A 119,718-nucleotide genomic window follows, 5' to 3' on the forward strand; every position below is an offset into this window, starting at 1 on the left:
ATGATAATAATTATTGAATAGATATACTGCGTATTCTATATACTCAGAAGATGAGATAATTGCTACAAAGGTTATTTTTTTTATAGTTTACTTATCATCAATACTACTTTTTGTTATTACTATTAAAAATAATCTGACAACCCACGAAGAGTTGAATAAATACATAGACATACTGTTGTGATACCACATTCACATAAAATTAAAACAGATGAAATCAGAAAATTGATAGTTATAAAAAATTACATAAAATCCAAATATACTTCTTAAAAAAGATTTTTTTTTATATGACAGAATATGCACACATGCACAGTGCACCCTAAAACAATCTGATATATTAAGGCCTGATATTTTTTATTTCACCCCCATTTTACTATTATCTTTGTGTTTAGTTTTCCCCCTCTTACCATTTAGAAGAACCCTGCCATCAACACCAGACTTGTTGACAAAGAAATGCTCCTCTTTTTCAAGGATAACAGCTACCCTCCTGTTTTTTTTTTTTCGGCCATCTTTGCTTTGGCGTCCATCTTCACTCTCCCATTCAAGTCCACCAAGGAAGGCACTCCAGCAGCAAGCAGATCCAAAGGGGTTCCCATCTCCATCTAAACAAAATTCCACATGACAAGACTTTAAGTAAGGTAAAGTGACCAGTCTTGCTTTGTTCGTGTAGTCAAATATCTTCTGAATGGCAAGTCAGCAGGATGGTATTCACGTTTCAGTTCTATGGTGTCCATGATATTTGGACTAGAAATGGCTTCTTTCATAACTGACATATCATATATCTCTGCCGGTATTCTAACTGCAATGCCGAACAATACCTTCAACTTCCAGAAGACCACAGACTCTGTTTAGAATGAACAGGCAAAATCTTGTGATGGGCATGATCGGGATTCTGCAGCACGTTCCCCACAAGTCCCATCATGCATTTCTGGCTGAAGAGCAAGTCGAAGAGACCATCACAGTTTGCCCCCCAGACACAGCATGGCGTTTAATATGGGGAGCAATATCTGTGGGTGGCGATATTTATTTCCAGCCTCGTCGAGGGAAGGAGTAGTAGTAGTTCAGAGACTTTGTTCAGGAAACCAGAATGGCTGTAGTCCATGGCTGCAGAGGTATGCAAGAGTGTGGTGATCACAGTGAAGTCCGCAACTTTACCTGCTCCCTTGACGTCTCCTAGGAAACTGGAAATGACATCATCCATGAGAGCCTGGTTATAGTATCCCTTTTGTGTTAGGCGGAAAAACCAGGGCTGCTCTTTGGGGCAGCTGAAATTGGCTGGTACATGTCTTGACCATGTCCCCAGCGTAGGCGAGGAGAGCAATCCGTGAAAGGTAATCCACTTGGGCCACGTTTATTGTTTCTATTACACCTATTAAACATTTAAAAAACAGCTCTTCATCCATGGAAGTTGGCTTTGGTCTATCTTCACAGTGTAGCTCCCATTTTCTTTGTAGAAATTCCAACATGGGTACGACCATTTCAACAGCATTTCTTTTCAACAAGTTCTTAATCAGAATAATATCCTGTACATTTTGTAAATTAATTTCACTCATTTCATTTTTTTCATCCAGAAATATCCTCTTTTCAATAACACCAACAACATCCTTCAGCTTGCTCTTTACTTCCTTACTTAAAGGCGACTTCATGGACACACTCAACTGGTTGTGGTAGACAAGAACTTGGCACAGCAGCAATGTGTCAACAATATGTAGGCGTGAGTAGGCGGGATCTAATGTAACAGACTGAAGAAAATCTTCAATCTCGCTCTTCATGAACATGTGGTCATATTTCTTGGACAAGAAAAGCCACAGCTGTGCCTGATGAATCCTTGTGTACAGAGGCCACGAATGCCAAAACAATGCGCAATGATTTTCAAGCTCCATGAGGAAAGGTTTAGAGGCAGTCTTAGTATTCAATGCCATATACAGAAGATTGTTACAGGCGACGCCACCAAGGTCAGACAAAAGATTGTTGTCCGAAAGTGCCTGGAAGGCACTAGACATTCGTTTGTTATCTTCTTGAACACTTTTCCCTCCCCATATCTTTGTCCAGAGTGCCTCTATATATCGATACACTGTCAACCAGCTGAGAGATACTCTTTGATTTCTCCTTTCATAATTCTGAATTATTTCCCTCTCTCGTGGCCCATATAAATACTTCTGCTGTTTGTGGGAGGGCAGTTCGGGCTTAAATTCCGGTGTACTTTTGCCATTTGTCTTTCTCCTCTGCTGACCAACCAAGTGGCACTGGTTTGTCTCAGCTTGAATGCAGCTGCTGCCCCCTATCCATGCTATGTGTTCTTTGGTTTGAAAGCCTGATAGCACTTTAGGCAGACGTACATGTTGGGTGAAAATCCCCCTGCATTCAATGACCAGTATGTGGCGGCAGATGAAGGCAAAATACATAGCTTCCTGAAATTACCAGAACAATACATTGCGGTACGCTATACTCCTTCAACCCCCCCCCCCCCCCCAAAAGTCATATCTTAAATCTGTATCCTACAAAGCTACTATACATATAATCTCTCCTTAATGTATTATCTTAAAAAACAATAAAACCCCTCAAATAAAAGTCTGATATCACTATTATTTTTTTAATGTACAGGAAGGAATGGGAGTCTTTGAAAGGGGTCACAGGAAAGACCTGAGGGTACACTGAGTAAGAATTGCTTGTATCAAGTGCAGTTCAAATTGTGCATTGCGTTAATGATTGTCCTTTTGTAATTTCGTGCACCATTCAGGTTACGTCTTACCTGTTTCTACCAGACAAGGTACAGAACTCTCATATCAGATCTTCATGTTCACTAATAATTTCCATCATCTGCAGTACAGCCGAGACAACACGTCCAAAAGTTCTCAATTCTGCTGGTTAAGTGGTGCTCGTCTCCAGCCCTGTAAAAGAAAACTTGGAGTGAACAGAAAGTTTGTGAATCATGGCATCAGTGGAAGGGTGGGTTGGGGGGGGGGGGGGGGGGGGGGGGGGCTCTGGGAACTTCATGTGTGGTATGGTGGGGGTCCATAACAGACAGAAATTTATTGCACAACAACTAAGGGCCTTTACATAAGATAAATCATAAATGCTAATAGAAGCAGGATCAATTATAATTTCAACATTTTCATTTCTTATTTATTTCCAGGCCCATAATAGCTAGCAATTTCATAAGGGGGGTTCTTTTTCTAAAAAAAAGTGGACCTTTTACCATGAAACCTTCATGTACCTAGATAACATTTTACCCAGAGGGGCCTTTTCCCAGCAAAAAAGGGGGGGGGGTCTTTCGACCCCCCCCCCACACACACACACACCGACTGCTGCGCAATTTACTAGAACGTGTAAGGCCAAATACTGACGTGCAGCCTACAAAAATTTACCATGTTATGTCCGACGCAGCGACTTTCTTACTTGCAGTGGTTATCTGACCTCGACTTTCCTTCTAGACACATTCACCCATCATGAAAGATGCAGTGCACTAAGTACTATCACATGCTTATAAAAGAACACGTTTTTCGGAAGGGGGGAAGTACACTCTAATTTCCAACACGCGGAGTGAAAACTTGCTATTTATCCTGATTCTTTTCTCATTGTAAGGGTTTTGTTAAAAATTTATCAAATTTAATTTTCAATGCTGTTCATTCATAAACTTATAATAAAGATAAAAGATTATTTATTGCTGGTTTATTAGTAAGTTTAGTGTCATTCCTCCTAACGCCGGAGGTAGTCCTGATTGTAGACAAACTCAAACCGGAAAAGGCAGCCAAACTAAAACCAAAACAAAGCGAACTGTTGAACCAAATTGAAAGCTACTGCTGCCAAAACTAAATACTGAGATGGTCTTTATAGATTGGCCATTTTAACTTACCTATACCTGCACCATCGCATAATTTAGAAGAGTGAAACTTGTGAAAGATGCCCTGTGAATCGGGTGAGTCTCTCTCTCTCTCTCTCTCTCTCTCTCTTTCAGACATTTTTGTAGACTCTACTGCAGTATATCGGATCACACAGGATATTTGAGGGTTACTAAACTCTTAAATTTTAATATCTTTTCTAAATTATGTGTTTTTTTTAGCAATGTTTGTGCTATTCGGATGAATTAGTTTGGCAACCCAGTTACTTATTAATGATTTTTTTTTAACTATTACTCTAATTTATTCTGTTCCATTCAAAAACTATGATAGTTGAGGCCTTCCAGTGTTGAAAATTTGCTGTAAACTTTTTGGCCAAAGAGCTTGAGGGTTTAATAAAAGAAAATAGAATATAGTTAACTGTTCAATTAATTTATTTTAATAAGACATTGATCCAAGTCAACACATAAATTTGATAAAAATGAGAAAATTAGTAGTTATTGGGGGTTGGGGGGGGGGGGGGGGACTGCATAAGTACCAATTCCCCCCTGATGAAATAAGATATAAAAATCAAAACCCTTATTTATTGTAAGTGTAGAACAACTTTTTATGTACAGACACAGATGTGTCTGTACATATAGCCATCATCTGCGTCTGTCGTCGCCGTCGCTGTCGTCGCTGTCGTCGCCGTCGCCGTCGCCGTGCACTTTTACCGATAACACGATAAGTGGAAAACCATTTTACCTTTTGACTTGAAACTTGCAGAACTGATGAATATTCATAATACGCAGGTCAAGTTCGAAAATCAGCATGATCGGGTCACTTTTAGGGAATTTATGCTGTTTTTTCACTTTTTTCAGCATATATGCAGCACCGATAACACGATAAGTGAAAAACCATTTTACCTTTTGACTTGAAACTTACAGAACTGATGAATATTCATAATACACAAGTCGAGTTCGAAAATCAGCATGATTGGGCCATTTTTAGGGGAGTTATGCGGTTTTTTCATTTTTTTCAGCATAAATGCAACACCGATAACACGATAAGTGAAAAACCGTTTTACCTTTTGGCTTGAAACTTACAGAACTGATGAATATTCTTAATACGCAGGTCAAGTTCGAAAATCAGCATGATCGGGCCATATTTGTGGAAGTTATGCTGCTTTTTCACTATTTCAGCATATGTGCAACACCGATAACACATTTCAAGGAAAATTAATTGGCCAATCGTCTTGAAATTCACAGGGGTGATCAAATATTCTAAAATACAGATGAGGTTCGAAAATAAGCTTGATCGGTTCAGTTTTGGTGAAATTGTGCCTTTTTTTGTATATGAGTCTTTTTTCCTCGGATTTAATTCTTAGGCATGTTAACAATCTCATTTGTGAACTAATTAGTAATGTAAAGGTGTTCTTTTGACATTTTCTGCATCTTAACAATATTGTTAGTTGATTATATAAAAATGATGGTAAACCTGTTATTGTGCATTGTGTAATAAAGTGCCAAAAATGGAAATAAACTCATATCTTTACAGTTTGTCAGATTCAATCATTCACCATGTTCAGAATCTCAGAATGGAACAAATTGGACATTTAAAATTGTTCTATTGATATTTTTCCTATGTCAACAACTTTCTTAGTTGATCATTTAAAAACGACAGTAAATTGATTATTTTGATATATGTAAAAAAAAGTGTTGAAAGTGGAAAGAAATTCATTTCAGTACAGTTATCTCTTGTGTACATTTTGGCATTTTGAAGTTGTGACTCTGAACTTCCATGGCCCTGAAGACCTTTCCATATCAAATTTTCTGAATATCCATGATATTTTAATTTTATTATTAAAAATTGATGGTCATTATGCTGTTATGCATTATGTAATATTGCATCAAAATTTAAGACAACCCCATTTTAGACAATGCCTCCATAGTGACCATTAAAGGAAAACCAAGTCACTTACTCTTCTCAAACTTATAGAAATGTAGTATAGCACTAAATTATAGCTTCAGTTGGAAAAGCTGTTATATCGGTTAACTTTCTTGGAAATTATATAGTTTTTTGTTACAATTAAAATTTTCACATATTAACATTTTCAAGGTGTGACTTAGTCTTTGAACTTCCATTGGCTTGAATACCATTGCTAGTCACATCTTTTGAATAGCAATGATACATTTACTTTATTATTAAAAATTGATGGCCATTGTGCTGTTAAGCATTATGTTAAATTGCATAAAAGATGAAAAAAACCCTTTTTTGGAAATCGCTGCTAGGATGACCATTAAGGAAAAACCATTTTACTTATGATATTCTAACTTACTGAAAAGTTTCATAGGACTGAAGTGTAGCTTGTGTTGGAAATCAGTGTGATTGTTTTCTGTATTGTAAGCAATGCAGCTGTATGGAGTGCTATATGGGGCTACTGTTTATGGATGGTGGTAATTGTCCCTTGGGATAATCACTAGCTAAATTCAGAGCTATAAAATTACTTGCCTAATTGATTTTCAAGTGCCCATTAAATAAGATTACATAAAACACACGTTGAGATTTCCCATTCAAGTCCTATAGGTTAAGCTCTCTTAACTGTGTCACATAATTAGGAATTGGTGATAATTATGCAGGTAAATCTTGTTTAATATTGCAAATAAGTTTACAAAAGAAAAAAAAAATTGTAATGCCAACATTAATGCTACAGATGAATAACAGTGCCTTATTATCCTCAAACACATTGGGGTTATTCATATCATGTTAATACAGCAAGATTAAAAGTTTGAATAGCAGCTTTATTGGAATTTTTTTTTTTTTTTGTGTTTTCTTTTTAATTTTTTTCTAAACACTGGCATTTTCAACTCCCATCCACCTGAAGCTCTTCAGATTTTCTGTATTTCCACATAAGCAGTTGCATAGGTTTTTATGTCTTTAAACATTATGTAATATTATTTTATGCACTGTCAACATTTTTCAAATATTGGGATTTTCATTATGTGAATTTGAACTCTCATAGTCCAGAAACTGTTATCTTATTGCAGGGGTGGATTGAGGCCGCCTTCTGGGTCTTTCAGATGACGTTCAGATTTTAAAGTTTACATTGACTGGTATCAATTTTTTTCTGTTGGAAGACCATCAAAAGTGTAGGATGGATCAACAAAGATACTTTGGAATACTGTCAGAAAATATCTCTGGATCTGCTCCTGTTATTGACCATGTTATCTGTTGTGCATGATTAAAAATCAGTGTTAACTGACTGTGTTATTATAAGCATTATTTATTATTGCATCAAAATTGACAAAATGACCTATTTTGCATCTTTATTTTCTGTTTTTTTGTCTGTACATTTGACAGCTTTGCTGCCTTGTTTAAAAAATCCCTTCCCAGTGACAAAAACAATATAGGGGAGTATTGGTTTGAAGAGGGTAAAGAGATTACCCCTAATACAGTCAATAACAATGTACAATAACTTAAAAGAATTCTAAATGTGAAAATAGTTTCATGGGAGCTCAGTTTTGATAGTCAGACAGTTTTCATTTATGACAGATCCACAAATATTTGATTTACCTGTTAAGAACTATCAGACTTAATTTTGTGTCTGTAGCATACATGCACATAATGTAAATTTCATGCATATAAGGGACCAAGTAGGAAGATGGCAATGCATTCACATTGTCAAAATAAACTTTATTGATTCAGACTCAGAAGAAAACCCTCCTCGACTCCCACCATCAAAATGGACATTGAGAAGGAACCTGGTGGGCTTTTGGCTGTTTGGCCTGTGCAATAACTATCCCTACGTGATTATGTTGAGTGCTGCGATGACCATTCTTCACGACAATGGGCTGCCATCTGGGGATGTTCAGGTACAGAATGATTTAATTAATAATAATTGAATAAAAAATGGATTGAGTATTAAATGTGATTTTAAAAAATTGATTGAATAATTTTTTTGTATTGTTTCTGGGGAGTGTTGGCCTATGTAGCTGCCTTTCTCCTATGAAAAGGCATTGTGTTTATTCATTTTTCCAGTTTAATTTAAATAATAAGATTTGAATTAAATTAAATTTATGAAAATAGGACATTTGTCTGCTTCTTAAGTGTAAAATATTCATAGTTGTCAAAGAAATCAGTATTCATTCTGGTGACAATTTAACTGCATAGTGAAGTAAAGAACTCTCTCTCTCTCTCTCTCTCTCTCTCTCTCTCTCTCTCTCTCTCTCTCCGTATATTTATTCATATTTTATACATATATCCCTATTTAAATTCTGTTTCAGACTAACACAAGTTCCAATAGTTCAAGACACCTGCACTGTAATCCAATAGGAACAGGGGTGAGTAAAGTCAATATGACACTATGGTCCAGCTGATATTGGTCATTATTATATAATTATCATAGAATACTGTCTAAGACCCCATTTCCAGAGATTAGATCGATCTACTTTAGATCGACCTAACTCCCTGGGGATTCAAGCTAAATAGCTGTCAGCTGGGCGGACACAAAAGTTAATTACCCCCTTACAGCTTGTAGCTGGATTATCTGACAGTAATCTAGTGAGACTCCCCGCGGGGATAGATCGATTTAAAAGCTCTGGGAATACAGCCTAATATCTGGGAATATGAGGTCTGACAAAAACAATACTGACCCAAGACACAGTCCGTAGTTTTTGATAAATCAGAGTGAAGAAAACGCCATTAGTCTATCAATCAAGTGACTGGCCAATCAGAGTTAAGGAAACATAGCATCAATCACTGCACCTCGTTTTCTGTCGCTTTTCTTAGGTCTGTAATCTATTGACAACAGCTTAATTCAATAATTGTATAACAGGCCTGTAGCCAGGTGGGGGCTTGGGGGGGGGGGGGTTTGAATGAACCCTCTTCTTTTTGGTAAAAGGTCCCCTCTGGATAAAATTTTATCTAGGTACACAAAGGGTTCATGGTTAAAGGTTTGCTTTTTCAGAAAAAGAACCCCCACTTTTGAAATTGCTGGCTGTGGGCCTTATCATATTCTCAATCTCAGTATTGGTCACTGATTTTAAAGTTTTTGTCCTTTTTAGGCAGTGCTGCTGGCTGACATTCTTCCAGTGATTATCATCAAAGCCACCGCTCCTTTCTTCATACATAGAGTACAGTACAAGTAAGTGGAGCACGCTTTTAAGATGAGATTGTTTCCATTGTCATTATTTCATCTTCTTTCTTCAAATTGTGTGAGGGTTGTTCTGCAAAATATCTGTGTTGTGACAGAGAGTCCCCCATGATACAGAGTCCGTTTCTCAGTAATTTGTACAGGTAAGCCTGGCCCTAGTTTGTGACCCATTCACGTCAGGCTAACCCTAACCTGTATAATTAAATGGAGGGCGGACTCTCTGTTACATGGACCCTCAGTTTCATCCCAGTTCTACAAAATGGTGATTGTTCGAGTCATGTCAGTAATGCACACATTTTTTATGCACTATTGTTTTACATCACTTTTTAATTACAGATGATTTTTTTCCCATATAAGAGGATAATGATATAAAACAACAAATAAAACGTGGTAAGTCAGAATTATGGAAATATATGTGTGTATACTTACAACTTGTGTTTTCTATATTACTTTCAGTGTCAGAGTGGCATTGGTAATCTTGTTTGGTGCTGCCAGTTTTCTCACAGTTGCATTTTCTCTTGAAGTATGGCTATCTCTTCTGGGTAGGTGCTTGCTGCAGGCCTTACTTGGTTTTGTCATTTAATTAATTTTGTGACTGTGTGTTCAAATATACATCCTGGACTTTAATGCCAGACTTAAAACAACAACATTTGAACACAAGTCTGTGCTACTTTATTTCTTTTTACATATATATAGGCACAAGAGCTGTAAGCTGAGTGGTAGCCACTGTACATAAAAAAAAACATTTTGGTGTATTCTTATTTTAGATTTTGGTCTACACTGATAAAACAGTAGAAGTCTCTTATAAAAAGAAACAAATGGAATATTTCAGTAACAATATTTAATTTTAATTTGGACTACTTAGGATTTATCCTGAATTTAACAAAACCAAATCTTTTGATTTTAACACCCACTGACGGTCTAAAATTCTGTTGTAAATCCATCCTCAGCCGGTGTCATAGGCTACACAATCCTCATTCTATTACCCTAACTCCATTTGTCTACCGCAGGGGTGGTGTTTGCCAGTGTCAGCGGTGGCTTGGGAGAACTGACTTTCCTGCAGCTGACGACTTTCTATGATGTGTAAGTGAACCCTCTTCAGTCATTTTGCCTGCAGTGCAGCCAAGCAAGTCTTTATGTTGTAGATATCCTTTTCTTCTTGGCACATTTTTTAAAATGGACTTATTTTGAAATATCTCAAGTTTAGTTTTATTGAAAATGTTTTTTTTTTTTTTTTTTTTTTGGGGGGGGGATATTTTTAGCAAATATTATAATGTATGTGCAGAAACGATGGCCTTTAAAAGTAATTGAAACACACATGTAGTGCTTAATTAATTCATTTATTATTATTATTATTATTATTATACAGGCACACAGTGTCAGCGTTTGCCTCAGGGACTGGAGGGGCAGGCTTATTCGGAGCCCTCTCTTACGCGGGACTGAGAACTGCCAAGGTGTCGCCCAGGAATTCTATACTCATTATGCTCGTTATACCTGTTGCCATGGCAATAGCTTTTTATATCATTTTGGTCAAGCCCCCTCAGCTTGGAGGACATTGTTTTGGTGGTAGAGAGTATAGTCTTCTAGCCCCGGGTCAGGAGAGCAGTAGTTATCAGGAATCTGGGAAGACTGGTGGGTACACTGGGTTCTCACAACTTCTAAAAAATCTGTCATATTTTATTCTCCTCTGCAACCAAAACAAGGAAGAGGTTGTGTGTTTGCCTTTGTTGAATTGTTAATTTTTAGCTTAACTTTAAAATATTCAGGATAGGCCCAATATGGGTCAATTGAGAGTCATTTCTGGTGGTGATCCATTAATTATAGCAAAAGTCTGGCATCTTTGACTGATTTTCTAGCTTAGTAATGCTGCAGAATTTGTGGACAAAGAAAATATGTCTTTGGGACATTTTCAAACTCAGTTAATTTTTATTTATTTTTATATAATGTGCACTGAGTGGTTGCTCACATGACTATTTCAGGCAGACAGAAAATTGACATAACTCTTAATTTTGTTGTCTCTTCAGGTGCTGCTATTTCAAGGTACACATTCAAGGAAAAGCTTTTTCTTATAAAGGTAAATCTTGCAGAAACTTAATTACATTTGTGTGAACATTTGGTTAAAGGGCAGGCTGTATGTCAGATGGTAATGAGGAAAGCTACAGTACAGTATTTAAATCACTTCATATTGAACTTATCTGAGGACAAGTAATATTTTTTGATCACGTCAAAAAAGAATATTAATATTTATAACTAGAATATGTTAAATGACTTCAGATAACATTTGATTATTCTGTAGATTTTCCCCACATCCAATTAATGGGGGTGGTTATTTATTTTATGTGTAATATGAAGTGATATTATTTTTCCCAGCCCCTGCTCAAGTATATGGTGCCGCTGACATTGGTCTATTTTGCTGAATATTTGATCAACCAGGGATTGGTGAGTCTGCGGAATTAAAACAAATAAGGTCTTGGGCTTGATGACTAAGCTAAATGTGCTGTAGAATATAAATTTTTGTTGAGATGAAATTTAATATTCATAGAGAATAAGTTCATCTGGGTATATAACACATTGTTGTGTAAAAGGTTCCTTTTTTCCATCAGAAATAATTGGCAAGGATGTTAAAATACCTTTGTGCATAAAAGATTTCAAATGAAAAGTTTTAGAAAATGAAAAAAAAAGAAAAAGAAAAAAAAAGGGGCTTGTCAGCTGCCTGGTGATAATTGGTCATGAAGTTTAGAATCCTGGCCTGTGTGTTCTATGTTTAAGATGGACTAGGTGACATTTGAAAGTCATCATCTTAGAAACGTAAATATTGTCATAGGTACAAAATTAACTGCGTAATGAATTTTGCTACATGTATTTGGTCTGACATGATGATGATAATAATAGTGTACATTCTGTTTTTCAGTATGAATTAGTGAACTTTGAAGACATCTGGCTTACTAATGATGAGCAGTATGAGTGGTAAGTGACACATTTTCAAAATTCTCCTCACTGTACAGCTGACATTTTTAGAGAACGATTATTTGTTACCTTTGGGTTGAAAATAAGAACCAAGGATCTGGTTTCAAAATTGAGATGGAGCCTTCTGGTTGAATAAAAGCACAGAAAGCTCCCTTCTCCCCCATGCACCCTAGTTTGATTTTTTTTTTTTTTTTATTATTCACCAAAAGGTATCAGTTAATCTTTTCCACACAAATCAGTTTTATGGATGAATTCTTAAAGATACATACAAAGTCAATTTTTTTGTCATAAAAACCAACCAAATGCCAGCATATAGTTTCAGGTAGTATAACTAACAGAATTTCCAAAAGGCACTGTTTAATTTTACCCGAAAGTGATGTTTGAACAGATTTTTCTGCTAGCATTCTATGTTGTATGTCAATGGGGCAGAAAAGTAGGTCACAAAAGTAGGTTAAATTGACAACCAAAAATTTAAAGAAAGGAGCACTCTAAAGCTCTTTTATGGTTGATCAGGTGATTTATTCAGTTTGTCCCTTGGCATGTCGAATTTATTAGAGTCGTAGAAGAAACTAGTAGAAGTGGTTTACATGTGTTACTGGGAATCCGCGCTCCACCGATGCTCGGTTCGTATGTACCTTTAATGTTTGATCATGAAAAAAAACATCAAAAGAAGCATCAGTTTTGATATGAACTGATTGCAGCAGGACCAGTACATTAGACTTCATTTTGACCTCTTCCTCAGGTACCAGATGGACTACCAGCTGGGGGTGTTTATTTCCCGGTCTTCAGGCAGTTTTCTTCCCATTAACAGACTCTGGGTACTCCCCATACTACAGGTAACTGGGAAACTTTTGTCTTATTTCATATAAAAATTGCAAACTTTTTTGTCATATTTTATATAAGAATTGCAAACTTTTTGTCATATTTCATAAAAGAATTTCAGCTATACATGATATATGTGACCAAAACCACAGTTTTATCTTCTGCGTACAGAGACATACATGGTAATTTTATCTTGACGTTCTTCAGTTTGACTGATCTTGTTTCCCACCTTTTATTTTAATTACCTGTTTATTTCAGTTTGTAAACCTGGGAGTATTTACCTCAGATGCAATACTTCGTTACATGCCCAGCATCTGGATCATACTGGTGCTAATTTTCTGGGAGGGACTGTTAGGTGGCGCTGCCTATGTTAATACATTCCGTAAAATCAGAGAAGAGGTGAGCTTTCAGTATCAGACCTTTGCAGAGATGCAAAAGACAATTTCCTCCTTATGAATGACTTTTTAATTTTTTTGGAAGAGAATGTGTTGATAAATAAAAGTTTATTTTTATATTATGGCTTTTATAAATTTAATTTTGGAATTAAATTGTTTATTTTGCCATGTGTTACAGACCAAAAGATGGTGATGCAATTTTTGTATTTCACAAGGCTCTGTACAGAAAATTCAGTTTGCTTTAAAAATTAGATGCTGTTTTTATGCGATCTCTGTCAGTTACTCCCAGCATAATTGCTGTACATTTCTGTGACAATTATGAATATTGTGTAATAAAATATATATTGTATAATATTATAATATATTGTAACCTATTGCCTATATTTCAGATACCTGCAGACCATCGGGAGTTCAGTCTGGGCGTGGCGTCCCTGGGGGATGCTCTGGGGATAGCTGTGGCTGGGATGGTCTCTATTCCACTCCATGTCATACTGTGTGATAATGTGTAGGTGAAGGCTTCTGCAGGTGCTGCTTTTGGATTCCACTTCAGCCGTGGTTGGGTTGGTGTAATAATGTGTAGTTGAAGGCTTCTGCAGGTGCTTCTCCTGGATCCCACTTCAACATTTCGTGGAAAATATCTTGCATTTGATTTTACTGCCTTTCATCATACAGCTGCTTTATGAAGGAAAAATATATTCCATTTTTGAAATTATATTTCAAAAATGGAATGATATTTCAAAAATGGAATATATATTTATTATTATTATTATTTTTTTTTTTTTGAAATTATATTTACTCATCTTTAACCAGATGAATGTTATATTACTTAAAATAACACCTGGAACATTATCTCTCGGTGCATAAATTAATACTTACAGCACTCAAGCACAAAGGTCTGAGATTATCCTCATCTTATGAGAGGTGCATTGATAACTGTATAATACATATACATATGCAATTTTATATCAAATTATGTTCAGATTTCACTGTTGAACCTCAAAATGTATAAGAATCTCTTTGTCTCCTCACCAGTTTGAATTTGTGAGAGCAATTTAAGACAATTTTGTCATTTTTCATTAAATCTCACACATACTTGGTGCTAGGAAAGTAGGGACCATTAATGAAATCGGGTTTTGTACAATAACATGTATCATCATGGTTTATTTTAATTGTAATGGTTACATCACTTTTGGACATATCTGGTGAAGACTACGTATTTTACAGCTAAAATGTCAGTGGTTGTGGTTTCATTTTAATCATGATGCACTCGCTCAACATTTATAAAATGAATAAAACCTTTTATTTCAAAATGAAATGTGTTTCTCACTGATAATTTACAAATGTACATGTTATTGAGTTTTAGCAGCACTGCTAAGTTATCTTAGCAACATCTTTTTATACATAAAGTAAAGTAGACAATTTTTAAACAATTTTTAAACAATTTTTAGACAATTTTTCGTCTTTAAAACAACATGTAAAGAATACAAGCTTTGCATATCTCACATAAAAAAAAAAAGCTTTTTGCATTTTCAACACGCATCTTCCCACATAACCCATTTGCTTCTTTCCCTTCTCATTTCAGTTGTTTTAATATGCACAATTTCTGTCCATTTCATGCTTTTTTCAGTCAACTTTTTCGAATTTATTCTCATATGAAACCTGTTCTTCTTCATCCTCCTCGCCTTCCTCTTCTTCTTCCTCTTCTTCTTCCCTATTGAGGAATACCACCAAGTTACTGGGGCATGAGTTAAAATAGAGTAATAATAAGAAAGAAAGTCCTATGAATATGACAAACACCAGTGGATAACCCAGTACGTCCACCATGTATCCAGCCAGAGAGATGAAGATTAGTTTTCCAAGAACCTCCAATGTTGCTAGGAAAGTGAAATGGGTTGCCTGGCTTTTTTCTGGTGCATGCTGGGAACACTGCATCATCAAGGTGAAGGTCACTGTGGTTACCATGCCGCTGATAAGCATGAGGACACAGAAAGCCCACACTGCTGCATCTGCAGATATGAAAAGAGAAAATCTTGTAGAATTGCCAAGTTATGCTGAAAACCTTCTGTGCTTTAATAATTTCTATTATCTGCCTTATAAATCCAAACAAAAACAGTACTGGCAAACATTTATTGTATAATTCAACCAAAAAGACAAGTATTTATATTTAAGTATGTATTTTTAATGATGAAATGACAAGTAGGAGAACTGAATATCACTTTAGTGGGATATATAAACATCTCATAATTTGTTTGCATATACAAAACTATAAATCTTGTTGCCTGAATAAGAAACTTCATTGTCAGCAATTCCCTGATATCCATACTCACAGTAGGAAAGAGTGGTGCTGAAGATACCGGTATCCCATGATGCCACCACCCACAGCAGAGCGCCAAGTGGCAGCAGACGACACACACTCAGCTGCTTCAGGACAAACACTGCTGGAAGCCTGCAGAAAAAATAAAACATCTTAAGCCAAGACATTTCTCAAAAACTAGCAAGCAGATAATAAAGATCAGGCTGAGAAAAAGAAAAGCGCCTCTAATTCAACTTTACAGTAGAAAAACACTTTATAGTAGAAAGACGCATTTTTTATAAAATCAGCCAAATATTTTCTCCATTGGCTCTTAAATTTATGAGATATATTCATGATTAATTTTAAACTGAACTGGCAAAACAGAAATAAAAACTTTCTGTCTTTACTCCTAGCACACCTACCTTATCTGATTTGATTTTACAGCGGTGGTTTAAGATAAGAATTCTTAAGACTGGACATTTTTCAACATCCAAATTTAACATATAACAAGGATGTTACTCACCCATACTTGGACAGTACCCAGCCGCCCAACATGGATCCACATATGGAGACGCTCTGGCCCACGATACCCGTCCACAGCCCTATGTCTGGTGCTGCCACCTTGTGGTCCACCAGGAACAGCGGAAGCATATTGCAAGCACCCTGTTCTCCTGGTAAATATATAAGTATATATATACTGATAACTAGAGGATCAGAGAGGCGATACCGCCTCCGAATATTCTACCACCAGCTGGAGCAAGCGCATTCGTATAGACCCCCACATATACAAAATAAGGAACACAGCCACCAGTCTTGTGCTTGCAAAGCTGTAAAAATGCAATCAACAAGAATTTTCAAAATATGCAAAAAATATATATATAACTAAAATGGTACAATCAAAGTTAAGTTCATTGTAAGGTAGGTCAAAGGTCAATTCCAAGGTCACAGTAAATTGCCAATATATGACTTCCTATTCAACTTCAATAGTAACTATGGACCTATCTCTGCCAGGTTTGGAGTTAAAAGAAAAAGAAATTAGCAGAGTTCAGTTCATGATAATAAGTAGGTCAAAGGTCAATTTCAAGGTCACACTTAGATTGCCAGTATATGACTTCCTATTCACGTTCAATAGTAACTATGGACCTATGGACCTATCTCTGCCAGTTTTGGAGATAAAGGAGAAGCAAAATATGCAAAGTTCAGTTCATGGTGAAAAGTAGGTCAAAGGTCAATTTTAAGGTCACTTTTAGATTGCCAGTATATGACTTCCTATTCAAGTTCAATAGTAACTACGGACCTATCTCTGCCAGTTTTGGAGATAAAAGGAAAGCAAAATTTGCAAAGTTCAATTCATGGTGAAAAGTAGGTCAAAGGTCAATTTTAAGGTCACATTTAGATTGCCAGTATATGACTTCCTATTCAACTTCAATAGTAACTATGGACCTATCTCTGCCAGTTTTGGAGATAAAAGGGAAGCAAAATTTGCAAAGTTCAGTTCATGGTGAAAAGTAGGTCAAAGGTCAATTTTAAGGTCACATTTAGATTGCCAGTATATGACTTCCTATTCAACTTCAATAGTAACTATGGACCTATCTCTGCCAGTTTTGGAGATAAAAGGGAAGCAAAATTTGCAAAATTCAGTTCATGGTGTAAAGTAGGTCAAAGGTCAATTTTAAGGTCACATTTAGATTGCCAGTATATGACTTCCTATTCAAGTTCAAGAGTAACTATGGACCTATCTCTGCCAGTTTTGGAGATAAAAGGGAAGCAAAATTTGCAAAGTTCAGTTCATGGTGAAAAGTAGGTCAAAGGTCAATTTTAAGGTCACATTTAGATTGCCAGTATATGACTTCCTATTCAACTTCAATAGTAACTATGGACCTATCTCTGCCAGTTTTGGAGATATAAGGGACTAAATGTTATAATTTTGGAGTTACCATAATGTGCCATAAATTTCCTACAGAAAAAATTAATTAAAATAAAGAAAAGGTCATTTTGGTCAATATTCTTGAAATGGGAGGTGCTCTAAAGTTCCAGATGTTCAAATTTGATGAAATAATGTCATTTTTGACCACAAGTTGTCTGCTTTGCCAAGCCTTATGTTTTATTTTTCCGGAGTTCAAAATTTATTATCCATTACCGTACTGCACATTTTGCTTTCACCACCAATATGTACTTTTTGATACAGCGTAACTCGAAAACGGTATGGAATACAAAAAAACAGAGACCACCTCCAGTGTTGGGCTTTACATGCTCTACAAAATGCAAAAAAGAATGGGTGTCTAGCATTAACGGTTCCCAAATTAGAGACAGTTTTAAGTTTCGATATCTTATGGCCGCTACTCCCGTGAAAATGCACCGATTGACCCCAAATTCACAGAGATGAAAGATGACCCGAAGGGTAACACTTTCCATTAATATTATTAGTTAAGTTTGTGTGGTATCTGAATAAGGCCGCAAATAATTTTTTTTTCGGCAAAAATTTTGTTTTTTTGAAAATTTTGGCCTGTTTGACCTTGAAATAAAGGTCAAAGGTCAAATCCAAGGGCATATATGAAATCTACACATATGACTTTTGGAAAGCTGTCTGTAGAAATTTTTCCCATAATTCCTCCCGTAGGGGAGATAATTAGCATTTAATTTTGCCATTTTTGGACAAGGGTGCATTGCAATGAGTGCCACACCTAGACCCCAATACCGACAAAGCCCAAATTTTACGTGGAACGAGTTGAGATTATAGGTGACCTAAATCCAAGAGATGGGTATGGAGGCCCTTACCGTCTAGGAGGAGAAGCGGTAACGGTGACTTGGCGGCGGAGCCGCAGGAGCCGGCGGAGCCGCAGGAGCCGGCGGAACATACGGGTCGGGACTAAAACCATGTGTACCGCCAGCGCCTACGCTGGTGGTACAATAAGAACCATTTTATTTCCTATTACATTTGTGTAACCATCTGAGCACAGAACAAAAAGATATTTAATATATTAAACTTTATGTTTATGGTAAAATATTTTCAAATGCCTAATTAGATAATTCACTTTTACTATGTGGAAGACAGAAAATGATTTATTTATCTTGCCAAATCAACAGTGAATTAGTTATGAATTAGTATACGACAAGAAAATTATGCTTATGCTTTCTGTAGGAACTTCTACTGCATTTTTAACTGTAAAGATGTGACTACAAGATAAAAGATTTCACACAGCAGAAGAGGTGGAATCTTCTTACCCCCTCTCTATTCTTTCTAGAAAAAAATACAATTTGAAAAAGTCCTCATAGTCCTTGTGGCCAGTGAACTGATTAGTATGAGGCTCATACTGCCATATATATATATATATATATATATATATATATATATATATATATATATATATATATCAACTGACCAATCAATGCCCACATAACAATTTACCAATCAATGCTCACCTAACTTGTACATCAGCACGTAGCCAATCACCCACTTTGTTCCTGGAGTGTTGAGTATATTGCACACAAACTGCAGCCCACCATTTGACAATCTTTCTCCCTGGTCAGCTTTTGGTTGTTCCAAGTCATGTGAGTGACCATGGTGATGTGAGTGACCATGATGAGAGTGACCATGTTCATCAATATTATGAGATTTAAGGTGGTCAGGAAAGTGGCCATCGTCTTCATCTTCACAATCACTTAACATCCCCTGTTCCACCATGTCCAGGTGTCTTAACATTGGGGACAGGTACATGAAGAGCACCGCCTCCACGTACAGAGCACTTAACGTCAGAAAAGTCCCTAACCAGCCGATAATTCCCATAGTCCATGTTAAAACTCCTCCCCCAAAGAGTGACCCAACTTTATACCCTACCACTTGAGCAATGTTTCCCTGACTTAACTCATCAGGGTGGAGAATCTTAATAGCGAGTCCGTCCACCGCAATGTCTTGCACTGACGTAAAAATATTCAATATTAAAAGTACGCTACATAGCAGCAGAATGTGTTCAGGAGTAATGAATGCACCTATTGCACAAGACAGCACCAATCCAAGCATGCTCCCAATGAGCCATTTTCTTTTTGTGCTGTATCTGTCCACAAATGGTGCCCACAGCACTTTGCAAAACCAGGGGGCGAATAAAAACTTGTATAATCCAACACTGGTTAGAGAGACTCCTTTACTCCGTAAGTATACTGGAAGAAATCCTGTCTGTATTCCATAAGGCAATCCTTGTACAAAGTACAGGAAGAAAAGCACCACTAAGTTCTTTGATATTGACTTCAACATGATGGCAGTGACCCTGAGCTTTTGCCTGGAAATATAACATCATAATGCTTACTTATATTTTTCAAAAATTAACAAAAGATAAAGCATTACAGTAGATTTACAAGGTGGACCTAGTAGTTTTAACATTCACTTGTATGTGCAGTAAAAATTTTGGCATTTGGCATCACCTAGGTAATGGTTTCTACTTGGCTGTGGTGTTCACTATATTAAGTGTATCATATTGCTATGAATATCAGCATGCATCTTCATGCCTTCATATGTATATGGCAGAAATATTGATTTATACCCTTCACATGCAAGCAATATAGATTATACTTGAATATCTCTAAAACTAGTTTAAAAACAAAATTTGACATAACATGCCATATTGCCTGTATTTCAGAAACTTAATTATAAGTGTTATTAAGTGAATTCAGGGAAATACAAAACTGATCAACATTGGTCTTCGTGAAAATATCTTTTTACACCAGATAATGAAGCTTAAGTAAAAAATGCTCCTACTAATTATTTTCAAATATATCTCAGCCCCAGGTGTCTTTTATACCTAAAAAAGCAGTCGTTTCAAAATAATCAGTAATACTAGTACAGAACTATTGATACCAATCACCTGCAGCATGTATCCCATCTTTACAATGTCATGGCTTCTAATTTCCCATATAACTATGAGAACTCTTCTGTAATCTCAATATCTACTGGAGTTACTGCTTAATTATTGATACTATGTGAGAATCCAATGGTAATCATGTTTGCCAGCTGTAAGGTTCTTAACCTTTAGAGCTTTTGGTCACATGGGGCAGCACTTGTGGATACTCTATCAAGATAAGCCCATCCCCAATTTTTGACAGTTCAATCATGCAAAGATAAATACCAACAGACACTGGACTAACTTACTAATTTACACATTTTAGTCTGCAAGCAAGCTTATCGGATATTCACCCTTTTAACACCATGTATCAAAAAATTAATTCAATTCAATTCATTAGGTGACTTTAAACTATAATTATGATATGTATTAGAAAGCTTTGGGCCTTTTATTTTTTAACTTTTTTAATGAAAAAAAAAAAACAGTACATGTTGCCTTCAAACTAAACTCATCATACTGCACTTAACTGTATCCAAACAGATCACTACAGTGTTGATTTTTAACATTCACAGCAAATGCTACAAGATACTACAAGAAGTAAGAGACATATATATATATATATATAGTATATTCATCATGCCTGCTTCAGCCCGCAATAATTATTCTTGAGGTGCTTAGGTACCAAAAACAAAAGTGAAAGTGGACTTACTTCGATCATATAATCACAGCCTCTTCTTGAATACCAAGCTGGTGACCGAATTTCCCGTTTTTCCTCCAAACTTGAACACTGGAGTTGGAATGGCGTCAACCAAAGTGAATGCTGGAAAAGAATAATGGTCAAAGTAAGCTAAAATTCTGATATTCAAGTTAATTTTCTGACTTAAGCTGTGTAGTGAAACAAACCCTTGGTACCTCTATCAAACAACTTCTTCAGTCAAAGTCGACTAAGATTCTGATCTAAATCTTAAGACCAATATTCTGGCTAGCATTCTTATGTGAAATTGGTGCCTTTATCAGAACTTTCTCTCATGGAACAAGTACCTGTATTGAACAGCTTTAGTAACTCTTCCTTGGTCCAGTTACATGAGGTGATAATGAAGAGTCCAGTGTCCTTCAACAGGTGGCTGACATTCACTGTGTATTTTTCCCTCTTTCCGTGGGCGTTGTCTGGGCTCAGGCTGATGGCGTCAAATGTACCTTTGTCTACCACTATGTCGTACGTGCTTCTTAAACTGGCACTACTGGTGTCTGGTAGGTCATCAAGAGCGTCAGCAACCTGTTAATTATAAATCAAATACAAATACAGTTTCAGTCCTAAGGACTTATAAAGTCACCAGTTTTGCCATTAGTTATATAATAGCTCCTGTCAGATCCAGAAGCTGTAAAAGAGAAAAGCTGGCTGTACTTCTGAAAAAGTCTGTGAAGAGTACCCGAGGTCTCTCTTCAACTGCCCCCAGTTAATAATTGTAAAAGTACTTGTCCAATTAAACTAAAAACTTCCTTCTTTTGCTTCTTCTGTGAATATGTGAAACAAATACAGAGGAATGGAATTAAGTTCACACACCTCATATTCAATGGTGATGTCCTCTGCCTCAGTGACAGACCTGGCCAGCTGAATGGCCGCCTCACAGTAGTCCACCCCCACCAGATTAACAAAACCACGCTTTCTCTGGAAAAAAACAAATTCTTAAACGATTAACACTATCTTCAGGATCTTTTAAGATATTAGTGCTCATTAATAATAACTCTAAGCATTAGCACATACTGTATGGAATTTTACTAGGAACTTAGAGGTGATACTCCATGGGTAATTACAATATCTTATTAAGCAGCAGATTTACTGCTGTCTACCTTGATAAAAAGTGGTTTTCTTCTTTTTTTATCTGAAAACCCACCAGTTCAATCAGCAGTGTGCCATTGCCACACCCCAGATCTAAGACGGAGTTTTCTTTCTGCGTCAGATCACTTTCTTCTATCCAGTCCGCTACTCTCTCAATACTGTCATAACCAAACCTGAACAAAAAAGCTGCAAAGTTAACTACTGTAGGACTTTTCCAAGTTAAGAAAAAACACTTCACTTCTTGTTTTTATACTAATATAGACAATTTTAATACAGGTTTACAGATCACAGCATCATTCATTTTCAAACTCAAAAATCTGTACTCTATTTCTGAATATTGAAAAATAAAAAAGAACTTTTTTACTAAAAATTAAATAAAGAGAGTCTTGCATGCACTCAAAATTAACATGTGAAAATAAAAAATAGATAGAAGAAAAACATCCAAACAAAATATTATTGACTTTCCATTTACTATAAAGTATGTTACAACACAAAAATGCAATTTTGTTCCATTTTTAACTTTTATAAAATATCTCACTTTTCCTACCAAACCTCTCCTTCATCCCCGGTTTCTTGAAAACTTTTCAATTCTCTCTCGTAGGCTTCATCCCAACTGGAAATAGAAGAAATCACAAATATGTTGGTCTTAGGTATGACATTACCTGAAGGAAAAGGGTGATTACCAATCATTTATCCAAAAACAAACAAACTATAGTTATTTCACAAAATAGAATATGACGTGTTAAGTCTTTTTCTCATTTCAGACCAGAGGAAACATGCACAATAAAGTTTAAGAAAGGGAAGAATTAACGCGATAACAACAAATGTAACGTTAATGTAACTTATTTTCCATAAATTATTTACTCGCATTATTTATGGAATTGCAGTGAATTATATGGTTCTTTGGCCCTTGCCCTTATGTTACTCAGCAACGATGGTATTTTTACTTGATTTATCACATGACGATAACGAATTTTGATTGGCAAATCTATCATTCTTCTTTTACAAGTACATGCACTATGTAGAACAAATCTTCTTTCGATCGATTTGTTAATGTTATACATGTTGTTAATGTTATACTTGTTGCACGTGATGTTTTGTTTACTTCAATTATAAACCCGATTACAAAGGAAACAAAAAACTGGGTCTGGCATTTTTGTGCATTATTTCTTAACCAACTGTGGCCAGGTATACATGCAGTTATTTCTATTGAACTTACTACTGTTTAGTGCCCAATTTCGATGACTCAAATCCACCGTCAAGTGTGTCACAGGGCGCTGCCATATTTCAATTCACAATGAGGCGCATGACGTCACTCTGGTCACGAGAACGACCGCCATATTGGAGGTGGAAAAATTGCAGTAGCATCGGAAGAACATTTTTGTAAAAATATCGCAATTTTGGTGAGTTGACAGGTTTTCAGGTGGTGATGAGATGATCAGACATTAACTGTTTGTTTATGAATATCTTTTTTATAATGATTGTGGCAACATTGGGGTATTTACGAACTTGCTGCGTTTTTGTTTTGTTTGGCGATTCATTTTATTCGTTCTCTGATTCGATGTCTTTCACTTCATTGAAATGTCACCAAACAAACATTTGAATGATGGTTGGAAGTTTTAAGTTATAGTAAAACATATTGTTAATTTGACTTAAAGAAAACAATAATACTGTCAAGAATAAGAATAAAGTATTCGTGACATAGTCGTAAATATTTTTTATGCTCGTGTAAAGTGTATTTCCTGGTTTTTTCATTTGTTTTGGTTTTGTTGATTTGATAATTGTACTTGTTATATAGTATGAAGTGCTCCAGTTTTGAGATATTTGTCGTCCTTTTGTAACTGAAATGTGATCTGTATCTGGACTTATATAGGTCATTGATAAATAAGAGTGCAGAGGGGAGGTGTTGGCCACACATGGTATTACATGGAAAGTGTCACTGCCTGACATATGGATCTTTTCACCTTGTTGAAAATGATCAACATATGCAATGGAATGAATTGATTTACAGTAGTCAATAAGTCCCACTCCCCAGGCCAGGCAATCTTGACACAAACTGTTTACCTTTGCCCTCTGTTTTCTATCAGATTTTGGTCAGATAAATGGTTTGTAACGTAGACCATGGGCATCAACTTGTGTGTAATTATGCAAGATGTTATGTGAAAAAAAAACAACATATTTTTAGTCACTGAAAAACTGCCCCTAGTGTTAATGGTCTCTTGTAAAATCTGCCTACCAGTAGATTTAAAATGTAATGTATTTCCTTTGAAATGTTATAAATCCTAAGGTAGAAACTTTAATGGAAAAAATACTTTTGCATAGGAACAGGTGCATTTTTATGTGGCAAACAAAAGAATTTCATTCCAGTCTTGGTAGTTCCCCCTTGACAGCAACTTCAGAATATATCACACTTGGCTTCCTTTAGGCTTGATGATTTGTACTCATATTCCTCTGACCTGTTTTAATACCCAAGGATAGTTGGCCAATGGCTATTTCTAATGTATGCTTTGAGAGAGAGAGAGAGAGAGAGAGAGAGAGAGAGAGAGAGAGAGAGAGAGAGAGAGAGAGAGAGAGAGGGGGGGGGGGGAGGTGAATTGAGGGATAAAACAGATGGCAGATTGAAATACCTGAGAAGTGTATTATCCATCAAACAATTGTATAAGTGATCTACAAGATTTCAGACTTCAGTCATCTTTAATTACTATACCAAGTTTTAATCTTTTTCACAAATCTACCTACATTAAGATTTCTCCCTGGAGTTCCAAGTATACGGGTTCCTATCCGCATTGTGTCTTTTATGAGAGTTCTCTTGTTTGTGATATTTGAGCAGATTTTAATCTCTTTTGTTGTGGAAAAAAACATAAATGTCAGATTGAGGGTGAGATAAGGTTTACATTTTATGAGAACTTCTTGTAGGTCACCGCCTTGCTTACTAGTATGCACTGGACTTTATAGCCCTCATCCAGTACCTCTTTTAAAAAAGTAATTTCAACCAATCACCCGAATAAATATTGTGTGACCTATGAAATTGTGAAAAAAAACAAGGGTTTTCTGGTAGAAATACACCTCTCACTTGCCATGTGCAGAAGTTGTTTATGATTGAACTTGCTGGAATACTAGAACTGTTTCCTTATCTGTCTGCGTCTTGGACTACAGCATATTGAAGTGAATGTCTGATATCAGGTTACTTATATTAATCATGTCTGCATTTTAATAATAAGTATTATGACAGGTGCTGCCACACTACACCAGAAGTTTGAGACAACCTTTTTTTGCTGTGCTTGGAGAGTGACAGATACGTTTTACGCTACATCCTGAATGTTGTATAACACATCTTTTTTATTGTTGCAGTAATTTTCACCATGTCATCTAGAAAGAAGGTGTTATTGAAAGTCATCATCTTGGGGGACAGTGGGTGAGTACATGGCACTTCTGTTTATTAAAGGGACAGCAACTGTTGGTTTTGGTAAAAAAGGAATTTCCTGGGGTAAACTATGATAATATTATACTCACCAATGGTTAATGAATCCATTTCGACATTCAGTCCTTTTTTTTCCAAAAAAAGGTTTGTTTTTTTTTTTTGTAATAATCTCTGAAGAGATAATTACGGAGGTATAGCCATCTATGGAGGTCAACGTGGTCTGCTGGCAAGCACAGATTCCAGAATAATTGTGACAACTGCTGTTTTGGTGGTAAAATAAATTATACTTCTATGAGTTGTTTACAATGTATTTATTGTGAAATATAAATCTCAAACGAACACTTGTTATCCCTTAAACTGTAAATAGACCCACAGTAGCCTGAGGGTTTGCTGTAGCTGACGTGAGTGTAATCCACAGAGAAATTATTGATATGCTGAAACCAATTCATCACAAAGTGACTGGGGGACTTGTTTGTCCTTATCTATTCACTTGTCACATATTAGATGGAAAGATAGCTGCCTTTCTCATGTGGCTTACATTTGCTATCAATTTACAGTCTTATTGATTGCCTCTTGATAACTTTGATAAGGATATTTTATAAAGGGAATTTTTATGAACTTGAACACAGGTATGAATATATATAAAAAGAGAATTTTAAAAAGGTATGTCAGAACATAGAGATATGCATGTCAAGTTAATTTTATTCTTCTTTGTGAATTAATTCATAAGGTTATTGGCAAGTGATATGAAATATGAAAGGTCTTTTATCCAAATACATTTTTTGCCAATTTTTCCCTTACAGTGTCGGGAAGACGTCCCTGATGAACCAATATGTGAACAAAAAATTCAGCAATCAGTACAAGGCCACAATTGGAGCAGATTTTCTCACAAAAGAAGTCATGGTAGATGACAGATTGGTCACAATGCAGGTGAGGACCCAGGGGTTGAGGGAGGGGGGGGCAGGTGAGGACCCCAGGGGGAATACAAGATGGAACCTTGCTTGCTCATAATTTTTTCCAGCAGAGTTTTATATTTGTCATTTGATTTTAGACTTGGGACATGGAAACAGGAAATTACGTAAGATAGTGTCAGTCTTGTCATGGAACGCTGCAGAAACATGTTGTTCAATTATGTTATTATTGGTCCTGACACCTTAATCTATATTTTGATGTACAAAACTCTACTTGGTCTACTATAAACATTCACTATACTGCACGGTTACTGTGTAGCACTATACAACATTGTCACCTGTAACTGACCCTTGTAGTAAAGACATCTTGTAAGTGAGTAAACAAAATCATTGAATGTTCAATTTATTATTATTGTTATTATTATCATTATATTGCCAGATTTGGGATACAGCGGGCCAGGAACGTTTCCAGAGCCTGGGCGTGGCCTTCTACCGTGGTGCCGACTGCTGTGTACTGGTCTTTGACGTCACCATGCCCAACACATTCAAGACGCTGGACAGTTGGAGGGACGAGTTCCTCATCCAGGCCAGCCCCAGGGACCCCGAACACTTTCCTTTTGTGGTGATTGGGAACAAAATTGACTTAGAAAATAGAGCGGTGAGTTTGTTGCTTGTTGTGTTGGAAATTTAGGCGGTTGGAACAAAATTGGCATGATAAGGAAAAAATGCAAATATTCCTGTTAGTTTTTTTTTACTTTTTATGTTGAAGATAAGTAAGTTGTTTGGAATAAAATTGGCAAAAAAATAAATAAAAAATAAAGACTGTGGATCTGTCAGGCCCTTGGAGATGAAAGTTTTACAGATTATGTGGAAATCTGAATATTTGCGTGCTGTATTTATATCCCCAGATGGCCCATATAGAGCTGTACATCGCTGGCACTTATATTTTCGTATTCTTCAAAAATGTGTCCACCTTCAGCTGTGTACCTTAATTGTGTAAACATATAATATGGCTTTGACAACTAAATTGAAAGGGGTTCATTCCATGTTTTACGCAGTAAATAGGTTGCATGTCCTCATTTTAGACACATTATATATATATAGCAGTTGGTAGATTTCAAATGGGTGCTATTCATTCTCTCTCACATTTTTGCAGTGTTTTGGACGGTGAACAGCAAAAATGAAGCCTGAATAATCTTGACAGTTTGTAATCTGTAAAGGAAAACTGCAGTGGGCTTTTTTTTTTTTTTTTTTTTTTCTGCGCAGAAACATACATAAAATCTAATAATCTCCAGGCAGCTTGTGTGTTCAGTTGATCAATAAAGATGGATGACTTGATATTATTGATGTGGACAGTAATGAATTGGAGTGTGTAGCAATAAAGGGCCCCAGTGCTTTATCACATCTGAGGAATAGAATTTTTTTCTTTTAGTGAATAGATGTTAGAGAGGATGCACTTCCAACATTTATTTCTCAATTTAACAACCTGAGGGGTGGTATTGAAGAAGAATTGTATGGGTTTGTGCAGATCATGAAATTAATGATACATTTGGAGATGATTGGTGTGCAATTACTGTCAAACAGAAGGTATTATAGTGCAGACGAATTGTGAACCATTTCTCATTTTAAGTTGAGTATATGGTTGTAGTCTTGTTTGTTCTAATAGTGTTTGTGTCTGCCACCAGGTGTCCACCAAGAGAGCCCAGGGTTGGTGCCACAGCAAAGGTGATATCCCGTACTTCGAGACCAGCGCGAAGGAGGCCATCAACGTGGAGCAGGCTTTCCAAACGGTGGCCAAGAACGCACTAGCGCAGGAGACAGAGGTGGAGTTGTATAATGAATTCCCCGATCAAATTAAGCTCACAAATGCGGACGCTAATAAGAAACAAGACGGATGTGCATGTTAATGGAAGCTAAGGACCTATGAGCTTGGAATTCTGGGAATGCATCATTGTTATACTCTTTTTGTAAGAGCAACTCATCTAGAAAACGTAATATATTTCCTAGGAGGAATTTACAGTAAAAAAAAAAAACTTGCTCCTGATGCCATAATGAAACAACTGGCTCAATTTGTTAGTCACTCCAGTTGTGTAACAAAATGAATTATCACCATTTCATCATATCAAAGTATAAAAAGGGATATTTTGGTGCATGAGATGGATTGGACTATCTTGCAAACTCTGAACAAAGCTCCTATCTTGTATTGAAATGGTACTATATTGAGAAAGAAAAAAAGATATTTATAAATGTCATCAAAACTCATGAGATCACTGAATCTTTATTATCAATGTAAATCTGAAAAATAAAAATAAACATGATTACTATTTACTTAAGTATAGGTTAGGACCAAACAAAAGATCGGGAGTTCATTTTCTCTGAAAATTCTCCGTAATCATGTAATCTGATCTTCATGATATAACAGGACGACAGTAGGGCAGATCATGCATTCTCATTTTATTCAGCATAAAGGGGGTTGGGAGAGATTCATGTATTAAATTGGGATACAGACCTATGAAATAATGGGGGAATTCGGGGAGAGTAAGAAATAGAAATGGACAAAAAAACTGTTGATCTTGGGTGATATTTGGATAGCTTGATGGGAGAGGGATGTTAAGGTTCACCAATTTTTCCATTGGGGTCAAAGTTTGGGAGGCTTAACCAATGGAAAGTAAGCAGTCAGTGAGTGATGGTGTGCGTAAAGTACAGTATCACCCGATGTACAACTTTTCTTTGTTCTCTCACGAGGAAAATAATTATTAGGATCTGACTTTTCACGACCAATTTTGACCATTGTATAAGGAATGTGAAAATGACACTCAAAAGACAGTGAGGAGAATGGTGATATTTTTGTATGATATTTGAAAGAAAAAAATTAATAATCTATTAATGTACAGGAACCTGATGGTATTTGATTAATGGGTATTAGTGCTGCCAGAGACTTGGTGGCACTAGCAGGTTGGGAGCCTATAGTGCAAGGAGACATATATATATACTATCTATATATATATACGTATATACATGCAATCAATGTGACACCTTGTATAATGTGATGCAGAGGTGCACCTTGTACCCAGGTATTGAATGGGTCACACATAGCTCTGTATATATGCTGTACTTGGCATAGGCTACCTCACATGATAAGATGCAAGAGCAACAGGAAGGTTATCATCAATGTAGGTCAGATCAATAATATGTGTAATGCCATACCTATCCAATAGTGTAGTTAAGGGGAGAGAATGCCATAGCAGTTAAAATACTATAGGTAGAATTAATGCCAATTATTATTGATTGTACAGATGGAGGACTATTGTGTAAATACAGCTGTAAGCATGCAGTGAAAATTGTCTAAAAACTGGAAACATGGTCATCTTTTTGATGAATTTTATTACTACAAATTATGCTGTATTCAGGATGAAGAAACTGACGTTAGGATTCTGAGACTTCTCTTTTACATGGGTGCATGTTAAAAATGAAGTAAAACCTACAGAAACTTGGTCATGATGGGGTAAAGGTAATTTTCTTTATACAAAAAAAAAAGCTTTGGTGCTTCTCGATATTTTACCAAACAAATCTTTTACATCATTCAGTTCTGACTCTTAAATTTGACGCAAACAACTTGCATTTTCTTACTGTCAAAGAATCTTGTACAAAGTGTGAAATGAATCGCATGCATGATTGTATGATTTCCTAAACTGATGTACCATGTGGAAAATAAAATGTTAAGATGAACCTGATGATTTGTTGTCCTAACCCTCTCTGAAAACCTCGCCACCCTAACATGATAAAACTGATGATGCTGTATAACTTTTAAGCAAAAGTTTTTTGTCTTGATGTTGATTCGGTATGCCTAACCTAGCTGGTGGCACATATTCAGGAGGCGGTGATGCCTCTCCAATCCGCTAGTTTCACAAATTCTCGTTAACTACGGGGCCGTAGCGATAGTCCGAAGGTTCAATGGTCCAAATGTTCACTATAGAACCTTGGGACCAATGAACCCTTGATTAAAAAATCGATGAAAATGTTACCACTTTTTGGACCAATGAACCTTCGGACTATCAAGACGCCCCCTTAAGTACACCTTTACCTCATGGTGGTGTGAAGTGAATTTTTTTCTCGTTGTAATAGTAGTAGTGGTACTTACAGTAGAAGTATTGATGGGGGCTGTAAAAAAAATTAGCCCCTTTGTGTAACATTTCAAATGTAATGTAGACCAGGTATTTCTGACTGTCAGTTGAAGTTTTCAACGTACTTCCTCTTTCAGTGATAACAAAGGGATCTTTTACGCAACACAGATAAGTGGGTTTACATTGTATATACATTGTAAGAGATGGATGATATCATCTTTAAAATATGAAATTGGAAGCGAAGTAAAAATATTTGGTGAATTTCACGTGGGTAAACATGTACCTCATTTTCTGGCTAGTAGAACAATATTGTAAAAGAAGTCACCAAAAAGGGTAAAATCACATTAAAAATTCAGTCCATTTCTTCCAGACCCCGGGATCCTGTTTACAAAAGATAAAGATAAATGTATAAATAAACAGAATTTGTTCATCCATAACAAAAAGAGCTGAAGAAAAGTGCAAATGTGGACCAAGCTCTTAAAACAAAAAATTAAGTATTAATTAGCCCAAACTGTATCTATTCTGCATATACAACGTTGAGTGCAAGCAATGAAGAGATCTAAATGAAAGTCACGTCTCCTTTCGTTTTCTCACATAAACCCGTCTTGTCTCGTGGCGCCATCTAGCGATACGGAAGAATAAAAATAAATGCTCCATCATGTCGACGGAAATGCTACTCCTCTATGGACTTTTCTGTCTCATAGTGGCAATCCTGCTGACTGTGTTAGGATTCTTAGTTTATTCCGGACTGTTTGCAGACATAGTAGTTGGTGCAGGACCCCCTCCAGTCGGGAAGCTGTACGTGGCCTATAAATTTGGGAAAGGATCGTACAAAGACGCAGGGTACCTGTTCACCGAAGCAGTCAGCATCGTAGCTGATCTGCGTTGTATAGGGGTTTATTATGACGACCCAGATGAGGTAAGCACGGTTGAGTACGAACTTCAGCTGGTTTTGAACTCTTTGAAGGGGAAGGCAGGGAATTTAGAACTAACACTGTCACCTGTCTCCATATTCTGAAAGTGAAAATGACGGTGCATTATATTTTAATCGCGCGTACATGTACATAAAGATCTGCGGTTCCATTTTATTGTAGTATACATGCAAGTTCAGGCCCGTAGCATGTAACATGTAGGGGAGTTACAATGTTACCGAAGTGTGCAATGTCACGAAATTAAATACATGAAACCAAATAAATTTGCGCTCAGAATCTACACCCAAATAAGTGGCAATTACAAACTTGATAAAATTCTGTTACAATAAAATCTTTCAACAACTGCCAGCTATACAGGTATATCAGACCTGTAGCCCAGGAAGGGGGGGGGGGGGGGAGGGTCCAATGAAATGACCTTCATACCAGGAAGAGTTGCACTTTGGGTGAATTTTGATCTACTGTATGTACACGTAGGTTCCATGGTAATAGGTCCACATTTTCACCCCCCCCCCTTTTTATTTATTTATTTATTTATTTATTTATTCTTTTTGGAATTACTGGTCTGAGTTTACTATCATCTTTTCTTTATGTAAAATTGTGTACTTTTAAAACGTTCTTTATTACATATCTCAGGTAGGATTGGGAGAGCAGAGGTACGTGGTGGGCAGTATCCTGGCAGAAGGGGACAAGGAGCCAGATCCTGCACAGAAAGAAGAATATCAGAGACGTGGCTATAAGTTCCACACTTTCCCTGCTGTCACAAATGTGGTCAAGACAAAATTTCCTTATAATACAGCCATATCTATACTTGTAGCTATAAAAAGGGTGTATCCCGTCTTGGGCCAGTATGTAAAGGTAACTAAAAGAGAGGTGCATTTACAATGTCTTCTGATGGCTTAATTTAGTGTTATATTGTCTCAGAGTCAAAAGACTTGGGTAAAGTTTGTGAACCTATAAGGAGTTAATATAACCCAAATTGATTTATTCAAAACGCAAATCTTTTAATATAAGATCATTTTGACTCGAGTAATCTTGAAGTTGCACCTGCTTTTACTCAATCCATGTAGTGATCAAGAATATTTCAGTGAATAAAAACAAAATATGTTTAAGGCCTTTGGAGAATTAATAATATACAAAATGAAACCACTAGTTGGTGTTTATTTGATAATGAGGATATTTTAATTGCAGTCAAGTATAGCTTGGGGCATACAATACAGTGGCAGCCCCATATCCTGATATTATTTTTTAGATTAAAATTGTGATTTTTCCAGGAAAAAAGGCTGTGTGCCCATCCATTTGTGGAGATATATGACGGCTTCACTATTCACTTCATGGCCCCTCTTGCCAAACAGGATGAATTTTATGTCCCCGAGGCCCACGGCCACACCCATCAAGAGGGCCCTACCCATCTCAAAGACTCACCAAAACACAAGAAAACCGCCGACCAAAGAGAAGACGAAAGCCAGCCAGTTAAAGTGCGCAGAAGTAAGAGGAGTGGATCACCATCAAGATCACTTGATAAAACTCCAGAGCTGTCCACCAATGAGGAAGATTCAGGGATCACTTCGGCCAACATCAGCGGCACCAGCGCAGGTGGAGATTCCGCGGAGGCCGAGCAGAGCTGTAACCTCGACTCCACCGAGGGAACGAGTTTTGTCTCAGATGTCACGACATGTACGGAGGACGATTCTGTTGTGTCGGGAACAGTGACTGGGGACTCCTCGGCCGAGAGCACGTCTTCATTTGAAGAAGTCAGCAAAGATGATATTTAAATTTAAAATGGCTGGTGGTTACAATGTTAAGTTAACTGGTCATAATATTTATGTTATATAAATATGTGTATGTACTTGTGTGGGTGTCTGGTTAAAACAGTGAAATATTAATGCCGTATTCTGGTGTACATGTGTTATGTTTTGTGTAGCTTTATCCTAGATTGTGTTGTAGTCATGAAAACAGGAATTATAAAAGAGGTCACTCTTAAATTGTCATAATTTGAACCAAGTGTGTGTAAACTCCATACCAACATATCCTCTACCAGGGCCACAGATTGATTTTTCACAAGGTATTCACAGATATGTCTCCAGCTAATTCATGGCACATATCTCCACTGTGAGTTGAAGAAACGTGCACATTATTAATCTGTGGCCCTGGTAGACATTACCAATAAGTTGCCAGGGAAGATCTGATCATCAGGTGGAATTACAAGGTATATTATACCTGAGAAAACCAACCTTAAACCTTAAACTTGGACTGCTAAGTTATTGTCACAGTACTTAATTGCTTAATCAGTGATTTAGTAGTTAGAGGCAGATTGAAGTTGCTTTGTTTTTGATTTGAGGGTGGGGTTACTTAATCCTAAAAATCAGGTTATCAAGACTACATACTACTTAGATTTGGTTTAAACAAGCTAAGATCTGCTATTTGACAGCTACTTACTAGTTAGAAAGTCGGCTATCTGTATTCATGTGATCAGGGGTTTCCCCAGCATTTTAAGTACAGGGAGTCCAAAATGTGAATCTGTAATTTGGTCATTGAATTTCTGGTCCAACCCAAGCTGAAGCAGGCCCAATCAACAAACCCCAAAAATTTCCTAAACTGTCCAGTTGTCCTTGAAAGTATAGGTCATCTTTTGAGGCCAGTGGTCATCCAAATGACGACTGGACAGTGCTCTGGGGAAATCCTTGCCTGTGGTATAAGTTTATTCTCAGGTGAGGCAGACTGTCTCCTCAGCCTGCTGACATTGCCCTGTAAAACAGTTCGATAACTACTGCTGCATTCCTTTCATTTATTTAACATGTCACTGTTTAACATGTCAGCATTGATATCTTGTGTATGAACTAAAATCGAATGAATTTACATTTAAAATGTTACAGGACCTTAATTGTCTTTTTTTTTCTCATCATGACAGTGATTGTTCTAGTGGGTGCTACTGAAAAGGTTCACAATAAATGTTATATCAGTGTGGAGCATTCTGTTTTTTGTTTTTTGTTTTTTTTTTCTTTTGAAACATTTTATGGCGGCATCTACGTCCGTTTGCTTCAGGCCATACACAATGAGTTTGCATGTCGTAAAGAAGAGGTTATGATTAACGGCCTATTAAGTGTCTGGGCAGTTTAATATCATTTATATAATTTCAAACATACGGAAAAAATGTCTAGACAACTTTTGCCCTCACAGAAGTCGCTATGAACTATAATGTAAAAAAAGAAAAAGAAATTAAAATGAAGCAATTCTTATTTCGTTGTTCTCGACAGTCTATTTTAGGAGATGTTTAATTAAAAGTAGCTAGCAAAAATATTCATATCTCAAAAGTGATGTTCATTTCTTGGTTAATGCATGAAATTCTATCCCTGTCTAACTTTCGGGGTAAAAACTCTACGCATTCAACGTAATCTATTGTTACACTTTCAAGTCCATTGCTTTCACTGAGGGTAATTTTATTATGAAAACAATAAGCTAAACCATGGATCAACGCAAGTAAGACAACGTAATGTCAGAAGACCCGAGATTCTGGTGTTGTAAGAAATTGCTTAAGCCGCTGTCAGTTCTAAGCGACATTTGCGACTGCAATTTTTCTTAATTTTTAACTTTAAAAAGTACCTGTAACAATAATAATCCTATTAGTAATTATCGTAGTTTATAAAAAGCATGCCTTATCTAGAACAGTGTTTTTTATACACGGTATTAAATTGCAAACACTGCTTAGCATCGCAAATGCCAGACAAATATTTCCTCATTGCACTTTACCTGTCTGTCTGGTCTTCTATCTACACAGGTTGCGTACTTTTAAAATCAGCTCCTAGCAACAATGTCGTTACAATGACTCGTCACAGTCGCCTTACTGTTACGTTGCCTAACACCGATTGCAAAGTAAGATTTGGGTTGTGACGTGATGGTTTCGCTGATCTGTCACAATATCAGTCCGGTTACGTCATAATAGTTGTTACTTTAGTCATGCATAACGTCATGCGTTGTGAAAATCACGTAATTGTGACATCATAGAATGTTTCGTTGCTACAGAGACTACAGCATTGCTTTCGGGTATACACTAATTTTTCTTGGCTCTTTTACTAGAAAAGTTGAGCGGAGAACTGTAATGTGTAACAGAAAACTGGAAAATAAAACAATTTTTTTAAAACAAATCGTGATGGACTATGGTGGAAATAGATAATGGATAAAAGGTTAGTGAATTAAGATCTGTTTTAGGTGTTTCAGTTTATGAGGTAGGAGAATAGAAATGGTACCGGTCGTGGGGGCGACCAGGACACACACGTAAAGCCTAGGTCCCAACCGAACGTACAGGCTACTACGTGTGGTCTACGGCCAAAAAAATTGGGAAAACGTGGGAGTTCGTGCGTGAGGAGCACGTCCATCGTGCGACTTTTGGGAGGACGGACGCAAACAGCACGTAGAATCTTTTCGACATAATCAACAGCCGCTACGTGCGATCTAGCTACGTCCTAGCCGGACGCAAGGAATCTAAAAAACGTGCGTCCAAAACGTAGTTGGGACCTAGGCTTTAGAGACATCTAGGAGTGTAACACTCACTGCTCACTGCTTGGTACACTTGGTGCGTTTCATCATTGTGTTTGGTCTTTGTCACAACTACTACATCCTTAAACTGGTGGACCTGATTGACATAGAATTGTTTTTATTGACAAAACCCTCATTATAACCATTTTTAATTCATTCAAAACGTATAACGCGCCTCTTAATAATTATTTAAATTAAGTTCGATCCTTCTTTCTTTTACATATTAGGCAGTTTAGATGTTTCAAACATGGAACATAAAATCCAGAGCTAACCGAACTAATTTTAATTTTTGACACACACACAAAAAAAAATAGATTTCAGAAAAAAAGAACCTCAAAGAGATAGTATGGGGATTGTTATATTGAACGTAGTCTTGCTTTGTATTTATAAATAACCTGCATTTATCTCCAAAGACACGATGTATATTTTTGAAGTAAAATAATCATTACATGTACTTTTGCTAAAGAAATACATTTCAACTTCGAGAAGGAATTTGAAGTGTGCATGTCAAGCGTGGAAAATATATTATGATGTGGTTTTTAAAAGTATAACTACATGATATTTGTAAGATTGAAACCCAACAGTTTGGTGGTCTGTAGAAGTACAAAAAGTGTTGAGGACGCCACAAACTCCTTTAATTGTATCATCTCCCCCCCCCCCTCCCTATTTACAAGCTAGCTTACCTGCATGACTCTTGTTAAATGATTATAACAACTACCGAATTTAAATGGCGCACTCAACCAAGAAAACTGTCGCTTTCACGATAATATTCAAACAGTGCGAAAATTCCGTATCAGTAGCACCCGGTCATTCACGTTCATATATGAATACCTTATTTCCGTGTAATAGCATTATACAACATTTAAAACGTCTTAATTTATGGGTATGCTGAATTCTATTAGTCATACCTTTATATTAGGCATAGAAATTATTGTATATTATCATAAGAATATGTTATTTAACTGCCGTGGCAGCGGTATGTGACGGTCGTGACTGTTATATCATAGTTTGATATACAAATATCGTCTTAAATATGAGGATGCCTCCAACTAGTAAAATCACTTAACCCGGAACTTTCTATTTAATCCACTAATTTATGAATAATGCTCAATTAATAACGCATTATTTGAGAATTTATTAAAGAAAATTAGATCGAATTAAATATAAATACATATTTGCATGGGTTTTTCTGTATTTCACATTTAAATGACTTTAATATTAGGTACGTTATGTGTAGTAGCGTCAAGTACATTAAGTACAGAAAATGCGCATTTAAAGTAAATGACATTTTTTTATTACACGAAGGAAATATCTTTTTAATATATATATATCGTCGGTATCAAAAGAGTACACTGAGATAGTGACTATTTTTTCACTTATACACAAAAACATATTTTCGATACATCGGCGGTAATAAAAAAAGTGCACCGTGCGTGTAAATAACTGTATAAAGAAACAATCTAAGATTAATGTGGTTTAAGAAAATGATAATGATTATGAGAAGATAAAAAGCGCGCAAAAACACCAATATTTAGCAAAAATTAAATGCAAATATTATCTACACTCAGCTTGTTGATGTTTATGTAATCAGGAGATAGTCACCAGTGATAAGTTTAATTACAATCAGACTTGCTGATTTGACTCGCGATATCGCGACAGGTCCCTTCTTCTCGTTCCCCCTCTATGCACCCATCTCACACTAGTGTCACACGATATGTTAATGGCGTTCTTCTTGGCCTACTTGGCTAGAATATTAACCCGTTCCGTGTGGGTTAACTTATGCTAATGTCTTTTTATCTCATGCGTAGATCGAGTCGACGTCTCGCCTCAGTCAGTGGCATATGAGACGAACCTCTCTCTTGACACAGGCGCGTTTATGGAACAAAATGGCGACTTGAAAGAATAAGCACAGCGTATGTTTTTCATCTCCAGAAGGAGAAAAGAGGAAAAGGAGACGAGGTGTGTTTTTTGCCAAAATCAAGGAGAGTTTATAGTGTATTTAATATACTGAACAAAACATATCCTTGAAGGAAACATGACTTGAAAACATGAGGACGTATTACCATATCCAAACCGCGGTGGTTTTTCTGTGGATCCTTTACAAAGAAAGTTCAGGTAAGTTCATATCAGGCGAGTTATGCCTTAATTTTCCTGGTTGAAGCTGTCGTGAACTCCCAGAACTAAGCGAATTAGACTACCGTTATCTGGCTATTATAAAAATAGCATAAATCATAAACAAGTAACGACCTGTATTGACTATACGTATATTGCTTCGTCTAAAATAAAAATGAAAAACAATGATAATGGTAATAATGAATAAAATAGAATAAGAAAAAACACCACTATCAAAATTTATTTTAAGCTGCTACCGTTTCAAATATCCTCTGTGAAGAAAAGGTTTATCTTTACATGAAAGACCACTCTATTTTTCAAGAATTTCATATAAATAACAAATAAAAAATAGTGCACAGTAATTCATATGTAAAAAACTTCTTTGTCTCATTGCCTTGATGTAAATAAATTAAAATAAACTGTTTTTATTAAAAATTATCCGTATAAAGTTAAACTCCAAGACAACTACATGTCTGCCAAATGTGATTTCTAAGCTCTTTTTAATTATAAGACCACCACTCCACTTCTTTGCAGAGTCACGACACCTCTCTAGGTGTGTCGTTACCATCTTGTCAGGTACCATAACTTATATTAGGCGACTCTACCCCCTCACCCCAACTCCAATAAAACGAAACACCGGTGAAATCAGAGCTTTATTACTCTGAAAGCAACCAATTTATATAAATTCATTTTCTTAACGATGCAGCCATTTTGAATTTTAATTTTGTCCTCAAAACAAATCAAGTGACATGTATGATGTAAATAATTTGTAGGCCTATTCCTTCTAGTTTACATTTATAAAAGATAATCAGCATTACAGCTATTTTCACAACTGCACACACAAAGACAAATATCAAACGACAAAACTTCTTATAATGATTATAATGTGTTATTTTTTTCACTGTGGTCAGTTTTTTATGAGTGAAGTATTTTGATTTTGCTCTCTCTATGGACATCTCTCATATCATGATGAATATGATCTCTTGCATTCTCGTGCAAGATGAGACATACTTTCTCTCTGGACATAGCTCTATATAACTATGATATTGCCAAATTTATACAGTTTTCCAAGTGTTTGTGGTGACAATAAATATATATTTTGTCATGAGAGCAAGTGTACATATACACATGTATGTCTGTTTGTATGAAATCGGCTCTTGTTTGTATGCTGCCGTGTATATAAGAATGCTGCGAATCATTCTCCGAGCTGAATGCTTTTTAAGAATTGCAGTTAAATATTTACGGGATACATGTTTTGCAAAAGTACATAACATTTTTTTTTTTTTTGGACATCTGTTGCACCCACAATAGATCTTTGCTAAGTTATCTCATCCATTTATTACTACAGTTTATTATCCTGAATACATTCTCATTTTTTTTCTATACCAGTCTTTGACTTAGAACTAACAAATAGCAGTGAAATTTAATTGTCCATTTTCCTTATCACGAGTATATCCCCTTTCTTGCACTGATGGAAATTAATCATTGCATTATAATAACTGCTCCGAGATTTTTTACTTTAGAATTCGCCTGTCATGGTTAAAAATTGCAGCTCGCACTTTAGGGCGCATGCGCAATGCACCCTATTTAAATGCATGCTCACGAAACCATATCTTCATGTATGTTTTATTTACGCCACGAAAAGCGCATCACTGGTCAACTGTGTTTATCTCTTCAATGTCCACCATCACGGGGCGAATCCCATTTCAATAAAAGGCTTGTTTAATCTAACAAGAGTAATTTCAATCCCCCAATCAAATACATGGTCGAATGCGTTATTGTTAAGGCAGTTTTACTTGGACCGAAATACTCACATTATCCTATATTAAAACCCTAGATGGAATCTTGTCTAAACGCATTATTCTGTGGTGTAATTATGATAGGAATATTACACCTTTACAAGAGATATGACACTGGCAATTATGATAATATTATTATTTAGAGCGTAGGCTGCTCAATGAAAATTTGGCCTTCACATTGTGACTTAACGACAAAAATCAACCAGCCTTTTATATGCTTTCGTAAATTTCTTTTGTAAGAGGTGATGTAAGTGTCCCCGACTTTAACGTACGAAATGGAAGTTTGGTTAAGTTGTTCTTATAATTTGCTACAGAATTTTTCACTACTGAAAAATATTTAATTTCCTTTTTCACGTGCCTATATTTTCTCTGTGCTTGTTTTGGAGAGGGAGAGAAGGAGGGTTTTAGACAAGAAAAAGGGAAAAAGGCGCGGCAAACTCAGGCATGTCATGTTCGTTTCATCAAAGGAAATGATCGTGCCAGTACGTGGTGATCTATATGGTGTATTAGCCAAGCTGCAAATCATGTTGTTGTTGTTGTATATTCTCACATGTCCAAGCACATATCTGTTTGTTTTGATTGTTTTCTATCGTGACCGGACACAATTTCGGCCATTTAAGACATGCATACGACCTTGGGTGTGACCACAACACATCCCTTTATATAGAGCCTCGTGACACGACGGACTCGAATTAAACCCGCCATCGAGTGCAGTATTGTGAAATAAAGTAGAATTTAGAAGCACAATGAAAAAGGAGCTGTCACAACAAAAGACAAACAAACGATCGGTTCGGCCAATTGCGTGTTCTTTTGGGTGGCAGAAACGGTCGGTATTTGAGCACATTAAGGTAGCCAAATATAGGCATTCAGTTATAGAGAAATGAAATTTATAATATTTTGAAAGTTGCGTGAAAACGTGCAATGTCAAACCCAGCTAATACATATGTGGGGGTTTCCTCTTAAAAAATGGAACCATGGATAATTTATATTAACCCGAATGTGACAAAAATGCATCATTAAGGCCTACAGAGTACTTTGTTGTTATCGCGGTCGCATGAAGTGCAGCCATTATGGGAATAAGACGGTATAATGAGTTAGACTGGAATTTGGCTGATATTGCAATAACTGTTTATGAAATATATATCGGTTCATTATATAAAGATATATATTTTTTCATAAACAAACTGGCAACAACATTACCAACTAGAGAAATGCGACTTATTAATCTGTTCATTTTTTTTCCACACCTGTAGAAAAGGGGGGTCGAAAGAAACACCTTTATGGTCGGTAAAAGGCTAATTCTGAATCAAAAATTTTCCCTCGTTCTGAGAACACAGGCACGAGCATGAGTAGTCAAAAGGTTCACGTTTTCAAAAGAAGAAAAAAACTAGAAACTGCTGACTACAGGCCTGTAGTTATTTATTATATCTTTATTACGTCAGATATTTGCGATACCATACTGTTTTCAAATTTTTTTGTTGAGCTGTTGACTGTTATGATAAATGCATGTCTGCGCAGCACGCAAAAACATTCCTGGCTCCATATATGGAAACGAGGTCTAGCAGGGCTTGAAAACCGCGCATGGCAGCTGTGACATTTGTTGTCATGGTGCATTAGTGGATATGCCAAGGATGCAAATATAAACTAGCATTCTTGTAACTATTTTGTATTCAGATGTATATCATTTGTGCTTTATGTCTGAATATTCATGTCTGAAATGTTTCAAGGCCAAGTGTAAACTTTGATTTAAACTTGCTGTTTGTACCAACAGACGTTTCTAAGTTGCATCTGAGGAAATAATCCGGAATAAATAAAAACGAACTATAGGAAAGCGGATAAAACCGCGAAAATACAAAACAACCCAACTACTCTTTTGTTGTAAACTTATTCTGCTATCATTCTCCATCACACTCCATATTTGAGTTATATATTTATTCATTTTTCACTTTGGTTTTTCTTGCAGGTCAAGGCAGCGCCAATAAAACGAAGGTCAACTGTGGCCCGGGAGACTATATCAATCGAGATGCAAACGCGTGTAGACCATGCGGCATCGCCACATTTAATCCGTTCCCAAACGCAGAGGTGTGTTTTCCCTGTCCAGAGGGGCAGACGACAGAAGTCATTGGCGCCAAATATCATGGGGATTGTATAGGTAACTCATTGGTTCTAAACTTATAAAAACAGAGAGTGAGAGATTTTTTAAGCAAATGTTTGCAGACCTACACGGGCAAAATGATCAAAATATAATCGATCATAAAGATACATGTATTAAAGTGGGGTTCCCCCGGCCAGTCCTGTTTTTCCCGTCAATAATATACATAAATGATATATATAACTTATAATAAGCACTCCGCCAAGGCAACTCAACTCTCATTATTACCAATTCCAATGGGCCATCACTAAAATCTAATTGATTCTAAGGTAGGCCTACAGTACATGTAGCCCATATCTGTCTAAGCCTGAATACGTTATCAAAATCCGTTCATAACTTTTTGAGTTAAACTTAACTAAAAACCAACAAAGAGAAATGGAGGTAATGGAGACTAGCACGATAGAGGAGAAGAAGCCTTGTAAAGCACTGATGTGTATTAAAAGCATCCTGACGCCGAAGTGGGTTGGACTTGGCATGACCCTCGTGGTTCTTTCATAAAGTGGCGGTCATTGTTCACGCCTAATGTGTAACAGAATCGAACAAGAGCTGCCAGTCCAAAAAAAGTACCGAGTACTTAGAGAGTTCAGTGTCCTCTCTATTACAGAGCATAATTATAGATGTTAAATTGAAAGTAAAGTCTCCCCGTCAATTTACCCATGATGTGAAAATGGTTGGTGGTGACGCAACCATGGAAACGGGTCAAAATCCAAGATGGCCTCCGTGGCTTTCGTATAACCAGGCACCAGAGTTTGTGGTTGTTCTCATGACCAATTTTCCAAACTTAAAGACATAAAAGTGGTGGGCAAATGTAAAAACAATGATGAAAATTATTGACTTGTTTTGTTAAATGCAAATTGTGCTTTGTACTGTTTCAGAGACCACCGCACAAAGTTCGCATAAATGATGATGGGACCAATTAATTTCATTGCCAAGAAAACATTGAAATCTATTAACCATTTGCACGGTATAAACAACAAAGAAATAGGTTTCAATGTGGATGTAACATTTTAGAAACTTGATTCAAATCCTCAAAGAGGATCGAGTAAGATAACTTAAGATACTACATCATTTATGGTGGCCATATGTAGTTATGCATGTATGATATAAGTATTGAACTTACTGTCCTTGCAAATGAGTACTAAATTGGTTCACTGTGCATGAAACCATGTTATAAGTTTATCTATTTATTTATGCATTTATTTTTTTGGGGGGAGGCGCTCCCGTTGTCGTTTATTTCAATCAGTTTACACTTAATTACGGGAGGGGTAACGGAGCAATATGAATGTTGTTAGATCATTCCGGTGATGGGATAGCAACAGGCCTCCTTTATTCCCAATCACAGGATCTACGGCTAGCCCCACTGAATGCCCTATTACTCGTGAACTAGGTACCTTGCCCTTGACTAAGGGTTAAGTTAAAGCAGTTGGGCGGAATGGCAAGTAATTTAGCTAATGGGAGATTTGGGGTGTGCAGGATTGCTGACTGGCGTGTAGGAAACCATCGCTGATGTAGTAAAACAGATACAACCCCAAACCATATTTAATAAAGTCAGTTACTCGGCCCCAGTGGAACCTGGGGGATTGAGACATATAACTTTTTTCACATCGACCCCGACCCCGTACATTATGAAATCTGACTTGCCATCTTCTTGGCATGGCTGACTGGCGAAATTGCTAAGGTGACTTAACTTTTGCTGAAACTTTGAGCAAAATGAACTCGCTGCGCGTGCTGTTAAAGCATTAATTTATATTTTAATACCGGTTTTACGCAAAGAAACTGGTTCAATCCGGGCTGCCGTGTTACACCAATAAAAAACCTATAAATGATCTCTAACAGACAGCATCTATATGATAGCATTTCAGTCTTGTATTGTTTTCTATCACAGGGTTGGCTCCATGTTTCAGTGTATCTCCAAATTTGCGAATTGGATAATAAATAAATAAATAAATGAATAAATAAATAAATAAATAAATAGATAAACAAACAAATTATTAAATGGATAAACATATTAATTAATTAATTAATTAATTAATGAAACAAAAAATTGATAAATATCAGTAGTTGACCCCCCCCCCCCCAAAAAAAAAAAAAAAAAGGATTCAAAAGCACCCCATCTTACACAAGGGTTCTATTGGGCTATGGTTCTCACGTTTTTTCCCAGAGCAGATTTTATCAATAGCGGCTGCAATACAGTAATAATTAATTGTCCCATAAAGATATATTTAAGATGAACAATTCTCCATTACATGCTGTAGTTGTGATCCCTTGTAGATAACCATGGGAAACATGACTAGATAATTCCCAGAGAAGTTAATTCCCAATGGAATATTTGACATAGAGAGGAAAGAATATATGTTTCTCTTGTATATTTATCCCGTTTTAACTATGACTTTGCAGTTTCACTGAGTATCTCCAATTTTGCAAATATATATTAAAATGAATGCATTTACTAATGGTATCTTCATTTATCATTTCCAGGCCCGTGTGAGAAGGTCCAGTTTCCATGCCAACTGACGGCAACCTATGGCGTCCCGGGGCAGTGCAACAAATATTTCCAGTGCAGCCATGGAGGGGGGTTGCTCTCCGTTCAAATGTGCCCCTCGGGGACTTTCTTCAACCCCTTCCGCAAAGTCTGCGACATTTACCTCAATATGGAGTGCACCCCCAACAACTGTCCTGACGACTTCGTGAGTCGCCTGGAAGCGTACTCAGAGGAGCCGTCGACCACCACCATGAGTACGACAACCAAGGCCTTTGTGACGCATAAACAGACAAGTGAGTTCTCCTGGTTAAATATATTCATGTCACTTAAAGAAACACGGATCCATGTAGTTGGGCAATGGACAGGAAAAGGAGGATCCTTTTTTATCCCCCCCTTTATTTAGCCTGCACCCACTGCCACTTTTTTGACATCCCGGGCTTGCCTGAAATGGAATAAAAGTTGAATGCATTCATAGTGCATTAAAATAAGCTGCCAAAATATTACAAGCGTCATCTGGCATAAAGCTATTCTGAAGCTCCCCTGTTGAAATACACACGGATTAATAACAAAACTTAAAAATAAAAAGATTAATTCTCAACAAAACTAAAAAAAATATTTTTTTTCTCTTTTTTTCCCTGAATTGTTTACTCATTTTTGTGAGTTTCATTCAGAGTTACCTCTTTTCCAGAGCCCTGTGGCGACGTTTCTCTCCCCTGTACCATAGGGACCACCTGGCCATCCCCTGGCCGCTGTGATAAGTATATAGAATGCGCAGGTGGGATGGAATTCTTAGAACGTCCCTGTCCCATCGGGACAATGTACAGTGACTTTCACAAAAGCTGTGGCAGAGATATCCAATGTATCCCTAGGGACTGTAACGGGAACGAGATTGGACCTACGTACCCCACTTTTCCCGTTCGTCCCACCACCAAGACAAAGAAGCCGACGCAGCTGACGTCACCGGAAGTGAAAACAACAGACACGGAAAGTCCGAGTCCAACAACAAGTACTACAACTACTACTACAACTACAGTTACGACTACAACAAGTATGTTACGTTTATCTTATATCATTTAACCAATAAAGAACACGCCCAGTGGTTTAAAAATACTTGATATTTACGATGTTAACATAAAATTTAAAAATGTTCGTCATCTTTCTTTATTTTACTATAGTTTTCACAATATGTAACAGAAATTGAGATTAAGACTTCTTTCCAATTGTTTTCTTTTGCCTCGAAAGGATTTATTTGTTAAATAATCTTTAACAATTGATGGTAAGCTTTTTTTTTCAGTAATTTTGTATCTTGATCGAATATAATCGGTTTACGTGTATTGCATGTCTTTTGAAGGGATATGTCCGCGTAGAGCATGGGTATATTTAGTCTTGTCGAGGGCATGAGTTAACTCTACAGTGTTAATGTTTATCATATCTTTATCAACGAATTTGTTGCGTATCACAAATCATAGATCTTTATTTGAATCTGGTTCCCTCACCTTTAGTCCCTTATCCTATATATTTCATCATTCTTTGTTTACCATTCTTACGGAAATACTGAAAGTGCGACAAGAAGCCATTATTCATGCAAACCACCGCATCATACGACTCTACCTGCCTGTCATTTGGCCTTATTAATTGCGTCTTTAAACGCTACTTTTTTGCATGCAAGCAAAATGGCCACTTTTTTCGTCGATCCAAGATATACTTAAATTTTTGCGATATGGCAACCTACTGGTATTTTAATTGTTTTTGTCTTTGAAGTCTGAAAAGTAAAACAAATGTCCCGAAAAACTGTACATTTCTATTGCCCTCCTTTTTCATGTAAGTACCTCTGACCCGTGTTTGTGTCTTACACCCAGTCATTATAATGCAAGTCTGCGCAAATAAAGCCCTTCAGCTGCTGAGAACAAGTCGTAAAACTCACATTTAAAACTAAATGATAACTCAGTGTAAATACTGTCTGATATTGTTCCACCATGACAGAGTAATTTAAACACATTGAAACCGGATGATGTTTTCATTCTCTTTCCAACCAAGATACGGTGAGTCCGAGTCCAACAACAAGTACAACAACTACTTCTACAAGTCCGAGTCCATCAACAAGTACAACAACTACTACTACAACTACAGTTACTACAACAAGTATGTTATGTTTATCATATATTTTTCCCATGAAAAACACGCCCGGTGGTTTAAAAATACTACAGTCATCCCATAATAAATTCCCTGTTCACCTCACCCTTATCCTTTTCCCCTTACCCAGTTACCTTGGAAATAGGTACCATAGGAATGGTTCGTAAAAGCTATATGTGAAGTAAAAGGAAACAGCACAAACGACAGATATGTCTAGGCTTCAGCAAACTTCAGAAGACAACGACGGCCACTACATGGACAAGTTCTCTGGACCAGGACTTTGCCTGCTTTTATAAAATGAAGAATCGGTTTTAGGACTGAGGAACACTGACGAAGAGGCACCGGCTGGTTTGCCCCATAAATCAACTTCCGGCGAACACGCGGCACGTGGTTGGCTCCAAAAAAACATCCCTGTTGCTAATGGCCAGCTTGGCGCCAAACACATTTCCTTGGTTTCCCCTGCTTTTGAACTTTGTACCTTTTTCATATCTTTTTGTCAACGTTCCCATTCCAGCTCCGACCACCACGACTACCCTCCCCATCTTCCCCAATATAACCAGTGACCCTGGCATTGTTGTCACCTACAAGGGAGAGGGTATGTGCATGCCAATATACTACACATATAATTGAATGACATAAATCAAATCACACGGTTTTTAAAGTCTTGTTTTGGATATTTGGGGATATTTTTATTATTATTTTTTTTATATATTTATGTGTATGTGAGCGACGGGCAAAGGCAGTGTTATGATACATATGAATTTTACAAATAACCATCGGTTTGATTTATGTCATACCACTAAGAAATTTGGAGCTCCATTTAAGGTAATCGTGAATCTTGTCAGCCAAATGAAAAGGAATTAATATTTTGCTTTTATTTATTTATTTATTCATTCATTTATTTATTTATTTATGTAGAATTTATATCTTATTTTTTAATTATTATTTTTAAGCAATACCAGGTCATCCATTTTCCAAAAGCTTTTTTTATATAACTGCATGATTGATATAATTCACGGTTACCTTGTTTGGTGGTCTCCCCTTTGAGAGTAATGTTATTTTTGTAATTGTGTCTTGTGTCTTGTGTATGTCTTGAACAATACTCTTGTAATCATTGTTCTATGATTGTTCCTTCAGTGTACCATTAACATTTTTTTCCTGCGATTTACATACAATACATTTGATGTCATGTGCGTGGCGAGTTGAGGTTGTTTGTATTGTGTGACTCGGTTTGTGTTCTGTGCATGCAATAGCAATACAAGTGTTTCAGGAAGGCATGGGGCAAAGTAAAATATTGCATGATTCATGTTTGTAAAAAGTCTAACGTAGTTGATATTTCAAAGTAAGGCGTGTTCACAAGCGGGTTTCTTGGGACAATAAGAAAAAATAAATTAATTGAAGGTACTGCAAAATCACATAGCACATAGGTCCTATTGCCCAAAAGCATTTGACCAAATGTGTCCTAAGCAAATCCGATTGTGAAAATGCCCTTAACGAACAAGTGAGTATTTAGTGGCACACTGACTGGAATATACTTTAGGTCAGTCATACAACTAGCTGTATTTTGGGGAGGTTTAGAGGGGTGTTAAACACTAAATAAAATCTTTAATTACAATAATAATAAAAAAAACAATTATTGTAACGGTGACTGCATGTGGGCATATACAAGTACAGTATGCGGTCCAGATTTATTATGAGTTTTATTTTCAAAATGTTGAAATCATTTAGGAAATAAATCATCTGAGCAAGAAGACGGCAGCCAGTCGTACAAAATGTTGGTCATTCTCGCCATCCTCATCCTGGTCGTCCTAATAGTTGCCGTCGTTGGCGGCCTCTGTATGTGGAAGAGGAGAGCTATCAAAAGGAGGTAGGAAAATGGGGCGCTTGGTGCACAATATAGTCTGCCTTGTTTAAAGAGGGCGATATAGGCCCTTCATATGGTAATAGTTCATATTATACAGGTTCTAGCTGGGTGCCTTTTTGAAGGAAAAGCTGATGAAATAAGTCGTTTGAGTAGTTTATTTCAGAACTAGATAATCAACAACTGAAATTACAGTTTTTTGTTCAATAAAGCAATAAACAGATGAGCTGCTTCAGAGTAGACAGATAGTGTGTCGAAGTATGTTTACAACTTGTATGGAAATCAGATTGCCTTAATTGCCCATTAAGACAATGTGGAACTCCTTTCAATTTAAAATCTCAGTAAACTTGGCAAAGGGTATTGCCAACCATAAAACTATCCAATTAGTCACGGTTTGAAGCAATTGCGTTTTAGCAGCGAGCCGGAGACAGAATCATGGTCCTTTCATTGCCCGTAAGTAGGTTATAGACAATCCTTAAACCCCTACCCCGGTTCTTGGTAGCAAACCTTGTAGATTACGACCCAAATTTGCATACAACCCTTGTAGTGTAGGAACCAAATGCACATACTATCAAATTGTCATTAGTTTTGCCCTTGTTTGAAAAATAATGGATTTTTCACATTGTTTTTTTTTCTATATCTAAGAGATAAAGAGGTTATCGAAAATTCATACATTTTTAAAAGCAGCAATTTGGCACAAATAGCTGTCAAAATTATACACCGAATGCCACGTATTTAGATACGGACGCAATCATTATCGTGTCGAGTGATGCATTTCCTTACTAACTGAGACAAAAGATGACCGCAAACATGTATCCGACATGGTCGGTGGTTTGATGACCAGCGACGCTGATTTCAACGGAGTGGAAAGCAAGGACAATCTAAATCATTTGAGTCATCAGAGAGATTGCAGAATCAGTGTAAAGTAACTGACAGTATCTCTGGCTGTATCTTTTGTAGTCATCCCCATACTCAGATATGATGATGACTGTTGTTCTGGTCTTCCTTCCTAGGCCGGCCACTCCCTCGGAGTCAGAGTCAGAGAGCGTGAGGTGGTCAACTCTGTTATAAACAGCGGGTTTTAGACTGGACAAAAAATTGTCATCTTGAAAATGCATATGGGACCTTAAAGATCGTTAAGATAACGGCAGGATTGGCTTTTTAAACATAGAGACGAAGATTTTGTACACTTTCTAAACTACCAGCTATTTTTGAGATATATCGCATTATTATTGCAAAATTTCAATTCCAAAGCGAAAATAAGTTATGTAAAATTGATAAATTCAATTTATTGGAATGAATCATGCCTCTCACGCAAATTACATTTTTTTAACAAGCATCATTCAAAATTGTTTTTTTTTTAAATTTTAGTAAGGTATATTTCTGTCTAGGGTAGGTACCGCAAGGCGACATTATCTTCTCAAACACTGAATCAGTGTTTGACATTCTTGTTCATATCCGTGACATAAAACTGTAGACCGTACAGGAAAACATCCATGCTCCAAATATTGAACAGGTTGTTTAAAATAACTTAACTATGTTAAACTTTCGTCTCTGTGTTAAGAAGATACGTTTTTCAAGGTTTTATTTTATCAAACAATTCAATGCATTTTAATATATCTGATGATCAATCACCGAGCCCCCGACCCCCCCCCCCCCCGTGTTAGCTTCTTAGATTATTATTACTATTATTATTATTATTATTAAAGGTTATTTTTATTATAATTTTTTTAATTTTGTAGTTGAACGAGGCATATAACACCTTTAAGTTGTAAATATACCATACTTGTGTATAGTTTTTAAGATTTGAGTTTTTATTTCCCAGTTAACGTGCTCAATAACTTAATATGTTTCCTTCCAATGTAGTTAATGTCTGTTGTAGAATCACACATTTTGTCTTTCATACATCGATTTACAGTACTTCAACTAATATTTAGTCCCAAATAGAGTTAACAATTATTTAGTATCATTTGGTACGCTTGGTGGGGCTATAACGTTACACCTGGTCTTCAGACACAGTGACTGTCGTATGCGGTTAAAATGTAGAGGACAGATCTTTTCTGTATTCAGGTGCTCCACATTGCTGCGGCAAAGTTATTATTTTAATATTTCTTGTTTTTAAACAACCCCTTAAGAGAACCAATTCTTCTCCGTTGACCCAAAATCTCGTGCTGTGCCGTAATCTGTTTGTCACTACAAAACCCCAACACTAGACTATTATATTAAACCTGTACAACTGATTTACTTGTTTTCCTGTGCATCGAGATGTTGCATGTATATATCCATTGTAACCACAATAGGTATTAGCACCCACGTCAACTAGAATGCATGCTATATAGCAACCGTTTTCAACATACCGCACCCAAACCAATTCGACAATTTTTTTCAAAAATGCCTGAAGTTTAATCAAGTCCATAGAATTATTTTTTTAAAAAGGGAAGCAAAGCATTGCTGGACACCTTAGCTTTTTTTTTCGAGTTTTGTTCTTTTGTCCCCGATGGAGCTATGTAGTCTTAAATGACCTTTGTAGTCATCCAAAGTTTCGGCATGAGAACTTAGTGTTTAAATTAAAATTGAGTCACTAATTGTCATGGTAGACTAAATTTTATCGCATAGAAATATAGGTCATTCTTGTACTCAGAAAAGTAGAGTTTTCGGACTAATTAAAATCAGCAAAAGCATACAAATGACACGTTTATTCTAATATTGTATCATATACGTAGTGCTTAGTTTGTCGGCTAATTGTACATGTGCTATTACTGAATTGCATTACATCTCTCTACAAATAAGGGATAATTTAGTTCTGTCTCTGTTGGCAAAGAGCACAAAGTAAATTTTGTAAAGTCAAAGTTTTGTTGCAATTTTACAGCCTACACGTACCGAAATGTACGTGGGAAATACCGTTCACTTTTCAATGCCCGTAAGTATTTTGTAGTCCCTAATATATTTGCAGAATGTTAGACCCCACTGCTTTGTGACTGGCATATATAGATATCATATGATTATAATACTGAGCCTTATAATAATTTAGCATAATTTTTTAATTGAAATAGTACCTAGATATTGTATATACCCTGTAGATATATAGACGTTAATAGCAACCGAAACAAAGCGACGATGCATATGTTCAGATAGAAGTAATTGTAGCAGACTTTAGTATGTAAGCTATAAATAAAAAAATATCAACAGTGTGTGTGTGTGTGTGTGTGTGTGTGCCCGTGTGCATGCGTGCACGCGCGTGTGCTGTACTTGTAGATTAAAAATATAAAAGAAGTCGCATAGAAAGAAAAAAATTATAATAGGTAGTATTACATATTAATAAAGCCACAATAAAAAGTTATCTGCGTAGTTCCTACTAGTAGTTGCAGCTAGTAGTAGTAGTTACAATAGATAAACACTACCATTTTAATTCGTCCATTCTTATAGGCCTACCTGGATAACCAGGGTTCTTTATTTTTGTGAGCATTTCACCCTTTTCGAGGGTAACACACGCCCGATGGACAGATTGAAATATTGTAGATAGCCGTCATAGCGAAAGTAGATATAGTATTTTATATATCAAAATGTGATTTTATGGTCTTTTTATTTGATATGTCTTTGTAATGGTTGTACATCTTTCTGTTTAGCCATCTTCCTAGTGATTGCATGTTAAACACTATTTTGATATTTAACCTTAAATTGAAATTTCTGTGAATGTATACTTTTGTCCAAGAGCAACATTTTCATGTACATTAAGATCAAAAGTTGATGTGTGCATTGTTCTTGTGTAGATGATAGTTGATTTTAATTTAAAAAAATTACTCGTCGTCAGCAGTTCAGACTGTCATAGAGCACGTAACAGTACTAGACTGAAAGAAGCACACAATTTCATCACAACTTATTAACTTCATTTAACTTATTTTTCAGATTGCGTCGCAAGCGTCGCGCGCAGCGTCACGTGGACAATCCCGAGTACGTTTGGAAGACAGAGGATGCATACGCCGAAATTAACGAGCAGCACGTAGGAGTAAGTGGGCAATATCATACATGCTTTGACAGATCATTTTTTCTATTTATAATATCATTCATTTTGTAAATATTTGGTTGTCTGAAAATGTACGATCCTTTGATTGGAAAAAAATTTCGTGACAGGCATTGCATTTAAAAAGATAAACGTAAAAATACTGTCTTCATTACATCCAGTTGTTATTTTTAGCGAACCTTGCCCAAGAAGCCAAACATTCCCCTCCCAGAAGTGCCAAACGAAGATCCTATATATAACAGCATCCCTGACGTCGTTCACGAGCACAGACCAAAGAACGCCACGTGGGGCGAGGAAGATCCGGGTCCTAAACATCATCACCACGAGTCTCGCAAAGCGCACGAGACTCTCGCGGTGTCGCCACAGAACAACTCGGCCTCCCACCATTCTCCTAAACAACACAGCCCCAAGCACCATAAGCCGCGGCATGGCGGGCACACGGGGCAAGGTGGCAGGACGAAACACGGCCATGGCAGAAGGGCGCGGGAGAATTCGACGAAAGAGTTGATATCCCCCGGCGCCAAGGACAGTAACACATACAGCCACGCGTGGGATTAATAGAAAAACGCGACAAACGTCATTGTAACACTAGTCTTTTGAATTTGTTTGTCAAAATACAGGAATTATTTTCACAAGAAGACTTTCCCTTGTGCATGTTGTTCTTGAGTTATGAAAACTGCTCACGGAAGATCTGGCCACAATATATCGTAGTGCAAGCTCATCTGTCGCACTTAACGAGTGATTTGACTGTAAAGTAACGAAGGTCATAACTGCAATTGTACTCACGAACAGGACACAGTCCACGTGTTGATTGTGAACAGATATTGCCAATGTGTGACACAGTTGATGGGCCGTTTATAGGATACACGGCCACATGGTTATATTTTTTTCACGTGGAAGAACTTCCCTGAGAGGCTTGTATATCTAGAGGCAGCTCTGTGGTGTTTTTTACAGAATTGGTGTTTGTTCTCAGATAGACTTATAACTTAAGTCAAATAAGATTTAAAAGCTTGCGTGTTGGATACATCTGAAGTGTAGAACTATCAGGTTCTGAAACCATGTCATCTGACGTATAGTAACGTAACGTGACAATGACACGTGTTTCAAAGTAAGATAATTTATCCATATATACAAAAGAACACGAGGGATGTTTCAATTAACAAGAGCGTATTATATTTTGGTTCACATATGAGGCAGCTCCAGAGTTCTTGACTTTTAGATAAAGGGGTCCTGAATCTGGTTTTGTGTGTTTCAGTTCCGCTTTGAGGGATGGAGATGGCGGAGAGGGTGTGCAAAATAACGGGTCAACATTTTGTGCCCCCCCCCCTCCCTTTTCTAGCTATCCCAGACCAGCCAGTACACGGTGATATTACAGCTGAGGGCAAGAGAATACCGCTAAATAATGTGCTAGAATTTTCTCATAGATGATCTTTTTGTTACCTGGAAGCGAAGTTAATATTTGTGCGATTTTGAAAAGTCGCCATATGACGTCACACAGAGTCATTTCCTTGTGACGTCACGCTGTAATTATCTAAATACGTCACAGGACACAGGTGGACATGCAGCCGAAGCCGCTCACAGCACCTTTGACGGATGGGTATATTCTACCCGAGAGATTATCTTGTTAGTATTTAGATTGTATGGTGTGCAATGTGTCCCTTAACTTTGACGATCTATTTTCTGTAAATGAATGAATGAGTCCCCTTTATAAACAAAGTCACCGTGAACAAGCTTTTAATTAGTCTCATTTCTACCTAGAGCTGGTTCAATGTCTGTGTGGGCGTTTGAGACCTAATGCCATGTTTGTATGCAGAGAGAAGTCGGTTTAATGTTATGATGTAAAGATTAACTTTTACAGGATTTGGTGTATGTCTACAAATATGTATATACACGTGTACATGTACTTATTTGGTGCTTTTATAAAAATAAACCCTTGTTGACTTTAACGGTATTTTTTTCTTTCTTCCTTTTTATTTTCATTTCTGAAAGCGATTTGTGCGATGCATGCAGAACTGTTTGACACCACAGGCCCGTAGCCAGGGGGGTTCGGGGGGTTCGAAAGAACCGCCCCTTTTGCTAGGAAAAGGTCCACATTGGGTAAAATTTGATCTAGGTACATGAAGTTTTTATGGAAGAGGGTCCACTTTTTTCAGAAAAAGAACCCCCCTTTTGAAATTGCTGGCTATGGGCCTGCACCAATATTTGCAATATGATCACCTCCGGGAGAAATTATGCTGTAGGTCTTCTTGGTCTGAGCAGAATTTAGAACCCCTTTATGTCTGCACCGTGTTCCTGGGGTTGGCATCTAGAATAAAATAAAAACATTTTATATCGAAATGATTGAGAGGACCGAAGAAAAGAGTAATAATGCGAAACGATGAAAAGCTGGTTTGCTACAATAAGTGTTGTTCAGACACAAGTATTATACCGTAGCATTCACATTGCTCGGTCTCAACTAGCGCAATTATGGGAGAGAGGCGGCCACTTTCTACCCTCTACCAGGGCCGCAGTTATTATTGTGGACATATTTTCACAGTGCAGAGATTAGCCATCTATTTAACCAGAGACATATCACTTAATATCTAGTGAAAAATCAATCTATGGCCCTGGTAGAGGGTAGCCGCTTTCCATGTAAACATTTGCAATGGTTACTGTGTATCTAAGGAATGTGTCTCTTCAAGTGTTTTAATCTCTGTCATCAGACTTTGTTCCTTGGGAAACGACCCTGAGCTTTAGAGATATTCGCATAAAAAGTTACTACATGTATTTTACAACTGAAAACTACGGTATACCATTTTTAAAAAGCTTGGTAGAGGTGATGGAGTCGAGTTTTCAGAAATCTCTCTTGAGGACAAACGGCGTTAGTATTGACCGCGCCTATTTATCAACTAAGGTGACAATAGTCAATACAAGAACATATCATTAATTTATTCCCACTGAGGCCACCCATTAGCTAATTGCAAGAAGTCAATTAAGGGTACCGGAGGAGATCAGCATTGGTCAGAATTGTGCCGGAAGTGTGACGTCAAGTGTGACGTCAAGTGGTTATGAGGCCACCCATTAGCAAAATTGCAGGAAGTCAATCACAGATAGTGAAACTGTATAGTACATGCGACCTGTCACCGCGCTATTCGTGAGGGGAAGATTGCCGATCTGAAGTCAACGCAGTTCAGGGTTAAAACGCCTGAGCGCTTACTATGTCATGCGGACATCTTTGGCGTATTGGGGACTATGTACATATATAGATGTGTGTTGACAGGCTTTGGATGTTCCAGTATAGTTAGCCTGAAGTATTTTCGACTAACAAAAATATTTGAAAGCGACATCTTAAGAAGGACCTGTTCTTAATGTGTGTGTGTGTGTGTGTGTGTGTGTGTGTGTGTGTGTGTGTGTAAAATCGACTATTTCCTATTCAAATGTTGTAAATTTCAAGTTTTATCTAAGCTAAGGGTACATATTTGCCAACTAAAGCCACAAAAGCTTGTCATTGCCTTGATTAAGAAAATATATTTTTCTACTTCTTTTTCTTGATTAAATGGGAACCATACCAAAAGTACCACTTTTACCAACAGCGACAGAAGTAAGAATCGAAACGTGTAATACACATGTACACATGAGTGAATAAAAATAATTAACTTTACAGTAATGTGGGACATATACATGTACGTCAGCAAAGTGATGGTTAACACATACACTTATTTAATCTGTGAGATTCTTAAAATATTAACGTCCTTGTGGGAGTTCGGGGGAGAGGAATCATTAGTCACTAGTAATAAAGTGTCTTTGGATGACATTGGGGAAATTTGTTTGACTAATTGGTATCGTCCTAGTCCCAGTGATCTTCCCCTTAAAATGCCAAGAATTAAAATATGTTGCTGATTTCTAAGTTCATATAAATGCGTGATATACGCAGTAAGTAAAACCATCAGGATAAAACAAAAGTGTGTGGGTTCCAAAAACAAGGCTACAAAATGGCCCGCATGTCCCTGTCTTGTTGTTCAAATAAACTGCCATGTGATACAAATAGTTCTCACAACACGCCCCTTGAGTAAAAACTTTAATTTTGCACCAGCTCCGATAACTGGTACTCTCCGATTTTTCAATTGAAAGAGTGATCTAGAGAGTGAGTGAGAAATCGATATTAACAATTTAACCGCTTTGGCTCTGGTCCAGTTTATTAAATTCGGGAAATACGCGTCTCACGATGCCTCGTTATACAGTTATTTTAACATTTCTCCTAGCGTTGACTTAATACGTCATTTAAAGACAATCCAGTCGGTTGGTTTTGACATTCCAATTGATTTTCAATTGATTTTAAATGGTCACTGCAGCGGTCTCTTCCAAAAGAGTTTTTCAGTCACCATTTTCCTTAAGGGTGCGTCAGGGGCACTAGTGAAAACATATTTAAATCTGACAGGAAAGTGGCCAACCTCTTTTGACTCCAAAAAATGTCAAAACATCGTTAGTTTTAAGAAATTCTTTCACCACTGAAATTGTCAAAATTTTGAAAAAATTGAGATTTTTCGCCCTAAATGACAAGGATACAGGGTAGGCCTATTGTCGGCCATGATGGATACTGCTGGTGGAGAAACCAGCAAATCCAAACCGACGTGCAATCACCCTTGTATTACAGCATAATTGGCTTCATGTGTCAAAGAATAACGGGAAATAAACTGAAGCAGTATTGTAGATAAAAGTGAAAATTAGCGTTAACGACACTAGAGGTAATTTCCTTGACACATCAAGCGCTCTTTTCGTAATCATCGCATTTAGAACAACCTATATTATTTAGACGTTATTTGTTCCGTTTGCTTTGAACGATGTAATTGTCAATGAGGTACCTCTAGGGCTCGATGTAAAATTATTTTATGAAACGGATTATTGAAAGAGATGTACTCATGAAGAAAACAGTGGGGAGTTGAAAAAAAATTAAAAACATAACCCAAGACATTCACGTTTTTCACTAGATGTCATTGCCTACTTTAAAACTTTTCCATGGCGGCAAGTATAAGCTTCTGATAACACCGTTAATTGGACTGATGCCACAGACAAGTGCTTCGTGATGAGGGTTGTGATAACCGCCAGTGACGTCATCAAAGCAGTCGCGATGCACTCGGAACTACTCGGATGTCTCCGCACTCGACAATTTGTATGGAGCTTGCGGAGTCAGCCGAGGATTGCCGATTGGTGGCAATAACATGTTTTATTTAACATTACGTAAATGTAGACATGCCTTTAGTCTTTAAAAAACAAACAAAAAGATCAATTATCAGGGAAAGGTCAACACTATTTATTTATTTAACAAGATGCTTGTATACTACATTTCGAAAATCGTTTACAGAATCGCGTTATTACAAATTATAACCCCATTTTTGGGTTTCTCGCTTTTGAGTCACTCTCAAAGTGATGAAGTTCATTCGTGACGGTATTAAACAGAAATGAGAACTCGACAACGGATTAATAGATCGCAATTTTTAATGGCTTCTAATGGCTTTGGGTATTTGTAAAGGTATTATTTGGGATTACGTAGAGGGAGGGTGTTAACTGCCTTTATCTACATCTAATCGCAAATTAAACCATCAATAATACCCGTTGTTGATGGAAGAAAGTAAAAGCAGACCTATGCAAAAGACGACCAAAGACGGTCTCTGATACTTCTTTAGATACATGTATTTTCTGTTTATTAGCATCTCTCTTCTGTAAAATTACAATTACATTGCAATCAACGAAAACTAAGTCTAAAAGAGCCATTCTTTATGAGAATTACATAACATACCACAATGTAAAACTGCTGAATTATGGCTAGTTCTTATGAATATGAGACAGTTTATACCAAGTAGGATACAGTTCACGATGTACAAAGTTGTCCGGACCTCAGTTCATAGCAATATGTTACCCGGTGTATTATTATTATAGTTAATTCTATACTTGATTACAATGCCAAATTTGTAACAGGGGGAAATGAAGCAATTTTAGTTCAGTGGTGCACTCTCACATTTTGTTATCACTATACAGGGGTTATTAACTTAACAATATTGAATTTGACAGTTGATTGTAATAACGTTATGCACACAGAATTAGCCTGATGACAGGCGCCTATCTAAATGTATGTCGGAGACTGACTGATCCGCAATTGATGCAGAGAAGCGGGCACATGTTAATTAAAAAAATTTTTTTTTGCTCAAAATACACCCCTTAAAATTTCAAATGTTCTCTTCAATATTTTAAAATCTCTAATCACAAAAGAAAAACTCATTTTTTAAGATTTGAAATAAATCCAGACGGGCAATAAAAGAATCGGTAACATTAAAAATCATTTATCATAAGTTAATTTTTTTCTAAAGATAATTTCAAAATATTAAAAAATCTTTACTCACATCAACTTAGTTTATAACGTGCCCTACATACAATCTTCTCTTCAGTCAGGTCCAAAAAAACGTTTACGACAAAATTTTTAATTTCTTCATTTCATGAAGAATTTCATGAAGAAAGGATAGTAGTCAAGATAAATAAAGAATGTATTGGTCTGACACGTTAGAGATGCTTTAAAATAGTCTTTTGATTGGGCCACTACTGATTTCAATTTCACTATTGATTCCTAACTTTTGATACACACACAATCTTGGAACAATTTATGGGATAGATCGTTCGGTAAATTGGATCCCAAAGTACGCAGTTCTGTTACGTCTATAATACAATGTCCCTTGTGGCCAGGGGCTTTTACAAAAACTCGGGAACTGTGACAACATACAACAGTTCGCGGTTTTAATATTTCATTTCATTTCAAGTTCATTTATTATCCACTCTTTAGGTCTACAGAATGTCGCCTTTTTTAACATGGCAATCTAATTATATATATATATATATATATATATATATATATATATATATATATATATATATATATATATATATATATATATATATATATATATTTTTTTTTTCCAAGCTTTTGGAGAGAGAGAGAGAGAGAGAGAGAGAGAGAGAGAGAGAGAGAGAGAGAGAGAGAGAGAGAGAGAGAGAGAGAGAGAGAGAGGTCACACGAACATAGAGAGTGCATATTTTTCACATCACTAGCATGGATGATCATGGTTTACCGTATTTTTTTTCGTCCGAACCGCACTTAGTTCTCATGGATGGACGGTCTCTGAATGACAAACCGCGTTCTTTAAGTCACGATTTATGGAGGTCACGTGCATGTTCACAAATTGAAAGAAAAAAACCCGTTTTTCCCGATCTACGATTTTATCGAGTATTTAGACTAGCACCCACCATTTTCCATGCTCCATGTTTCTTTCAAAACGCCATAACAAATCATCACTGGTGGTAACATTGTGGGTGGAGGAGGAGGAGGTGGTGGCAGTTGAAAAAAATATCTTGTATACTACTGTTTGTAATTAACAGGACACGTTACATTTAAGATACATTAAGCATGTCTGATCCTTACAACCTGTTATAGTTACGTTGACCATATACAAATATACTAGTACGATACCAATCGAACATTTTCTAATACATTACAAATACCTTTAAATGTTCCAAATGTTTTTCTATTTTAAAAAGACAATTTGTGCATGACAGTTAGGCTCTATTCCCATAGATTTTAGATCGATCTATCCCCGCGGGAAGTCTCACTAGATTACTTTCAGATAATCCGACTTAAATGTCCGTCCCGCCTACTACAAGCTGTAAGGGGGTAATTAACTTTCGTGTCCGCCCGGCTGACAGCTATTTAGCGTGAACCCCCAGGGAGTTAGGTCGATCTAATCTATGGAAATGGGGTGTTACACTACAGATTCATGTGTAAGTTGTGATCCACTGCTGTTTGGCTGACTACCGGTGGATGGCAGTGAAGGTGTTTTACAGACGTTTTGACTGCTGTTTGCCATTTGTCCTGCAAATGGTTTCTTTGAAGTGCGCTTTTTTCGGCGTAAGCTCCTCCCACACAGTTCAGCCATAAGTGACAGGAGAAGTTTTCGGAACTTTTTGCCGCATATGCAATAAATTAAGAAGTTGGTGGAGGCATTAACTACCACCATCATGGAGCTGATCATATAGTAAACGAAAAGAGCGTCGGAACTTCTCACTGACTCGTTATCCAAAAAGTAGAGAAACTGAAGTACAAAATCACACGTCTGGCAGGCAACGAACACCAAGACAACGACGACTAACATAACTGTAGTGCTCTTAGAAGGGTGTCCCTGTCCCGTGAGCTCGTGACGTCGTTTGCCCGCCTTGCGAAGCGCCAAGATCAGGCTAGTGTTCACGAAGACTAAAATAGCCATTGGGGCAATGAAATTTACTAAAGAATTCAAAACCATGGCATAAAAATACTTATAAGCGTCTGCATCCATCCATTCTTTATCTGAGTTAATGGGCCTCATGTGTCCTAAATCCACATCGTAACAAAAACCAAGGTCCAATTCGAACCACCGTGGCATGTTGTAGATCAATGACAAAATGGCGACAATGATGACGTGTTTTCTTGCACGCGTCATAGTGCAGAAGGCGCCAGATTTCAGGGGTCTACAGACGACAACAAACCGGTCCACCGTCACGAGGACCACGAACCAAATACTGCACTGTTGAGATATGTACATTAAAGGTTTGACAAATAACATAAGGTACCCGTAGACGTCGACGTAATGGCGGGCCGTTCCCACATATTTCACAATTCCTATCAGGCTCAGGAAGAAAAAATGACAGAGGAGATAGACAGAATCGGTCACGGCAAGTGCTTGGAGAGTCAACGCAGTTGTGGTTTTGGGGTTTTCACGCCGTAATACCACGAAGGAGAGCGTATTTCCAAACAATCCAAAGATGATGAAAGTTATGCATATCACTGATTGTGTGGTAAAGAACACTGCCCATGTCCAGCTGTTGCTGACGCTTGTAGAACACTCGGTTATGTTTTCCAGCGAAGAGTTCATCGTCACTTTTCTCTGGCACTGGATGGTGCTGAAAAACGAATTTCACTTAGAATCAGATGCGTGTATGCCGTTTTTTTTATTCTTTTTTATTTTATTTATTTTTTTTTTTTACGACAAAGCTTTCTAAATAGTTATAATGGGCCATTTTGTAAAAAAAAATTATTGATTGTGCACCTACCCGGTGTAACGTGACAGAGAGTCCCCAATGATAGAGAGTCCGCCTCCTATTCATAGCCTTGCCCTAGATTTTGCCTCACCTAGGGTGGCCCTAACCATTATAACTAAATGGAGGGCGGATCCTCTGTTTCGTTTCACCGGGCGACTATTAGATAGCAGGGTGGCAGTGAGAGGGCGGATAATAGTAGGGTGGATTTTGACTCGTGGTCAAAATACAAAGGTATTTATACTCGCCTCTCTTCGTCGATTACGCATTTACGTTTTTTTCTTTCCAGCATATTTTGAGTGATTTAAAATATTGTATTCTATTTTATCAATCAAGGACTCAATATTTCCTCACCAGACAATCTCTTTAAGAAGTAATACACATCTAAAACTAAATTTCTTTTGTCTCACATTTGGAAAGTCCACAAAGTCCGGCTTGTGGTTGTTATCAGTGTCAGGGAAAACTACATTTAACTTGCGAGGTCAACCAGAGGCTTATATGAACTCGTCATTTATCACTTTTGACTAATTAAAAGCAAAACTCCAAGACAATAATACTCATACTTAATAAATAAGTAACTTTTTTTTAATTATAACTTATACTGATTCGGTTAATTTTTCAATTGGTGAAATCATAACCACTTACCTTAACAATGGTCCCATGCCTCCCCCCCACCCCCCAGGCGCGTGCCAATACATTTACAGTATCAGTATTTACACACACACACACACACACACACACACACACATATATATATATACAAAGGCGTACAAAGCAAAGTTTACACTATACAGAACACAATTTGATGTATATTCAGGATCTAATCCTGAATTACGATACAGGTCTTTGCAATGCATGTCAACTGATTCACCCTTTCCAGTATACTTACGGGCTGATATGATCCTATATAGACAAAAACCATTATGGTTTGCCAGCCGTATGCTTGTGCTATATGTTAAAAATCCTGAGATGAATAAACTTTAAATAATTACTACCTAGATCCTACGGTAAAAAAACGAGACAATAGCACTCCGTCTAACATTAGTTCTAACTATAGGTCTTTGCCATAGATGCAAACAAACAAACAAACGAACAAAATAAAAAAAAAATCAAAGTTTAACTTACTGTTAAGGTCGTATTTTTAAAAACGGTTCAAAAGAGTGAAGCTCCAACAAAATTTCCCGCAACATCAACAAGTTTACCAAAGACTGCTAATTACCATAAATGCCTACCAGAATAAAGTGAGAAAATGTGATATCCACTTATAGCAGCAGCCGTTTTGCTGTAAGGTCGCTGAATGAATGAGTTACCGTCTCTTAGTCATATTATATACATTGATGTAGGATGCAGGGCCAGGCTCATTATTTCAGCAAAGCTTATACAAATAATTATCGATCATAATTGGCATTTTTGGAGCGTCACATGCTGGCGTTCATAGGGAAACAATTGATAAAGCTTTTAGATGTTGTTCTGACAGTTTTCGTGCATTAACCAATTATCGTATACGTATTTATAACAAGATAACTCATTAGATACGCGGTGCTGTGGGACGTGTGACAAAAACTAAGCCTATCAACAATTCCACTGATGTCTATATAATATATAACTGCACTTTCGTTTGTTTTTAGTTGCAATAAAACACCTTCCATCAGATTAATAATATATCACTCCCTGGAGATTGAGCCGAGGCCGATTCACATAAAACTTGGAATGGTTAATCTCACCGACCCGCCTGTTTACTATTATCTCATCATAGTATCACTGAAAGCCGTTCTAATCTCACTGGTTCCCACTCATCCCCATTGTAATCAAGGCGCGTGCCTTTGGTGAGCTTACCGCTACCAGAGAGTGTTCTGCTGGGATGACTGGTTCTTATAGTTAGGCCGGTCTATCTTCACTGGGAATGCGCCTGCAGCTGCATGCAGAAAGAATACCAACAAAAAAATCTCTGTCAACGGTTGACGTGCATGTGGAGAAAGAGTCCAGGGGAGAGAAACTTAAATAGGTCTCTACGAAATTGTTCCTAAAATGCATGAGTACACTTTTTTCTCAAAGACCAGATGTGAAACTGCTGGAACGTTTACACTCGGTTACCGGTAATATTTACATGTAAAGTTCTCCCGAGGTATGCTGTAACCTCGCCTGCCTTTCTCTCCCTAAAAAACCTCTAATTAATTCAAACAAGTGCCCTAGTTCATTCCCTCTTGGGATCCAACCTAGCTCTCTGAACATTCTTTCTAAATTTAATCTTGATGATTTAATGCGACAGGTAAGTAGAAACAATGGTGGCGTTTGTCACTTCCCCATGGCCCCATCACATTAACATGAGAAGTCCGGGGTCAATACAGTGAGGCTGTGCATTCTCTCAGCTAACATTCACGATTTCACAACAACAAACAGCATGAAGAGAGAAAATTTTTGGAAGACCTAAAGCAGAAAATTGTGGCGTTCAAATACATGAAGGATGGAGGCTGCCATACTATAGTACATGTAGTAGGACTTACCACAGTATTCCAATTTACCCACACGAACACTTTAACCGATTTTATCACATACCGTTTTAGCCTTAACGTAAAGGTGCAGACACTTGGTTGTACTACCCCCATCCAGCTGTACAATCCTACTGCTGTTCCGCTCATAGATCGCTGAAAGTGCTGCCCGCATAGCTCAGGGACTATAACGCTGATTGCAATAAACTGTCTCTTTTGAAGCAGGGACGAAAACAGTTTCTAGCGAAATATGTTTGAGGGTTACTTTATACTTTATCTACAGACCTTAGGTACGTTGTGAGGCTTCTCGGTCGAATGGGTAGAACTGCTCGGCTCCAGAGGCGGGGTTTTTATAGAGCTGTTGCAAATGACATCACATCCTCTCTTCTAGACTAATTCACAAAAAAAAAATAATAATAATAATAATAATAATAATAAAAAATAAATAAATAAATAAAATTAAAAAAAAATAAATAGAAAATTAAAAAAAAAACGGCAAGTAATCATTTTTCGTTTTTGTGAATTTAAGGACGCGTTCAGAACAGTGGACTAACTGGTCCGAGGGTCAAATATGGCCCACCCACTTGCATACCTCTACACTAGGAACCTATTTAGTGTCTTTTAGCAGATTAGGCCCACACGGCAAGCTTTTCAGTGGGTCGCCATATTTGACCCGCGGACTAGTTAGTCCACTGCTCTGAATGCGGCCTAAAATTGATTGGTATATAACCAGACACCGAAACGTAACGAAACTGAGGGTCCGTGTAACAGAAAGTCCGCCCTCCATTTAGTTATAACGGTTAAGGTTAGCCTGACCTAAGTGGGTCAAAATCTAGGACGAGGCTTACCTGTACAAATGAATGGGAAGCGACTCTCTATCATGGAGGACTCTGTCACGTAACACCGGCAGCACCTCGGAAGGGAAGAGAGATTTCAAGACTTTAAATACGCCCAAAGGACAAGTCACCTCTCGAACACCCTATTGTCATCAGGATAGTGAGTCACTATATAGTGTGCACATGTGCAGTTTTTCAAAAGTTTACATAATTAGATGTTGTCCAAAGAGTTATTGTATTATTCACTGACACCACCAGTAGATGACCGTGAAAAGAACTGTCTGAAACGTGCAATTTATAGGTGTAGATGCTCAAGGTACATGTACGCCAAAGCGCATATTTGATAACGGTACCTTTACAAGTGGTGTTGACTTCAAGGCAAATATAAGTTACATGGAAATTCACTTTGCACGGATCTTATTTTTATATTGTCAGTTTTGTTTCGTTTCGGTCAGATTTGGCAATTTGATTTTAACCACGTTCAATTTCAGAGCGCGTGCACTGCAACATGCTGTCAGACCGACCTAATAACCCCTGGCCCACTCAGCTGTCTTTTTCAGCTGGCCATGCCAGTTTGAGTGAGGTCAAAATCTTACTCTCTGCCGATTTCTTCCTGTTAAACCCCAATTTAAATTGGAAAGCAGGGCCATAGCCTGAGCAAAATGCCAGGGGGGGCAGTAAGCGGACACTAGGGGGCGAAGCCCCCGAGGGGGGAGGGTGTGGGAAGGGGTGTCCCCCTCCCACGGTGTGGAAAATTTTTAAAAACTGTATGTATAATACTGCACTTGGTGCATTTTAACTGTTATTTATTGGTCAATCAGAAGTCAGAAATTGTGGGTTCATTTTGCCATAAGTACAGTCATTTTTTCAACACAACACGCCAATTGGCCTGGGGGATAGCTCCCTCAGGGAGGGTGAGCTTTTTTGGCATGAACTGAGTTGGCTAAAAACAGTAAACCTTTGTAAACAGATTGTTGAATGATTGTCTAGTGGCCATGAGTGCCTTTTCTCACAGAATTGATACCAACTTTGCAATTATTTTTTTACCTTTGCGATTATTTTTTTTGCACCCCAATTTCCAGGGGGGGCAGCTGCCCCCCCCCCCCCCCGCCCCCTCGGAGGCTACGGCCCTGGAAAGAAATCTCAATCAGTTTCAAGCTGGGTTCGTTACCCACCCAAGATACAATTACGATTTTATCAGTTATAGTAGCAAACAGGAAACCAATACGTTACTGAAACCAACTGCAGAATAGGGACCCGTTTTAGTTTGTGGTGTTCAATTCTTGGATCCCTTTCATCTACCTAGGCCGAAGCTATTACTTAATTGTCCCGTGAATAATCCTATTTCGATTTTGACTATAAGACCCCATTTCCATAGATTAGATCGATCTACTTTAGCTGTCAGCCGAGCTGTCAGCTAAGTTAATTACCCCCTTACAGCTTGTAGTAGGCGGGACGGACATTTAAGCCGGATTATCTGACAGTAATCTAGTGAGACTCCCCACGGGGATAGATCGATCTAAAAGCTCTGGGAATACGCGCCAAGGCAGTGCAATCAAATTACAATACAGGCGTAGGCAGCTTCCATCATCTCGCCATATACATAGGAACCTATTTTTCTTTTGACATTAAAGTGAGCCTTTAAGCCTTTAAAGTAATCAAAGAAAAAAGTAGGATGTGAAACCAAGTTACTCATTTTGATCTAATTGATGCAGCAACCCGATCTTATAAATTCTAGAAAATAAAATAGCTATTTATCAATCATATGGGCCAATTTGCCCAAATGAAGATTTCAATGCAAGGACAGTATCATTACCTATCTTCACTTAAGAAGAGGACAATGATTGATAGTTACTCTACAAACAGGATTTCACGAGAAATATTATTGATACAGTCGTCAACTCGAAAGGAAAAGCCTTGCTTGAATTATGAAGCACAGCTACATTTAAGATCCTTAATGGTAGAATTAAAGGGAACTCGTTAGGATGCAACATTTGCTATAGGCCTACTAAGCATGGGTGTAGGGAAGTCGATTACGTTGTCACAAATGATAGACTAATGAGAGAAATCATGTACGTTTTATTGTAACTTATAGATTATTTATCAAAGTGAAACCATTATCTGTTAGACCTTGCAATCTACACTGCTGGTATTTAAGTAGAGTGACCCACCCATTTAATACAAATTTCAAAGACCGCTACTTTTTAGAAACAGACTCCACTGAAAAAAGTTAAAAGCTCTCAAAAGTGGGGGCAAAGCACATACGTGTACTTCCCGCCATCTAAATAACAATATACAATACAATCTCGGAACGAACCTATAGTTCATTTGACGGCGGCCATAAACAGTGTGGGTTTCTATGCTTACAAGTAGAAAAAGAGAAAAGTAAGAACTGACACCAGGTTATTCGTTAATTTTCGAATCCTGGTAATAACTTACGTACATCCGTGGGAGATTGAAGGTCAGGACATATTGTGATGGCATCCCAGGAGGAGCCTTGACTACCGCTGCAAATTGGATTAATCTAACATTTCTAAGGCCCCATTCCTATAGACACCATCTTTCAGTTAAGATGATTGCTCTGTACTGCCCCACAAGAATATTTGCAAGCTAAATAAATAAATAAATAATGAAACATCGTCACCCAGCTCGCCTCGGATAGAGAATAAGTAGGCTTACAGGTAGAGTTGGGCATGTTGTGTGTGCGCGTGTGTGCGTGCGTGCGTGTGAGTGGGGAGGGTCTTGTCCCTTAACTTTGCTGATCTACACTTACTTGAACATAATATAATTCTGGATACACAAATGTGGAGCATTTTGGAATAAAACAACACCATGAAAAACCGATACCGCAATACTTACCTATCTTACTATATCATTAGTATTACTTACTATTATCATTAGTATTAAATTTCAAAGGTGAGCATATAATGCCTAGGCGAATTGCCACCTTTATTTATACTGTATCAATATTTAACCCTCTTGAGAATAAAGATGTTAAAAAAAAAAAAAAAAACTTACCTATCGTTTCTTCATCTCTGTTTGAAGTCCCAGGTTTAAAACACCCTGTTGACTTTTGCATCTGAATTCGTGTAAAAATAGAACTTTCGTAGCAGGGGAAATAATCCCTGCGTTTATGAAGGATGCAGCTTATCTATGTTTATTCGTAGAATGAAAAAGGAAAGATTTCTGAAAATTCTCTATCTTTATGCCTTTACGATCCTATGCACTATAACTCATAGTACGAGTAATTACTACGGCGCGGCAGTATAGGCCTCAAAACGGACATTTGCATTCATTCTCATTAATTTAGCATTAACTGTTTCATCATACAACCGTTGAAATATCGCCACATCACCATGCATGATTTATTCTTCGTCGTGTTAATGGTCCATTATCTTTATTTAATAATAAGAATCACATTTCGTTTTTATTTATTACCTCACTCATTATCTGTATTCTTAAAACGAGTGATATCCATATCATGATTAAATTTAAACTACAAAATTCGATTTTATAATACACGGCTTAAACCAAATCCATCCCAGGTCGTTACCTTCGAGTTCCACAGCAATCAGACATATGAAAAATAGCGATTTTCTGTTATTAAATGAATTAAGACGGCTACGAGACTATTACGTATTGTGTTCGGCGTCGCACCTATCACACTCTCAACGCCATGCAACCGGTATCACAACTACCGCATTTTCATCATCAAGTGGTGTTCATTGAATCATCTTGTCTGAGTACAACACAAAGGTACAGATATGTACACGCAAAACTTAGCTATTATCAATTTTTTTTAACTGTGCAACAGACACGGACAGATTTATTATTGAAAAAGGCATTGCTGCAAAACGAATAAACACAAACGGGGCAATTATTTTGCTAGCCTATACATGACAAGAGATGTATCTATTTTGTATAGCAATACTGAGATAAATGACACTGAGATGCAGAAAAAGACCTTACGCATCTGAAGACTTCTGCGCAGTTGGCCATGTACTGTATGTAACTTGTATAGTATAACATTACTTCAAGACTGGAGGCACAACTAGCACATTCTGAACATTTGCTCACCTGGAAGCACAACTATCACAATCTCACTCCTGTTAGCTTAAACCATGCCTTCTTGAACATATCTCATCTTGTCACTAGCACAGACCCCTCACAATCTTCCACAACTTGAAGCAGTGATGATGTATGGATTAAGAAAAAATTCATGACATCTGAATTGAAAATCTCCACAGTCCAAGATTCTGAGAAAAAAAGGTCATGTTTGTCCAATCCACTTCAAGTAATGATAACAAACATCATTAGTAAAATCAAAATACATTTTATTACAGTTTGTGTTGATGCATAAACTGATGCCATGAATAATTTAACTAAAACGTGCACAAATGTGCCCAGGAAGATGTCTATAATTTGTCGTTCTTGGCAAGTGTACAGCAATTCAGACATCCCTAATGAAAAAAGTCCTATAGGATCCAATAAGACATCCTTTGAGACATGCAACCTTTATCATCTCATTCATGTCAATAAATACAACACCACATGAAAAATTGTCTATGTTATGCAGCGACCAATAAAGTGTTTGTCTATTGTGTCAGGGAAAACTATTGGCCATTTTTATATTTACAAGATTCAAATTTTTAACTCCCATTCAAGGGTTTAAAAATCTGAAGAACATCCTTAATGCCCTGATCATCACTGTAATATAAAGTGTGCATTTCCCCACCGTCCAGGTCACATCTGGCTAGTACAATATCTCTCACACCGTTCTCAAGGATAAGGAAGAGATCAATCGAGATCATTCTCCGCCTGTTTTATCCTCCACTTTCCTGTCAGATGTTCGGGCAAGGGCTCATAGCCTGGGCAAGGCACCTGTCCCGGCACTTCACAAATACACCAGCGTGGACAGTCAAAACCAAACTTGGGGGAAATGTTGCTCCTCAGTGTGCGCTCTTCAAACTCCCTCCTTTCTCTCCTATAATCAATCAAATAATAAACAAATCTATCAATCAATCAATCAACTTTTATCAATAGTAACAATTATGCTTACAATAATACTAATAATGATATTTAAAATGATTAAATTACTAAATACAATTCTGCAGAATGCAAAAAAGAGAAGAGTGAGGAAGTAAGGAAACAGTGGATTTCTGATTCATACAATAAAAAGAAAAATGTCTTGTTGGCAAATCTGGAAGAAAACGGATAAAATTAACACATGGCAAACAATCTTTATTTTAACAGGGAACATATTTCTTATGAATTCAGACCCCCAAGAGTTGGAAAAATATAAAAATTTCAGCAGGTAATCTTATAATCATAAAATGTTAATGTGTGAATAAGGTCCATTGATTCCCACAGATACCCTTGGTCTATTTGGACAGACCAAACTCTGCGGGGACTCATGCTGACTACGGTCAGCTTAACTGAATCACACGCCTCCTCCTGGCGATGAGCAGAATACAGAAAAGCAGGCAATTATATATATGTATGTTGGAAACAAAAGGAGGCGTGTCATTCAGTTACACTGATTGCACTCAGCAGGAGTCCCTGCAGAGTTGGGTCAATCCATGTAGGCAGACGGGGTCTTAGACTAATACACTTACTGTGGTATTCCTATAACAAGGTCCATGTGTGCCATAATTTCATCTTTAGTTTTACTATCAGTATCAATTACCATCTCTGAGCCATCATCTGAAAAGAGAAAAACCGTTGTGGACGGTAGTGGTTGGTTGTGCTAGGTTGTCGATGGTGTTTATAGGTACACCGTAGGTTTTTCACAAAATGAAACTTATGCTATGTGACATATTCTTAACTGTCATTGGCTTAGATATCCCCGTTAAAATGAACTTCTAATGGAGAGAGTACAATGGTCTTACCTATCAGGCACCGGATACATGGTATAGGGGTCATGTTCTTACCCATCAGGCACCGGATACATGGTAAAGGGGTCGTTCTTACCTATCAGGCACCGGATACATGGTATAGGGGTCATGTTCTTACCTATCAGGCACCGGATACATGGTATAGGGGTCATGTTCTTACCTATCAGGCAACGGATACATGGTATAGGGGTCATGTTCTTACCTATCAGGCACCGGATACATGGTATAGGGGTCATGTTCTTGAAAATGGCGATCTGTACTTGTGGGTTCTGATATCTGATCTGTGGAATGTGCCAAAACACAATCTGCCTGAATAAGAAAAAATGCAAATGTCAATAGCTGTATACAACATGGAAACTATTACTGTTGACTAGAATGATTCAGATTTAAAGTGTCTTTATCCAATTGAAGAACCTCAGCCTCAGGTATTTTGTTTACAGTACGCACGTTTCATGTACAACTTGAATTTGTTTTACTGATAACACATGGGGTCATGTTTGTTTTCTTTTCATCTTCACTTGGTTAATTTTCTTAAAGGCTGATGTATTGCAACAAGAACGCAGACGGTGGACATCGTTAATTTCACTTCCATCCTTACTTCAGTCCAGTGCTATTCTTCTCATCAACGTTGTAGTGTATAATCATCGTCCTCACTCCTTTCCTAATTCTAAGATTCCCGCTTTTCAAGTAGTTTAAAGACCGACGAATGGCAGCTCTCCCTTTTAAAAAAGGCATTGTGTGTAGTGTTTCTTTTACTACAATAAAGTCCAGTTAAAACTTAACAACTAATGTTAATAATCAACTTTACTCAAAGCATGTCGCATCCGTAAATGGGTACTCGTTTTACAGCATTATCCAAACCTTAGTACAAAGTTGGTGAAACCTGGGATCATTTTCCAAAAAATATTTTTTATCTTTTATCAGATGGTTGACAGAAGATTTTCATACGTCTTTTATATTATAGGGTTGAAACAGGAATAACCTTCAGTGACCTTCAATGCAACAACCGCAAGTAGGTACTAACAAGACGTATGGCACCTGTCGGCAGTAACGCTGCAAAAGCTGCAGGAATTGTAGTGCTTGTAGCGGGTCTGGTGTTTGTAGGATATCGTATCAGGCAATATATCATCAAGAAAAAGAAACAAGAAAACGAACCAGAAGGTAAGCATTCAGTAAATTTTATTTTCATTTATCAAAAATATCTCATGTTTTCTGTGAAGTCAAATTGCCCATGCGTACTGTAAAAGCAAGTTTCATTGGAGCAACGTGCGTTTCGTCATCGACAGAATCGATTACCTACTTTCCTTTTCTGGAGTACAGCTGGGCTCCATAATTTATTCCCAGGTGTGACTTCCAGACCATGAATAAAATGTCACGTTCAGTTATTTGTAGGACGCAGGCGACCTTGTTAATGGGGTTGTCATGGTGTCTGGATGTCACTCGTGTTAGATAGGCGGAGTGACATCAGCATTTTGATGAACGTGTAATCCGTGTAACATTAACAGCAAATGACAACAAAATAGCGAGTAAAAGTATTTTTCTTTCCCCTCTGATAATGTTCTTATTTCTGTAAGATAAAAGATATAAATTATGCTAAGTGTCAACAAGGGGAAGATATACCCATGCCACTGATCAAGAATACATTGAATATTGTAAAACATCCATTGCTGCGGATACTGTAAGTGAACTATAGGTATAATAAAAACATACTAAAACACTGAAGATTCTAGGTTGGCTTTTTCTAATAAAAAACAAGTATTGATCTTGGAAAAGCTCATATTTTGGATGTTTCATTTGTGAATTTAAACTTTATTTTTAACCAGTAAAATTATATGGTATGGTTAAGATTTTCTATGAGGAAAAAGATGAAAAGTGTTTTCATTTTTATTTTGTTCAGATTTCCATTTTGTAGAAGATGTGTCTGCTTCGTACAGCTCAGAGAGTCCATCACTGTCGACACCGACACCACTTGAAGAAAACACCACATTGAAAGCTACAGTCAGAGAAGGTAAAGGTTATCTGATACAAGCAATAAGGTAGTATTACTGACTCACTAGTATTGAACTGTAATCATGATGACAGGGAAGATTTATCTAAAATGCTTATAGACTTAATTGTAAATAAACCTAAAGACATGGCATTTTATATTTTAAAAGAAAAATTGTAGTTTAAGGCATTCAGTTCTATATTCAGGGCTCACGAGACGAGTGCACCATTAATTATAATGTTTGCTTATTATAACTTTCAACCTTAATCATAGATTTTTGTTTTGTTTTGTTTTGTTTCTGATATATGTACAAAGTTTGGTGACTTGTAGGCCCATGTGGCTAGGTGATTGGTATGCCTATTCACATGTCATGTTAATAAATAAATACTATACTCTTACCTTAAGTACAAAGAATGTCTGCAAAAATAAAAATAACATTGATATTGAGACTCCAATTTTTAAAAAGTATTTTAACAAACAAATTTTGAAGTGGATAAAGTTATTGTAAAATGTATCGTCTGTTTTCAACAGATTTATTCATTTAAAATAATTCACCTATTTGGCTGAAAGAGATTTTACCGCAGAGTGAGTCCAATCAAGTACATCATATTTTTAGTGACTATTGTAGGGGACCACTGGTCTCATATCATGTGTCTAACAATAGTATTAATGAAGGGAATCAATATGTAATTGTGTGAGGGGAATACATAATTGTGTTGAGAGCTGGCAACCTTTACTGCATTCGTATAATGATGCAGACAGCTGACAATTAGGTAAGCAATGTTTGGCATATGCTGTAACTCTCAGCAGCAGTGGCTCAACATGGAGTCAGCCAAAACAAAGTGTGTTTCTGGTAAATGCCTGTATTCTAAACATATAACTTCTTGATAGTATGGGTACATGTATTTATGAATCATGTGTATTTTCATTTATTTATACTCTCACAGACTAAGACTGTTAAGGAAAATTATTAACAGATTACCAAAGTTTTTATTATTGATTATTTTTTTTATAAATTATTTGTCGAGATGAAGTTTTTGAAATTGATATTAGGCCTTATAATGCCCAAAGCCAAACCTCTATTGTTTTAACCATAGCAGCATTAGCTTATTATTACTAGTATTATTATTTTGTTATTATTGTCCTGTCATACCTTCTACTCACTGTAATTCATATGAAAAAGATGAGTCATACTGAGAGAGAAAAGTTCACCAGAATGTTATTCTTGATAGGAATGTATTGAGTAATCCCTCAGGGTTAGAGGAGCCTCTTGATTAGCATCCTCACCTGGATATTCATCCCCTGGAACTTGTTTTCCCTTTACATGAGTACAGTCTTGTATCTGAGAAATTGGTTCAAAATTTCCTCAGTTGAAATGGCATGCACCTCATTTAATAACTTTTATGCATGATTTCAAAGAGTACCAGTGTTTATTTGACTGTTCGTTGGAAAACGTTTGCTATCGGCCATGGTATATTGATTCTCATTTATGAGATTTCATCATGTAATCAAATTTTACTTTGTTGTTTATACAGTTGTTGGGAAGTCTCTTTGATCTGGAGCTCAATTGCCTTTAGCCTAGTGTGTACTGCTCTTGCTTTTTGGATTCTTGTTGAACCTCTTTCTATAAATGTTATTTAAATGTCACACTTGAAAAGAATGATAGAAGCAACCCGCCTGCATACTTAAATACTTAATTTGATTTAGCATTGTGTATACTTAATATTTATTTGTTGGGGGGGGGGGGATTGAACTACTCAATGCATTTGCCTCATAATAATAATGTACATTTAAAAGACTGCTTATATACTTAATAAAGGCCACTATAACTCCTGTTTCAGGCTCAGCAGATGAAGAAGCCAAGGGCAGTCAGGACTCCAGCCAAAATGTTTCGTCCAACGTCCTCACACCCCTCACCCCACCAAATAGCATCTCCTCCGACCTTACCCCCTCCACTGCCCCCAGTATGCTGCACAACTTTGAGATGGTGGCAGACTCCCTGGCTAAAACTATAGGGGCAGGTGAAGAAGGGGTCAAGGACACGGAGGGTGAAGGTCAAGCTGAGGTGAAGGTTGATAAGAAAGGTGATGGAGAAGAAACCAAGGATGAGGAGGAAGATGAAAAAGAAGATAAGAAAGAAGAGATTTCAGAACTGCTTGATGTTGCATTAGCTTCCCAAGATGTAAAGGTAGAAAAAGAACCCAAGGAATCCCTACAGGACCGTATCAAAAGCAAAGCTTCAGAAATCGTTAACACAGTTGAATCTAAAGCTGCTGAACTTTTGAGAACAACAGACAAAGCCCTGAAAGAGGCCACAGAGCATGCAGATAATAAAACTCCTCTGGACAATATCTCTAAAGACCATTCTTTCAAAGAAATCACAGATGCTACACAAGCTGCTGCAGAAGGTGCTATAACACATGCCAAAGCCAAAGCAGATGAGATACAAAATGGCGTCACCAGTAAAGTCTCCCATCTGGAAAAATCAACCAAAGATGCAGTCCATGAAGTATCAGAGCAGGTTGCGGCAGGTGTCGGTGCTCCAGGGGAGAAAGCTGCCACTGCTGCCTCTAGGGTGGTAGAGACAGCTAAAGCAGCCGTCCATGGTGCTGAAGTCAAAGCTGCAGAGGTAGTAATTGCTGCCGAGACGAAAGCCGCAGAAATCATGGACACTACCAAAAGTGCTTTCTCTGGTGCTGGCTCTGCCATTGGTCACGGAGTGGAGTCCATTACAGCAGGTGTTTTTCGTTCAAGTCCAAAGAATGAAACTGCAACCTCTCTGAGTTTAAAAGAGGATGCAGTTACCAAAGAGGAAATTTTGCCAGTTCATGCTGCTCCTGTGGGGACAACCCCTCCCCAGAGTCTCTCACCAACAAAAGCCGTTACAGATGATGATGTTCAGAAAGCCTTAGACACTCTAATTCATGGCTCACCAACAAGAGAACGTTCACCAGGTGGCGCTTTGTATGAGAGATGGTCACCATCCCCTTCAAGAGAACCAGTGATATCACCTCTAACATCTGTCCAGGATGAGCCCAATTTGTCACCTCCAGGGGTCGCTACAAACTTACCTCCTGATTCTGGAGAAAGTCTGTCCTTTGAGCTGCTGTCTCCACCCACCAGCATGGTGTCTCACCAGGGTCAAGGTGAAGGGCAAGGTGAAGGTCAGCAAGAACTGGACTCCAGCATGGGCAGAATGAGTGGGGATTATCTAGTGCTCGGACAGGACAGTAGAGGGCAGTCCGATGAAGGAAACTCTTCCAGTTCATTTGAGGTTCTTTCTCGTGAAACGGCGAGTGAAAATCACCAGAGACAAGAGGATGTGCTGGATGTGGAGGCAGAGGAGAAAGAGGAGGCCTCTGGACAGTCAAGTGATGAGAAGGAGGAAGTCACTGTAGGTGGCAGCAGTGGTGGTGATGGCACAGGAGAAGCTCAAAGCAGTACTGAGGAGAGTATGTCTGATTCCACAGACAGTGTGAAGGCAGCACCTAAGACAGCTGAAATAGAAAAAAGTGTAAGAATTGATATGCAATTTAATGTTTTAATGCATTTACTAATTCTCTTCACATCTTTGAAATCAAGCTGCAAGTCAGCTTGTTTGTTTTTGGGCAGATGATTTTCATTTTGTTTCAATAGAATGTAAAATCTTAATGAATATCTCTCTGATGACTACATTTTCAAGTTTTACTGTCCTATTTTATGTTGATGTAATACAACAACAGGTAAATTAATTATATGTTCTCCTTAATCTTTTTATATGTTACAAATTTTCAGAAATAACAAAAAAAATTGATGCATTTCCAGGGTCAGGCCCTTGAAGTTCAGCCTAAGCAAATGGTGGCTGCCAAACTTGTCACAAGAAAACCTGCAACACCACAGAAGGGTGCACCTGAGGCCCAATCCCAGAGTACACCAGAAACCCAATCCCAGAGTGCATCAGAAACCAAATCCCAGCCAGTGCATGTCAATCTACGGGAAATGGTGGAGGGAGTTCTGTTCCCTGGCGATGAAGAGGAAGATGCACCCCCTCCTCCAACCCCAGACGAGATGAGAGCCGCGTTATCAAGTGCCCAGTCTGGTACCTTGACCAAGAGGGATGCAGAAGTATTGGTGGCGATGCTGTCAAGTCCTAACCAAGAAGAGCTAGAAAGACTGCTCACCACCATCAGCAATTGTGCTGCTTTTACTGTGAATCAAGTGAGTGCAATGTTGTAGATCTTGCATGTATAAACAGTTTAGAAATGTCATCCAAACATTGTAAAACAAAACCACCATGCACTAGTTAAGTAAATACCTTGAAATCTTTTTCACCTTCTTACAAAGTAACAAATATATAGTACCCTCTATGTTTTTATCAAATTCTGCACAATTCCTTGCAAATGTCGTATTATGCAGTGAACAAAAATACAACTTACCTTAGTTTTTAATTCAGTAATATCCTCTACATGCATTTTTTCTCTTTGTAGAACTTACTGCGAGAGGCAGGGGGTCTGGACAAGGTGACGGAGCTACTGGAAAAATATGGCCACATGCCAGATGACCAAAGTTCACAGAAAGTGGTCAAGGCAGCTGCTCAGGCCATTGCCAACTTGGCCATGAACACAGAGAACCAGAAACATCTGAAGGTGAGTCAGCAGTTTTGATGTACAGGGAAATGAGTAGATGAATATTACAGGCCTGCATCCGGCAGTTTCAAAGGGGGTTCTTATTCTTAAAAAAAGAGTGGTTTTTTCCAACCACAAGGGGGGGAGGGGGAGAACCCCCCGAACCCCTTCATGCTTCTGGGCCTGAATAAATGGAGAAAATGCCAATGTAATAATATGTGACGCACTGAGTAGCAAGGTTTTAATTTACCTTACATGTGGCGGATAACTTGATTAGTCGATTTACCATAAACAAAACACTGCTGTTGTCATGGTAATGTATGCATAATTATATAATTACTTTTAACTGTGAAAATTAGGACCATTTACACTGATTAAGTATAAAAAATGAATCAATTGTTTTGTTATTGGTTGAAAATGTTTAATAATCAGAGTCAGTGAATTTTGACTGATTTTTCAAATATTTTTTTTTTCATTTTCAGGGATGCATTCCAAACCTGATAGATACTACCCTGTCTGAAGAGAACCCAGAGCCAGTGTATCTGGCCTCCCTCCAAGCCCTTACCAACCTCTCTGTCACAGACCGTTACCATGGTGACTACACCAGGCTGATCCAAAAGCTGTATTTACTCCTAGATGGCGCTGGTGAGGCTGTCAAAATGCAGGCACTCAAGGTTCTGGTCAACCTGTCCTGTAACGCAGATATGGTGCCACATTTATTAGCAGCCAGGGTGAGTTGAAGCTGGAGGAAACTGTATTTTTGTATAATTTTAAGGGTAAAGTTTAAAATCTTATTGAATATTTGGCTGAGGTGAAAACGGTGCACTTGATTGTTTGAAATAAAATGGCACCTAACAGAAATTTCCTATAGGGTCCAGTAGGATGCCTTATGGGAAATTGGCCGAAATTTATATAGGATCATATAGGACACGTCACAGATAGGAATCCTGTATAACATGATAATTCAACATGTTTTAGTTAATCATTCTGACAGTAGGCAATAAATAGATTTGTATGCATTTGAATTTCTTACAGGCCCCAAAAGGGGTACTCAGCATGCTATCATCCAGTGAGTCAGAGGATGTCCAGCTCAGGTGGACCACACTGCTGGCCAACATCATGTCCACTGTGTCCGAGTTGGGACTGACCATTAAGGATCTCCCGATGACCTCCAAGGCACCGTCCCCCGAGACCCTCTACGCGGCTGTGTATGGGGTGCAGAGCGAGATGGCATTGAAGAGCAAGGTGTTTGTGCTGTGTAGACATAAGAATGAAGATCTCGCTCAGCAAGCCACCAGGCTCTATGGATGTTTCTCTGTTAAGTCTACTTAATAACTTTTACTTTAAGGGAATGGTTGCAGTGTAACTGCTCTAACAGAGGTCAGAGGAATAACGCCGTCTTCTCTAAATGCTATATCATTTATATAATATAAGCATATGCTTGTATTAACTATATGACTGGAAGGATCACATGGACATTGGGGCATACGCTGTGTAGAGACACATCAGAGGCAGATCTTTATCTTCCTAAGTAGCCAAGATAAGAATTTTGCCACTAAGACTAACAGTCTGTAAAATTTCAATCAAACAAATTGTGGGTATATTGTCTGGAAGTGCTAGAGGATTCGTAATCCGCCTCTGAAAATCAAGTGGGACTATGGTGCTTACTGCTCCCTGGAAAGGAACTAGTCACTTTGATAATACATTTTATTATGTTTTGTTATTTATGAAAAGATTCAATGCAATTGGAGAAGGTACAACATGTTGAAGATGGGTGGAATGTGAAATAATCTAATACTAGAACCAAAAAAAGAGGAAAAAAAGACCTAATCTGAGAGTAGTGTCAGTGGAAGAAATATTCTAGACTTAAGAAAAACCTCGAACATGGTCACATTTATTATAGCACATAACTCCAGAAACACAAATGTCGAAATGTTGATATTGTATATACTACTAGTTCATCAGTTTAAATGTTAAAAATTTCTCTCATACTTTGAATGTTATTTGAGTATAGGTGAAACTGAAGTGCAACTCCCTGTAACCAAGTGTTGGGCTTTAGTAAATAAAAAAAAGGTGCCTTGTGTCTTTAGAAAGATCCCAGTGTGTGTTGAGCAAAATACTTTGGACATTTTTACCTTTGATACGGTACCTTTAAAATGTCTAGAACACTTTTATGGTCTTCCTTCACCTTGATTGCCTCTAGATTTGTCATTTTGTCATGTCCTGCATACGTATCCCCATAGTACTTTGTGCAATTGTAACTTTGATATTTGAGTCTTTCACACTGCAATTTTCCCCAGAAACGGTGCATAATACAATGTTTGTGGTGCATTAGTTCCCGCAGTAATTTGTGGCTGAAGTCATGAGGTGCCCTTGATTCTGTGAGAACCTGCTGTTAAAAGAGTGTTGTTTATGTAAATTGATATTTTTTTGTTAACTATTTGTAGCTTTTAGTGGACCTGTACTCTTGTGGCCAAAACATGGACATCACAAAAGTCAAGATAAATGTTACTGTTATTTAACTAGATTAAATCTTGCTGAAATAATCTTAACTCTTCCATCCATGTTAGTTATTCGAAGTTTATACTTTAATAAACCTGAATAAGGAGTACTTTTAGCATTGTTGAATATAAGGAAATGTTATAGCATGCAAACATGTGTATATATAGACTACTAGGGTTGCCAGTTTGGTGTACTTTTGACAGATTTCCTTGTGTTAAGACTCCTGTCTGTATTAAGTACATAACAATTATTAATTAATTAAAGTGATAATAACTCTTCGTTTCGGCCAAAAAATGAATTTTCCTGGAGTAAACAACAATTTTCCCATACTTACCAATGGTTAATGAATCCATTTTTACATTCAAAGTTAGTCCCTGGTTTTTTTCTAAAAAGTTTGGTTTTTTGTTAAAATCTCTTAAGAGATTATAGCAAGTATAGCCATCAATGGAGGTCACGTGGTCTGAAGACAAGCTCAGATATCAGAATAATAGCTATAACTGCCGTTTTTGTGGTAAAACAGAATATATTATATTTCTATGAGTTATTCACAATGTTTTTATTGTGAAATAAAGATCTCATACGAAGAGTTATTATCCCTTTAATATCAAGACTGGAATACATTCTTATAGCTGCATATCTGTTGATGATATTACGTTATGGACTGAAATAAGTGATCTTCACATGCTGATGGCTGATGAACTGGCAGCCCTGGTAAGTAGTTGTCATTATCACAAGGAATGAAGTTTGATGTGTGCTGGCAGGGGGAGCCTCTAGCTTACTACTACTACTACTGTACTTTATACCCTGGGTATCAGAGATAGCTGGAAACAGCAGAGTGATGCTGAAAATAAAATTGGATTTCCGCTTATCTCAGAAACTTGGTGTAATACTTTGCAACACTTGTGCCAAATAAACATTTTCTTCTCTGGTTAGATTGTCAAGGTTTGATTACTCCGTATGCTTGTCTTTTCCCAGCATAATGCGATGGTACTGTGGACCCTGCCCCACCGCTCCAAATTTCTATTTAATCAATCTGTTAGGAGCTTAAGCACCTCCAAAATGCTAATAAAATGGAGCTGTAACGTTGTTGGAGAATTTTCATGAATAAAATTGATTTTAAAACTGGTAAATTGAATGGGTGTCATCACATGTAAACCTCACCTGCATTAACTAACACAGCAAGGTGGACAGCAGAGTAATCACATCAAAATGGCGGTAGGGTAGGGTATTTTTTATGCTAACATGCCATATTTTTACAAAAGTGGCAACTTTCTAAGATTAGGTAACTAGTTGCTCTTATTCAACCTTTAGAAAAGAAAGCGAAATATTATAAACATCTGTAATATGCTGAATTTAGACCTTGGAAATTGGAGACAAAAGTGTGTTAAAGTAATACTTAATGTGTTCAATTCAGGGCATGGTGCGGCGAGCAAACACCTTGTTCTCCTCCTGCCTAAAATTCCTCATGCCTTGTGTGCGCTGCGAGAAAAACAGCTACGAGACTGATGCGGACTCGAAACCTCACCAACCTCAGTGTTACACCTGTACCATTACTCTGAACTCATCGATCCCCGAAACAAAGGGATTTTAAGACAAAAAATAGAAAAAAATTACTAACATGCATGTTTTTTTTTTTTTTTTTTTTTTTTTCTTTTTGAAAAATTGTAATTTTTATTCATATTATGCCCTTGCTTTGTAAAAACTCTATGGTAAATACTTGTAATCTCCAACTTTGATATTAAAGAAAGCCCTATAATCAGCTTGTCTATTAGACCTAAATTTAAGGATAAGTCCTCTTTGTAATTATGTTGCAAATTTTACAATTGATTAACAATTAATGTTTTTACTTTTACTTAACATCTCAAAGGGATAGGAATTATGAGAAATGCGGGCAGCAAAAAAAAAAAAAAAAAAAAAAACACTGAATATTGAGTAATTACATTATAAGAACTGTACCTATTGAAATAAATGCTTAAGTCTTTTAAATCATGGATCATTGTCTCTGATACAAATTTTCCAGCTTTATAAAACAAAAACAACTGAACCATCCACCAATTCTCTTCAATTAACTCTCATTCCCTACATTCTCACTCCTTAGCCAGCTTTTACCTTTCCCCTCTGCCTCAACATTCCTCTCATAATTTCCTTAAAGTTCATGCCTGTAACTCTTTCTACATTTCAATAACAAGATATTATGCCAACTGCTGTATGCCTCACAATACCCCCCCCTACCCCCTACCCCCCCCCCCCCCCCCCCACCACCACATCCCCACCCCACACAGAATGGACTACTTTTTCTAGGAGGTGTGTTGATAAGAAAGTAATAATAATAATAATAACAGTTCGATCAATTGTTCAAACTAATTAATTGTTATTCCAAACCTGTGTGACGAAAACAGGAAGAAAACTATATGTTGTAAAAAAAAAATAGAAAAATACCTTTCACACTAATTATTTTTTACTCCCTGTTCTTACAGAACATTGGTCCATTATTTCACCCCTTCTGGTGCATTATTATTATTTTTATTAGTTCGTGCAACAGACGTATTCCATATTTCTCTCCATCTTCCGTTAATCATTGTGGTATTATGGCTTGTAAACCCTCACATTTGCTGTTCAAAATACCAAAGACTACTTGTTATATCATATATATATATCCACCTTGCGTCGGCTGTCGTAAACCTCAATGGCGCTCGTGATTGGGAGGATGAAACTGGATCATGCAGCAAATAAAAAAAAAGGAAAGGAAAGGAAAAGCAATAGAGACTGACGCCTCTGCCAAGTCAAATAATGAATTTTTAATTAACCATTTCTTAATAAATTAATTAATCATTACCAAAATCTAGCCATTCTTTCCTTGGCCCATTTGTGGCTTATCCTGCACATTTCATTAAAATCAGTACATAATTTTGATTAAAATTTCTTAGTTAACTACTTAAGAAGGCCTACTTAATTAATGAAAGGATCGTTGACAAAATCTTATCCTTTCCTTCTTTTTCTGTTTCTGACATATCCTCAAAATTTCATAAAATTGGCCCATTTAATTTCATTGATGAATTGATCTTCACCAAAATTTAATCATTTCTTACTTGGGCCATTTGTGAACTATCATGAAAATAAAAGACGTGATTTGCATTTTGCAATCAGTTATTTTGTAAATCACACATATGGTTTGATTTTAGTTAATTTTTAAGTTTTTAAAAGGTATTTTTAAACTTAGCAAAATTATCAAGGGACAACGCATGTAGGGGAGACCGGGGCTAGTTGGCCCAGCTAGACACTTTTGGCCTTGTAGAGCCAACTAGAAATGGGTTAGAGTAACAAAACCGGTTTCAAAGTAAGCCCCATGTACTAAGCTACTTATGCAACGTCATTATTTTTCAAATATAATCCCAGGTGGCTCACAATTTGACAAAAAACGCAGTTGACGTCAGGGGGGCCAACTTGCCCCGCCATTTAAAACGAAAATTTATTATTCGTTTTCATTCATTAAGAACCTACTTTTATACTATTATTAATTTATTCTTAATTAAAACAAAACAAATTTTATTGATGGATATTTTGGTTCTTGCAACACATACCCCCCCCCCCCCCAACAACGTGACGTACGGAAACCTCAATAAATCTGCCTCATTTGAACTATTTATTCATCAAAGACTCTCAGAAATCAATTTAATGAATTATAAATTTATAAAAATGTATTTCAAGGCGTTTACATGGGATATATTCTTCATTTTCGTATAGGGGGGCCAACTTGCCCCGACCCTGGGGCCAACTTGCCCCATGGCGGGGCAAGTTGGCCCCCCTGACGTCAACTGCGTTTTTTTTGTCAAATTGTGAGCCACCTGGGATTATATTTGAAAAATAATGACGTTGCATAAGTAGCTTAGTTCATGGGGCTTACTTTGAAACCGGTTTTGTTACTCTAACCCATTTCTAGTTGGCTCTACAAGGCCAAAAGTGTCTAGCTGGGCCAACTAGCCCCGGTCTCCCCTATAACGTTGATATATTCCCTGCTTTAATTACAGGGAATCCAGAAATTCCGATTTTACAATCGGGATGACGTCGCTCTATTTTTAAAATTTAAAGTTTATGAAACATAAAGTGCTTGTACTTAATTCAGGCATTCAAAAGAGAATATTTAGAGATTATGGAAGGCAACAAAATTTATATTTTGAATTAACGGTCAGGTTTATTAATCAATCTGTTTTATAAATGGTTATTATTTATTTTGATTAACCAAAATTTTATAATTTCTCACTTAGGTCATCTGTGATCTATCAAGAGGACATTTGCATTTTGCAATCACAACACATTTTGCAACCAGTTTTTTTGTGAGTCACAGAAATTTTTTTTCGGTTTATTTTTTAAAAATAATTTTAAACAGGTGTAAAAATAAATAAATAAATAAATAAATAAATAAAAAGGACATACATATGAAATATTTTTTGAACGGAGACTGTAATTGTCTGTATATATTCTGATCGGTCTATCAGTCCGTGTCATCGCAGTCTGACACATTACGTTCGCCCCATATCTTGCAGACCGTACTTTTGGTTTTCTTTGAAGTTAATAATAGGACAAGTAAACATGGACCCCTACAATGATTATATATTCCCTGCTGTGAATACATGGACAAGTGGACATGGGCCCCCACAATGATTACATGTTCCCTGCTGTAATTATGGCAGGGTATCCAAAAACTAAATCTTACAGTCGGAATGACGTCAATCTATTGGAGAAATTTAAAGTTTATGAAATGTAAAGAGCTTGTACTTAATTCAGGTATTCAAAAGAGAATATTTAGAGATAAAGGTAGGCAACAATACTCTATTTAAACATTAATGGTCAGGTGAATTAATCAACCTATTTTATAAGTAATCATGTTTTATTTTGATTTTAATTAAATTTTTAATTACAATTATTATACTACAAAAATGAGAAAAATAAGTCTAATCTTGGATCTCACTTTGAAATGACGATCACAGCGTTTCGACCTTATCACAAGGTCTTTTCTTCCGGTGATTTGAAGTTGTCACTGATGTCAACGTTAGATCTGTAGGTACAAATGAATATAGTAATTCTGTTAACATTAGACATTTAGAATAAGTCTAATTACTAAAATGCTATTTTTTATCTATTCCGTATGAACAGCTGTAATATAAGGCTATAATTAGCTAAGTTGCTTCGTAAGCATCGGTGGTTCAGTGGTAGAATGCTCGCCTGCCACGCGGGCGGCCCGGGTTCGATTCCCGGCCGATGCATTGATTTTTTTCCCTTCTTTCTGTTATGTTAGGAAAACGGAGGCGAGCAACTAGTACTTTGCATTTATAGTAAATAACTGATTTTTTTGACATGTTATGATGTTTAGGAGCACTACAACTAAGTATAAATGCTGATCGATTAAAAGGCAGGAAATTGACAAATCAACAGAGGCCTTGCTGACATTTCGACCCAGTTAGGAGAAGTGCCCGGATATCGAGTCGTTGGAAACTTGAAAGTTGACAGGTAAGTTATTTATCTCACATTTGAACAACATAGACCTAAATATCTCGTGTTTTCTGGTGAAGTCGATCTCATGTTTAAACTGATTATTTAGAGCATTTTGTGAATAAAATGTGAGACGTCAGTTTAAACTCAATGCAGTGCCTAATTGGAGGGTCTAATCGTAATTGGGGATTTAATTATACTGCTACTACTAGTACTAGTACTGCGTGCGGTACTGCAAGACTAGGCAAGTGTTTGTATGTAGATAAGACAAAATATATCACGGTCGACACATTATAGTAGCGTCTTATGTGATCTAGATCCATACAGTTCATTTTAAAGAGCTAATTAAAGCTTTTATCGCCGTGCAAAAGCCTGAAGTTTAAGCTGCTTTTAAGTAGGCTACGTCCTTGCATTTTTTTTTTTTGCAAAGTTACTACATTTTGACACGGAAGTAGGACTTGAGCAGTTGAGATGAAACCTGCTGGGAAACTGATTGGTTGGAGTAACAGTACTTTTTTTAAACAGCTAACGTTTAACTTGATCAATTTGATTTGATTTGATTCTGCATGATTATCATATTTAACAATAATCTTTATTGGTTCCAAGTACAGTTTATACAGGCTATGACTAAACAGTTGCATTAATAGATTACTGTAGTAATGATTTAAAAGTCATTATTACATGTATATCTATAATCTTTCACCTTCAATCCCCCCTTATTATAATTGTTCTATGTATGCTAAATTTACAACACAAAAGCACAGCTAACTAAATATTTCTGATAATAAGAGGAAATGAAGTTACATGATATCAGAGAATTCCCACGTGTGAACATTAATTGAAACTACTTTGAATTCATCCCAGTGATGCTCCCACACAAAGGGTGTAAAATATTTATAAAATAACAGTTTGTTTTGAGCAGGATAAGATCTATATTGATTTCAGGAAACCACATCAATGGCTGACCCTTCAGAGCCAGGAGAAATCAATAAAATATAGAGCATTTACTGGTACCTGCACATCCATATTGCTGGATGGGCCTGTCCACTCTACACTTTTAACTTGATACATGTACTATAGTAGCTTGCAGAGAAAAACTATTGTCTAAGTTAAATATATATTACACATGTGCCACGAGTAGAGATCTGTTACAAATTAATTAGACTTTCCAGTTTAGGAAACACTCTCAAAGTGACTTGGTGCCATTTGTATTATAGAAACAGATCATTGCAACTTTGAAATTCTTTATGACTTCTAGCATGATGCTAATTTCATGTTATTAGTAAACTTAGTTATAACTTATTTGCGTATTAAATGTACTAGTACTATTAGAAGTCCTTGTCTTATAAGAGTGGAGTTATACAAGTATCTTATAAGAGACTGAAATTGCAATAATATGTTTAATCAAATTATTATCATTATTTCAGTGGCTTCCACTCCACTGCCAGTATGAACAGAAGAAACGGGCGCGTGGTGCGCGACCTAGCCCACGAGCTCCTCAGCAGCCGAGAGAGGCAGGTCCTCAAAGATGCCATCCAGTACTTTCAGCAGACCAAATCTGTCCCCTCACTCTGCGCTGCCATGAAAAAGATTATCACTGACCCACAGCGCACTCTGATCCTTGTGGAGCTGACGTACATGATGCCTCTGTCACTACAGGATGACTACTATCACCTCTGCTGTTTGGAGTTTCCGTACTACAAACACGTGCTTTCCGTTATGATGCCAGAAGAGGTGCGTAGCACGAGTCCAACATCGATGACCATAGCTCAAAATGAGACTGGCTCGATGAAGATTTTGTCCAGTGAGGAAGGAAAGACTTTAATCATTGAGGAGGTTGGAGAGGGCAGAAATGTGTTAGGTGAGATAGACAAGCACAATGTTTTAAGAAGGGAGGTACATACAACAAGTAATGCCATTGTTGAGAAACATGAACACAATGCAGAGAAAGGATCAGATAATAAAGACCAGCTGCACAACAATAACACTGCATCATATGGCATGATGAGAGATATTAGATTAGACATCATGGCATTAAATGACAGAGATGCCAGTTTACATAAACACCAACAAAAGGGACATTTTGGTCAGCATAACTCCAATACAACTGAAAAAAGAGAAAATATTTCCGGTAAACAATTCCAACACACAAACAACAGTCAGAATGGCACAGCAGAGGTAGATCACACATCTTTAAACAATGAGCTCCGAGTGGCCAATGAGAGCACAGATTCACAAATGAATGAAGCACAAGCCAATGAGACGAGTAGTGAGGTAATTAGAAGGAATCTGACCAATGTGGGAGAGGAGAGAATGAAAGTGGAGATTCCCCCAGCTGACAGAGATAATAGTAATATATCTCACAGGTTGGAAGAGCAGAGAGCAGCAGCAGCAGGTGCTCCAGACGAGGTCGACATGAGAGTGTTGGGTCCTGGACTGGTCAGTGACATTGTGGTTGAGAGAGTGGAGGGACAGAATGATCTTTCTGACCGCTCTACGCCTGGACAGACCAGGCACTCTAATTCCACCGTCAGGTCAGCACACCATCATGGTGAGGAAGGGGTGCGGGTCAGCGATACAAATACCTTGACTGCAAGGACGTTCCCAGGTTCTCAAAGAACAAATCCGAATCTTGGTTTTAATGAAAGACAGAGAAGTGCCGCAGGGAAAGGTGCAGTAATACAACAGGCGGTGTCAAACACACACGCACATGCACGTGGTGATATTCGTAAAGTGGTGCTGCACCGGTACCCAGGACAGAGCCTGGGGTTCTGTATACGAGGAGGGTGCGAGATGGGTGCCGGAATCTTTATCTCAGAGGTGGACGCGGGAGGACAAGCAGAGACCAAGGTAGGTACCAGTGTATAGAACTGAGAACATTGATGTTGATCAAGACATGCCTGACTTTTTTCTCTCCTTTTTAAATTGACCTCTGTTTCATCAGTTTAGGCTAACTGTATTTCAAAAATAGGCATGTGATAATGTGTAAATCAAATAATATTTTTAACATTTACCAAAGATATTTCAAAAGACTTTACCAGTAATTAATTTTTTTTTCACAAACGCAATTTAATGTTGGTGAAAATATTTTAGTAAATGACCCTTAGAATACTTAAAAAAAAAAGTTGGAATTAAGGTTTGCTATGGATTTTTTCGCTAATAAGATAGTGATCAAAGATGTAAAATCTGTGACTAATTGTCTTCAATAATTACTCAACAATCTTGTCACAGCTGTGGCTTACTTGTTGGATTCTCAATATTCAGACTGCTAGAGGCATCTATATACCTGTACAGTGTCAATACAACACACATACTCAGGCACTACTAGTACATCAGTACACACAGGCACCTGTATTGTTATGTAATGTGAGGTAACATGCACTCCACTTCTTGACTACTATTACAACTGCATACTTCCTATTGTCTTCACAATAGCCATATATCTCATAGATCTCCCATGATGTAAGATTACTGGTACCTACTGCACGCCCTTCCCATTTATGGTATTTACTGACTTCTCACAGAATACATTGTTATTTCACCAGTTAGTTTTATTTCTCCAAGATTTATATTTTTATGCTGCTCACAAAAGCATATATATATATATATATATATATATATATATATATATATATATATATATATATATATATATAATGTGACACAAACAAAGGTCAATTTACATGAATGCAAAATAATTTTACCAGGGCAACCATATTGCTTGATTATTAATATCTAGAAGTGGTTTTATATTATTTTATGTATTTTTTATTTTATGTTTTATACAAAACTGTGCCTCCAAATCTTACATGTTAATTATAATAAATAAGAATGGATGGTGTTCTTGTTTCCATTTGAAATTGGTTATCATTTTCACCAGTTGTTAATGAGTGATAAATTGGTCACAGAATAATCAAATATTTCCATTTTCTTTTATTAAATTATCTTTCGTTCAGTATTTGGTTGAAATTACAAACACTCTTACTGTACAATAAATGAAAGCAATATATGCTAAACTCTACTGCCTATGTATCCTTAAACACCAACTCTGCCCTTTATATTATTCTGAAAGTAATCATGCTTGCAAAGCCAAGCAGCGTGTTTTGCTAATATCCAAGTCAACAGAGATCTTGCTAATATCTGAGTGGCAAAAGACATTCTCCGCAATCCATCCATATAAACGCTGGCAACAGCTTGGCAGCACTTGCTAATTAATTTCTGCTGAAGATAATCTGCTCGTATTAGTCTATAACAGCAGCTGGGGAGGTGATAGTGATTGCTGCAGGTTTCTTATATGACATTATTCTTCTATAGAGATGAACATTAAGATTATTACCCTCTGTCACAGCTGTTTATATAACTATGGAGATGAACATGTTAAATAATTATCCAGCACCAGAGCAGTTTAGTCTGGCAAAAAACACACATATTGATAATAGTAATAATGTAAATGGTGGTGATATAAATGTTTTTCAGCATTTGAAAATTCAGATGTTCACCTGTGACTGCAGTTAAATAAAGTTATAAGCAGATTACTGAATTTGTCATTATGGTTCCGTTATAAATGTCAAAGCTTCATTTCTGCTCTGGAGATTATAACTGAACAATAATGATGTGCATGCATGTGCTATTAGTACTGTATATACCCAGTATAGAAGTAAATGAAATTACCAATGTTATTGATAAGGGTAACTGAAATATATGTGATTGGTTTTTATTAAAATAGAAAACAAATATAAATAAGCAAACAAATAAACCAATAAGAGTATAGATGACAATGAACAATGAAATTAAAAAAAAAAAATAAACAAAAATTATTAGAAAATAACATTGAAAAAAGATAACATACTGTAAGTGTTTGCGATTCAGGATGACATTTTTAAAAACACTAACAGCATATTTTATTCTTGACTTGAGTAAAATTATTTAATGAAACTCAGACTGTTACTCAAAAAAAAAAAAAAAAAAACTGTACTATAAATGACATATTTTAGCAAATATTTTCTCCCTCAGGGTTTGCTTGTTGGAGACCGCATTGTAAATTATTTAATGAAACTCAGACTGTTACTAAAAAAAAAAAAAACTGTACTATAAATGACATATTTTAACAAATATTTTCTCCCTCAGGGTTTGCTTGTTGGAGACCGCATTGTGAAGGTAAATGAAACAAGCTTCCGTAAGATCTCGCACGATGAGGCCGTGTTTTTCATCAAGCATTCTGATGTTGTTAAGATGTATGTGACATCACAGGATTGTCATAAAATGCCAAGTGAGTTTTTTTATAAACAGTTGGACAGATATTGCATGTGATAGTGGTTATTACATATATTAGATAGTATTTTATATTATTAGTACATGTGTGTTGTCTTTCATGCAAGTTTTGGTGGTATTCATTTTTAAGAATTTGTAGTTGAGATAAATGTCATGATATTAATTAATTTCTCTTTAGTACCTTAATTGTATTATGCTTATATGTATGTAGCACATGGAAGTTCTTTTCTGACTGGCATTAATTGAAGTTATCTTTTATTTGCATCTTTTCACAATTTTGTAAGTGAATGTACCTGGAAAACTGAAGATATTGGCACAAATTTTGAAAGATATTTTGATGACAGAACTTCCTGCAACTTACAGTAATGAAACTTCCTACTTTTCAATTCCAGGCATAGAAGAGGCTTCCAAGATCTGTAAAGAAAAGGCCCTAGTGGTCCATGCTGACCCTGACGGCTGGCTGGGGTGCAGTATTAGGGGGTAAGGGGATAGGCTTGTAGGGAGGGGGGTGGGGGTTCGAACCACAATTTCATCTGAAAGGGGAGGGAAACTTGAAGGTATACCAATGATACTATTACTACTAGTATAAAGAAACTTGTTTTAAATATGTTTTGCATGTAAAACATATGTTTACTCAGTAATGGCCTAATGGTCTGATGTAGCACTCATCTGAAGAGATTGATTTTCTTCTAAAAAAAAAAACTAACACCAAAATATCCAATGCAACAGAACCACTTACACCAAAAATTACACAACTGAGATAGCATTTTCACTTCACAGATGTATTTGTTCACTTTCCAGGGGGATAGACCAGGGCAGGGAGGTGATAATTTCCAACGTGGACCCCCTGTCACCAGCCATGAGGGCGGGGCTCAGGAAGGGGGACAGGATCTTGAAGGTAACCCTTCACTTAGCAGTTAATTGACCTAAAATTAAGTAAAATTCAAGTATATCTTTTATAACTGTTGCTGTATGTCATTTTACAATGAATGGTAAAAATCATGAGGGTATAATGTTATATTTTCACCAACATCTTTTAAATAAAAAATTAATGGTGGACTGTTGTAGAAAACGATGAAGTATATGTTATTATTTATTAATGATATGGTGAAAATTTTATTTCTTGACAAAAATAGATACTAGTACCTGTATCATAATTATTTAATGGTACCAGCAGGTATATGCCATATGGCTTTGGTTGACAAAAGTCATTTGTTATAAATTATTCAATGACATGTAATTCACCTACAGATTTATTCTGAAAATCATGTTATACTATATACATAAATAAAAATGGCATATGAAATAGTCTACAGTGCATTGTTTACACTGTTACAGCTAAATGGCTATCCTGTGTTTGACATGACCCACATGGAGGTCGTTACCCTGGCAACATCTGCTCCCATAGTGCATCTGGTGGTACAGCCGGTGTGTCAAAGGTCAAGGACGAGTTCAAGGTCAAAACCAAAGTCAAAGAAAACTGGTAAGGCACTATCTACATATACTGGTGTATGTTCCAAATTGGTAAATAAGCCCTTAATGGGTAGAACTGGCATGTTTATCTAATGGGTTTTTTATAGGCAGAACAACAGATAACCCCTCAGATGTTTCCCTTGGATAATTGAATACTCTAAAACATGCTGATGCGCACTTAAGAGAGTATTTAGTTGTTGCTCTGCTATAACCACCTCCCTTGATGAGAACTATTTTAGGTCAGAGCTTTCAAATCATGTCATGGGCTTTATTTAAGACACGTTATCCCAAATTTCAAGTGATTCAGAAATAAATGAAATACCGGCACAGTACAAAGCTTGCCAATTTAGCATTTTAGTTCGTATAAAATGAACATGTCTTTGGTGATTGATATTGTATAGATGTAAATAAAGATGCATATATATTACAAATATGTAGTTATAATATAAAATGAAGATGTCACTGATGTTAAATTGTTGTCTCTTGTGTGCTTTGATTTAAATAAGAAATGCAGGTAGAGATACAGTGTATGACTATACTAGTAATATATTGGTCGCAGTTTTAAATAAGATGAAATAGAGATTGAAAAGCTACATGTATAGCGTCATTTGTTTCGGAAAGAATGCCTTGTAAAAGATGACATTTTTACAGAGCGTTTCAGATACTTCTATGGGTTCCAACCAAATAAATCAAAAATATGATTTATTAGTGTTTGAGGGACATTGTGTTGTATCTCTGTGCTGAGTATGGTCTACAGAGAAATCCCGCAGTGCTGTAGACAGTGTGTAATCACTGTTGAATGTATTTAAGTTACAAGTACATGTGGCTGCATTTAAGTGTTTTGTTTTAAACCAACTAGCATACTGCTAGCATCAGATTGTGTGTGGAAACTCTGCACCTATAGCAGGATCCAGAGATATTTTCTGACAGTCTTCTAAATTATCTTTGTTGATCCATCCTCCATTTTTGACCATCTTCTTACAGAAAAAAATTAGGTACAGTACCCATCAATGTAAAGTTGAAAAATTCTGCTTGTCTTCTGAAAGACCCAGAAGACAGCCTCTATAAATCTTTAGCCAATATTCAATGTATTGATCGGCATCATGAGTAATTACCCACTATCAGTCTCCACATGGACTAATTGGGCGCTGAAGATACTCATAGAGGCGAGGGGAAATATCAACAGTGACAATGTGCTCAAATAGATATTAACAATAAGTTTGGATCTAAATTGAACATGTACTTTTGTATAATGTGTAGATACTTGGATTGCAATATTCACATAAAGACAAGCAGGACGGGAAGATATAAAAGTACAAAGTACTAAGGGTCATTTCAGCCATGAAAATGACTCTCTGAATCATGTCAGCAAGCACACAAAATTCTGACTTGCTTCAATATTTTTCACTATTTTGCACTTAAGTACTCTCAGTTTGAAAAGAATGTGGTCTGATTAAGAAGTGATGTAAAACAGTTATGTAAAAGTCAAAACTTTAATTTGTGTCTCTAACTTCACTTTTTTGTGTGGAATGACCCCCCCCCCCCCCACACACACACACACACACACACACACAGAGCCTTAACTGAAGATGTGAAGACGATGTCAGCTGGTAGGCCATGTGCTAAGGTGATTATTGAACGTTGATCGAAGAATACAGCATAAGACATTAAAACTAATTGCAGTATTCACTGCATGCACTTTAGGAATTGACAACACCCGATACTGAATGCAACAATTAAGGTGAAAGCTTCTTCTGAATACACCTCAACTGATTTTATTCATCTTGAGCTTGACTTGCCCTACCTGCGGAGATGTCCCCTGGAGACCTTCTGAGCAGGGAACTGATGAGATGGCTGACAAATGAGGTGACATTTCCTGTTCTGCTGTTTCCTCCGAGATCTCTTGGTGACTGACCCTGAGATTCCGAGAGTTTCTTAGACACGGTTTTGAAATTCAAATCAAAAATCCAATTTTTTTCACATATATTGTCTCTAATAATTAACCTCTGAACCTCAGGGTACTGGAGATAAGGCACAGCAGGTGCTTGCATGAGAAATCTGTATTGATACGAAATTGGCTCTAATCTGAAAGTGCACGCAATATCACACACGCAGAATTAAGGAGATTTGTGTCAGATTTGGTCTTAAAGATGTTGCAAGATGACCCAGTACCATTTATGAGCAGATTGAGGCTGTAGGAGAAGATGCCTGTCTTCTATACAAGGTACCCTGCCTGTTAGGTTAATATATTTTTTCTTTTTCTGCTGTATGAATAGGAGGGTCTTATTCTAGTTCAGACTCAAATTAGTGGTGGTTGTTTTTGGAATATATCCTGCAGTCTTAATTCTCTTGACTAGAAACAGACTACATTTTGTGTAAGTGTGATAGATTGCTGACTCTTAATTTCCCTAATTGGTAACACTAGATCTGTTTTTGCCAGATTACAAAAAGATCTCATAGGTTTTGCGGAAGAAATATCTCATGAGATTAATAAGACAGCCATAATCAATACTCTCAGACAAAGCCACATTATCACATTTTGTAGTTGATGAGAGTCCAATTTGTTCCCTTGTTCAGGTCTGTAGGGATGAGGTTTAAGTAAAAACCTGATCTAATCTGCCTTGCCAGACAACATAATACCATGCATTGCCTGGAGTGAAATGAAATCTCCTTTCATGATTTCAACTAAAACCAGTCAAGACTACTAATTTAATCACTGCATGCTTATGCATTCCGTAGAGTTGTCCTAAGTTGTTTTAGTTTATTTTTTTTATTTTTAAACTGACTAGAATGATCTGTGTTGTTTGTTAAAATGATGGAGGCAATAAAAAGCAGCTCAGTAACTAATGTCATTACTCCAGAATAGAGTACAGACAGAAAATCTGAAAGCCACAGGATACCTGGGGAATTCAGTAACAGTACACTAAAGTTGGAAGACCTAAATAAATAAGTCTTTCTGCTAGTTCATATGCAGTTTAAGTCAATGTATGTTATTACTTACACATAATTATATACTGAACATGATATTACTTTTGCACATGACACACAGAGGAACAGTATATAGCAGCAGTGTTACAGTAATAAATATATATTTATTACAGTAATAAATATATATTTATTACAGTTTTCCATCAGTCACCAGTTTTACCCTCTTGAATTTGCTCTTTGAGACAGTGTTAAAAACATGCTTCATTTCAGCTAAGCACAATGATTCCCAATCACGTAGCAAGAAGAAAGTAATTGAGTGAAGAAGTAAAGTAATCTGGATGTTGCTGTTTATTGATTTTCAGTACGATTCAGGAATTTTGTTGAACAGTTCAACATATATGGACAAGTGCATGAGCATTTCCTGTACTAACTTGATAGCACACGGCAGAATTGAGCCTCAGTCAGTCCTTGGGAAAACCCAGTGTAAATCTGTTGTGTGGTGGTGGCATATTGTACGTGGTGTGTGTGGAGTTAAAAGTAGCCCCCCCCCCCCCCCCCCCCCCCAATCAGTGTCTGTTTGCCAAACTGCATGGCTTTAATTGATGGTTGATGTTTTTGCATGTGCTTTGAAAATATATATTTTATCATAAATGAATACTATGTCATCGCAGTGAACATGTTTATGAAGTTGCCAGTGTACAAAAACTGAAATGAAGATAGTTTTTTGAAATTCTGTAATGTTTTGGCACTACTAGTACCTTAAAACATTTGCATGAAATGAGGATTGGAAGTTTTTTCTGTAGGGGGATTTCCTACTTCTTAGGCTAAATTTCTGCATGGTTTTACTTAGAAAGGTTTGAAAGTTGAAATTGGAAGTGCTGATTGGTGGATTTTGATATGCAGTGCCCTCTATTGTTCTTTTGGATAATCTGATATTGAATATCAATCAGCGCATGCATGAAATGCAATAAATTAAATGTACAAACTGGGGCATGTGATAAATTTTTGTGCAGCCAAAATAATTGACATATATCCAGTCTTATTTATTTGATTTTAGTAATTGACCATAAGTTATTGGTATTAGCTATGTTTGAGTTTAATTTTGTTAGATGTAAATTTCATTGTCAGCCTTTTCTGATATTGATCATAAACAGCAATACTGATCAATCCATAGACATTTAACTGAAATTAGATATATATAATATATGAATAATTAGTTATAGATATTATACTGTATGTACAGGTATGTCTGCTACAGAATGCAGAACTTTGATATCTTACTTGTTTCAGGCTCAATTTCCTTCTAAGAATGCTTAAAGTTCACAGAAGACAGAAGTATATTTTTGATCCAGACAAAAAGTGAACAATTGGGATGTTATTTTAATTGTGATATAAATGATTTTATAAATGTTTTTGTCCTTTTTTTATCAACAGGAGACTCTGCAGTGGCTCCATCTAGGGAGGAACCTGAAAGGCTAAACAGTGAGGTCCATCAACAACATGGAGACCATGACATGACAGCCACACACAGTATGTAGATCCACCTTTTTTTTAATGAGTGGTTATCTATTTAAAGGATTTAAAGGGTTTGTCTGTTTAGGCCATGCAAATTTATACCAATACCACATTTGCAGACTTGCATAGTTTTGAACATAGTGTAAATTCTCATTATTACTAGGGGTGGTTTTCATCTCAGCTAACTCTTTACATAAATTTTTATGATGCAATCATAATTTATATATCTTCTTGCCAAGAAAATGTATTTCAACAGTTAAGAGACCTGGCACTACTGGTCCTAATAACCAACGGAATTGAAACTTAAGAAAGAGTAAAGGTGACAACGCAAAAGATCTTATCCATGACACTGATTCATCTTCATATATTCCAGATCCTGTAAGTCAGCCCACTGTCACAGATTACTCCCCAACCCACCTGTCACGACCTGAAGAAATACGACGGTAATTATGGAATGCAGTGCAATATAACAATTAGAGCAATAAAATAAATAAGTAAAAATAGAAAATAAAAAGGATGACAAATTAATTAAACTTGAATCAGTGACAAGAAATTGGACCTTAACTGGTTTCAGTCCAGATGACATCAAGTAGGATTCAGGTGTTTCTATCCATAAGGGCACCCATGGAAAGATACAACATTAGTTTCGTCATATCTGTGCATTTTATAAATAAACAAGAACAGCTATGTTAAATATATTTTAAAATACTGAGTCAGCAAAACACGTTTGCTTAGTTTAAAAGACATTTGTTGCTATGTTTCAGTTATGAACAACATCTTCAGAGAACACCACCAGTGATTGCCTCCACTCCTGTGCCAACTGACACGCCCACACCTCTAGTTGCTAGGCGACAGCTCCAGTATCCAGGCAACCAGGCAGATGGTGCTGCATCTCAAGAAGAAATGGAAATGTCCATGAGCTTTGAAGAGACCAGTATCTCATCTCCTCAGTTGGATCACCATGGTAACAGTGTTGCTAGGAGACACCAGGGAGTCATGAATGTTGCTAACAACCTTACATCACAGGATGTGTCAAACAACGATGGTGTCAGGCGGTGGCAAGATGTCATCGGCAAAGAGCAGGAACTGCAGGTGGCAACTATGACCATTCATGATGGGGACAGTGATGTTGAAGGTAACATGGTACCAGGGGGCAGCACAGGTAGCTCAACACCAGGGGGCAGCACAGCCAATACAGCACCAAGAGGAGGTAATGAAGAGCAGAAAAGGGTAAAAAAGTACATGTCTCAGACAATCCGTCTGAACATGGATCAGCCAGAAAAGGGACTGAGCAGTGACCCTGCAAAGTACGAACCTCTCAGTCCTGGAAAGTCTAGCCGAAGTAGTTTCCACGAACATGTGAAAAATGTCTTCAACTTCAATATTCCATCAAATGCAGATGCTCACCCTGTGCCGGATGTGAGGGTCGAGGCTCCCCAGTTACCAAGCAACACTAATCAGAGTCTGTCTGTTTCTGAATGGGACGCTGTTGCTGGGTCACATGATCTAAATGACAGCCGTGACAGTTCGGGGAGCCAGGCGTACACAGATTTCACCACAAGTCAAAATGTGACCATTCTCCAGGTAATGGAGGTTCTGGAGTCAGACGACCAGAATTCCATGTCAGGTCAACAGGTGGCACCTCCAGTCAGGTCAAGGTCAGGTCTTGTGGGCGGCCATTTTTGAATATCTCATCCATTGCGTTAACTGTCACAGGTCTTGTGGGCAGCGATTTTAGAGAATCAGATATAAAAATAAATAATGTCAGAAGCCTGTATTGGACAGTGAAGATAACAGGGCCACTTGCAGCAAAATAAAAGGAGCAGGTCTCACAGAGATGGTACTTATTTAATGGTAATAACTGAACAGTAATGAAGATAACATGCACATAGCAGCAACAAGAACTTCATCCCCTGACAATTAAAAGATTAGGTACTTACTGGCCTATAAAATATTGAAATGTTGAACATTTCTTACATTATTGCTGTTGATTGGCAACGCTTTGCAAACTGTTATTTCCGTCTGTTCTCCTTGCCATTTGATCTGTCAGCTTGCTTCTGTGTTCATTTATCAAAAAGGTGCTTTTTATACCGTGTCTCCATGTTTCCTGTTTGGTTTTGCATTCCACATATCTAATAGTATGTATATATGTTGTGTACAGTCTAAATATTGTATAAATGTATTGACATTGCAGTATTTACGATCTCCTGTTCCAGTTAAAATTAATTAAAATTAATGTACCTCACTCAGTTCTTTGAGTAATTTCACCAACAGGTGCTTTTGCAGTTCTCTACTACAGTATTTGACCAAATTGGCTATTAACAAACACATATTGCAAAGTGTTAAGATTTTCAAACAGTGTTTCATGATTTACATTGATGACATCAATGTTTTACTATAATACATAACCAAATTAAATATTGGTAGCTATAAAAAGACTTATATAATTATATCAAGAAGGTTGCTACTTTCTGCCTCATGTAAACAGCTTATAATCAAAAGTGATTTATCTTTATATACATTTCATAATTCTTTAATTTTATTAACAAAAAATCTTATTCAGTGGGCACTGTCCATTGAGATGCACCTGAATTAAATTAAGGGCTTGTAGCAGTTTGTTATTTGTAAGAACAGTTAAATAAACTGGCTGCACTGTTCTGTTCAGTTGAATGGTTACTTATTTCAATGTCTCCATTACACATAACTTGCACAGATAAAAGTGGACCTTAGTGGAAAAATAAAGTGAAAAACCCCAGTGCCATAGGCACACAGCTCTCTCTGGAGGGAGGAGGGGAAGGGGCATAGGGACAATACCCAAATATGTGGATAAACCTGAAAGACTCGTCCCTACACACATATTTATGCTCAGAGATGTTTTTCATGAACTACTAGAGGAGGACAGGGTTGGCTTGAGTGGTGGGGAGACTCCCAGTGTGAGCCACCAGCAAGTTATTATGTTTTTGTTTTAACAAAATCAAAAAAAAAAATATATATATATATATCTGACACATCCGGAGAAATTTATCAAAATACATAACCTTTTTGATGTTTGGCACAAATCAACAGAGGCAAAAGTGTAGTTTCAATGAAATAAGTCACAAATAATAACCAACAAAACACACTGAGGTAAGTTGACAAATTTTATTAACACTAAATCTGAATGCCCATCTTCACAGTGACATCAGCTGCATCCATAGAAAGATGCCACGTCACAACAAAAAATATTTTCCCTTGCCGCTAAAAACTGAACAGGGAAATAGTTCATTCAATCATTACGTCTGTTTGCTCTCTGCAGTTTTAACTCCAACTCCTGCCCAAATGTGTAGTTCTTCAACTGCCTAATATCATGTCAAATGAAACTTCCTTCAATGTCTAAAAACAAAAGCTGCATGTGAGTCTGCAGAGATATACAAAGTTCTGGATATTGAGGACACAATAAATACATCTACAAGTGCTGCACACATCAACACAATTACTCCTGCTAGAAAAGAGCACAGAGAAGATATGGGGTTTACAGGGGGAGGAGGGAGGGGAGGGGGGGGGCACCTGCTCTTTTATTGAAGTGGATCCAGACCTATGAAAGGAAAGCATTTTTTTCTTGGTATGAAAAATGAGACCTGTTTTTGATTATTTTTTAACCAGTTTTTCAATGACTTTGTGATATATGTATATTTTAGCAAAAAATAAATTAATTAAAGAGCAGGCTGACACTCCACATAATCTTATTATCTACTAGTTGAAAACAAATTCACGGAATTGTGCACCCAGTTTTGTAATACTTCTCATAAATAAATATAAAAATCTAAAACTTCACAAGACAAATATGGATTTTTTCTACATTCCCAATTAAAATTCTTACACTGGTATTGGCTGTTTAAAACAGTTGAACAGCAACAACTGCAGCATTGAGAGGTGTTCTCAATAGAATCTTCTCTTTCTTACACAATTTCATTTTTTTTAAGTGCCAGATTCTTCCATTTACTTTGTTAAATTCATGAAAAAGGATCTACATATTTCTTCAAATATATTCAAACCACACAGTGGATCCAATGCAACTGTGTTTAATTGGCTTAACGCTTTCTCTGGGCACACTGATTTTACTTTCTCAAAAGACTTTTTTTGCAAGAGAATTCTGACATCAGAATTAAGTGCATAAATATCATACATACATTTGTACATTCTATGTACAGTAATGAGTGTTACGTACATTTTTACATCAATATTATCATCATATAGACCACTGGTAAGGTAACACCCTAAATAGAACATAATACATATACATATAGAATATTCTACCATTGTACAAGTATGGCATCCTTTTTGTGAGAAGTAAAAGTTCACATTCAAAATGTAAAATGTCTGACATGATTGCCTTGTAGACGTCTTTGCTCTTTGTCATGATTAACATTGTCCGTGCTGACAATTTTTCTGACATAATTTAGATCACTGCTGGCCTATCTACCTTGTCCAATGCATCAACTTACTAGCCTTTCCAATTTGACTAAATTGACTACAAGCCAATTCAATTTTGTCTCATGATCAGTTGAATACAAGCTTTTCCAACTTGTCCAATGGGCTTACTTCATGCCTTTCCAAGTTGTCAAGGGTGTGGAGTACTAGCACTTCCAGTTTGTCAGGCATTCTCACTGCCTGACATATCAACACATACAGTATATTGAGTACTAGCAAATCCAATTCATTTTGTGTTCTGACAGCTGGACAGTTCAAACAGTGCAGAGTGTTGAATACTGAGGCTGACTCATTTCCCACCATTCTCGACAGGCCTTGACTCCTTATTGCAGTTTAAAATATAACGGCTTTACTGGCACACACTGATATAGGAATACATGTACCAGACCATTCCAGCCACTCATTTTAATACCAAGATCATAAAAGCACATGAAATCATTCTGTGAATTTCTCCTTGCCCTCTTTGTGAGCGGATGAAGACATCACAGACTGTTCACACCCCACCTCATCACAGCCCAGACCATGACTGGTATTACTACACGGCTTCCTAGTAGGCAGTCATATTGGAGCTGTTGAAGAAATTGAATGCACCATACTGCCCTATGGGGGTCTTAGGCGATGCACACTGATATATGATGTCGAAATCGTCGGACTGGAGGTGGGTCCTGTTCAAAGTGGGTTCTGATTGGCTGCGGTGGAGTTTGGGCATGTTGCGAACAAGAGATTCCAAAGATGCTAATATCTGTGGGAAAAAAAACAAACAAAGGAGTAATACTACATTTTTAATAAATTAACGAAAAAATTTATTCTACTAGAAAATTAATTAAATGTAATACTAGACCTTACATTGAAATGAAAATCACGACATTTTGACCTTATCTTAAGGCCTTCTTCAGGTGAACCGATTTTTAAGTTAGAACTGGTGACTTCCCTACCTGTGGAAACAATGGCCTTTCATCTCTGATGAACTTACAACAGTCCTCCATCAATCTCTTGAAAGCCTTGGGGGTACCTGTCCTCACCTTGCTCATGTCTGGCTTCAGGTAACCCTTCCCCACCATGAACAAGATCTGAAGACAACAACATACACAGAATCATTGATGTGTTACGCAGACATATCTAGAGATGTCATGTGATTTATGAAAGAGATGAGATAGATGTGTGATATAGATATATGTGATATATGATATGGATGGCATGACGTTATATGCTTTATTCAGTTTTAGGGGTGTTTTTCAGTGAAATATGAGTACTTTCATTATGCATTTCAAATAATACACTGCCACCCCTATGGAATATATGCCTTGAACACCTCTTGGTGACTCTCCAGGTGTTCGGGCCTTTAGAGTTTGGGTGTCAATGTATTATCTTTAAAAACTTCCTAAGTCCAGAAACAGATTAATTTTTTTGTTTTTGGTAATATCCCAGAACATCATAGCTCTCTCACCTGGTCTTTATTACTTATATTCTGGTATGGCAGCTGTCCCGTGATCAGCTCATAGGAGACAATGCCAAAGGCATACACATCAGAGTTAAATGTGTACGGGTTTTCTTCTTTCATGCGGATTACTTCTGGTGCCTGCAACGAAATAATAACGCAGTGCTGAACCTATTGGGAAAAGTACAGCTTACACAGTTGCCATCTTGACAAATAATGTTCCATACATATTATTTAGGACAGACTCCCATTGCTGATAGATGTTTTTTTTTTTTTTTTTTTTTTTTTTCTTTACTGTTAATTCAATGTTAGACATCAGAAGCACATGTTTTGGGTGTGTCGAGTTACCAACAGTAAACTGACATCAGAGGCAAAGAAAGAGCACTGGAGAGAAATTCTTCAAAATTTCAGTAAATTTCAAAATTCTACCTTAGCAAACGCGCAGTTTTTTTTTTTCACATAAGGATTATAGCTTTAAAGCATGAAAGTTAGGAAAGTTTAGCTATGGCCATTTACTGAGTTAACATTCTTTGTGAAAAGTTTCAATGCAGACTTTGTCTGCAGACTTTGTCTGAAAGAAAGACAGCAGACAACTAGAGGATCAGAGAGCCAATACCACCTCCTGGGCATGTACCACCAGCTGGATTAGGCATAAAAAGGGAATGAAAAACGAAATTCCTTACCATCCACAATATAGAGCCTGTGGGCTGCTGGAACTGGTGAGACCCGCTCCACCTTGTCTTCACTGTGGCCAGGCCAAAATCTCCTATTTTTACCGTTAAATCATCGTGTAAAAATATATCTGGAAATCTTTGTTAAGGATGTTACATTCTATTCATTGCACCATTTATAATAATAAAGTCAAGTAAATTATTTAACAGCCAGTCAGTTGTTTGTGTCTTTATATGAAAGGTATTCTTCTTCCTTTATAACATGTGTCTGCATTATAAAATCTCAGATCTCTCCATGTGTTTCTGCTCATAAACTTCACATACATTTTCAACCAAAGATGTAGTGATGAACATCACAGGCAGGATCACTGAAGAAACACATCTCAACTCAAGTCTATCTAATTATACCGGAAATCTTGGAAATTAAATAAATTCTGAACTATTTTCCTTAAAGAGCATACAATTTCAACAATAAGAGAAGACTTTAAAAAGTATTAAACTTTCAATACTTTAAAAACCTTCGTGTCTTTCACACCATATAACACAAGGATACTGTTAGTTTTCAGATCACGATGGATGATAAACTTGGCGTGAAGATAACTGAAACAAAAAAAAACTTGGTAATTAAAAATGGCGCTATGCTATCTTGTTCTGATTTTAAGACTGGTATTTTTGAATGCAATGATAATTTTAACATAAAACAACGAAACTACTTTGACTTGTATAAATAACAGCAATTTAACAAGTACCTCTTGTAGTTCGTTCATAGTTTAAACATTTTTTCAACTTTGTGCTGCTGTGACAGAGTAAACAATGTCTGGCAACGTTTATTCTATTTTTTCTTCTTTTTGAAAAACCATTGAACATAAAAAATTATTGAAAGTGTGATAACGATTCAACACCACCACACTGACCATCATTCTCCATTAGGCCTTGTGTACTTACATAATTATATTTCTAACAACTTTATTTCTATCAATGTAGTAAATTACAGGATGTTGAAATGAATACTGTGCAAGTAAAAATTATTATTATTATTATTATTATTATTATTATTATTTCACAAACTCCTTACTCCATGCCCTGTGCTGTCTGTCTTGCTATGTCAATAAGCTGTATCATATCAAACTTGGACTCTAACACGTGGAGATGTTTGTACAAGCTAGAACCCTCGCACCACTGGGTTACTATGGCCAGCTCCGGCTTTGACACACAACCCATGAACAGAAGGATGTTCACATGCCGAGTTTTTCTGGAGGAAAAAACAGAGAAAGAAGTAAAACTTTAGTCATGCTCCAATATCGGCCATATAAAGCGAAAATTATAATTTCTATTTTTTCTACAGATTAATATGGTGAAAGCAGGAGGTGAGGAAGAATACTGAATAAGAAAATGGATTATTTTAGGGTTGCAAGCTCCAGACATTAATGTTAATTCTAACCATTTTAAGGCATGAATTCATTTTTCTTTCAATTGCTATAGTAGACTATGTATAATATGTCTTTGACAAGTGCACTCATTCCAAAGGGCTGTTCACGAAAAATTTATCAAACTAGCTACTGTGCACTAACTCCATTGGGACTCTCACTGAATACAATCAGATGAAAAGACTTGTATTCAGCAGGAGTCCTTTGTGCACAGTAGGTCCTGTTTGTGCACAGTAGGTCCATAAATTCACTGTGAATGGACCCCAAGGACACTGAATTTTACCTGAGAACAGCCACTTCATTCTTAAATGCTTGCATCTGGGCAGGTGTAGGCTCCACCACATTCAACTTCTTGATTGCAATCGGCCCGTGCCAGAATCCTTTGAATACAGTCCCATATGATCCAGACCCTATCCGCGTATGATACTCAATCTCGTCCATCGGGATTTCCCAGTCTTCATTTGAGTCTCGCCTTCGTCTCTATTAAAAGATTCAAAGATCTTGGTGAAAACATTTATATAAAATAATTTTCACATATCTGACTCGCCAAAAGTCTTTCTGACTCAACAGTTAGTCAAAACTCTTTCCGACTCACCAGCTTAGCAAAAACTCTTTTTTACTCACCAGCTTAGCAAAAACTCTTTTTTACTCACCAGCTTAGCCAAAACTCTCCATCACTCACCATCTTAGTAAAAAAACTTGACTACTCACCATCTTAGCAAAAACCCTGCCTTACTCACCAGTTTCTTCCCCAGCTCTGACTGGTCGGAGCCTGACCTGTGCCTCCATGGCTTGGTGTTGGTCGGGGAGGTGTTGGTACTCTGTGATTTGGTAGGACTACTGGCCGGGCTCTGGGGGGTCATGCCAGCAGGGACAGTCAACCCCTGGGCTGTGGAGGGGGGAGGAAGGAAAAAGGTATCAATTATTAGTCTTCAAGACCTGTGACCACAGGTCTTATGACATAAATATAGTGACATGTTTGGCAGGCATGAAATATAGCCTTAGGAACAATTCAAGCAATTTGTTGCTTTAGGGAATTGAAAAAATTTAATAAAATCAAAGAACAGTATGGTATCAAAATTCCATTCAACTTATTTTCTTCTTCAGTTAATTGGAATCTGGGTTTTGAATTTATGTTCAGCATTTGATGAAAAGTGAAAATATACACAAGTGGGATTCTCAACTCTCAAATTATCTGAAATATAATGGACCTGTTTCATGCATACCACTACGTACAGAACAGTACTTCAGCAGCAGTTATCGAACTTCTTTAATTATCAGGCATCTCTGCAAACACTGTGGCACTGGGTCTCCACATCAACAATAAACTGGCATAAAATAGTCAAATAATGGCTTTCTGGCAAAATAACCACTCAGAGTTCTGGCAAAAATGGTTCTAAAACATAACAATCTTGATTTTTTTTCTTTTTTTCATCGCCCCAATGTAATGACCACAGTGCTTGCTAGGAAAGCTTCAATTACTGGCTGCTTCACTCAAGTAATAACTTGTAGATGATCTGTTCACAGCATGGTCTAATCTACTTCTCTGTTATAATTAAGCATGTATGGTATATATATGGGCAGTAAATCAATCTAATATACAGATTGAAGTTTAACTGGATTGATAGAATAAGATTACAAAAGGATTTTACTGGTTTATTGGCAAGCTTCAGATGATAGTAAAATGGCATCCAGGGCTGTCAGCAATTATACCTTTCAAAATATGAACTACATCATCGAGTTGTCTTGTTTTCATTATAAGCAAAATAATACTTGACAACAAAGAGATCATGTATTCAATACTGTGAACAAAAATATAGAATCATAAATGCTGGCAACCCTGTATGTCTACTGCCTAGCACTGCTAGTTTAATACAGGTCCTAGAAGACTTTAGGGAGGGGTGGGGGTTAAATCTTGTTTCAAACCATTTACACACTTAACCACGTTTTTAAATAGGAGAGGTTTAAAGTTTGGCATTTGAATGCAATTTCACTTCAAGGCTGATACTTACAAACACCTAAAAAGAAAATTTGACAGTTTTAGATATAAGACAAATCTTATCATTTTAGATATAAGAGAGAATAATTTTTTAAACTAAGCACAGTCCAGAGAAGTATCTATGGGCATTGTGACAAAAGTCTCAAGCTGGCTATAGACTGGCCATTGATAAAAAAGACATCAAGTTTAGCTTTGATATCACTCTTCTGTCCCATTACTTTAGAACCTTTTCTTACTGGGTGTGACTCTTGATTGTGTTAGGTGTGATCCTCGATTGAGTTGGACGTGAAGCTTGTGTGTGTTGGATGTGACACTTGATTGTGTTGGATGTGACACTTAAGAGTGTTGGATGTGACAATTGTATCAGGTGTAAAATGTTTGTACCTGTCATGACATGATGTTGTTGGGGAAGGGAAGGTTAGGAAAATGCCTGTGGGGGCCCTTTAACATGCCAATCATAATCATTAATATTATAATAATCATTACTACAATGTTATTCCAAGCAACACCCATAAAAGCAATCTACAGAAAATTTTAAACAGTGGTTTACTAAGAATCATCATTTTTCTTTCATTTCAGTTAGGTTAACGCAAGCCACCATCACTTTGTGCAGATCAGACACAGACTGATTTTTTTTTCTTTTTTTATTTTGTACTAAAGATGGTCTACAGGAATATTTCACCAGGAAGAGGATAATTATCAACTGGTATATTATAAAATAGTCTGGAGAAAATGTTTTACATGGGGGAAAGTATACATCATTCTGTGTCTGAATGCACCTCTTTGTTTTTTAACATTCTTTTGTTACATAAGTTGGGGCATGTTCACAATAAACAATTATTTGAAAAATAAAAAGAAAGCCTGGACTTTTTCAAAGACCATGTTTTTGGTTCATACCTAATTCAACTGAAACAATAAAATTTGACATTTTAGCAGATAAAATAATGCAATGGCAACAGAAATAAACAAACTGAAATTTTAGGTTTTGTGCATTAAAATGACCCCCCCCCCCCCAAAAAAAAAAAAAAAAAAAAAAAAAAAAGAAATAATAAAGTTTATTTTGAACATGTAACCAAAAAATTTAGTCGTTCATTAAAGCTCAAAACTTTTGTTGGTATTAATAACAGATTTTTAATGATTAGTGGGTTTAGGAATCTAGTCAGATAAAGCAAGCAAAACAGTCCACCCAACTGCCTGCTATACCTCGAGATATTGTAGCATACTGAAAATGTCTACTGGGACGGGCTGGAGCGCTACTGTCACTGGCGTGACGGTTTTTATCTTTAAAATTAGGTCTTGGAAAAGGGTCTGAAAATGATAAGAATACAACATATGCTACTGCTAATCATAAAATAATTGTAAAAAATAATAAAAAGAAACAAACAAAGAAGCAAAAAGATACATTCATTGGTCATCGGTATGTAAGGAAAGGTAGCTCAGGGCTATGGGTTGTTACATAATTGTGACAAATAAGACAAATAAAAACAAAATATCAGAAATAAAAAGCTGTATAAATTTGTGTACTTGGTCACTCCTCAGTAATTTTTCCCTCTGTCACATCTTCCTGCCACCAACTGTGGCATGACGTTAATTATAAAACCAATCAACTTTTTTAACTGACAAATTTCAACGCTAATTTCCTTTTGATCTTTTATTCTTTCTTTTTTTTTTTCAGAAAAGTAATCAATTCTATCAAATGGACCATGGCATGAAAAAAAATTAAAAATTTTCTCGGCTCCCACAATAATATTAGCACACCCCGACTTCAACTCTGCGTAATTCCTCAAAAGATCCCTCCCTCTTCTGGCATTGCTGATTGTTATTTCACAACTCATAACACTGTTTGTGCAATAAATACTTTACAAGGCTATATAAAGTGACGGTCCAACAAATCATCACATTATTTAGCTGTGCAATAAAACACCACACGCATGTCATTAAATAAAAAAAATTATACCACACGCGATCAACAGCTTCAAGTTAAAGATTACACATAATACTCCTAATGGCAGACTTCAAAGAAGCAAATCAACAACAACAACAACAACAACAAATTCAAGTGTGACAGCAATGTTATCAATTTAATAATTGTACCCTTACCTGGAGCACCAGAAATTATTCTTCTAACATATTCCTGAAGAAAAAAAGAAGAAAAGTTAATAAACTGATAGACTGGCTTTAATCCTAAAGTTTATAATCCAAAGTATTCCTTATTCGAGATTAACTTTTGCTGCAATAGTCTAAATATTACTCACATGATGTAAAATAACTTATCATATTTCGAATAGATTTGACGCTATAGAACACTTACATCAGCATATCTAAAGAGTTTCCACAACGCATTACGAAAACAAGTCCAAAAATCAGGAATTTGATAATGTTAAGATACAAAAAAGACAATCATGACATCATAAATGAACCAGGCTGTCTGACCCATTTGATCTATAAATAAGATTTTTCAAAGCAAAAATTACTCCTCTTAGTTTTCACATGAGAAAAATGGTGAAGCACAGCTAGACTCAGACAATATGCTGAAATGGCTATGTCTACGTATTATATTACATTTAGGCATGATATAAATAGAGCAATCTGATGCATGCTTTCCACTTCCTCCAATTTCTCTACGTCACTGTGTAATAAAAACTCAGATCAGGTGACAGTTCTAATATTAAAACTATTGAGCAAAGCCTATTAACACACAGATGTTTGGCCATCAAAAACAGAAAAGAAAGAAAAAATTGAAGTAATTGAAAAATAATAATAAAAGGTCCACAATGATAATAGTACAAATATGATAATTAAAATAACATATACTTTGAAAAGATCTGGTTAAGCAGATGGTTTTATATGGCCAGTTGAGAGTCTGCAAATAACACTACTGTGAGTGATTTTTTGATGAAAAGTGGATACACTGTCAGGCACTATAGTTTGCTTTTCTCGTTGTCAACTGCCATCTTTGCTTCTCATATTGAAAGTCAGCTAAGAGTTGCATTCTATTACAGTTGTTTTACCTATCAAACAGAAGAGATACTTTTCCAAATGCTTTTTTAGGCTCTAACTGTAATCTAACTGTAATCATCTGCAGTTAGGAAAATCTTGTATCTGTGGACTCAACTTGACACTAACAACCTTTTCCACATGCGAAAGAAATCTCAAAATCAAACATAAAAATACCCTGCATTGTTATTGCAGAGCCAATGCAAAAGTTTGCACAAAATATATTTTTAAAAAAATTCATGAAAGAAAAACTACAAAAAATCTGATTAAAATCTATGTCACTGAAGACAATGCACAAATGACTACGATTCACGTCTTGCGCTTTTCAGTTTCTGGATTCTATCCAATATCTAACCTGCAGCTTGGTGCTGGGCCAAGTTCTCTCTCCATGACAAAATGATTAAAAAATTATTGATTTCTGACATTCAACATATAAAAGTGGAAAAGGTACAATAAACAGTTCCAATTTCATGTGGCCATTCAGTATAAAAAATGAATCGGGAAATAAAATATACACTACAACATGGTACAGAAGAACATAGGTGCCAACTCATGCGGTACCATTTACGAGGATAAAATGTGAAAAAAAATCTTGGACAAAAACAGAGTAAAATGGGATAATTAAAGTGTGTGTACACCAGTGTTTCTTCATAACTGTCATTTGAAAACTAAATTTTCAATTTGCGGAAGACCAATTTCTAAATCAGTAGCTTGAAACAAAATAACAGCACAGTAAGTTATTAAACCAATCTGTCAACCAAAAGCATTGTATTCCCTAAAACTTTTATCCTTTCTACCCATTGTCAGCAGGTCTTTCAAATATTAGCCTCTTTTACAACATATGCTAAGCACGAATACAAATAAAGAGTCCAAAATGAAAATACTAATTTTCTAATAAGGTACTTTTACTACTTTTCACCATTGATCAAACTACAAAAACAGACATATTTGTGCACGAGAGACTACATGTGAGAGAAAAACACAGCTGACTACTAGATAACACATGAAACGTGTGCTTAGCTACCAGCTTAGATTCCAATCCAATGTGACTATAGCCAATAAATACTGTACAGCAATCCTCGACGTTCACGTACGTACCTCGTCTACATCTGAGCCAATAGCGTGCAAGCATACATTAGGTGCTGAGGAGGAACGTTCTGTGCCAATTGCTCTACCATTTTGGTTCTGAGGAACTGCCTGAGGCGGTGAGGCCAAGTTACTATAGAAACACGTAAACATGCCTTGTAACTATGGCAACGGTGGAGTGGTGGTACAGTACCATTGGTGTGGTTTGACAACTCACAGCGACCTCTGGTGGCGAGGGTAGGAAACAAAACACTCAAGATGGTGGCCAAAGTCAGGACTTTTTCTCCCGACAATTCAATCTATATATATTTGAAATGTGTTTATATTGGTTCAACAAAGAGAGTCCAATGTTGTGCTGTCAATTTGGCCATCTTCATCAGTTAAGATTCTTCGAAAACTTACGTTCTGACAGTGGAGTTGGTACACAAGTACAGAGACCTCGACAGTTTGAAACAAAAATCTCAAACTCAGTGTACGACATATGGGGAATTTCACATTGCACATGGAATTTATCAATTACCAGGATGTACTGTGCAGGTTGCTTATAAATTTAATTTAATCAGGTCTGTTTTGATTTATCGCATGTGAAACCAAACAACCTTTTGCAACTCTCTAACAACGTGTTTCCCCACTGTAAGAATAGTTTTGTTTCCTCCCATCCCCCACAAGGGGGCACTGTGCCACACCCACCCTTCTGTACCCTGGGGACAATATACATCATCATATGCACATCAGTAGTAAGGGGAGGGGAACAACAGCAGCAGTGGTGCCAGTGGCTGCAGGCAGGAACAACAACAAAACACACAATATCGGGGATACAGAAAAAAAAAAAGAAACCATGCACATTGTCTGCATCGTGAACTCCGACCTCTCATCTCGGCCTACCTCTTGCCCGATGTCCGCCATGTTCACATGACAGGACACATTTGGTGCCGAGTTGGCACGGTCGCGGCGCTCCAGAGGCGGGGCTCTGCCGGAACGCGGCACACTCACAGGGGAGCTGGGCAGAGGCAAAAGTTGTGGAGCGTTTTGACCATTAGGGTCGGCTAATAAACTGAAATAAAAGGGGTAGACAAGGATTTGGTTCTCGTGGCTTGCACACCCGGGGGTCGGCCATGTTAGATGAGATGCTGTTAAAACCAAAGCAATGTTAGAGATGACTACTCACCATAAGCAGAGTATGCAGTTTGAGAATAAAATGAAGTAAAGTAGAAAGGCTGTTGCAGTTGGAGAGAGTGTGTTGTAAAACAAGATGGTACTAGTTGGTGAGTGTTGTGTACATTGCTAAACTCTGTGTTCATAGTGCATGTAACATAAGTGATGATAGTAGAGTTGTTATTACAAGAAATGTAGAGTAAGTATTAATTGTCCAAAGCACTGTTAGTATGATGAGAACTTGAGAACAGACTTGCAGCTGACAAGCTATTTCATCCTGTGCAAACCCCTTAATTCTTACTCCCTTTCTTTACAAACTTTCCTGCAACATAACACCTGTTGGCTATGTTTACAGACTATTGATATTTGAGAAATTACAGAACTGGCATCAGACTAGCAGATAAAAATTTGAATTTTTCAAAATGGACTATGAGCAATTTAAGTGGTTGCTATACACAAATATTTCACGACAGATAGATTTCATCTTTGGGCTACTCAATTTTGAATAATTCCAGTAGTCTTCCGAGGTCTACTAGACTGCCAGATCACTGAGCTGAACAGTGTAAAGTACAGTAAGCTCTTCATATTGTGATTAAACTAACTACTTTATTAGCAAAGCAGCAGTATTTATATTTGCATTTCATAAATATAAGAAAATTATGCCTTGCCTACTGAGTTGAAAATAAAGCATTTTGCAGTAGAGAATGTTGCAGGTAAAGTTTGTGAGAGAAAGTTTTATAATAACAAGTACCACATTGGGGTTAGGGATATCAGAGCACTTCTATGATATATCCTAGAATATAAACAAACAGTTTGATAATTATGCAAAAATCATATCTACTATGAATTAGTAATAACAAGCCGTAGGGTCAAATTCTTGGTTGGATTTCACCTCAGGGGTATTAGTCAAAGTTACAAACAGTTTATCCACAAGTAAAATCCAAGGTAAAACCTGGAAAGTACTGAGTTTAAATCAAGTGTTAACCATGTTTAAACCCAGTATCAAAAACCCCAAGTTTAAAACTGACAAGAAACATGGTGCTTAAGTATTTCAAATGACAAGGGTTGGGTTAAAATTCCTGTATTATTAATTCTTTTCCCATCCCATAAAACCATGCTGCTAGTCTGTGCTAATAAATCTATGAGTGGTCAAAGCAAAGTATTGGCAAGTACTAAATAAATAAACATACATATGTATATAATAGCTACGCAAATACAAAATACATTGAAATATATGTTACAAACAAAGAAAAAATAACTTCTTTATACATTTTACATAAGTTGAACAATATCCCAGTACTTCAATATAATTATGCAAATATTACTCTGAGCAAGTCATTAAAAATACTTTACACTTTACAAAGTTATCCTTTAAATCAACACTGCTATAATCTGTACCAAGAATAATGCTGGACAGACAGTTAACCACAAGCTTTACAAATTTGTTTTTTAAAGATGCCAACCATCCCACTTACTGTTTAAATTGCTCTAACATGTCTTTTTCACTGAAGGGTTTCTCTTTGGTGACAGACAAGAAGACGTCGTTGGTGTCCTGTTGACAGAGAGCAGGCACCCTGTCTGCACAGCGCTGGTGAAACCTTGACATAATGTAGGACATAATTATACTATACAATACCCAATATAGAACAATATACAGCACAAGTATGTAAGTCAAATTAATAAGATTTGTGCTCTTGCTAGGTCTGACGACGGAATGGATCTGATACTGACATTTTCAGTTTTACATTTATATTTTCGGTTTTCTTGATCTATTCTTACATATATATTACATTACAATTTTTATTATCTGTTTAACAGTTCTTACTTGTATCCACATGTTTGACATCTAAAGCCCTGAAATAAAATTCTTCGACAGCTATCACAGAATGCAAGGACGAAAAAAGTTTTCCGCACCTGAAAAGAGAAAATTTTAATTTTCAAAAATTGAGTTTCATCAGTTTGGGCATGTTTTATCAACTCTTATTCTGTAACAAATTAACGTTAAATTTTACCAAAAAAATTGTTAACCACCTATCTTTTTTGAGAAATAAATTCAAAAGTGGACTTCGACAGACATGTGCCTAGGTTTCAAAAAAAAAAAAAAAAAAAAACTCTGAACATTTATCTTGGGACCCAACAACTAACCTTTACAAATCTCAGGAAACATCAGAATTGAATTTTAAAATGTGGAATTTCACTTTTCCTTGGAAAAAGCTCATTTCTGCTTCAAGGTTCTATAATGTCCAATAAATGGGTTAGCGCGGTGTGCCAGCGATACTTACAAAGTTGTGCGACAGTCTGGTGGTAGGCGCTTTGTTTTTCTTGATTTCAACGACGAGTTCTTCGGCTGCCAAAGCAGAGATATCCACATCCCAACTCACCGGAGATCTGCCGAAAAAATACATAAAAATTCCAGTGAATAAGGTTGATTCTTTGAATTTTGAAAATAGCTGAAAATAAACTTGAGTGTTCTTATTGTCAAATTGGGCAAAAGAGACTAAATTGGGTAAAAGAGAGACTGAAAATGAACCCAAATAGAAATTGAGAAGTTCAGTGCATTAGAAGGCACTATGTATGTTTCCAAGAGTATATAGAAACAAGACAAAAAAAAAAAAAAAAAAGAAAGAAAAACAATCATTCATGTTCTTAAGGAAATGAAATAAGACCTAAAACCACAAAAAGTTGAAAGCCAAATGAATGCACAATATGCCAAGCTGCACCTGCCAAGTTTTGCATGATTAGTGGTGGTGGTGGGGAGGGGGGGGGGCACTCACCTTTTTGGAAGCATATATACAATACAGGACTCTGGGATCAATTCCCTCCTCTTCATTGCCTTTCCTAGTGCTTCCTTCAGTGGGATTCCTGGCTTCACTTGGAACTGTGGAGGACAACAAAAACAAAGGCTACAGACTGATATACATCGAAGGACAAGGAAACAGCCTGTATCTCTTCACTGCACATTCAATATATTACACAACATGGTTGATCTTGAGCTTAAAAGTTAGGTCTACTCTGGGGTAGCGCTAGCAATTTTTTTTTTTCGCTTAGCCAAATCATCACTTTTTTGTAAATTCGTTGTGAAAATGGTTTTAATTTGACTAAAATTCATCAAATCAAGTCATTTTTGTTTAGCCAATTTAAGTCAGTTTTAGCATTTGGCTAAATTGGCGAGTGCTAGTGCTACTCCAGCTACTGATTCACAGTAAGCAAAGGATCATACCGACTCAAAACAACCAACACTAAAACAGTTTTTATTTATTGATTTACAGAATGCTAAAAGTTTATCATCAGCAACTTTTTAAATTAAATGTCAAAGAAATGTGCTAGGGTCATTCCCCCCACCCCCACCCACCCACCCAACCTGAAGCTCACCGTAGTCTTTTGTTGGTTGGGTAACTGCACCCTGACAAGAGACTTGAGATTAGCCTTGTCTGTCGTCTGTCCCGCCTCAGGGGCGGTGGCCTGGGCCTGTGAGTGCTCTGGGGATGTCAGGCTGGTAGTGTAGGGTCTGGGGGGAGTGGGCAGCTCAGAGGGCGTCGGCTCCTGCAGGCTTTTGTGGGGGAGTTGATCTTTGAGGGCATCTTCCTTCTCCTGCAGCTCGTGGATCTTTGTGGTTAACTCATTGTATTCCTAAGAAACAACAGGGTGTGAAACAAATAGGGGTCATTCTTTGTAAAAATATGTTTAAATATTTGAGCTTAATGACACATTTCTGAAAAGTCTACGTACACTCCCTTGGCTGAATAGGCACAAAAATGTTTGGTAACTCTTACATATCATATATGTATACAGAGGGCAGGTGTGGATACTTACATCTAGGTATAGAGAGGGCAGGTGTGAATACTTACATCTAGGTACAGAGAAGGTGGGTGTGGATACTTACATCTAGGTACAGAGAAGGTGGGTGTGGATACTTACATCTAGGTATAGAGAGGGCAGGTGTGAATACTTACATCTAGGTACAGAGAAGGTGGGTGTGGATACTTACATCTAGGTACAGAGAAGGTGGGTGTGGATACTTACATCTAGGTATAGAGAGGGTGGGTGTGGATACTTACATCTAGGTATAGAGAGGCTGGGTGTGGATACTTACATCTAGGTATAGAGAGTGTGGGTGTGGATACTTACATCTAGGTATAGAGAGGGCAGGTGTGGATACTTACATCTAGGTACAGAGAGGGTGGGTGTGGATACTTACATCTAGGTATAGAGAGGGCGGGTGTGGATACTTACATCTAGGTATAGAGAGTGTGGGTGTGGATACTTACATCTAGGTATAGAGAGGGCAGGTGTGGATACTTACATCTAGGTACAGAGAGGGTGGGTGTGGATACTTACATCTAGGTATAGAGAGGGTGGGTGTGGATACTTACATCAAGGTACAGAGAAGGTGGGTTGGATACTTACATCTAGGTATAGAGAGGGTGGGTGTGGATACTTACATCTAGGTATAGAGAGGGTGGGTGTGGATACTTACATCTAGGTATAGAGAAGGTGGGTGTGGATACTTACATCTAGGTACAGAGAAGGTGGGTGTGGATACTTACATCTAGGTACAGAGAAGGTGGGTGTGGATACTTACATCTAGGTATAGAGAGGGTGGGTGTGGATACTTACATCTAGGTATAGAGAAGGTGGGTGTGGATACTTACATCTAGGTATAGAGAGGGTGGGTGTGGATACTTACATGTAGGTACAGAAAGGGTGGGTGTGGATACTTACATCTAGGTATAGAGAAAGTGGGTGTGGATACTTACATCTAGGTATAGAGAGGGTGGGTGAGGATCTATCCCAAACTCAGCATTGATTGCTTCCAACTTTTCTTTGGTCAGTCTGATCAAATTCTGAATGTTGCGAATCTGTAATGGAAATAAAAATGCAGATTACCACCAGATCAAATGTAAAATGTTCATATACTCTCTCATCCCTAATACCTATCACTACTGTCTGATATGATTAAATAAATGTCTAATGATATTCAAAGCATACCTAAAAGGGACTTCTTTTAAATCCATCTGAATGGCACAAAATGCACATTTGAAACCTGACACAGGGTATGAGACTGTAAACTTGTATCGACACCAATGACAGCCAGAGAACCATGGCATAGGGCACACAGGAGTAAAAGTGCAAAGCTGATAATTCTACACATTCATGTGCATAGTATGTATTATTTAGAACATTCCTATTGTTTACAATTGTTTTTTTTTATTGTTAATGGGGCAGACAGAAGACCTGCACCTTTTGAATACTGTCTTGTTGGCAAATCTGAAAATGACATTTCAGATCAGAGAGTTAAATAAATGGGGCATTTTATCTGACATACTAGTAAGTCAGTGGAATACTCAGAATGCAGAGGATTTCATTAAATGTAAGGATGTGACCCAAGTTTTCTGGGCCACTATGATATTATAATCATAAGCAAGACCAGTCTTTTGTATTTAAACATACGATAAATAAAAGAGCTATAGAAGCTTAGTAAAGATAAGCATCACAATAAGATCCCAGTTTTGAAAAACGAGTAATACCACAACAATAATAACAATAAATTAAATATAAATAGGGCTTGGGTTTGCAGCATCTTGAATTTTCAAAATGCACAGATTTTATGGCATTGTCGCGAAAATCAAAAACATCTTGACAGCAATACCAAGAAGACATCAGGATCATGAGTAGCTTGCGCAGTAAGTAAGACAGAGACCCGCACTCTATCAGCTCGAACCTTTTTCTAATGTCATTCATTTGAGGATTGCAATTTTACCTTGACGTCTAACAAGACGAGTCTCATTAGTGAAATTACCTTCAAACAGAAGTTGCTACAGCTAACAAAAATTAAACTATTGACGAGCACATTACCTCCTCTTGCTTTGAAGTTGTCTCAAAGATGTCCTGGCCATTTTCACTGCCGCCAATAGTGAACTTAGGCATATCTCCATTGTAAGCTCCCTGCTTTACGGCAGCCATAATGGGATGTTAGAAGCAACTCACGAGAAATCTCTTCAGTTCACGAGATCTGTCATATGACTGGACACCAGGTGTCTCTGATTGTGCTGATAATCCAGATAAAAGATTTCATTGTTTAAAGTATATTTAGAGCAGCAATGGGCTTCCGCAGACTTGATTTAAATTCGAACTGCTATTGTCAGTAGCAACAGATTCAGGTTCGACTCATTCGACCTACTACGGTGAGGTGCGGTGAGAGTCGAGAGCTTTTTCAGGGATAAGCTGCCTTTCAGAGATGTTCCCGCTCAGACCTCAATGGGCCGTGGCAGGCTAGTTATATAACGTGTTTACGCAACAAAAGAAAAAAAATGATAAGCATTAAAAGCGTACCTCAGCGTCATTTTAGCACATTCATCGTATACCTGGCGTGTACTTTATGTTTGTACCTACACCAACGTTTACCTGCATGCGTAATATTATGAAAGGTATATGCCGTAATTCTAAAAAAAAAAAAAAAAAAAAAAAACTTTCGCTTGTCTGCGTATGTGTAGACCTAATTTTTTCCATACGTTTGGTTGGCGCTACCACTGATTCTCGATATATAGGTCCAGGGGTGGATCCAGGATTATTTGAAGGGGGGTTCCGCGGATGCGAAGCCGACCCTTCTGACACCCCCTGCATAACCCTCCCCCACTCTCCCCCCCCCCCCCCCCCCCCCCCCCCACATACGAAACTGAGGTCCATTTGAAGAAAATAGAAGTGTGAAAAGTAAAGTTAAAAGATATTTGCAAATTATACTTCTTTTAAAACTATGGTGGCAGAAAGTGATAAATATAGCATGACATGAAAACCTTTTCCGATTCATGCCGGGCGAAAACGCAAAAGGAGCCGCAAGCTATTTTTTTGCGCTATTTAAAATAAACATTCGAGAAATTTTCTAAGATTTTAGACATCATACTCACTTTCTGACATGTTGCAAAGTTTCTACTTGAATAAAAATAAACTAGATCGATTGGTGAATGTGAGATGATGCTGCCAGCGACAGTAACGAAGGTTTAAAGTTTAGTCCATTTGCGCGTTTTGTGTCAGAACAGATATCTAGCAGTTATTTTTTTCAGTGATTTAAGTTGCTAGGCAGATGTAAGTAAAGTTCTACGTGGACAAACAATTTTTCCAATCGCATACTTTTGATAAGATTTAATAAAATGTTAAATGGACCCATATATCGAGAATCAATAATGTTTGCGCTATAGTGAGACAGGGCCAAGGACATTTGCAATTCATTGTAGGTGGCACGCAAAATGTCATGTGTTACCGTACTTACAACGTTTTGTTTCTTAATATTTTCTAGAATCTATGCATTTGAACGCACACATATTCTGGTAATTAAAAAAACTGGGGTTCACAAAAGTTTTGATTCTCGGGGTTCGGTCACACCAGGGCCAAATTTTAATAACTTTGAAAATTGATCCAATTGATTGTTTTTTGAAAAAAACAAGACCCGTAATTCAGATTTCCGAAATGATGATGGTAGACTGCCAAGATAGCATGGTTTGTGCCTGTCAAAAGTACAACTGTTCTTAGACATGCCACCCAGTTTCTTCCGGAAGTTTTTGCAAACGAATTGTTATCTTGGGATATTAATTTCAAATGCATCTTTGTTTTCTGTTCGTTCCGTTTCAATCAAAAATGGGTTCAAAGCGTGTGCAAGACAGTGTATTGGAATTTTTTTTACACATATCAACATTACCTACATCTTCGGTTGATGCCAGTATCGACGCTTTTTCTGATCGTGTACACTTTTTTGGTGGCAAAGCCACATCTAAAACGAATTTGGGGCGTTAAGATAT

General features: G+C 37.0%; 11 protein-coding genes across 27 annotated transcripts; 6 read left to right on the forward strand and 5 right to left on the reverse strand.

Moving 5' to 3' along the window:
- Nucleotides 1-1,075: 1,075 nt before the first annotated feature.
- LOC106154132 (uncharacterized) lies at nucleotides 1,076-3,544 on the reverse strand. 2 transcript variants are annotated; one of them, XM_087014782.1, is made up of 3 exons: nucleotides 3,366-3,544; nucleotides 2,750-2,888; nucleotides 1,076-2,408 (listed from the first exon to the last, which is right to left on the reverse strand). In XM_087014782.1, exon 3 carries the CDS (start codon nucleotides 2,400-2,402, stop codon nucleotides 1,209-1,211), a length of 1,194 nt encoding a protein of 397 aa, XP_086870908.1. In that variant the 5' UTR covers nucleotides 2,403-2,408; nucleotides 2,750-2,888; nucleotides 3,366-3,544; the 3' UTR covers nucleotides 1,076-1,208. The 2 variants fall into 2 exon arrangements, with proteins under 2 accessions (XP_086870908.1, XP_086870909.1); XM_087014783.1 differs by having other exon boundaries at nucleotides 3,397-3,533.
- A 246-nt stretch (nucleotides 3,545-3,790) lies between these two features.
- LOC106152746 (battenin) lies at nucleotides 3,791-14,466 on the forward strand. The gene is made up of 13 exons (XM_087014781.1): nucleotides 3,791-3,916; nucleotides 7,521-7,687; nucleotides 8,099-8,155; nucleotides 8,879-8,958; nucleotides 9,424-9,509; nucleotides 9,978-10,050; nucleotides 10,337-10,599; nucleotides 10,992-11,041; nucleotides 11,338-11,406; nucleotides 11,879-11,934; nucleotides 12,677-12,770; nucleotides 13,015-13,155; nucleotides 13,541-14,466. Exons 1-13 carry the CDS (start codon nucleotides 3,901-3,903, stop codon nucleotides 13,658-13,660), a joined length of 1,272 nt encoding a protein of 423 aa, XP_086870907.1. The 5' UTR covers nucleotides 3,791-3,900; the 3' UTR covers nucleotides 13,661-14,466.
- On the reverse strand, nucleotides 14,102-23,453 carry LOC106152745 (EEF1A lysine methyltransferase 2). Of its 2 annotated transcripts, XM_087014780.1 has the most exons (7): nucleotides 23,339-23,453; nucleotides 22,667-22,732; nucleotides 22,175-22,292; nucleotides 21,844-21,948; nucleotides 21,321-21,555; nucleotides 20,989-21,099; nucleotides 19,549-19,721 (listed from the first exon to the last, which is right to left on the reverse strand). In XM_087014780.1, exons 1-6 carry the CDS (start codon nucleotides 23,401-23,403, stop codon nucleotides 21,002-21,004), a joined length of 687 nt encoding a protein of 228 aa, XP_086870906.1. In that variant the 5' UTR covers nucleotides 23,404-23,453; the 3' UTR covers nucleotides 19,549-19,721; nucleotides 20,989-21,001. The 2 variants fall into 2 exon arrangements, with proteins under 2 accessions (XP_086870905.1, XP_086870906.1); XM_087014779.1 differs by lacking the exons at nucleotides 21,844-21,948; nucleotides 22,175-22,292; nucleotides 22,667-22,732; nucleotides 23,339-23,453 and adding exons at nucleotides 14,102-15,157; nucleotides 15,479-15,597; nucleotides 15,968-16,115 and having other exon boundaries at nucleotides 18,868-19,721; nucleotides 21,321-21,368.
- LOC106152747 (ras-related protein Rab-7a) lies at nucleotides 23,382-30,185 on the forward strand. 2 transcript variants are annotated; one of them, XM_087014784.1, is made up of 5 exons: nucleotides 23,382-23,522; nucleotides 25,471-25,534; nucleotides 26,344-26,470; nucleotides 26,891-27,109; nucleotides 28,137-30,185. In XM_087014784.1, the coding sequence occupies exons 2-5, from the start codon at nucleotides 25,482-25,484 to the stop codon at nucleotides 28,356-28,358; spliced, it is 621 nt and encodes a 206-aa protein (XP_086870910.1). In that variant the 5' UTR covers nucleotides 23,382-23,522; nucleotides 25,471-25,481; the 3' UTR covers nucleotides 28,359-30,185. The 2 variants fall into 2 exon arrangements, with proteins under 2 accessions (XP_086870910.1, XP_086870911.1); XM_087014785.1 differs by having other exon boundaries at nucleotides 23,442-23,542.
- Nucleotides 30,186-31,193: 1,008 nt separating this feature from the next.
- LOC106152741 (testis-expressed protein 264) lies at nucleotides 31,194-34,473 on the forward strand. Its single transcript, XM_013526453.3, has 3 exons — nucleotides 31,194-31,494; nucleotides 32,141-32,362; nucleotides 32,779-34,473. The coding sequence occupies exons 1-3, from the start codon at nucleotides 31,234-31,236 to the stop codon at nucleotides 33,277-33,279; spliced, it is 984 nt and encodes a 327-aa protein (XP_013381907.2). The 5' UTR covers nucleotides 31,194-31,233; the 3' UTR covers nucleotides 33,280-34,473.
- Nucleotides 34,474-37,842: 3,369 nt separating this feature from the next.
- Nucleotides 37,843-54,551, forward strand: LOC106171323 (uncharacterized). 10 transcript variants are annotated; one of them, XM_087015480.1, is made up of 10 exons: nucleotides 37,843-38,155; nucleotides 41,915-42,103; nucleotides 44,582-44,878; nucleotides 45,274-45,633; nucleotides 46,623-46,727; nucleotides 48,447-48,585; nucleotides 48,994-49,032; nucleotides 51,449-51,499; nucleotides 52,486-52,585; nucleotides 52,775-54,551. In XM_087015480.1, exons 1-10 carry the CDS (start codon nucleotides 38,089-38,091, stop codon nucleotides 53,156-53,158), a joined length of 1,731 nt encoding a protein of 576 aa, XP_086871606.1. In that variant the 5' UTR covers nucleotides 37,843-38,088; the 3' UTR covers nucleotides 53,159-54,551. The 10 variants fall into 10 exon arrangements, with proteins under 10 accessions (XP_086871606.1, XP_013407074.2, XP_086871608.1 ...); XM_013551620.3 differs by lacking the exon at nucleotides 46,623-46,727 and adding an exon at nucleotides 47,233-47,313 and having other exon boundaries at nucleotides 37,844-38,155; XM_087015482.1 differs by lacking the exon at nucleotides 51,449-51,499 and having other exon boundaries at nucleotides 37,844-38,155.
- A 5,046-nt stretch (nucleotides 54,552-59,597) lies between these two features.
- LOC106171317 (FMRFamide peptide receptor frpr-18-like) lies at nucleotides 59,598-63,120 on the reverse strand. Its single transcript, XM_013551607.3, has 2 exons — nucleotides 62,819-63,120; nucleotides 59,598-61,558 (listed from the first exon to the last, which is right to left on the reverse strand). The coding sequence occupies exon 2, from the start codon at nucleotides 61,528-61,530 to the stop codon at nucleotides 60,385-60,387; it is 1,146 nt and encodes a 381-aa protein (XP_013407061.2). The 5' UTR covers nucleotides 61,531-61,558; nucleotides 62,819-63,120; the 3' UTR covers nucleotides 59,598-60,384.
- Nucleotides 63,121-69,335: 6,215 nt separating this feature from the next.
- On the reverse strand, nucleotides 69,336-71,758 carry LOC106171313 (small ribosomal subunit protein mS25). Its single transcript, XM_013551601.3, has 4 exons — nucleotides 71,511-71,758; nucleotides 71,115-71,221; nucleotides 70,634-70,721; nucleotides 69,336-70,002 (listed from the first exon to the last, which is right to left on the reverse strand). The coding sequence occupies exons 1-4, from the start codon at nucleotides 71,645-71,647 to the stop codon at nucleotides 69,816-69,818; spliced, it is 519 nt and encodes a 172-aa protein (XP_013407055.2). The 5' UTR covers nucleotides 71,648-71,758; the 3' UTR covers nucleotides 69,336-69,815.
- A 141-nt stretch (nucleotides 71,759-71,899) lies between these two features.
- On the forward strand, nucleotides 71,900-80,933 carry LOC106154138 (uncharacterized). Of its 2 annotated transcripts, none has more exons than XM_024077762.2 (7): nucleotides 71,900-72,073; nucleotides 72,825-72,920; nucleotides 74,741-76,413; nucleotides 76,704-77,096; nucleotides 77,366-77,524; nucleotides 77,986-78,234; nucleotides 78,539-80,933. In XM_024077762.2, the coding sequence occupies exons 1-7, from the start codon at nucleotides 71,944-71,946 to the stop codon at nucleotides 78,833-78,835; spliced, it is 2,997 nt and encodes a 998-aa protein (XP_023933530.2). In that variant the 5' UTR covers nucleotides 71,900-71,943; the 3' UTR covers nucleotides 78,836-80,933. The 2 variants fall into 2 exon arrangements, with proteins under 2 accessions (XP_023933530.2, XP_023933529.2); XM_024077761.2 differs by having other exon boundaries at nucleotides 71,905-72,073; nucleotides 72,810-72,920.
- A 5,995-nt stretch (nucleotides 80,934-86,928) lies between these two features.
- Nucleotides 86,929-97,161, forward strand: LOC106171325 (uncharacterized). The gene is made up of 7 exons (XM_087015670.1): nucleotides 86,929-88,345; nucleotides 90,623-90,764; nucleotides 91,159-91,246; nucleotides 91,568-91,664; nucleotides 92,105-92,249; nucleotides 96,602-96,697; nucleotides 97,056-97,161. The coding sequence occupies exons 1-7, from the start codon at nucleotides 86,945-86,947 to the stop codon at nucleotides 97,127-97,129; spliced, it is 2,043 nt and encodes a 680-aa protein (XP_086871796.1). The 5' UTR covers nucleotides 86,929-86,944; the 3' UTR covers nucleotides 97,130-97,161.
- Nucleotides 97,162-99,809: 2,648 nt separating this feature from the next.
- Nucleotides 99,810-117,949, reverse strand: LOC106171322 (serine/threonine-protein kinase B-raf). Of its 4 annotated transcripts, none has more exons than XM_087015314.1 (18): nucleotides 117,782-117,949; nucleotides 116,683-116,784; nucleotides 115,298-115,555; nucleotides 114,700-114,803; nucleotides 114,208-114,313; nucleotides 113,751-113,839; nucleotides 113,401-113,523; nucleotides 110,783-110,903; nucleotides 108,788-108,821; nucleotides 107,891-107,995; nucleotides 105,429-105,577; nucleotides 104,972-105,168; nucleotides 104,337-104,513; nucleotides 103,815-103,861; nucleotides 103,274-103,392; nucleotides 102,600-102,731; nucleotides 102,088-102,222; nucleotides 99,810-101,894 (listed from the first exon to the last, which is right to left on the reverse strand). In XM_087015314.1, the coding sequence occupies exons 1-18, from the start codon at nucleotides 117,887-117,889 to the stop codon at nucleotides 101,700-101,702; spliced, it is 2,301 nt and encodes a 766-aa protein (XP_086871440.1). In that variant the 5' UTR covers nucleotides 117,890-117,949; the 3' UTR covers nucleotides 99,810-101,699. The 4 variants fall into 4 exon arrangements, with proteins under 4 accessions (XP_086871440.1, XP_086871439.1, XP_086871442.1 ...); XM_087015313.1 differs by lacking the exon at nucleotides 110,783-110,903 and adding an exon at nucleotides 111,656-111,824; XM_087015316.1 differs by lacking the exon at nucleotides 107,891-107,995.
- Nucleotides 117,950-119,718: the final 1,769 nt, after the last annotated feature.

This window comes from Lingula anatina, chromosome 6 (genome assembly GCF_051362555.1).
Source record: "Lingula anatina isolate TDL-2025a chromosome 6, LinAna3.0, whole genome shotgun sequence".
Classification (NCBI taxonomy): Eukaryota; Metazoa; Brachiopoda; class Lingulata; order Lingulida; family Lingulidae; genus Lingula; species Lingula anatina.

Excerpts from the sequence above, each read along its gene's own strand:
- LOC106171323 (XM_087015480.1), top strand. The coding sequence starts at position 38,089 with ATGAGGACGTATTACCATATCCAAACCGCGGTGGTTTTTCTGTGGATC. Across the intron at positions 46,728-48,446 it reads AACTACAGTTACTACAACAA|GAAATAAATCATCTGAGCAA; the intron begins GTATGTTATGTT and ends GAAATCATTTAG. Across the intron at positions 51,500-52,485 it reads CCGTTCACTTTTCAATGCCC|ATTGCGTCGCAAGCGTCGCG; the intron begins GTAAGTATTTTG and ends CTTATTTTTCAG.
- LOC106154138 (XM_024077761.2), top strand. The coding sequence starts at position 71,944 with ATGGCACCTGTCGGCAGTAACGCTGCAAAAGCTGCAGGAATTGTAGTG. Across the intron at positions 72,921-74,740 it reads GAAAGCTACAGTCAGAGAAG|GCTCAGCAGATGAAGAAGCC; the intron begins GTAAAGGTTATC and ends CTCCTGTTTCAG. Across the intron at positions 77,097-77,365 it reads CTGCTTTTACTGTGAATCAA|AACTTACTGCGAGAGGCAGG; the intron begins GTGAGTGCAATG and ends TTCTCTTTGTAG.
- LOC106171317 (XM_013551607.3), bottom strand. The coding sequence starts at position 61,530 with ATGAACTCTTCGCTGGAAAACATAACCGAGTGTTCTACAAGCGTCAGC.
- LOC106171313 (XM_013551601.3), bottom strand. The coding sequence starts at position 71,647 with ATGCCTTTTTTAAAAGGGAGAGCTGCCATTCGTCGGTCTTTAAACTAC. Across the intron at positions 71,222-71,510 it reads AAGAATAGCACTGGACTGAA|GCAGATTGTGTTTTGGCACA; the intron begins GTAAGGATGGAA and ends TTTCTTATTCAG. Across the intron at positions 70,722-71,114 it reads ATGTATCCGGTGCCTGATAG|ATGATGGCTCAGAGATGGTA; the intron begins GTAAGAACATGA and ends TTCTCTTTTCAG.
- LOC106152746 (XM_087014781.1), top strand. Across the intron at positions 10,600-10,991 it reads TCAGGAATCTGGGAAGACTG|GTGCTGCTATTTCAAGGTAC; the intron begins GTGGGTACACTG and ends TTGTCTCTTCAG. Across the intron at positions 11,407-11,878 it reads ATTTGATCAACCAGGGATTG|TATGAATTAGTGAACTTTGA; the intron begins GTGAGTCTGCGG and ends TCTGTTTTTCAG.
- LOC106171322 (XM_087015313.1), bottom strand. The coding sequence starts at position 117,889 with ATGGCTGCCGTAAAGCAGGGAGCTTACAATGGAGATATGCCTAAGTTC. Across the intron at positions 115,556-116,682 it reads CACCCTCTCTATACCTAGAT|GAATACAATGAGTTAACCAC; the intron begins GTAAGTATCCAC and ends GTTGTTTCTTAG. Across the intron at positions 108,822-111,655 it reads TGGCGGACATCGGGCAAGAG|GAATATGTTAGAAGAATAAT; the intron begins GTAGGCCGAGAT and ends TTTTTTCTTCAG.
- LOC106171325 (XM_087015670.1), top strand. The coding sequence starts at position 86,945 with ATGAACAGAAGAAACGGGCGCGTGGTGCGCGACCTAGCCCACGAGCTC. Across the intron at positions 91,247-91,567 it reads CTGGGGTGCAGTATTAGGGG|GGGGATAGACCAGGGCAGGG; the intron begins GTAAGGGGATAG and ends TTCACTTTCCAG. Across the intron at positions 96,698-97,055 it reads TGACATGACAGCCACACACA|ATCCTGTAAGTCAGCCCACT; the intron begins GTATGTAGATCC and ends CATATATTCCAG.
- LOC106152745 (XM_087014779.1), bottom strand. The coding sequence starts at position 19,696 with ATGTTGAAGTCAATATCAAAGAACTTAGTGGTGCTTTTCTTCCTGTAC. Across the intron at positions 16,116-18,867 it reads CGTGCTGATGTACAAGTTAG|GAGAACAGGGTGCTTGCAAT; the intron begins GTGAGCATTGAT and ends TATATTTACCAG. Across the intron at positions 15,158-15,478 it reads CAGCACCACTCTTTCCTACT|ATGCAGCAGTGTGGGCTTTC; the intron begins GTGAGTATGGAT and ends TCATATCTGCAG.
- LOC106154132 (XM_087014782.1), bottom strand. The coding sequence starts at position 2,402 with ATGTATTTTGCCTTCATCTGCCGCCACATACTGGTCATTGAATGCAGG.
- LOC106152741 (XM_013526453.3), top strand. The coding sequence starts at position 31,234 with ATGTCGACGGAAATGCTACTCCTCTATGGACTTTTCTGTCTCATAGTG. Across the intron at positions 31,495-32,140 it reads ATTATGACGACCCAGATGAG|GTAGGATTGGGAGAGCAGAG; the intron begins GTAAGCACGGTT and ends TACATATCTCAG. Across the intron at positions 32,363-32,778 it reads TCTTGGGCCAGTATGTAAAG|GAAAAAAGGCTGTGTGCCCA; the intron begins GTAACTAAAAGA and ends TGATTTTTCCAG.
- LOC106152747 (XM_087014784.1), top strand. The coding sequence starts at position 25,482 with ATGTCATCTAGAAAGAAGGTGTTATTGAAAGTCATCATCTTGGGGGAC. Across the intron at positions 26,471-26,890 it reads ACAGATTGGTCACAATGCAG|ATTTGGGATACAGCGGGCCA; the intron begins GTGAGGACCCAG and ends TTATATTGCCAG. Across the intron at positions 27,110-28,136 it reads TTGACTTAGAAAATAGAGCG|GTGTCCACCAAGAGAGCCCA; the intron begins GTGAGTTTGTTG and ends GTCTGCCACCAG.